Source organism: Gobio gobio (genome assembly GCF_949357685.1).
Source record: "Gobio gobio genome assembly, chromosome: 11".
NCBI classification, from domain to species: domain Eukaryota; kingdom Metazoa; phylum Chordata; class Actinopteri; order Cypriniformes; family Gobionidae; genus Gobio; species Gobio gobio.
In genome coordinates, this window is record NC_137104.1 from 18,750,768 (window position 1) to 18,894,946 (window position 144,179).

At 38.1% G+C, this 144,179-nt stretch overlaps 6 protein-coding genes across 7 annotated transcripts; 3 read left to right on the forward strand and 3 right to left on the reverse strand.

Moving 5' to 3' along the window:
- The first annotated feature begins 16,263 nt into the window (after window positions 1-16,263).
- Window positions 16,264-45,576, forward strand: kpna6 (karyopherin alpha 6 (importin alpha 7)). The gene is made up of 14 exons (XM_079830233.1): window positions 16,264-16,381; window positions 24,119-24,252; window positions 25,668-25,763; window positions 25,969-26,068; window positions 26,147-26,241; window positions 26,347-26,478; window positions 26,579-26,667; window positions 26,804-26,903; window positions 28,143-28,306; window positions 32,971-33,049; window positions 33,158-33,283; window positions 33,478-33,605; window positions 39,251-39,429; window positions 41,917-45,576. Exons 1-14 carry the CDS (start codon window positions 16,378-16,380, stop codon window positions 42,102-42,104), a joined length of 1,614 nt encoding a protein of 537 aa, XP_079686359.1. The 5' UTR covers window positions 16,264-16,377; the 3' UTR covers window positions 42,105-45,576.
- Window positions 45,577-46,657: 1,081 nt separating this feature from the next.
- LOC307133937 (THAP domain-containing protein 6) lies at window positions 46,658-50,271 on the reverse strand. Its single transcript, XM_079829327.1, has 4 exons — window positions 50,125-50,271; window positions 48,565-48,757; window positions 48,366-48,485; window positions 46,658-48,282 (listed from the first exon to the last, which is right to left on the reverse strand). The coding sequence occupies exons 1-4, from the start codon at window positions 50,202-50,204 to the stop codon at window positions 48,052-48,054; spliced, it is 624 nt and encodes a 207-aa protein (XP_079685453.1). The 5' UTR covers window positions 50,205-50,271; the 3' UTR covers window positions 46,658-48,051.
- Window positions 50,272-51,015: 744 nt separating this feature from the next.
- Window positions 51,016-60,893, forward strand: txlna (taxilin alpha). The gene is made up of 11 exons (XM_079830210.1): window positions 51,016-51,110; window positions 51,620-51,780; window positions 51,892-52,161; window positions 54,484-54,575; window positions 54,861-55,031; window positions 55,270-55,464; window positions 55,758-55,877; window positions 56,040-56,114; window positions 56,799-56,891; window positions 58,193-58,288; window positions 59,081-60,893. Exons 2-11 carry the CDS (start codon window positions 51,627-51,629, stop codon window positions 59,390-59,392), a joined length of 1,578 nt encoding a protein of 525 aa, XP_079686336.1. The 5' UTR covers window positions 51,016-51,110; window positions 51,620-51,626; the 3' UTR covers window positions 59,393-60,893.
- A 906-nt stretch (window positions 60,894-61,799) lies between these two features.
- eif3i (eukaryotic translation initiation factor 3, subunit I) lies at window positions 61,800-71,067 on the forward strand. The gene is made up of 11 exons (XM_079830211.1): window positions 61,800-61,928; window positions 62,225-62,317; window positions 62,419-62,506; window positions 62,651-62,716; window positions 63,589-63,738; window positions 63,824-63,951; window positions 65,091-65,201; window positions 65,287-65,376; window positions 65,490-65,563; window positions 65,671-65,763; window positions 69,381-71,067. Exons 1-11 carry the CDS (start codon window positions 61,926-61,928, stop codon window positions 69,460-69,462), a joined length of 978 nt encoding a protein of 325 aa, XP_079686337.1. The 5' UTR covers window positions 61,800-61,925; the 3' UTR covers window positions 69,463-71,067.
- A 1,364-nt stretch (window positions 71,068-72,431) lies between these two features.
- Window positions 72,432-80,154, reverse strand: hdac1 (histone deacetylase 1). 2 transcript variants are annotated; one of them, XM_079830212.1, is made up of 14 exons: window positions 80,031-80,127; window positions 79,178-79,290; window positions 78,970-79,087; window positions 78,770-78,844; window positions 78,548-78,686; window positions 76,837-76,978; window positions 76,663-76,755; window positions 76,466-76,574; window positions 75,834-75,974; window positions 75,638-75,746; window positions 74,352-74,479; window positions 73,990-74,151; window positions 73,791-73,839; window positions 72,432-73,176 (listed from the first exon to the last, which is right to left on the reverse strand). In XM_079830212.1, the coding sequence occupies exons 1-14, from the start codon at window positions 80,080-80,082 to the stop codon at window positions 73,149-73,151; spliced, it is 1,458 nt and encodes a 485-aa protein (XP_079686338.1). In that variant the 5' UTR covers window positions 80,083-80,127; the 3' UTR covers window positions 72,432-73,148. The 2 variants fall into 2 exon arrangements, with proteins under 2 accessions (XP_079686338.1, XP_079686339.1); XM_079830213.1 differs by having other exon boundaries at window positions 72,433-73,176; window positions 74,002-74,151; window positions 80,031-80,154.
- A 6,377-nt stretch (window positions 80,155-86,531) lies between these two features.
- On the reverse strand, window positions 86,532-89,107 carry marcksl1b (MARCKS-like 1b). The gene is made up of 2 exons (XM_079829418.1): window positions 88,824-89,107; window positions 86,532-87,685 (listed from the first exon to the last, which is right to left on the reverse strand). The coding sequence occupies exons 1-2, from the start codon at window positions 88,908-88,910 to the stop codon at window positions 87,146-87,148; spliced, it is 627 nt and encodes a 208-aa protein (XP_079685544.1). The 5' UTR covers window positions 88,911-89,107; the 3' UTR covers window positions 86,532-87,145.
- Window positions 89,108-144,179: the final 55,072 nt, after the last annotated feature.

The window sequence follows — 144,179 nt, forward strand, 5'->3', positions numbered from 1 at the left end:
TTACAAACTCTTTAGCCAAGTGCATTCCAAAATGTCAGTCTTTTTATTAATGTGAAGGGTCACCAGTCGACTACCAACCCACCATTGTGTCTGCAACGCTTTGATTAAGATTAAGACTTCTCACATCTCCACTGAGTATTTTTGCCAAAACAGATAGACAAGAGCAATAGTCATGTTAATTCATAACCAGACAAATATGAACATTCTTGATGTTTCAGAATTTTAAATATGCTAATTAATTTTTCCACAAGCACTTTAGACACACAATCTCAAGGCCACTTCAAGTGAATGTTGCCGACAGTCTCAAAAAGCCAAGCCTTTATCGCAAGCATGCTGTTTCTAACGAAAGTCAGGATGTCAAACCAAGCTCTTTCAGGAGATGACACTTCAGGGCCAATGAACTTGAGTGGATCCCAAATCGATGGCAATAATGGAACCATTTTTAAGTTCAAATATCTGTTGAGTGCCCTGGCAAGGTTGCACTGGTCCATTTAATAGAGAATAATTCATATGTAGTGAATTAACGCCTGAAGTGTGAGGCAGTTAGATGGGTATGACCCCACCCCCCACCCTCATATATATCTTGCTTTTATTTTACTGTGTCAGCAAATCCAGGCTTAGGCTACGGTTTTCCTAGCCTGTGGGGAAAATGATACACACAGTACGAACATATACAGTTCAAGCAGAGTACCACTGAGACACAAATTATTGGACCGCAAACCACTACTGAACCAATATTTACCTCGTTTTTTTATTCTGCTATTGGTACAAAACCTGATATAGATATAGACTTCTGACACTCTTGAGCATGAATTTAAATTGTAGCATAAATTATGCTCTGTCCTCTAACTCTTAATCCACTATCTTTTTATTCCAAGGAAACAGAACAGAAGTATTGATACCTCATGTATACTTAAATGTACTTTGAAGAGATAAAACCTAAGATTATTAGCTCAGGTTTACAGTATTGATACCTCATGTTGAACACATATTGTTGTCCAATCTAATGATCTCTAGAAGGACAATGCTGTCCCTCATATCACCTGAAAATAGCAAATCATGTTTTTTGACTGTAATTAAAGCCTATTAGTTGTTTATAATAAAAGAAGCCTCTGTCCTGTCCCTATACCTTCTGTTTCAAAAGGTAATATAAAATATAAAAATATACTTTTTTTAAATGAAAACATAAAAAACTTTACAGGATGTACAATGCTGATTGTACCATCGTCACCACAGTCTATGAAAAGGGTCCATCATAAAGGACCAGGAATCATTACGTTGAATCATTACATTGAATCACAATCCTTATGGTTCCCATCCCTATATTAGTATCCTCTGTGTTTTCTCTGATCTCAGGCTGGATATCTGCTATAAAAAGCTCTCCTCCTGGGACTGCCTTTTTTACTGCAGCAGCAGCAACAGCCGCTGGGTTTCTCTGGTGGCCACTGTTGCAGAGCGGAGTGCACCTGCCCTCCACACAGCCCTGCATCTGCTCCCACCCCGCCAGACCGGGGCTCTGACTGCCAGACACACACACACAAGTGAGGAACCAATGTGCCGAAAGCACTCTAACCTCCTATTGTTCCACCCTCCCGCCGAAGATTGAGATTCAAGGAGAATAGACACATGTCACAAGGTCTGGGTGTGCATGTCCTGACTGTTTATTTTTGCCAGAAGCTTTGTTCAAGAAAAAGCACAGTGTTCCTCTTAAGGACAAGAATGGAAAAGCCCTGCAGGATGATGTTCTCTTTCTCCCTCTACCTCTATTTCTCAGTGTCACTCAGTCTTTCTCTTTCAGCCTCGGTTCTCCTTTTTGACCTCCTTTTTTGTACACTTCCACTGTCTTTCAAAGCGACAGTCCAAATGAATGGACATTGTGGAAGTCAGATAGGAAACAATTTATCTTTTCATGCGCCAAAAAAGGTCAAAGGATGACCCAGAATCATCTTTGCCAGGATGTCATTACTTCACAACACGTTTTTCTTTTTATGTTAAACATTTTCTTATGTCCTAGTTTAATAACAAGGCTCATTGGAAAAATATGTATTTTCTTACATTTCTGCAAAGCTCCAAAAATGTGCCCATGGACCTTATTCAGAGCAGCGCCATGATAGGAAAGTGAGGCTATGAGTGATAGACTTACTGTGTTTTCAATGGTATCCGCTGTAAAAAGCTGTATAAAAGCTCCTAGTGTCAGGATTCTGAGAGGGAGGACCCAGGCGTGGTATTTATTAACAACAAAAGGCACAGCACAAGATAGGCGAGGCAGGAACACTGTCCAAAAAAAAGGGCAGAGCACACAACAGGAGAACAGGCTGGTCGGGAATGAGGCAGCTCCAGATGCTAAGGCAACAAATGGAGACAAGGCATTGGCTCAGGGAACCAGAAGCTCGACACTTGGTGAAGCAACTGCAGAAGCTCCAGAAGGACTACCAGGTTAGGAGAGTCCGCGACCAGGGAAGACACAGGAAACAGGGCAGAGCAGGAATCAACACAAGACACACGACAAGCAAGATAACAAAACAAACGAGATAACAAAAGCAAGACTAGAGAAGACAAAATGAAACTAAATTATAACTGAAGTGAGCAGAGGGAAAAAAAAATATTCTAGAAATAACTGGAACTTGCAAACAAAAATAAATAACACAAGACTGCAACCTTGCAGGGAACTAGAGAGAAAAGAAAAAGACTAGTGATAACAAAATCAAGACAGAAACCAAAAATTGGCAGAACTAGAGCAAAATAAAGATTGGAACTTGACTAGAATAAAAACAGCAACAAAGAAAAAACAGAAAAAAATACAAAGCTAGAACAGACAGAGAAAACTAAATAAAGCACTTACTGACACACAAGAAATGCTCACACACCATGAACGCAATAAACCAGCAAAGACAGGAGGGAAAGGAGCACAATATAAGGAAGCAGAGAAAAATGAGAAACAGGTGAACACAATAAGGCCAACCAGGCCTAGACTACAGCTGCATCCAAAAACCTTAAAATACTGCCTTACAAGGATGCATTCCAAGGTAGGAAGACATCAAGGCACGTCTGAATCCAATGTTATCTTCACTTCCTGTCTCCTGAGATACCTTCATCTGATTTTTGAAGGCAGCATAGATGTATACAGTGCATCCGGAAAGTGTTCACAACGCTTCACTTTTTCCACATTTTGTTATGTTACAGGCTTATTCCAAAATGGATTATATTCATCATTTTTTTCCCCTCAAATCTACAAATAATACCCCATAATGACAACGTGAAAGAATCTTTGTAAAAAAACTTTTTTTTTTAAACTGAAAAAATAAATCATATTCACATACTGTAAGTATTCACAGTCTTAGCCATGACACTCAAAATGTGTCCTTCTCCCACAGATCATCCTTGAGATGTCTACAACTTTATTGGAGTCCACCTGTGGTAAATTCAGTTGATTGGACATGATTTGGAAAGGCACACACCTGTCTATATAAGGTCCCACAGTTAACAGTGCATGTCAGAGCACAAACCAAGCCATGAAGTCCAAGGAATTGTCTGTAGACCTCCGGGACAGGATTGTATCGAAGCACAGATCTGGGGAAGGGTACAGAAAAAATTCTGCAGCATTGAAGGTCCCACTGAGCACAGTGGCCTCCATCATCCATAAATGGAAGAAGTTTGGCACAACTAGGACTCTTCCTAGAGCTGGCCACCCGGCCAAACTGAGTAATCGGGGGAGAAGGGCCTTAGTCAGGGAGGTGACCAAGAACCCGATGGTCACTCTGACAGAGCTCCAGCATTTCTCTGTGGAGAGAGGAGAACCTTCCAGAAGAACAACCATCTCTGCAGCACTCCACCAATCAGGCCTGTTTGGTAGAGTGGCCAGACGGCACATGACAGCCCACATGGAGTTTGCCAAAAGGCACCTGAAGGACTCTCAGACCACGAGAAACCAAATTCTCTGGTCTGATGAAACAAAGATTGAACTATTTGGCCTGAATGGCAAGCGTCATGTCTGGAGGAAACCAGGCATCACTCATCACCTGGCCAACACCATCACTACAATGAAATATGGTGGTGGCAGCATCATGCTGTGGGGATGTTTTTCAGTGGCAGGAACTGGGAGATTAGTCAGGATCGAGTGAAAGATGAATACAGCAATGTGTAGAGACATCCTTGATGAAAACCTGCTCCAGAGCGCTCTGGACCTCAGACTGGGGTGAAGGTTCATCTTCTAATAGGACAACGACCCCAAGCACACAGCCAAGATAACAAAGGAGTGGCTACAGGACAACTCTGTGAATGTCCTTGAGTGGTCCAGCCAGAGCCCATGGCTGTGCACTGATGCACCCCATCCAACCTGATGGAGCTTGAGAGGTCCTGCAAAGAAGAATGGGAGAAACTGCAATGATATACAACAACATACAAAAACCAACGTAACAAAATGTTGCCAGATTCATGTTCCCCTGTTTCTGATAAAACTGAACATGCTTAGCTCTACTCACTGAACATTTCACTTTGAATGTGTTACAAAACATCCAAGAAGCAACATTTATTTTTTCCCAAAATGTCACTACAGTCATGTTTTTCCAATGTGCCTGGGACAACTTGTGTTCTCTCTATCAGTAAGACATTCGAAGCTCTTTTTGGAAATATTATAAAACTTACTAGTAAGCACTTTGTTTGTCAGTAAAGTAGCGTGAAGTACCTGCATGTCCACACTCCCTGACCCATGCTTCAGTGCCTTTGCTGTGGTGCTTCAGAGCGAAGACTGCCAAAGCAAAGAAAGCAGAAAGAAAATCTACTGACAGATGCTGTAGATAATCCGCACTCAGACACATATAAACACAGTTCAAAAATTTAAGCCATCAAAGAGTGAAAAACTCTTTCACTCAGGCGAAGCTTGCTTCGAGAGGCATTTTTCTCCATTCTATAGAACCCACTCAAGTGGCTTCTGAAGAGCATAATACTTAATTTGCCATTGCCTTCAGAGAGCGTGTATGGAAAGAGAGAGTGGGCAGATCAGGACAGGAAGACATGGGGGGGGGTTACTCAACATGTCACACACACACGACCATAGCATCTCTGATATGGTATGTCAGACCATTCAGAAAAGCCTTTGGGGTTTTAAGTCCTTTATTGTGGACATAGACCAGCTATTTTTTTAAATGTAATTTGAAGAGATAAAACCTCAGATTATAAGCTCAGGTTTTGTTTTTTGTTTGTTTTTGTTTTTTGGCTTTTATTTATTAGCGATGCTTCCAAATACTGTGTTCGAATTCTCCCACCTCCTTGAAAATAACCACTGGGATGGCATTCGAGTAACTAATTAGAAACGATTACAACAGATTAGTAACTAGGAGTCACTGTAATTACATCATGTATGTGTTTTCCGACGGAAAATGAAAAGTTGCGATTTTCTAGACCGATATGGCTAGGAACTATACTCTCATTCCTGCATAATAATCAAGGACCTTTGCTGCCGTACCATGGGTGCAGCAGATGCAATGATATTACGCAGCGCCTGGAAATAGGCTAACTTCCCTCAACATAACCAACGTGACAACCTGCTTGCACAGAGAGTGTGCTGGGGACTATTTTCAGGCACTGCGTAATATAATTGGAAAAATATTGAAACTCTTTGGTCATTTTTGAGCATGATGGTCTAATCAGATTCAATGATCTATGCTAAGCTATGCTAAAAGTGCTACCGCCAGACCCAGAGATTGGCTGAATGGATTTGAAAACAGTAAAACTCAACTATTTTACTCTAGCAAAGTTGGAAAATGAGCCTATTTTCAAAAAAAGTGGAGTCTTCCTTTAACATATTTTTGTCTCTACAAACTGTTTTATCAATGGTTTTATCAATGTGTATTTGAGTAACTTGAATGTGAATTTAATGTATTTTAAATAGTGGAAGAATCTTTTAAATAGTCTTCTTTATTCTAGGTCATATGTTTTTATTTTATTTACTTTGTTTTTAACATATAGGCCTATATATTTGCTTTTGTTTATGTGTTAAGTATATAGTCACAGATACACAGAAATATTGAAGGTTGTTATTTTTCAGCTCAGTGTGATATTCTTGCTTTCTCCATGTGTCCTGCTGGGCCTAACCTGAGGTGTGACGGTTTTTGGAAGTGTCTGGCAGACACTGGGCTGAGACAGTGTCTGGGACTCATGCAGGGCCGGGTGCTGGTAGGGAAGCTGCATTCAGTCACCCCACAGCGGAGAGAGACAAACAGCCCAGCACAACATTCTCATCATTCACACATCCCATAATCCATCACTGTGCTGTGTTTAAAAGGACAAGAGGACTGTGTTTTAGTCCTCTAATACCTGGGCATGCACACACACCGTAGAAATGCACACATAAACACTCACCCACTCGTTCACATTGCGGAGTCAGCAGCAATAGAAAGCAGTAAGCTGAAAAGATATTCAAACTCCACAGTAATTACAGTGAATATACCTGACTGTGGGCTTTTCAAGTAATCTGGGGTTTATTTCTTCTCTTTAACTTTTATAATATTTCCAAGAAGTGATTATCTTTACTTTTTAGCAGTTTTCTTTTCTTGTAAGTGCAGACTTGTGCGCAAACTGAATATAAACCTGGGTGGAAAATATGAAATATTTTGGAGTACGATTTTCCAGCTGTGATGACATCCAAACAGATCAGTTTTGCATATAATACATATTCTGATACACTGGGACATTTAAAATGCTAATCAAAAACTAATCTATTTTGTATTATGTTCTACAATAATTAATGTAAATGAGTTGATGTTCATTGACTTCAGAACTCGAGTCATTTGAACTGATGTAAATGTCAACAGTCTGTTTTCTTTGTCAAAACAAACCAGTTGTGTTTGTCACAACAATACAGCGTCTCTCAAGAACATTATGACTGTTTCAAAACTGTTATGACAGGAACATGTAAAAAAGAGACCTTTTAATGATTAAAAACCTCAACACAGATTGCACATGGAGAGAGAATCTGCAGGGAGTTGAGTAGATGAAAAACAATTAAAAGTCAGATGAAGATAAATACTGAACGGAACAGTCTGGAAAACCTCACAGGTATTGAAATATTTGTTTAGCGAGATTCATTATAAGAGGAATTTACACTATTTTTTCCCCAATGCAATTTGATCTAGTTTGTCAATTAGACATAATAAATTGGTTGAGTGAAGCACAATGAAGGTCAGGCGGTTGAAGGAAACTGGAGGGAAATGAAGAAAAAGCATTGTATTACAACATAGAGGAACCTGAGAGATCAAGATTCGACAAACTAACAATTACATTTAAAGGGACAGTTGAAGATTTTTTTTTTTTAGAACATCCTTGTCGCTCTTTTCCATCCAAGTTCAATGAATGGGGACTGAGGCTTTCAGGCTTCAAAAACACAAAAGCATCATAAAACTATTTTAATAGGGTCCTTACAATATCAAAATTGAGTGATTTTATGCTTGTAACACTGTCAATGGTGGTATTGATATGATCCAATACAGTGGAGGTGTAGAAGTCAATGTCCGTGTGAGCGCCACTGGTGGCTTGAGAAGCAAACACACTCCAGTCTGTGTGTAGAAACCTTTCCTGGAGTGTGGAATCAACCCCCGCAGGCCACACCTTGATGGTCTTCACTGATGGCTTCACACGGTTGATGAGGGGTGCATATTTGGGGATGAGGAACAAAGAAAGGTGATCTGACTGTCCCAGGTGGGGGAGGGGTGTCGCAACATAAGCGCCAGCCATGTTTGTGTAAACATGGTCTAAGGTTTTGTTTCCTCTGGTGTGGCAGGAAACATGCTGGTGAAACTTGGGTAGCACTGACTTTAAGTTTGAATGATTAAAGTCACCTGCAACAATAAAAGCAGCTTCCGGGTGATCAGTCTGTTGTTTACTGATGGCTGCATGAAGTTCTTTCATAGCAAGCTTGGCATCAGCATCCGGGGGAATATAGGCTGCAGTTATAATGGTGGAAGTGAACTCCCGCGGTAGATAAAACGGTCTACATTTAATCATGAGAAACTCGAGGTTAGCTGAACAATGACTCCCAACAATAGCAGAGTTTGTGCACCAGGCTTTGTTAATGTAAATGCAAAATCCACCACCACTGGTCTTACCGGAGCCATCTAATGTTCTATCCGCCCGGAGCGTGTGGCATCCCGCTAGCTCAATAGCGGTGTCCGGTATTCTGCTGTTTAACCAGGTTTCCGTGAAGATTAGGACGTTACAGTTCAAAAGTTTCTTGCTGTGTGTGATGCTGAGTCGAATCTCCTCCATTTTGTTCACTAGCGACCGTACATTGGCAAGGAAAGAGAGCCGATGTGGGGTTAGCCTTAGCTTTAGCCTTAGCTTAGCTCTCAGTCCTCCGCGATTCCCCCGCCTTTGTTTACGATCTCGGCGCCGCCTGCGAGCACTTCCGCCCGGCCGGGTGCAGGGCCGGGGGGCTCCTAGCGATCTCAGGAAGGAGTCAAAGATTGTCCATAAAACTGTCTGAAATTTGCAAACCAATATCCAAAATCTCACCACGAATGTACGATGTTAAGGCACAACTATTCTGAACGAACAGACCCGAGATGAGCAGGAAAAATACCGCAAAATTGCAGAATCTGGAGAGACCCAGAGCCTCGCGAACTACTCGCGCCGCCATCTTGGGTGTTCCCAAGGCAACTAGTCGAACGGAAGAATCCAAAATTGCTAAGCTTTGCCCACGAAAGGGAACCTGAGGAGCTTCCTGTGCCTCTGGACAATCTGGATATGAATATACGCATCCTTTATATCAACAGTCACAAACCAACCTCTTGTTTGGACTTGAGACAGGATGGACTTCAACATCAGCATCTTGAACCTGCACTCTCTAAACATCTGACATAAACCATCCTTTTTGGGCATCAGAAAATAACACCTGTAAAAGCCAGACTTCATCTAGGAAGGGGTACTTCTTCTTTAGCCCATTTCTTTAGAAGTGAAAAAATGTCTAGTCTTAACACCAGGACCTCCCCAGAGAACACTGAACCCCCGGCAATATGAGGTGGCCCTCATCAAAACTGGATGGTGTACCCAGCGAGAGACCTCTGGTAGACGTTGCCACACTGTTAAATAATCCAGCAGGGTCGTCGACTGCTCTTCGCTGTGAGACTGGCCCTCAGGCGCTTTTCGCCTGGCTCTGTAGGTGCCAAGACAACCTCTGAAAGCAGAAAGCCAGCAGCGTCTGCGGAAGCAGGAAGTACACGTGTTAAGTCCATCCCAAGCATCCAGACTCAAGAGCGTGGGTTATACTGTATCCAGTGTAGATAGCGTCAGTGATTATAATGGGTTCTATTTGCTTTTGACATGGCGCTCACATCCGGTGTAGGCAAGTGTCAGCCGTAACGTGACTGAACACCAGTGGGCGGGACCTATGGTGCGATGATGTGTTTGCCTGTGTGATGTCACAAGTCCCTCAATATCCAAACGAGCTGTTTTTGGAGCTTGGTTAAATTAATGCTGTGTTTATAATGAAGAGGACAAATCTCTGAAACTTGCAGGATGTTTTAATGGTACAAATATGTCAAATATAAATACAAACTTATGTCAAAAGATCTTTAATATCATATTTTTTCTTTTGCTTCTTAGAAAAATGTATCTGGATTTAATAATATTTAGATATTTGTACTGGAAAACAATACGTTTTTGCAGTGTAATTGCATGTAGAGCAACCAGCACATTCTTCAAAATGTCTCCTTTTCTTTTCCATAGAAGAAAGTCATACCGTTTAGAATGGCATGATGGAGAGTAAATGATGACAATTTTCATTTTTGTCCGAATGATCCCTTTAACTGTAAATAACGTCCACACTAGGGCGCCCAAGGGATTTGTTTATGGTATCAGAAGACCTTTTACTTTGACAGTATTAGTATTTATAGTCCCATTGATCCTCAGGCTCACAGAGTCTCGTGTTTGAAGATTCATAATGTTGAAAAGGCCCTGCAACTTGTGACAAAGGACTCTCAGTATGGATTTATGAGGACTGGCCTGTCTCTAAGGGTCTATAGTGATCAGGCAGGACCAGGGTTTGGTCCAGGGCAAGACTGATTTAGTAAGGGAGAAGGAGATGTTGGCCCCAGGCCTCCTGGTCTCTCATGTCCACTGATCCAGGATAACTATGAGGATTTATGTGCACAGGCGCCTGACTAGTGCAGCTCAGTGTAATAATGAGATCACCTTCAGGGGCTGCAGCTAGCACTCTTCCCTTTACACACATCTCTCTATCTATGTGTTTGGCTTGAGTAGCCTCGAAATAGATTCTCTCACAAACTCTTGACAAATTAGCATGTTTATTGCCTAAAGCCAATCCTCTGATATGCACTCACTTTATTCTTTCAGCCAATGCCCTCCAAGTTTATGCATTTCGGTGTTTATTTCTCATTTTATCAATAGGAAATATGGCTGAGATTCTTACAATTGAATTTATATGCACAGCTTTTTTGAGAGGAAATATAAACTGCAATTTAATAAATTGTGATTTATTGAATTAGTTTGGTCCTTGTATAATGATGTTGTAGACGCCTGCAAAGCAGTGACACTTAAGTATTTTTATCAATTTTCATTTGTGTACAATAATTGGGGCTCATTGATCCGAGACTTAGCTAACTTAGCTAAGTGTTTTCCAATGTAAACCCCTGACTTTGTCACATCTTGCTGCATTTACAGCTGTGAGGTTAGACATTGTAGCCTGAGGAAAAAGTTTTCTTTCCTTGTGCATTTTAATCATGGCAATAAACAAGGCAGGCTATTTGCACATAGTGTGAATAGACACTCTGAATAAGGCAATGTGGGGAGAAAAAAAACTATTCTTTTTTTTCTGGGTAAAATAATTTATTTTTATTTTTATTAATAGTTTTTTTCCAACAGCATCTTAAAGATACGACTCTCTGGAAAAAGCCATATAAATTATTGTAAAAAAAAATAAAAATAAAAATAAAGAAACCTACCATAAAAGTATGCTACATTACACATCTTGAATAGATATAATAGCATGTTGTGTGACTGAAATTTAAGTTATTAATCGCTGAAAATCTGCTTCAAGATGCATTGATGCGTCATTTTTAAATCAGGCAGAGGGATATTATATGCCCGTTAATAATTATTTAATTATTTCTGTTTCTCAAGTTCTTATATGACTTGAGATATAACACAGAAGTTGCATAATATTTAGTGTTTTATATTGTACTGAAAGTGCACTTGTAGTGTGCTTCAAATCTTAAAAGTAATATTTTTAAAACTACTTGCAGATAGAATATTAATGAAATAAAAGGCCACTTAAGTATACTTAAAGAGAGTACAATTTTAATTAATGACTATGGGCTTGTCCACACTTGCAGTCTTGGCCACTTGAGAGCCCATGCATGCGACAGGAAGTGCGCCAGACTGTCCAAGTCTTAAAAATACCAAAGCTCAGTGCCCTTAACACACACTAAACCCACGCTAAATACCACTTCGGAGCGGTTTTCGAGGCTAAACGCATCCCATCATGCATCATGTTCTGGATAAACAAACACTGTGACCAGATCTCGCAAAATGTCGAGGAAAACTTTCCTGTGTAAGTTAAATAATTACATAAATAGATATTACAAAACTTGGTAGTATAATGCCACAATAATTAAATTGTGTCATCTGTTAGGGACTACTAAACAAACATTAACATTTATAAAGCTGCATGCACAAAATGAAGAGTTTTTTGCAGGTGCAAAGACTTCAGCATCTGAAGGTTTCAGGTACAGTAGATGTAGATAATGATTGTGTGAATGATGTTCATTTCAGACTAGATTTCTATACAAAACTACATACATAATTTAAAAAAAATGCTGCAAGCAGCTGTCAGTTGCTGTCTTATGTTTTACTTTAGACACATTTTAGGTGTAATGGGTTTGTAGGGCAAAATGACTTGTGACCAGGCCAAAAGGAAATGGAAGAACCTCAAATTCAAATACAATTGCATTGTGCATATACCAATATCAGTGGCACTTAATTTTACTGTAGTGTTCTGCAGATATGACCTCTCGGGCTAGCTTAACCAGCAAATCTTAGCTGCAGAAACTCTGCATAGCCCTGAATGCGCTGATGACGTGTAATGTTTGCGCGAGCAGGGTGTGCGCGCAGGTATGGAAATACAAATGCTGCAGGTAGACTTCCACAGACTAGATATATTTTTTTTTACAAATTATATAGACCACTTCTTCAGGATGTGAAGAGAGTTTCAATCAGAATTTTTTTTTTTTAAATCCCTACCCTAAGTGTCTCCCTTATCAACCATTCCTAATTCATCTTATCTGACAAGAAATCAAACAAATGACATGCAAATATATATATTCAATTGTTTAATATTAAAAGACCACAGGTAAAAATATAAATAATTGGTGTTGTTGCAAAGAAGAATTCACAGTAAAGTAATGCAGGACACAACAAAATAACCTATATTTCACATTACAGCACTGTAATTAACCTTCATCCTCTCCTCGCATCCTGTAACATATCTTTCCCTCGTGGGTCATAATGAGCTGAAGCCTTTACCTGTACCCTTACATTTCTAGATTTTGTCAATAAAATAATATTTAATCGCAATCTTCACATTCTTTCAAATTAAACTCAAAATAACTCTCCAATACATGCAATAACCAGCACAAATCAGCTCAAAATATCTCACATTGGGTCAATTTGGGTGTCTCTGCCGACCTCTTGTGGAAAAAAATAATATAACATGAAATCTCATGACTCTTGCCACTAGATGGCTTTATATATTAATAATTTAAATATACATTTAATATACTTTTAAATCTTACAACAGAGTGACTTATATTATTCTTAGACGGACAAAAACTTCACAAACCACGTTTCTATGAAAATATATTTCACATACCTGAAATTCAGCCATCAAAGTTAGGTCAGTGCCATTGCGTCGCCGTGTCTGTGGTAAGTTCTTAAAAAGAACAAATACAGGAAATACGTCATATAAGTAGACACAAGTGTGGTATTTGGACAGGCCAATTTCTTAACACACTTAAGTGTGTACTTTTAAAAACTGCAATAATGTTTTAATTCATGGTACATTTTAAATTATTAATAATCTTTAAAGAAGTATCCTATTTTAATGTGTTGGCTAACATGCTAAAGCACACGTAAATTACTTGATTAAAATGTGTAATTACAAATATATTCAAATGCATTACGTACAAGTTTCAATAGAAATGACACTAAAGTAGCCTATATATTTTAGTTTATGCTTGTCAGTACATTCAGCAGTAGACTTAACCCATATTTCAAAAATAATAAATGAAATTACACATAAGATGTATTGTACTTAGTTAAGGGCAAAAAAACACTCTAAAGTTTGGTTAGTTATTTTATATAAATTTTAACTATAATACATTTAATTTAATTGCAAGTAACATTCAATTAAGTGTCCGAAAACATTACATTCAGTTTGCATACGTATATTCTTTTAAATTATATTATTTCCATAAGATATGTTCACTATGAACTGTCCTTGTGGAAAAGCGTGCTATTATTCAGAATGTATCCTTTTGTGTTTCATATGAACAAAATGACAGCATTCAGGTTCACTGAACTTTCATTTTTGGGTGAACTATCCCTTTAAATCCATGTCCTGGAGTTCACCTAAAACACCCAATTATAGTATCAAAGTCTGCCACTCAAAATGAAGGCTTGCGTTATCTGGGTGCCTGGTGATTGTGACACCCATAACTAGCAATACTAGCACCATGCTTTTGTGATAAATAGCACAGCTGGACCGTCTCTCTCTTTGTCAAATTTCTCGACTATACGCTTACAGTGTGCTATCTCTTGTGCCACCTTGCTGGCTCCACATGAAGGAAGACAGATAAAGAAGAGGGTGGGGAGTGAGGAACGTTGCGAATTTAATTTTATGGTTTATTAATAAAGACATATCACTTTCTCTGTGCCCACACACCTCTGTTCAGGAGCTGCACCCCCCCCCCCTCTTCTGCTATCTGGATGTCTCTTTATTAGGGAGACACAAAGCCATGCTTGCATGGGATCCAAAGATAGACGACTGTGTGACAAGCAGTCAACTCTCATTCTGGAGTACCTTAGAGGCTGGTCATTAGCATATGCTGTATAATTGAATCAGCAAATTAGAAACCGCATTCACTGACGTTCCTTCCAAAGTGCTTTCGATGGTTATCTTGTTATTTTGCAAATGATACATTGAAGGCTTGATTAGCCAAAATTAACAAGCAAACTGCGTGGTATACGAGGTTGCTTTTCATCAGCAAACATGCATATACAATAGAAAATGAGAACAGACGGCATGGTATAATTAAATGAAGTCTAAAGGGAACTTAATCTTTATTTAATCTTAATTACTAGTTGGCTCTCTAATGCTCAAAGCCACAGTAGTACTATCAAGTGTAAATACGTGCGTATAGCACTGGTTATTGATTAGATGTACGAGAGCGTTGACAGCCTTAAATAAATATGCAGGAGAACAATTCATATTTCTATAAATATTCTTAAAGCCATCCTTCCTTATACTTTGTCTGACTTCATGTCTGGGAGAATGCACTATTAGGGCAGAAATGCAAATTTGACCAGGATACAAGATTTAAATAGGCCTATTTCAAAATGTAAATGACTTTCTGGTCTGAGAAATACAGTAATACTCATTTTTGTGTAAACAATAAGGCCTGTGTGGCCATTATTACACAGCTTTACTGAAACATATTGCTTATGCCAGATATTTCTTTCTACTTGGGGTCACGACTCACCTTTTGAAACCTGGCACTGATAAATCACCCTGTATTATTTCCCCATTCTTTTAAACTGCCTAGCTACACAAGATCAGGTTTGATGGTCCTTAAATTAGGAATTGGTGGAAAAGTGTAAACCACTGCAGGGAAACTGGCATCAGCAGTGCCGATAAGGTTGCATATGTGAAGACCTTATACATTTCATTATTTCACATCACACTAAACCATGTAAATGTAAATCCATCAGGAACATGATAAAAATCTCACATGGCGAGTCCCCTTTGGGCCCCTCGCTGAGTTAATCCAATGTTGCCCCCAAGTGTTCATTGAAGGCAATGTCATCAGGGGCCCAAACACAGGAGTTATACAATAATTTATCGCTACCTGCTCGCAGAGAATTGAGTGCAGGTGCGGCACACTCTGTTATTGCGTCACATCCAATTTGTGCCAAGCCAAGTGCATTAATGGAGTCACAAGGCTGCAAAGACAATCCGCTGTGAGCTCCATATTGCCAAATTCAGGACAGGATAAATTTATGGGTCTTTGGTCTGAATCAGGAAAGAAAGAAAAAAGGAATAAGAAATAAAGAAAGACTAATATAAATTCTAAAAGCTATGTAGTCTATATCAAGATATATCCACAAATGTTGTTTGTTTGTATTTATTAAATTGATTTATAGACAAAATATGATAAATAATATCATTTTATTATATACTTCTTTGTTTGGAGAATGGTATGAAACATGGAGAGCAGCTGATAAATTCTTCATCGTTACTAGAATGAAATAGGTGTCATTTCAAAAACAAGTTAAAACAAAACATACAAAATGCTTCAATAGAGCTTTCAATGTAGATTACATAGATTTATTATAGATTTTGTTTACATTAATGCAGTTTTGCTGTTGGTTGGAAGTGATATAATTATGTTTCAATGTTCATAATAATTATTTAGCCTACAGTAGGCCTAAGTATTTTTACTGGGGAAGTTCCATTTAGCCTGCATGAAATTAGATGTTTTTCATGAAACAGTACTGAAAAATAGTGTTGTATAAATGTAAAAATGTAAGATAATATATTATTACATATCATAACCGAGAAGTATGCTATTTTTTTTATTCTTATTATGATTATAGGCTTTATGCACACGATTTATGTTTACATTTTCTTTAGGCTAGTAGAACTGAATATAGGCTCTATGTCTTGTGTTGTGTTTTGTGTTAATATGCTCAAAATAATAAAACAATATACCGGTATGCTTTCCCATATTTGTTGACAGTATTTGTGTATTGGCAAGCTTAACAAAGTTCAGCGACAAATATTAGGCTATTTATAGATAATATTTTCCATAACGTGTAATTATATAGTAAATATAAAAAATATTCTATATTCTATAATATTTATAGACTATATGGTTATTTGTCTCTTTTTACATGGACTATTCTCGCATTTTGCTCGGTGTTTCGTAGGACACAAATTGGAAACGCTGTCATTAAGTTTGTCTCCTTCTGCTCTCCGTAGATCACCGACATATTGTTTGTGAGAAGCAAATTCTGGAAGACAAGGAGAGTGTTAAGATTACAGCGTTGATATTACCAAGCATCAAGTCGTAAATCAGTTAAGAAACTACGATGGGTAAGTATTCAACCTATACTGTTTTTTGATGAGTTAGTTCTGTTCGTGGTTTTTAGGGAGCAAATCTGTAGCTGAAAATCCGAGAGAAGCTACATCATGTCAGTTAAAGCATTAGTGTAAACGGCAGTTAGCTTAGCACATTGCTGTACTCGACCTATAGGTTTATTAGTGAACCTGAGAGCAAATATTTGAAGCTAAAACGCGTTTCGAACTTCGCTTGTGAGATGTATTCTTAGTTGACTAAAGTGGAACGCGGTTTTGAATCTTCGCCGGTGTAAACGCTTGGTCATGTTCAGCATGTTCCTTCAGATGTTGTGAAATCGTCTCATGTTTGAGTCCTACAGTTGCTGAAGAGGAAACGCTCCAACATTATACGTTGAAGAACCCAGTAAACTGTCATGGTTCACATGAATACTGTCTAGGTAGGTAGACAGCTGACTGGGTTAAACACCCTAACAACTGATCTACAATGTCAGCGAGTTCACCAGTCAGCTGTAACATGTGACCAACCCTGATAGTTTCTGTTTAAAATCTGATTATCAGATGTTTAGTCATAGCCCATTTACTTACATTCAGTGAGGTAAAATGTTTCTTGTTGTAACCCCTTTGGCAAGGTTGTCAGGAACAATAAAACATCACTCATGATGATGCATGTCTATTAAACATTACTCGGACCCCGTCCCCAGCTTTAGAGAATACTGTTGAATGGGTTGTTTGAAGGGAGGAAGAGGTTGGGACAGGAATGAGACCAGACAGGATGGTCAAATAGGATGTCAGAGACCCAGTACCTGACTTGCTTTTTCTGGCCTTTTAGGCTACTATTTCAAAGAATCATCACAGTGGAAATCAATGTGATATTTAGCAGATTTTCCATGGTGATTTAGAGGTTTTCACACACCGTGGCACATTTCAGTTTGCACACCAATTTTTTTCACCTTGAATTCTAAAAAGTTCTCAATTTCGATACCATAGTAAAAACTACTAAACTAATGTAAAGTTCAAACACTATTAAAGACAAATTACAAGCAATACCATGTTTTTTTTTACATTCACTTAAGACATAACAGACTGTTTATGATGATACTGGCCAAGATGGGTATTTTAACATAATTTTATGTAATTGTTTGTTCTACCGTGAAAGATAAATCAATTTGGTTCTCTTGAACTGTCTGAGAGGCTTCAGACAGCTTGCAAGTACCAAATTAATTTCTTGCGTTTTTAAAAATTGATGAAAAATTACTTGAATGTTTAAATTGACAAGATGTAAAAGCATATGCAAAATGATAAACCCAGTTGGACCAGTGCTTTTCATGCTGGCCTCAGGCCATCATGCAGTCCTTATTGTCGAGTCCTGAAAGTATTTTATACTGGTCTTGGTACAAAAACTCCTTTTGGAGCACCATTTACAAGTTAACCTTTGGATACCCTGAGCCTGTCTGCTGTCTGTCCCTAGTGATGTGTCTTTAAGCCATAGCAAACAAGCTCCTTTAAAATAGTTCTGTGACAGGGGCCCAGCCCACACTGCTATTTGTGAGGCCCATGTGATGGGTAACTATGTCATGGAGTGCTTGAGTCAGGTTGAGCCACAGCCTGCATGTCGTCCCATCTAAATTTGTTAGAGTCATTATGATGTTCTTTCCCTTCTTAAAGGAATAGCTCATCAAAATATTAATTCATTCCTTTCTTCCATGGGGCAGAAGAATATCCTGGAAAAAGTGAAAAGTGGTCCATATGATTTAGACACTATATTCCAAGTGTTTTGAAGCTGCATGTTAGCCTTTTTTGAGGAACAGACGAGTTATGAGTTAGTCAAATCATTGACATCTGTCATTGCTCTCATGTTCATAACAGACTTAGTGATGTCTGATTTATGACCAAAACATTCTTTTGTTCTTTTCAATGATCTGTCCTGAATGATTCATTTGCTAATCTGACTGATCAAGTTCTTGAATCATGACTCAATGTTCTGGTTATGATTTTGTGTTCTCTTGGAAGCTGAAGGTCCTACAGGCCATTTATTATAGTAAGATTGGGGGGGGAAAGCAGCCCGTTACTTGGGGCTGCACGATTATGACAAAAATCATAACTGTCGATTATTCCCTTGAAATTGTAATTGTGATTATTAATTACGATTATTCTATAGCATTAAGCCTCAAAAGTCAAAATAGTAAGGGTTGGTATGTTTTTTTTTATGTTTGGGTGAATTAAATTAATACTTTTACTCTGCAAGCATGTGTTAAATTAATTTTAAAAAAGTGACAGTAAAGAAATGTGTTCTTCTTAGAAAATATTTCTTTTTCAAATAATTCATCAAAGAATCCTCAAAAATATTAAGCAACACAAGATGTTGCTTGTTTCTTGAGGACCAAATCAGCATATTAGTATTTTTTCTGAAATTGCTAAAAATTCAGGCTTTGCCATCAGAAATTACAAAAAAAAATGAAGATTTATATATTAATATATTAAAGATTTATTATTTTACTATATTAATGTTTTTTTAATGTATTTGTATTAAGTTCAATCTTGATGAGCATAAGAGACTTGCCTTCAAAAAGTTCTTGCTCTCATATGGGTTTGGAACAACAGTGAATGATGACGAATGTCATTTTTGGGTGAACAATTTTCTTTAAAGCCACGCCTATATTGCTCCCGAGGAGCTCAATAGAAATGACATCTTCCATATGTTGGGAAGAAGGCCTCACCCAAAACCTCACCCATGATCAGGGAGACTCTGTCTGAACAGCAGTCAAGCTGATACTTGTGGAAGTTCTGTTTCAGAACTGCAGATTTTCTGACTGAAGGTTATGGCGGTCTTCACGTGGTGCCAATGCTGATTTTTGGCTTATTTTTCTCCTTTGAGTCACTACAATAAGATCTTACAGAAAGGATGGGAGCGCATCCAAGATCAGCAACCGTACCCTCAGGCACTTTGTTTGTTAGCACCCTGATGTTCGTTCGGTAGCATTAGCCAGTCATCATTCGTAGCCTCCTCTGCTCTCAGTGCCACACAAATGCTGAGACAGGCTGCTTTAGCTGCTTGCTCATGCAAACAGTGTTTAGGCACCCTCAATAAAAGTGGTTTTGCTCACTGACTCCGGGTGGCTCTGTTCAAGTGTGTTGTGCTCAGCACAAACAGACCAAAGTGAGTAATGAAGCTGGAGAGCTGCTGAGACTGCTGAACAATTCCTCCAGCAGTCATTGTTATATTTTGAAAAAGGAAGGTTTTAATAAGCTACGCACTTCTACATCCATTTTAGTCTTGTTATTGACAACACGTGCAGATGGCACACCAATTGAAGTTTGTTTTATGCACTGTCATTCAGGTTGGGGTTGGTAAGATTTTTTTAAAAATCTAAAATGCTGCAATTATTTGATCATAAATGTAGTAAAAACAGTATAGTATTTTGAAATATTACTACAGTTCATGCTGATTTGGTGCTCAAGAAACATTTATTTTGTCTATGTTAAAAGCAGCTGCTGCTTAATATTTTTGTGAAAAGAACATTTGATTTGGAAATCATTATAAATGTCTTTACTGTAGGGATGGGCGTTATCTTATCGTTTGCGATATACCGGTAAAAATTCTCCCCACGATAAGAATTTGTCTTCCCGCGATAATAACGATAAAGCCTAGTTGATGGCGCGACCCATCCGCACCGTGCCACCGCTGGCCGTCTCTTGATGCCCTAAGAGTTATTACTTTATGATGGCCGCAGTGGCTGCATTCATCGCTTTGTATAGCTGAACGGGGGTTGGAGAGAGAATTGTCTTGTGGTGCCCCCGCAGCACTCGGTGCCCTAAGCGCCACGCAATGGGAGCGGCGGCACTGAATCCGAATCTCACGTGCAGATCCAAAACAACTATAGCGGAAGCTGCGGAAGAGTTCATAGCTAAACGAGGGGCTACCTGAGGGCAATCTGAACCTGTACATACAGATGTATTTTCACTTGCTGAGCACTTGGACTGAGCGCTTAAGAGATTCGCTCTGTCTCAATCGATCGGTAAAGCACACTATTTCAGTTCATCATCTCAATGAATGCGCAGTGTGAGGCGCGCTGTGTTTTTCACACACATTCAAAGAGAGAGCAAGAGAGTCTTATACCACACAGAATTGACGTGCTACATGTAAACAATATCCTTTGTTGTATTTTCCTGTAAAATAATGGCGTTTATTTGGAATTATTCAGCCTTTCATGAACAGGAAGAAACGAATGCACAAACGGGAATCTCATTGGCTGGCGTGCACCTATTACGGTGCCTGTTTTGATTTCAGCAAATCAGTTAGAATGAGCGCTGACAACGTGATTAATATTCATGAACCCAGAAGCTCATTATTCCTTAGTGCAGTTTATTTTTATTAGTAGAAGAATTCGTGGTATTATTTTATCAACTCAAATTACTGAAGTTCTATCATTAAATCATTATTTTCAACTTTTTGTAATCTGAAGACATTTTTGGGATAATTACTTTTGCTGTTTCTGCTATTTTTACCACTGTTTGCACCATGAGTGTATGAATAAATACAGAATCGGTTTACATGTAAAACTTGTCATTGATTTCAAAATTATTATTGTTTGTATTGTGTGATGTTTTTTAGCACAGTTGCACTATTTAAACATTACCTGCACTTTTACAGAAGACAATTATATCTGCAACTTTTCCATTTCTGAAAAGGCTGGTGTGGAATTTTACATAAAAAAATAATTAATTAATTATATATATATATATATATATATATATATATATATATATATGCATGCATACATACATACATGCATACATGCATACATGCATACATACAGGGTTTTTCCTGGGTCAAAAATGGTCTTCGGTGGTGTCTGACAGACATGGTCATCCACACACACAGTAAAAAAGTACCCTACCCACGTGATCTGTGAGCGCAATACTGACAATACATTTAAAATAAATGCAAAGAAACCGTTTGTAATTTTTGCTTATTTTGACATCTGATATTATGTATGATCTCTACCTTGATGTTTGTTTCTTTTGATCCTCATTTTTTACACTTTTTTCTGATAATTGTTTTGGTATAATCATATCAATATTAAAAAGTAGCATTAAACAAATTACAAATAGCCTAATTTTCTACCATATACAATTTTGTAAAATTATCAGCTAGCTAACAACTTTGTTCTGGTCTCACCTAACTCCAGTCTACACTAAATTATATTTCACTGCACATTGTCAACATAAATAAGCTGAATGACTGTGGATGATTAAACTAATTCCTACTATCCACTCTTGCTAAATGGGGTAAGCACACTTGTGTTCTCGTTTCAGATGTTCTGAGTAAATGAATAAACTGATTCGTTCGTTCAGTGTGGGACGGATCAGTTGTTCTAACCAGTCGCTAAAATGATTCGATTCAAAGGAGTCATTGGTTCGCGAATCGTACATTAGCAGACGCGTTGTGTGCGAATCCCGTCTGTTAGAACATCGCGAAAGATTTGTCAATACAGAATACACTTCATAACAGAATATAATGTTTTCCCGTTTATTGAAACTTATGTTTATGTCAGCTGGTCAGAGAAAAGTCAATGTTTTTTGAGCGCAGTTCACACTCATAAATCACAATAACTCATCAAATAAGGCTTTGGCGGGCCAAAAATTTGTCTTGGCGGCCGCCAAAAAATTTTCAATGCAGGAAAAACCCTGATATATATATATATATAAATTTAAAAAAAATGTTTTATGTATTATAGGAGCCTATTTGATGACATGTACGTTTTACTTTAGATCATTGTTTGTTTTTCTGAGACTCTCAAGAATGCATGCAGCTCTCACTTGTATCCAAAAACATGGGGAATGATACTACATTTATCGTCATTGATATCGTTATCGCAATAAATACTAGAAAATATCGGGATACATTTTTAAGTCCATATCGCCCATCCCTACTTTACTGTCACTTTTGTTCAATTTATTTAATATTTTCTGAATAAAAGTATTTAAAATACAATCTTACTGACCCCAATGTAAGTTCATATATGCAATAAAAAATACTGCATGGCCAAAATTTTGTGGACAGCACATTTTCAGCTACACTTGACTCTGCCTTCATGTGATCTTAGGAAGCTCCTATATTTGAGCTGTGATGCCACATGTTCAAGTCAGAAACTAAATCTGGAAGTAGCCAAAACAAATAAACCATTTTCAGTTGTACCAGTGGTTTACACTGCTTTTGTTTTATAGGTGAGGCACGGATATTTGGAAAGTGTTAATGCTAATCTTGCATATTACTGGATGGATAGTATCAAAGTCCCTTTCAAGTAAAGTCTGTTCACTCATTCGGTGGCCATATATGCAACGCCACCGGGCAGCTATTTTAGGCATCCAAGACCACTGACTGTATATTTTAATGGGGAAATCCTTAAATTCCAAAAACTGCTTGCCTCTCATTTAAATCAGCATCAGAATCTGACATGAACTGACACTGCCCCATAAATGTTTATGCGCAAATGGCGTTAAAGGCACAATATGTAAGATTTTTAAATGGAAAAATCCCAAAACAAATTGTTCCAAAAACAACTAGAACCATGTTATATATATTTTTTGACTTGTGTACTTACTAGTGCTGTGCGATATTGAAGAAAAATGCGATATGCGATACGATAGTGCTTTAAGTTTGAAAAATCAATGTAAATAATATTTCGAAATATTTAAAAACTGAAAATGGTATAACCAATATATGTTTCACATTCTTTCAGGGAAAAGAAAGCATCACTAAATCGGACATTAAGTTTGGAGAAATTACAGCGCACTGCTGTGAAGGAAAGGAAGTTAGGCTAGTTTATAATAGTTGTACCTCATATCATCTTTTTATAATCCTTGGAAGCCAAAAATCAAAATCAAAAATAAAATGAGATTAATATCACAGCCCTAAAGTGTAACCAGACTAAACTTTTGTTTAGTTCTCTTGGCCATCGTCACTCATTAAGTTGGACTGTCATGTTGTGCGCTCTCCACGTGAGAGAGCTCTCTCTCTACTGTATTGCGAACAGCAAAAATGCATCACAGACAAATGGTTTAATATTATCTCCTATAGAAACTTGCAAGATAACGTCTATATAGCAATAATAAATAGTAAGTGCATTTTCTTAATTTCCCCAGTACCGACAGCAGAACCGATAGCGTCAGTTGACCCAATCGCAATTCTTTATGCGTATATTTTATATTCTCTCTGTATATATTGTATCATTAACTGTTCATTTTGTATCTGCATCTCTTCCAGCTAAATTATATATAAAATATATATATATATATATATAAAATATACAAAACATGAAAAATATTTTAAAGGTCTAGTCATTATTTTAATCAATTGGTGCCCCAGGGCACTCGCTTAATCTCGTCTATGGATAATCCAGCCCTGAGTGTAGATGACTCACGCTAGTGACTATGATGGGTTCTATTTGCTTTTGAAGCAACACTCACATACAGTGTAGGCTAATGTCAACCATTAAGTGACTGAATGCCAGTAGGTGGGGCCAATGTGCGATAATGTAAAACTATTTGTTGATGTTTTGCTCTGGATTCATTTGCCTGTGTGATGTCACCGATCCCACAATATCCAAACAAGCCTATTTGGAGCTTGTAGGATGTTTTAATGGTTCAAAGTCCTCTTATAAGTCAAAAGATCAATGCAAATTTGATTTATGTTATGTAATTGTCTTTGGAGATGTCTGTAACATGTTTCTGGCTCATCCTGCTCTGCAGAGCCTTCAGGAAGTCCTGCGAAGGATAATTTCAGGATGAACCGCTATAAGAACAAAGCACTTAACCTGGATGAGATGCGTCGAAGAAGAGAGGAGGAAGGCATTCAGCTGAGGAAACAGAAACGAGAGCAACAGGTGACCTTTCTTTCTTTTGTTTCGTTCTGTTTCATTTCTTTTTATGTTTCTTTCTTTCGAGCTTTCTCTCTTTCTTTTGGAAATAACTTTTCTATTTGCAAAATATATTTGAAAAAATATACATTTCTGTGATAAGATCATTTTCAGCACCATTACTCCAGTCTTCAGTTGTTCCAAACCTGTATGAGTTTCTTTCTTCTGTTGAACACAAAATATATTTTAGTCAATGGCTACCATCAACTGTTTGGTCACAAAAGATATTTTAACGAATGTTGGTATTCCACAGAAGAAAGAAAGTCATACAGAGGTTTGGAACAAATGATGAGGTGAGTAAATGATGACACGATTTTTGGGTGAACTATCCCTTTCAGTGTCACATGATCCTTCAGAAATCATTCTAACTTGCTGATTTGTCATCATCAACGTGGAAAACCAGATACATTTTTTCAGTATTCTTTAGGGGTGTAACGGTACACAAAACTGACGGTTCGGTACGTACCTCGGTTTTGAAGTAACGGTTCGGTACGGGTTCGGTACAGCAGTTTTAAAAAAATGGCTTTTTATTTATTTTTTATTAAACAGTGGTTTACTGAAAACATTTTGTCTGTCCTTAAATGAATTAAATTATAACTAAAAGTTTCTTAAAGATAATGCTGTAAACTATATAGGGAGCCCTTACTTGCACATTATTACTATAATATTAAAGGTTAACAACAGAGCCCAAACTATTAGCCTATATTCAGCTGATATTCATGTTTAGATATAATAATCAACACTCAAATAACACATTGTGTGCAAACATGTAAACTTTACTTAAGGCAGTTTTTGCATTAACTCCTAAATCTAATTATAAAATAGTTTTTTCTCCAATTTGTTTGCTGACATCATGCAAGTTCATCAGGTTATTGGCCAAATAGCTGTAATTATTCAAGCTCTTTTCACAATCCAAGCAGTTCCCAGAGGATTAAATTAAAGGGATGGTTCACCCAAAAATGAAAATTGTCATTTACTCACCCTCAAGTTGTTCCAAACCTGTATGAGTTTCTTTGTTCTGCTGAACACAAAAGAAGATATTTTGAAGAATGTTTGTAACAAAGCAGATAGAGCAACCATTGACTACCATAGTATTTATTTTCCCCTACTATGGTAGTCAATGGTTGCTCTATCTGCTTTGTTACAAACTTTCTTTGGAACAACTTGAGGGCGAGTAAATGATGACAGAATTTTAATGTTTTGGTGAACTATCCCTTTAAGTCCCATCCTACATGTTTTTTGTTATTGACTATCCTGTTGCACCCTGAAATGCATCACGTTACAGAATTTAAATGGATTGTGAGTGCTGTCTCATGTTAACTTTAACTGTCACGTCAATTGATGCAATTTGCACCATTGACACTCTCTATTTCTCTTGACAGCTGTTTAAGAGGAGAAATGTGGAGCTGCTGGGTGAAGAAGGGGGAATGTTTGACAGTCCTCTCATGGATTCCTACGTCTCCTCCACCACAGCCCCAGTGAGTTCAAACCCAAATGCACCGTTTGCTTTCTCCCATTATATCACTTACAGGGTGATGTAACTTTGGGACTGTTGTTAGTAGTGCATTATGACCCTTTAATTCAATAAGCACCATTGATTTGGACTTCTCAGAGTTGCAAACCTGGACTGAAAACAAATTACGGTCATTGATCTAGACCAAGTTTGTCTTATGTGTTTTTTAGGATGGAGTAATTACAAGAGACATGGTTGAAATGCTCTTTTCAGAAGATCCTGAACTACAGCTGGTCACAACACAGAGGTTCAGAAAACTACTTTCCAAAGGTATCTTACACAATCACATGTCTGGAGTTGCCTAAAAGAGTGCCTGAGTTTTAATTAATTCATCTTTGTGTTTTTCAGAACCAAACCCACCTATTGACGAGGTGATAAGCACACAGGGAGTTGTGAATAGATTTGTTGAGTTCCTTCAGAAAAGTACAAATTGCACATTACAGGTGAGATTTGATGAAAAAAAAGTGTGTTTTTTTGTGTTGAAAATGCTAAAGTCAGGTCCTTGAATGTGTGTGTGTGTTTGTTTTTTTTTCTTCTTCTTCTCTCAGTTTGAGGCGGCTTGGGCACTGACCAACATCGCATCTGGAACATCTCAGCAAACAAAGTTTGTGATTGAGGCTGGTGCTGTACCGGTCTTTATCGAGCTTCTCAACTCTGAGTTTGAAGACGTACAGGAGCAGGTGCGAGTTATAAAGTTACAAGGGATAAGTCACCTTGTTTTGTTTATGTTAAATGAGTGTGAATCCCATGTGGGTATATTAATGAATCTCTGTGTCACAGGCTGTTTGGGCTTTGGGGAACATTGCGGGAGACAGCGCTGTGTGCAGAGATTATGTGCTAAACTGTAATATCCTTCCACCGCTACTGATGTAAGTGCATACATGAGACCACAATACTAGTAATTTTCTGACATAGCAGTGAATTTAACATTCTCTGCAGAAGAAACACATTTTTTTTGCTAAAGGATTGATTGTTTTATTAATGGTACTATTTTTTTTTCCCCAGGCTGCTGACCAAATCAACTCGTCTCACAATGACCAGGAATGCTGTGTGGGCCTTGTCCAACCTCTGCAGAGGCAAAAGTCCACCCCCAGACTTTGAGAAGGTATGTACTGCTTCTCTGACCCTTGATGACACTCTTATTTCCCTTGTGTTTAAGAAGATGCTTGACACATTACAGGCTGATAGAGGTGTCAGAAATACCAGCAAATGGGTACCAAGGTGATACGAGAATAAAATAACAATACCATTGTTTCAGCAGTTTCTTTAATATGTTCTAGAGCCAGTAGTAAAGTAAACCAGAACCGTGCCCTACCAACAAGCCATTACATCCTGGAAACTACCCAAAACACCTTACTGAACTGACTCGAATGCAACATGGCATTTTGCATTATTAGATAATTGTTTAGACTAGTGCAGGGCAATCAATTAATCACATCCAAAATAAAAGTTTGTATTTACATAATATATGTGATTAACTACACAAATGCATGTATTTATTTAAGGAAAATTTTATATTTATATACAAGATAAATTATATAAATATATATACAGTATATACATGCAAATATTTCTTAAATGTATACATGATGGATTGTGTGTATTTATACTATGCACAGCGCACAATCATATATTATGTTAACACAAACTATTTTGGAGGCGATTGCCCAGCACTAGTTTATACACTGCGGTTCAAATGTTTTTGGGGTCAGTTCGGTAATTTTAATTTTTACTTTTTATAAACTTTTATTGAGTGAGGATAAATCAAAAGTGATGGTAAAGACTTTTATAATGTTACAAAAGATTTCCATTTCAAATAAATGCTGTTCTTTCGAGCTTTCTATTCTTCAAAGAAACCTGAAAAAGAATCGGTTTCCACAAAAAATATTTTTTCAACGTTCTTAATCAGAAATGTCTCTCAAGCAGCAGATCAGCATATTGGGATTTCTTAAGGTTCATGTGACACTGAAGACTGGAGTATGATGCTGAAAATTCGTCTTTGCCAGGAGTAAATTACAATTATATTAATTATACATTAAAATAGAAAAGCTACTTTAAATTGTAATAATAATTCCCATTATTATTGATCAAAGAAATGCAGTCTTTGTGAGACTTCTTTGAAAAACATACAAATGTACTGACCCCAAACTTTTAAATGGTAGTGTACAATACATTAAGTAATATCTCAAATATTACATATTAAATGAAAGGACACACACACACACACACCTTTAATATCAGCGCACTCAGGGTTCTGCCTTTTCCCCATAATTTCTGAAGCTAGGTGGCATGTTTTCTCTTAATCTGTGGATTTCCTATTGAAAGCCCTCTTTTTCTCTTGTAGGTGTCTCCATGCCTGCCTGTGCTGTCCCGTCTTTTGTTCAGCAGTGATTCAGACCTGCTGGCTGATGCCTGTTGGGCCCTCTCATATCTCTCTGATGGGCCCAATGAGAAGATCCAGGCAGTTATTGATTCAGGGGTCTGCAGGAGGCTGGTGGAGCTGCTCATGTGAGTCAGCTGATAGCTACATTTATCATTTCTAGGTCATATTTAAAGTCAACTTGAAACTGCTACTCAGTTCTATAATGACGTATTTTATAGTGAAATTGAGTATCCAGCAAGACATAATGAAAGATGTGTACTTGAATAAATCCACCATATTTGATGAAAAAAAAAAACAGGATAGTATAACAAGACTACCTCTGGAAAACAAAAGTAGACGTTTTGAAAATTATTATTCATGCATTTTTCTATACAGCAAAAGCATTTTCTCAAACAATAGCAGTCAAGCTTGAGGGGAAAAAAAGAACACAAAAAAGCATCATAAATGCTATATTCAAGTCCAAAAGATTACAAAAAAACAGCTAAGTAGGATCTATTAAGATTTCACTTTTTTAAAAAAGCTTAGGATTACAATTGCAGAAAGTTTTTATTTATTTATGAGAAACCATATTTCTTATTTAAAGGGGTCATATAATGGTACATGCACTTTTACAAGTTGATTGTACGGAAATGTGTGTTGGCAGTGCCTGTACACAACCATCCTATAATGATAAAAGCCATCCTGTGTTTTTTTTTTTTTTTAAATCTCCTTATGTTTTCCCCTGTCTCAAATCGAGCCGTCTGACCGTGTGACTTCACACTGTCGGACGCCCCTCCCACGATTGTTAATTGACAGCAGCGTTTCAACACAGACCCGCCCTGAGCGAACTGTCATCATAGTCCTCCATTGTTGATACGCTGGAGCGGAATGGCTTCTAATCGATTGTGGTGTTCTGTTCTTGGGTGTAATAACGAACACAGCAGTCATTTTGATGTTCTTAAATCCGAAACGCTGAAGACGCATTGGCTGAGTTTTGTTTTCGAAGGGATATATTCCCCCCGATCAACGTCAATGCTTTCATGTTTGCGCGAATCATTTCTCACCAGACTGCTTTATAAACGAGGGTCCGTATAAAGCAGGTTTTGCTAAGAAGCTGCTCCTGAAAAAAGGATCGGTACCAACTATTCGTGTTCCTGCTGCACCTCCAGAAGAAGTGAGTGTAACGTTTTATTAACCTTTATATTAATCTTTGCAAATCGCTTGCACGCTTCACGATGAATGCGGCTAAAATTTACAGGGTTAGTTACATTACGGCATGCTTTCTATGTATGACGTTCTCAATATCATTCATAATCCCACGTTTATAATGAACAACGCGTTATGGTTATTACAAACTGTGTACGCTGGTGATAAAGTTAACGTGGTAGCACTACAATCTAGGGCTGTACGATTAATCGAAAAATAACCGAAACCGACATTCAGAACCTCTAACCGACGTATTTTTCCCATGTCGGTTATTTCGGTTTTCACGTGACTCCGCCCTGTCAGTCACATCAAGTGCAGTTTGCAGGCACACAGAGAGATGCAGGAGCGCCTATCTGTGTTTATAGATGCCCAGAATCACTATAGTAACTGCATGTTTTACAGTTTATACAGGTAAGTTAATTGCCGTTCTTCATATAGCCTACCACACACACACACACACACACACACACAGACGGCGCGCGCAAGCCCTGAAGCCAGATCGCTTTCACTTTCGTGCTCATAAAGTTTGTCAAGTACATGCGTTTAAAGGCTTGCCAGTTTCAACATTTAATGCGATTGTGCACTATTCAAAAACAACAATACGGAAAACGTATCCGTTCAGTGCTCAGCTTTTTTCTGTGACACAGAGAGCCGAGCCGTGTCGCGTCTCTGACAACGTGTGCTCCCTGAAGGCAGACCTCTTTCACCTGCGTCCTCACAAAGCTTGTCATTTGTATGTGGTTTAAGCCCTGCCAGTTTGAACATTAAAGCGAGTTTCGGCCATCAGATGTGTATTATGTTGAACTAATGCCTGATATATTGTGACACTATAAACGAACACTCAGACAGAAGCTCGCACATCACGCGAAGATCGCGCGCAGAAACGCAGTCTCAACGCTGTCCTGTGACTAAAGTAAAGTCACTAAAGTAGCTTAGAAACTAAACCGTTATAGTCATACATTCGAATACCTTTGAAGTACAAACCACAGCTTCATAATGAATAGAGACGGTATGAGTAATTCACACACACAATCACTCTCTCATTAATGCATTCAGATAAATGTAATGTAGGCCTACTGTGCTAATGTATCTGTATCTGATGTACAACAAACAGAAATCTGCCCCATAGACAATAACTGCTGAAAGTGAACCGTTTCCTTCAAGTATTTTAAAATCACAAAGAAATGCACTTTCATTAGAAAAAAAAATCCACCATAAATATGTAGAACATATTTACAGTACAAACCTTATCAGTGTACTTACTCAACCTTAGGAGGGCAAAAAACAAAAACAAAAAAAGCAAAATGATCGTTCATTAATCGTAATTGAGGTAAAATGTTCAATTAATCGAGGTTTTTATTTTTGGGCAAATCGTTACACCCCTACTACAATCGGTCAATGAACTAACGTATACATCAGTAAACACATAGCATTCGTATCTCACTACGCTACCCTGCCAGTACAAAGATAGATCAAAGTGACATTACGTTAACCAACCATTCAGAAACGGTATAAACATCAGAAACCTTAATTGTGGAACTTCGTTGGGGCCGTCATCTTGTTCCGGCTCCGGTTCAAATTGATACGGTTCCACTCAGAGACTCCCGTTGCCATTCTTAATCCAAAATAGACCCTCAACAGTTGTCAAGGCAACACTCCACGTGTGTTGTGTCGAACGCCCCACAGAACAGAGGGGATGGGGTGAGCAAAGCTCATTATCATTTAAAGTCACGTGCACTGAAATGGCTTGCTGAAAACAGAGCTTTTTTTGACCAGGTAAAATTTGTTTTCTTACAATACTAATGATAATTTTTAATTAAAGTATATTACAAACTTTCCATTTAGACACTAAAGAATCATATTAACTTGTACAAAAATGGCATTATATGACCCCTTTAAAAAGTTTGATAACACTTTTTACATATTTACCTCTTTCTCCTCATTTACTGCTTATTAAAGGGATAGTTCACCCAAAAACGAAAATTGATGTTTTTCTGCTTACCCCTAAGGCATCCAAGATGTAGGTGTCTTCGTTTCTTCAGTAGAACACAAATGAAGATTTTTAACTCCAACCGTTGCTGTGTGTCACTCATATAATGCTCGTCAATGGGGTCTAATTCTATTAGAGTAAAAAAAACATGGACAGACAACTTCAAATTAAACCCTGCGGCTCGTGACGACACATTGATGTCTTAAGACACGAAACGATCGGTTTCTGAGAGAAACTCAGTCCATGTTTTTTTTTACTCTAATAGAATTAGACCCCATTGACATGGATTAAATGAGTGACACACAGCAACGGTTGGAGTTAAAAATCTTCATTTGTGTTCTATTGAAGAAACAAAGACACCTACATCTTGGATGCCTTAGGGGTAAGCAGAAAAACATCAAATTTTTGTTTTTGGGTGAACTATCCCTTTAATAGTTAGTAAGGTAGCTTTTAAATTTAGGATTAAAGGGCCCCTGAAATCAAATTTTTTTAGCTTTTAGTATGACTATGTTAGCTTTAAGGTTATGAATAAGCTGGTGTGTTCCAAAACAATGACAAAGTTCGCATTTAGGAGGTATAAGCATTCAAAACTTAGTCTCTCACTTCTGTTAAGATGGATCACAGATTTTTATGACATCACCGCGGACTTCAGCTTCTTATCACATCTTCTGTCCAATCAAATGCTCTCTAGAATCTGTAGTCCCGCCCCCTACACTTTAAACAGACGCTGAATCTGTGGCTGAAATTGGTCAGTTGTTCACACATTTACTATTTTCTACATGGTGAATGGCACATGCGATAGGAAACGATTCAGACAGTGTAAATATGCTTTCAGTTGAGGCGAATAAGTCTGGTATCACGTTAGTTTCACGCGCACCGCCGCAGCACACACACACAGTCTAGATCAGAGCCGTTGACTGGAGACATGAGCGTGCAGAGCGGCTCATATGGGCGAGTCGGCGCAGACAACAAAACATCGGACCCATTTCAATTCTGCACAGAATGCTGTATTTCAAAGCGTTATGGAGGAGATTATGATGATAAACGATTAGAGATTAGGAGGAAACTGGCTTTACCAGGGTCTAGTCAAACTGTGATATTAACGAAACTCTATTGGCTGTTTTAAAAAAGGGGAGGAGCTGCTTACAGCTGGATCCGTTTCAGGGAAATGACGTCAACACATTGAATAATGCTGCGCGTTTCAAGTCACTTCAGTGGGCCTTTAAGGGATGTAGAAAAAGGTCATGCAGAATAAGGCATGTGCTTTATAAGTACTAATAAACAGCCAATATCCTAGTAATATGCATGCTAATAAGCAAAGTTAATATCACAAATTGAACCCTAAAATAAAGTGTTACCAAAAGTTTTAATTGAAAAAACATAGTTCTTGAATCTGCTAAAATCATAAATGTGGTTAATGTACTTTAATGTATTAATACTCAGTTTCTGTTTACACAAATAAGTTTGAAAACTGTAAAAATACAGAAAATATCTTCTCTAAATTCGGGGGCCTTTGAATATTATGTAGGGCAACAGGGAGCCTATGAGTCAAGAAAGTTGAGAATCACTGGTTTTAACTGTTTGTTAGATGACCTATTTCCTCTTTTCTTGCAGGCACACTGATTACAAGGTGGCCTCTCCAGCTCTGAGGGCCGTTGGAAACATTGTTACAGGAGATGACATTCAGACGCAGGTGTGTTTGTGTGTGAGCAGATGTGCTTATTCGTCTTCATGTATGATTATCTCTGTTTTCAGACAGGAGATGGATGGTCTCCTCAACCTCTCTCTTTCTGTGCCCTAGGTGGTGTTGAACTGCTCCGCTCTCCCTTGCCTCCTGCACCTGCTCAGTAGCGCAAAGGAATCCATCAGGAAGGAGGCGTGCTGGACCATCTCCAACATCACAGCGGGAAACCGAGCACAGATTCAGGTACACCCTGACCCACACTCCACATCTGCTACCCAGAGGGCTCAGCTTGTTTATCACGTGCGACAGGGTTACGGCTGCATCCTCAAACCTTCAGAGGAGTGAACTTGTTTGTAGTGTCAACTTGGGATTTCTTTTTAGATTTAAGGATTACTTTAATTCTCTGTTCTTTTTCTCACCGTCGTCTTCGTCTGCAGGCTGTAATAGATGCAAACATCTTCCCGGTCTTGATAGAAATCCTACAGAAAGCAGAATTCCGCACCAGGAAGGAGGCAGCGTGGGCGATCACTAATGCCACGTCAGGTGGCACGCCCGAGCAGATCAGGTGAGCTCTGAGTGTGCGCTTTTCAAATGGCACATCTTAAGCATTTAGACATCTGACAAACTCGTCACCAAGACTGCCATGTTGAATCTCAACGACTCACTCATTAATTTTGACTTGCTGTTACCTACTGCCGGTTTTAATTTCACATTTTAAGTATCTTTTCATGTTTTAAATATTAATATTCAACGTTTTATGTTTAAAACATCAAAACATTATGCATTTGTAACTGCAGGTTATTCATTTGTCACCTTGAGCTGCATTAAACAATCTAAATGTCACTTCAAATGCAGCTTCTGTTTCCTCTCCATTGCAAACATTTTGTTCATACTTATTTGATTTGATTGGTAACAGCCCCATAGTCTTTATTATTATAATTTAATTTGACTAAATTTATGAAATTGACACAAAAGATGATGCATACATATAATAAGGTTTAAAAATAAATACATTTGTAAATGTAAAAATGCCCATAAAAGGTAAAAAATAAATTTTTAAACTTTTTGGGAAAGATCATGCATGGTAGTCTTAAACCTGCCACGGTACCAGCACAATAACACACTCAGCAAAATATTGTCTAAATATCGTTATCGATAAAATCCCAGGAAATATTGAGATATCATTTGTTGTTAATATCGCACACCCTTACTGCAGACCCTTTTATGACTGTGTCAAAGTCAATAAGGCTGTGTCCGAAATTGCTTACTTATTCAAAATAAGTACCTACTCAAGAGAGTATTACTTCATGACCACTAAAAAGTACCTTCTATATAGTATGAAAGTAATCTGGACATACCACATTTGCCATGTTGTCATTATCATGTGACCTACCAGCGTCAGTTACGTCGCTTCAATGCTATTCATAAATCCTCTCCTGTGGCCTCATGGGATAGTAAAGTGTCCATCGTATGCACACTTCAGAATCTCGCTGGAAGAAGTAGGTCTTCTGGGTACTCTTCGCTTACTTGTTTTTTTTTTTTTGAGTACTGTGAATTTGGATATACTTGTCACTCTTTTACTGTTAGGGAAGTATGGATGCAGCCATGGTCTCTTTAAATATCAGATAATTTGACCTTTTTATGACAAGGTAGGGTTAGTTCAGGTTGTAAAATGTCATGTGCTTCTTCCAAAAAAATACTTTTTACCCTGGAAATATTTTGGAATTTGGATGTGGAATTTTTTTTAATGTGTACACTCGCATATATTCACTGTGTAAGTCAAATGTTAACTTTTTTTTATGGTTACACCACATGACATTTTAGAGTCAGTTTAAATATTTGTTAAATAGTACACTCTTAGAAGAAAAGGGTTCTGTCAGCCACTTCATATAAAACCTTTTAGGGGTTTCCATCATGAGATCATTTTATGGATTTAGTTTTAATTCATTTTTTATTACATGTAATTAATTTTAACAGCTCTTAAACATTGTATCACTAGAAAAAAATGAAGTAACCTGTTTTGTTCAATAATTTAAGACATTTCTCCTTGTATAGAACCTTTTTGGCACAAAGGATTCTTTAGAAATGAGTCTTGAGCCCTAAGGTTCTATATTGAAACCCAGTGAACCGTTTTAATTTTTCACCTTGGTTTCATACAGTTTTGAAAAACATTTATACTACACAAAGCCTGACATGTATAGTATTTTTTTTTAATTACTTTTCTTCATAGTTGACCCTCTTATTTGTCATTGACCCAATTGCCAGCCTACAATTGGTGTATTTGATTTCATATTTTCCCTTACACTCTTCTCTTTACCTGTCTGTCAGACATTCTCTTTTTGTCTAAGTGGGCAATTCTTGATCAAAATAAGCCACACTGCACTCATGTTGATTGTCAATATGTCTGGCTTTTCGAGGTTGACGAGAATCATGATCCACACTCCTCAAGATATAATGGAGTTAGAGATGACCTCAGAAATAAATTCTCAGGATTCTTTTAAGTTAAGAATGGGAGCCCCATTTAAAGTGCTCCCACAATCTTCGTCTGGCCAAGTCGGACCTTCTCAGATGGCCAATAGCATGGCACAGCGTAAGTGCTAATCTTAGAGAATCACCAGGGAGCATTTGTGATGCGTTTATCCAGATTGAATTGCAGTGTGGTTTTCATGAGATCACATAGTCTGGAAGTAGCCGTGTGCTTAAAGTGTTTATTACTATGCACACTTACAGCAAATGGCTTCAAGGGTTAAAATTCTGTCATCAATTACCCTTAACTTCGGAACACGAATGACGATATTTTTGATGAAATCCGAGAGCTCTCTGACCCATCCATAGACAGCTATTTAATTTAAACTTTCAAGGTCTAGAAAGGTAGTAAAAACATTGTTAAAATAATCCATGTGACTCCAGTGGTTCAATCTTAATTTTATGAAGCGACGAGTACTTTTTGTGTGCACAAAACAATCTAAAATAACGACTCATTCAACAATTACTTCTAGCCTGTGTCGGACTCTTACGCTGTTGACGCAGTGTAAACAGTGCAGCACTTCCAGAAAGCCGGCTTACCATTGGCTGACACTGTTCATGTGACCACGATGACGCATGCGCACGAGTCCTTCTGCCGTAGAACTAGGAAGCACTGCACTTTTTCTGACACAGGCTACAAGAAATTGTTGAATAAAGTTATTTTTGTTGCTTTTTGCACACACAAAGTATTCTCGTCCCTTCATAAAATTAAGGTTGAACAATTGGAGTCACATTGACTATTTTAACAATGTTTTTGTTCTTTTACTCTTCTATTTGTCTTGTTGTCGACAGACGCAAGTGTGTGGATTATGTTGGAAACTGAACACGCATCTCTCTATACTGTATCCAGTGTAGATGGTGTCAGTGATTTATAATTGGTTCTATTTGCTTTCAACCCGACGCAACACTCACATCCACTGTATGCAAATGTCAGCTGTTAAGTGACCAAATGCCAGTGGGCGGGGCCTATGGTGTGATGTACAACTCTTTGTTGATGTTTTCCTTGGAGGCAGTTATATGCAAATGAATTGCCTGTGTGATGTCACAATTCTCATAATATCCAAATGAGCTTTGAAGCTTGATTTACATAAATGCTTGGTTTATAATGTAGAGGCCGTTTTAAGCTATGAGACTTGCAGGAAGTTTTAGTGGTGTAAAGACCTCTTATGTGACAAAAGATCAAGGCAAATTTGATTTCTCATGTCATGACCCCTTTAATTCACGCTCTTCTGATTAGTTTTAATCTTATCATATTGCTTCTGGTTAGCATACGGACCAGTGTAAGGATAATTGTCTTTGACAGATGCTCGCATAAATCAAAATACTAGTCTGTAGGGCTGGGTATTGACACAAATTTCACAATTCGATTCGATTTCGATTTTCGATTCTTTTCAATTCAATATCAATTATTTTGGATATGTATCAGGTATAATACATGGAAAATTTTCTCAAGGAAAACTAATTTCTGAACTAATGTTGTAAACTATGGGAGTCAGAGTTGTACTACATTAGCCTACTAATATTGAAGGTACAGATTAATTGATTTGTATACAAACACTTAAATGACACTAAATTGTTTTTTTATATATAATATTAAAGTTATAATATTAACTTTACAATTACATAATCATAATTCTACTCCAATTAGTTTAAAAAAAAAAAAAAAATATATATATATATATATATATATATATATATATATATATATATATATATATATATATATATATATATATATATATATATATATATATATATATATATATATATATATATATATATATATATATATATATATATATATATATATATATATATATATATATATATATATATATATATATATATATATATATATATATATATATATATATATATATATATATATAACATTTAAAGGGTGGCTGTCATAAAAACTTGCCAGATTTATTAAATATTGAAGAACATTGACAATGAATATCCTATGTAATGTGGTGCATATACGTTAATTAGCAAAATGCTCCTCTCTAGAGTTAATTTCTAGCTAAAATTCTAGCTGAATAACGCGTTTATGGACACTGGATATGGTTTGGAGGATATGGAGGTAACTGACGTTACGTGACATTGTTTACTTGTAAGCCGTTTTACTTACATCTTTCTGCGGCTGAAACACTGATTGAGAGATTCTATGTGACATGATACAGATTTCGGTAAGTTGTCCTGTATCTTTTAACACACTTTCAGAAGCTCATTCGTGTTTATTTCGCGCTGTTACTGGTATTAAGGCGGAAGAGAAGATCCGTTCATGTTTGCTCCGCGCTGCTGCTTCTCTTGAGCTGAGCCGCGGCAGAGTGATCTCACAGCACCAAAACAGTATTTATGTTTTTGAATTTCGTTAAAAAAAAATAGACTAATCGATTCTTGGGATTTAAGAATCGATATTGTTTTATAAAAGTGGGAATCGATTAAAATCGAGAAATCTATATTTTTTTACCCAGCCCTACTAGTCTGTCTATTTAAATTACTAAAAGCATAATGAAAATCTTTCTTGCTTCCACGTTGGTCCATGTTACATGTTTTGTAGAATCAGTGAAGAACGGGGAGGGAAACTGGAGCCAGTTTATTGCCTGATATTAATAATAATTATAATAATTTGTTACATTTATATAGCGCTTTTCTAGGCACTCAAAGCGCTTTACATAGAAGGGGGGGGAATCTCCTCACCCACCACCAATGTGCAGCATCCACCTGGATGATGCGATGGCAGCCATATTGCGCCAGAATGCTCACCACACACCAGCTGATTGGTGGAGAGGAGACCGAGTGATGAAGCCAATTGTTTATGGGGATGATTAGGAGGCCATGATGGACAGAGGCCAATGGGCAAATTTGAATAGGATGCCGGGGTTACATCCCTACTCTTTATCGAAGGACACCCTGGGATTTGTAATAACCACAGAGAGTCAGGACCTCGGTTTAATGTCTCATCCGAAGGATGGTGCTTGTTACAGTATAGTGTTCCCATCACTATACTGGGGTGTTAGGACCCACACAGACCACAGGGTGAGCACCCCCTGCTGGCCTCACTAACACCTCTTCCAGCAGCAACCTAGTTTTCCCAGTTGGTCTCCCATCCAGGTACTGACCAGGCTCAGCCCTGCTTAGCTTCAGTGGGAAACCAGTCTTGGTCTACAGGGGGATATGGCTGCTGGTTATTGTTGTGCACTTGCTGACCTTGGGCTGTTTGACTCATTCTGAAGCATTTCCATCTCATTTGCAGTGCCAGTGATCAAGGCATCATTTTGTGTCTAAATCTGAAATGCAAACTCTGTTTCACGCAGTGATTTGATGGTCACGGCTTGCCAAATATAAATTCCCTTTTTGTAATGTCATCTTCAGTTATTTGTACTAAGGGAAATTAAATTATGATGTTTACTTTTTATGAGAAAATAAGTACTGAGGAACAAATGTTGTCCCAGGTGTACTGGGGCATGTCTGGTTTTACAAATGGATTCATTTCACTAATTACAAAAAGCAGCATAGGGAGAATGCATAGTATGTGCCAAAAATAAATCTGTTGGATTTTATGTTTTTTAGGACTGTGTTCCAAGCAGGAACTTTACTATTATTTCCTTTTGATTAGAAAATTAACACATGGTGACACGCATGCAGCTGCTTATTCTTTCATCTGCTGCTTTTCTATAGGTACCTGGTGAATTTGGGCTGCATTAAACCTCTCTGTGATCTGTTGACTGTGATGGACTCCAAGATCGTGCTAGTGGCTCTGAATGGTCTGGAGAACATTCTCAGACTGGGCGAGCAGGAGGCCAAACAAAACGGCAGCGGCCTCAACCCTTACTGCAGTCTCATAGAGGAAGCCTATGGTAATATTAATTCACCAAACCACCATTTACATCAACATTATTGTATAATTGCATGTATTTTTGGAGACATCAAATATATGTTGAAAAATGGCAAACCTAGGAGTTTGAATAGATATAGATAGACTGACATATTGGGTCTGTTTACACCTGGACACTTCATGCATTTCCTCTGATCAGTTAGCTATCCAATTGTGAAAAAATTAAGTGTAAATGCCCTCCGAAACGCTTTCGAGATGGATTGAAATCTGATCACTAAAACCACTTCAGGAGGTGTTTTGAGACGCATTCCAAACGAAACTGGGCAAGTGTAAATGCAACTTGCTGTTGAAACTGCATATGTAAATTTTACTCCTCCAAAAATTGTAAGAAATGTCTTTTTGGCTATATGATATGTCATAGCCAGAATATGTCATAATGGCACGAAAGCTTATTGTTTGCCTGCGTTTTTAAGCGGTACAGTTTAAAAACATGTTTAAACCGTTGAAGCACAATTGGCTGCGAAAGAGAACTAATTTCAGTATATGCGCGTGCAGTCAGAGAGACTGTTTCTCAGCGCTGTCTATACCATAAAAATCTTGTTTAAAGCAAAAATAACTATTGTGATATAGGGATGGGCGATATGGCCTAAAATCCATATTGCGATATACATTGCAGCCTCTCGTGATAATATACATCACGATATATAAATTATAATTGAACCATTTCAGAACAAGTTACTTAGACCCTAAGGAAAGCCAAACTGCAAAAAAAAAAAATTTTTTGCAAATGTAAAAAAAGCATGTAGTATTGAGAACATTAGTTGTGCAAAACTGTAATTATACAACATAATGTTGCAGATACATAAGATTCAAGTACAAATTATTTTGTGTAATGCACAGATACTTTAAATAAAAACATATTTCAAACAAAGTTTCTTACCTGTAGCCTAATGTAACGCATTTGTTTTAAACATTTTGTTATCTTAATGAAATGAAAACTGGTGTCTGTTAATAAAGGAATAGATACTGTGAATTAGGGAATAGGGATGTTACGATACCAAAATTCCAGTAGTCTGTACCAATACCATAAAAATGTTACGGTACTTTGTACCAATTTCGGTACCACAGCAAAAAAAATATTTGTATTTTATTAAAATATAAAATTTTATTATATTAAAATGGCATTATCTGTTTCGGGCCGAAATAAAAAAAACAGCCGAAAACGTAAACCGAAAATTAATGTCACCCGCCCCTCCCTCCCAGCGCTTCGGTTTCACTCACGGTCGAGCTGTTAACACGCAACTCGTCTGCCTATCAAAGATTAAGCACTACTGGCTACTGGCGCGTGAACGAAGGCCGTTTTCCGTTGCTTGCGCGGATTGCACGCAGGTATTTATCTGCCCCAAAGCAGTGTTGACAAGTCCGCGGTTTTCCCACGGGATGTTTTTCCATGTCCGCGGGTTGAAGCGGCCCCAATTATGTGATATTTAGACCCAGGAATGCGAATTTTAGCAGGCAACCTTGCCAAAAAAAACACATATTTTACCCCCATAATGCCATTTTTCCCGGAGAACAGTGACAGACTATTCAGTGCAGCATCTCATGTTCTTAAAGAGAACCATTCTGTGATTTTGTGTGCAGTTTACAGATAATTGTGGATCTTTTTTTGCACAACTGTTAAAAAACTATTTTATTTGATGGAACATAAAACTTGAAGAATAATATTAGGTCTATTTAGTATTAGCCTATTATTTATATTTATTGTTAAAAATATTTTAGGTTTTATGTAACTTAATAAAAGTTTGATTATTCTATTGCTTCCTGAAATTATTTTTTTTTTTTTCAGATCCATTAAATTCAAGCCATTTATCCATTAAATATATATATATATATATATATATTTATTTAATGGATAAATGGCTTGAATTTATTGGATACATATATTAATATATTAGTATACGTTTTTAAAAGAAGCCATTTTCGGCTTCAGTTTCGGTTTTCGGCCAAGTGCATCCTAAATTTTCAGTTTCGGCCAGAATTTTCATTTCGGTGCATCACTAGCATCGACAGTTGATCATAATTCTTCCAGAGTGCAGCTTTTCCTGCATCATTTGGAACTGTGAAAAGTTTCCCCATTTTTTTGTTATCGCACTCATAGTTAATGTTCGCTCGGGTTGGGTAGCAGACCTCTAACGCACACGCTCGCACCCTGTAAATGTTGAAATGGTAGGTGCATTTTTTTATTACTCGCTTTTGTGTTTCATCGCCCTCCGCCATTTTATGCTAGCTGAGAAGCACGTATGTGACTAATTATGTCAGAGTAACATCAGTAGGCTATAATCGATTATGGTCTATCACTGCATCGTTGCAGCAATTCATTTCAACAACCCATAGATAGATGGATGGAGATTTTAAAAAGTTTTTGAAAGAAATCTCTTGTTATTTGATAAATAATACAGTTAAAACCTGTAATATTGTGAAATATAAACTGTATCTCTCTCTCTGCCAGGGTTGGACAAAATCGAGTTCCTACAGAGTCATGAAAATCAGGAGATCTACCAGAAAGCCTTTGACCTCATCGAGCACTACTTTGGAGTAGAGGAAGAGGATGCCAGTCTGGCACCACAGGTGGATGAGAACCAGCAGCAGTTCCTTTTCCCCCAGCAGGAGGCTCCCATGGAGGGCTTCCAGCTATAACCAGCCTTCACACTCTTCCTGGCCGCGCCCCCCCCGACCCTTACACCTTTCCGCACCCCATACCCATACTAAAACATACGTCGGAAACACTCAGAGCGCAACGATTGACATCTGGTTGAACTAAGTTTTGACCCGCGACCCATGACCCAGACTGATTTATTTAGACATTGAGGTGTGTTTTAAGCAGGGGAACCAATCCACCGCCCTGTCACACCCAAGAGAGAGCTGGATTTTATTTTTCATACCCCCCCTTTCAATGATGCAGCTAAATAATCATCCCCCTCAGGTAGAAATCGTGGCGCTGTTCTTTTTCCTTTTTTTTTATTAAGGAAAGGTATGCTTCAGTTTACCCCTTTCACTGAAAGATGAGAGAATCGTTTACTCGTCTAATGAAAATCAGAAAATCCTGATCTTCGTCATTATCTTTTTGATCCTGGTTTGAATTTCATCAAGTGTTGCGTTGTAGAATTTCTTTCTTCTGTTCATTACCGGTAATTAAAAAGCCTGGTTATATTTGATAGACACAACTCCACCGTAATATCGGCAGATGTATTTCCTGACTATTTCAGCACTCTTCAAAGGCTTTCTGGAGCGGTTTACATTTTCCTAGCATTAGTATTCATCGACTTGATCCTTTCAGACCATGCTGGGTGTAGAAACGACAGGAGTTTATGTAGAGTCTGTTTGACGTGGTGGTGGGTGGTGTTGAAGTAATCCAGGTATTTTAGGAAAGGAGTTATCCTAATATAAAAAAGTCATTACTGTTAAAAGACAATGACTGGTGAAGTGCGGCACAAAGAGCCCATTTGTGTGAAGATAATGCCCATTTTTCTTTTTCTTTTCTTTTCTTTTTTTTACCAATCAGAGGTGAGATCTAGTTGTAGGATATTCGTGGTGTGCAGTGTTATGAATAACTCTTCTTTTGATCGAAAGGCTTTAACTGAAATGTGTTCTGGGGGGAATAAGCACACATCTGAGGGCCGGGGTGATGCACATGATGGAGTCTTAATTCTGCTCTTTTTTTTTTTTTTTTTTTCTTCTCGTCATTAATTGGAGCATAGTAAAACTGGGTGGTTCTGATAACTTCAAGGTGTTTGTTTCGTGCAGCCCTCAGTATGTGCATGTTGGGGTTTTGCATGGTGTTCTGTTGGTACCAACACCCATTTTGTATCCCTTGCCAGAACTTCATTGAACTATTAGCTCATGCTCACTAGCTGGAGTAGTTCTGGGTTCTGTAGTTTTGCAGGTGCTGTAGGTATGGCAAGGAATACTTATTTATATAATGAAATGTATGGGCAAAAAGATATATATAGATATTGTTTTATTTGCACACACCTTGCACACATGCATTGCATACAAGACCAGCATACACTTCATAAACACGTACACGTACGGATGAGCAAAAACCGAGGGGGAAATTGACTTCCATAATCTCCAAACATCTTCACCCTTTGGCACTTTTTGAGTTGATGCACTAAAAGTTAATACCTTCAAAAACACCCGAGTTTGATGTTAGGCTGTTGCGGATTTCAGACGGAAGGCATGAAAAGTTTGAATATTAATCTCCCGCCCCGTACGGAACTTGCTGTGGTTTACTTTAAAACTGTGAGTAAACTTTTCATTTATGGAAGCATTTTCCTCTACCTCCATAATACACTGACAGAAGGGTGCATCTCTAGGGATCATTTGATTTAGTACGGGCCTGTATCTATGAAAGCATAGACGTTGACTGACGGATGATGTAGGAAGGGAAGTGATGCACAGTTTATATTGGCATCCAGCATCTGTTCTTAATGGAGCAGCATCCTTTGTTTGGTACAGAACCGTTTAGGTTGACTAATATCTCGATGTTTCCTTGTCTCATGCGGACTGAAAGGTTTCCATATTAATTCTGGTTCAAGAACCTTTTTGAATTTGAGCCGCTTCAATTGACCTTTTTGAGAATACCTCTTCACAATCTGATGTACAACAGTGTCAAGGTGATTTCATACAGGTTTTTGTTTTCTAAAAATCGGTTCAAATCTTAATTCTGTGTGATATTAGATGACATGTGCTGCATTTACAGGTCGCTCTCAGAACGAGGATGCTGCAGGTCAGATTTTTTACACAAAATAAGACTGAGGTTATATGGGGGAAAGGAAAAAAAAAACTATGCTTATTAAATATATCTAATGGTCTGTAAGACCACCGGGTGGATTCATACATTGATCAAAAAAGCAAAGAAATTATCTCTTAATGGAAATGCACTCCTATTCACAAAAGTGCCAATCAGACCAACAAAGACAAGAGGCTGATGCATATCAATCTGTCTTTGATTTTGTTTTCTTTTTTTATTTACTTGAATGTGCACACATTTTGTGCAAATATTGCTGCTCTATTTTCTTATCAAATTAGAGGTTACATTGTCTGCCACAGTTTCATTAGAGATGTGATGGTCTGCTACTTGTACACCAAATTGGTAAACTCAAAGGTATAAAGAGAAAACTGCATAATTTATTGTGCTGGATAATTCATACTTTTAACCAAGGCCAATGCAATGTTGAAATACTGTCTCCTGTGTTCTGTTTGCTTAGCTTGTTGTTCATTTTGGACGTAGTTCTATTGGCATAAAGGAAGTGAGGATACTAACGAAGGAAACTGTATTTTCTTTTTTCCCGCCCTCATTGAGTATTTTTGTGTGTGTATGTGTAGCTCTTTTCTTGTTTAGAAGCGCACTAGCTGACCATGTAGACCCAACTATGTTGTTCTCAGTCTGACTTCCCTCTGTAACTAACTGTAGCACAATTACAGCAAATCCAAATCAGTTCAGGCCTCTTTCATAGACATTTTGTTCTCATTTAAGGACATTTGCTTTGAGAAGCCAAACGATTAAAAAAACAAATCTGGGTGTCTCATGATCCGTGTCTCTGAATTACGCCTAAACCAGAAATCTAACGATTCTATTGTTATATTGGCACAATTTAAAGTTGAGCGCAGCTCTTTACTCCTTAAAATAACTTCTGAGAAGTGCAGAAAACCAATACAATATTTACAAAAGGCCACAAATAAGTGAAATTGGGTCTTTATGGTCTTCCGTCCTAGATCTTGTAGATGTTGACATTTTGAGACTTTTTGTCTCTTCCAAACCTGGAGCTGATGCATATTGTTGTGTTGTAATGCTGACTCACCTGTGTTTACAATGCTACATGTTTAAGTACTTTTCATACACAATATTAAGACTTGCCCAGGTGAATATTGTATCCTGGTTTGGTAATTTCTTTCCTTTTAAATGTATTTATATTTAAATCTTTTTTTTTTTTTTCCTCCTCTGCCTACAATTGCCCATACTGTGACTGACTTTACCGACGATATGAATGAGTGACGGACACACAAACTGAACATGTCACACAAACATATACATGAACAATTCTGAACAAATGTTTAAGAGTTTTTTTTTCTTTTTGTCCAAATACAAATAAAAGGATAAAACATCTGGTTTGTAAACTTATTTCTGTGCGATATTGAAGAAAAATGCGATATTCGATATGCGATACGATATCGCTTTAAGCGTGTGAAATCTATTTCTTTCCCCAACTGATATCTTTCACTTAAAGCATAACCGACTGTGTTTACATGAATACTTATCAAGACAGCCATTTTGACATAACTGTGTGTCTATTTGACAGTTCGAGTGTGAAACAAGACACGAAAAAAGAACGGCTTGTGCGCACAGTTTCGGTCTGTGTGTCAGACAGCACGAGACTGCAAGGAGTTGTTTTTTGCAAGTTATTGCGTTTAATAACTCTTTTTAATGTCAAGCAAGTCATATAAGTAACAGTCGTGTGCCCAGTCTATTCCCCTGCTATATGCATCAACCTGAAACATACACTTTTCACAATGTTGAAGTAGCATATTAAAATCATTCAGATATTGCATACCCTTGCGATATGCATATTGCGAAATGTACATTTGCGATATTTCGATGTATTGCGCAGCCCTAAATGTCACTATGAGTGATGAATCCATTTACCAACTCTTCAAGAAGGAACATGTTTAATTGTTTGACCATTACTTCCACAGAGAAATGTGGTTTTAGGTAGACCAATACTGGTTCAAGTTATTGTTGCTATTCCCAAAGACTTGAGTTTCCTTATTTGAAATTGTATTTATAATAGTTTGTATAACTAGTTTTTGAGGAAATATATTTATGTATATATATATATTATGAATAAGTTATCCATTGATTTGTTATTATGGCATGCAAGTTACTGCAGTTACTTTCCCAATTGCAACATGCATTACCTTAAATATTTCTCTCAAAAATTATAACCAACTAAATACATTGAACATGCATCACTATTTTCCTCATATATTGTATACACTTCCGGTCAAGTTTGGGAACATTGAGGTTTTTTAATGAAAGTAGTCACGTGATCTTTCAGAAATCATTCTAAGATTATTAGATTATTATTATCATTATCCATGTTGAAAAATTTTAGCTGCTTAGTAAATATATTGGAAAGCATGGTACACTGCCATTCAAAAGTTTAGGGTAAGATATATATATATATACTTTTTTTTTAAAGAATACTTTTATTTAGCAAAAGCACAAAATAAAAATGTTTCTCCAAAAATATTAAGCAGCACAACTGTTTTTAACATTGATAAGAAATGTTTCTTTAGCACCAAATCAGCATATTAGAATCATTTTTGAAGGATCATGTGACACTGAAGACAAGCAATGCAGAAAATTCAGCTTTGACATCACAGGGAAAAAAAATTACATTTTAAAATATTACAAAAAAACAGAAATATTTAAACTATATTTCACCGTAGTACAGTTTTTACGGTCGTTTTTTTAAATCAAATAAATGCAGCCTTGGTAAGATTAATAGACTACTTTCAAAAACATAAAAGAAAAACCTTAATATTTCCAAACTTCTTACTGGTCATATGTATATACCGGTAACTTACACTACTGTGGCTATGCAGCTCGATACTCCACAAACTGCGATGCACTGTGTATTCTGACATCTTTGCCAGAACCAGCATTAACTTCTTGAGCAATTTGAGCTACAGTCGCTCATCTGTTTGATCGGACCACACGGGCCAGCCTTCACTCCCCACTTGCATCAATGAGCCTTGGCAGCCCATGATCCTGTCGCCAGTTCACCACTGTTCCTTCCTTTTGATAGATACTGACCACTGCAGACCGGGAACACCCCACAAGAGCTGCAGTTTTGGAGATGCTCTGACCCAGTCGTCTAGCCATCCCAATTTGGCCTTTGTCAAACTCGCTCAAATCCTTACGCTTGCCCATTTTTCCTGCTTCTAACACCAACTTTGAGGAAAAAATATTTCACTTGCTGCATAATATATCCCACCAACAGGTGCCGTGATGAAGAGATAATCAAACCTGTCATAATGTTATGCCTGATCTGTGTATATATAAATAATTACATTAATTAGACAATATTGTAATATTACAATAGATATTTATTCAAACTTATCCATTCACACATGATAATTAGAAAAACCCAAGTGTGAAACGCATGCAATGCACAAGACATGACTTGTCACAAATAAACTGTGCATTTAGGAAAAAAAAACTGTTGACGTGGCAGGTGTTTTGTCCTACCAAACTACTGCATTAGAACCACAGACATATCAATATCACATATACTGTACATTATCAACATATCTAACATCATGTTGAGGCCAAACCTGGCATCCACCTTAGTAAAATGAAGCATAATTTTATCAAATTACATTAAAAAAAAAAAAAAAAAGCGTCAGGAGGGAAAGATGCTCTTAGTTGAATGCTTTTGGACAGTTTGTTTTGTACTCATGGCCCTGTTTTGGCAAGAGGTCAAATGAGAAGATTTGAAATTCAGTGAGCACAGATGAATCCTCAAATGCCCTTTGAAATCATAACCAGGAATTTGTAGAAACATGAAAGTTCAACATGTCATTGAATTTTCATTTTCCCCGAGTAGAAATTGAGCTTGTGTTCCAGCTCTTCGTTTATGACGTTCTTTCCACTCAGATCCTCTAGAAGAGAAAGCACGATGTTCTTTGCCCTTTGTTCTCGTTTCTTCACGTTCCTCATGTCCCTCTCCAGACTCTCCACTCTAGCCAAGGCTTCACTAAGCCTGGCCTTTAGACCAGTGGGATCTGCTGGCAATGCATAGGAGTGGTCCTAGAAGAAAGGAGGGAATTTCTTTTCATTATAATGTTTGTCACGTCATAGCAGTTTGGCGCAAAATGATCACAAATACTCACAACGTTAGGCAGAGGTTTAGTCTGTTGGAGCTGCTTAGTCTGTTGGCGCGGCAGAGAACAGTCCACTGACAGTCTCTCTTCAGCCCTCCTTGAGGTTTTTGTTGTCCTCATTGACACTGGCTAAAATGAAAAAAAAAAAAAAAAATTAAACAAGCCTAATGACTAGCTATTAAATCCTTTAATCTAGAGGTAGACCTACTCTTTGTAAGTGAGCCGGGAAATTGAAGACAGATGGTTTAGCTCCATCTCTGATCCTGACGATCTGACCCGTCCGGTCCAAGTCCTGCTCCCTGAAGTGTTCACTGCATAGCACAGAGGAATCGCTGGCGGAAAAACCTTCCCATCTTAGGGCAATTTCCCACTGCTTCCTCAACGCTTTACCTTTAGGAAACCTTCAAAGTGTGAGATAAGTTAGATAGCCAGATACCAATATTATGTCAGTCACTTGTAATAAAAGTCGGTTTAGAGAAAAAAAACACCAATATAGATGACCATTTCATTTTAGATTTAAACCAGTCCATTATTGTTCCAAGAGGTCCGGAAAGTAATTACTTACAGTATTCAGAATGTTTGAAATAGTTATTAGACATTTCGACTTTGGGCAGTAATTCATAGGTTTCAGTCACGTGACTGGAAAAAAATCCATAAACCTGAAGCACAGGTCTGTCAATTCTTAACCCTTTTCAAACCACGAATATTTATTAGTAATTATCATAAATTAGGTATCATACTCATACTTAGATACTCAAAATTCATCCTGTGAATATTGTTCTAAAATGGAAATAGTACTTTAAAACCTTTTATCGGGTTCCTCCTCCTAATGTTTACTGCACATTTGTATAATAGAATCTTCTTGACAAAACATATCGTTGGAAAGGTTGGAGACTTAAGATTCTATATTTGGTCACTGTTTTATGATACACGTTATATCGTGACAGAAATGTATTCATTTATGACAGAACACATCGAAAGAATTCAACGGAGTGTGAGTGTTACCCCGTGGCTACTTTTGGTATAGCGCCTAAACAAAATCTCACAGCAACCTCAACATTTTGTGACATAAATTTCAGCTTCATCATCAACTTTTAATATCACAGTCTTAGTAGTACATATGGTGAAAATAACTGATGGGCAGCGGACGGAAGCCTTGTTTTGCAGTCCTAAGATCATATAGTAGACCATTTGTACATTTTTAAGTGGGAGAAATAATTTACATCAAAGTGCATATATTAATACTGAACACATTGATAAGTGTTAATGGCCTGGCTTTTAAATAATAGAAAATGTTGTTCTCATAAGCAGAGAACTCGCTTCTAATTAAGTATACCAGTAACTAATAATTTTGTTTTGTTTTTTAAATGAAGTTTACTCTAGTTTGTAATTGCTTTTTTTTTAGTTGAAAGAAAAAAGATAAATTGTCCGAGAATAAAAGGCGCTCTGGAACCACGTTAATGCGACCTGTGTGTGTGTTTTCTTTTTTACTGAAATTTGTTTTAGCGAAAGACAGCTTGGTTGTTTGGTGGCGCTGCTCAAAACAGTGAGATGGAGTTGGAAAGGTCGTGATGAGTCGAACTTATTGTTTTAATATAGAATACAACCTGAGAATTTATAAGAAATCATATAAACTTTAACGTTACCTTTAATATTTGTTATACAGTGTGGGCTTACATAGCTAGCTTGTGTTTGCTAGCTTAGCCTGGCTCTGTCAACATAACGTTATAATGCCCAAATACAACTAGAAACAATTGTTCAATCTTACTTGTGAAAGGTAATTCCTCGGGATTTGGTCAGGACTGTGCGGCGATTTTTACAGCCCCAAGCAACACATGAATCAGGCATTTTTTCCCAGAGAGTGAGTTGCCCGGTCTAATATGGCGACGACGCTGACGCTTGCGAAACATGAAGCTTCGAAACATTTATGAATCTCTTGTGTCGAATCAGTGGTTCGGAGCTTGTATTGAACTCACAAAGTCACGTGATTTCAGCAAACGATGCGTTCTGGATTGCACTTGGTTTTAGTTATTTGTTTTATATGTCATTGTTTATAGCTGTGTAACTCTATTATGTTTTTATTGTATTGTACCAGCTTTTTATGCTGCCTCTTGGCCAATTCGTCATGGTAAATGAGAACTGCCTGGTTCTCAACTGACTTACCTGGTTAGATAAATGTTAATGGATTCGAAACATTTCAAAATACAGCTGTTCAAGAAATGTTGATATATTGGAATAAAAAAATATATAATACGGTTTAGTTCCTTTCAGAATTTAATGTAGTATTTACTATTTTTGTTTATTTTGTTTTGCCTGTAAATGTTGTATTCTTAGTTGAGTTTTTGTTGCGCTTTTGACCAGCAGGTTCCACTATCTAGCGGTGTTTCGACCGCTTCGAATTCGAAACAGTGAATCATTTTGCGAATCAATTGGTTAAATTGATTCAAATGGTCTTAAAAGGGTGACGCTGCTCCCTCTCATCACTATCGGCCAACGTACTGTATGTTATTTATTTTTTTATTAACTTAAGCTAACAAAAGCAAAACAAAGAAATAATAAACCACTGCCAGAGTAAAATACAATAATAATAATAAAATAATAATAATAATAATACACCGGAAGTTTGCCAGAGTTCTACCTATCATCTTCGAGTGTTTCCATGGCATTTCCTGTGTCAGTTAGAAGCAGCAGTGGGAAGGGTAAAGAGTGGTGACAAACATCAGAAGTGGTTTCTTGGACCAAACTCAGACACTGGTATTATTTTAAACACAATTATCTGACAGCACAGATACGTTCAGTGTGTTTGTTTTGTAAAATTGTAGAGCGCGTCAAGTCGGTTAGCAGATGTTTAACTGCGCGTTTGGTTAGCCTTGACTGCTAAACTAGTCGAGCGAGATGTTGCACAGCAACCGCTCTCAATTATACGTGTATGTTTATTTTCAGTTATAAACCGTCAGATAAATGTAACGCTTGTTCTTTGTCGGCACATTTGTCGCTTGTTGTTTACTGAAGTTTGCACGAAGCATTTAATGATGGATTATCCTAAATGTGATCTCAAGTCGTATTTTAGTGATTAGCGCGTTTTAATGTGAGTTTCATAGTTAACAAGTGTCATCTACGTTTGTTTTTAAGTCTCTTACACAGCAGATTCGTTTTAATTGTGCAGCTGAATTGAAACCGAAACTGTTGAAGCTTTTATATATAGTGAAGTGTGTCGTATTTTAGTCGTTTACCTGTGGTGTCTTTTTAATATTTGTACTTAGATCAGCAATGCAGAGAAGGGAGATGGAGGATCCGGTTGCTGATAGCAGTGCAGATGATACGGAGGAGAGCACCGCGGCATCTGAGATGACCAACAGCCCTAAAGAAACCGAAACACAGTCGGTCGGCACACCAACCAACAATCCTCAGACTAATGAAGGCTGTAAGGGAGCTGACACATTGATTATTATAACACAAAACTAACACAACACATTAATTGTGGAAAAGTCATTTCCATTGCCGTATTTCACCTCCCATGTTACTTTGTGTTCAGTGGCAGAGGCTGGAGCTCTTTCTACTTCCTGTGACATGGCTGAGGAGCTGAGCAGACAGCTGGAGGACATCCTTAGCACCTATTATCATGAGCATGGTGGTGTTGGCAGCGAGGATGTGGCAGTGACCAATGGCCAGCCTCACGCCGTGGAAGTGAATGGGCTTTCTGAGAGAGAGGACGGCAAACAGGTGGAGGCCAAACTGAATGGCAACGGATGCGTGGAGAAGGAGCAGAAGAAGCTGCAAGAGAAGAAGAAAGTGAAGGGACTGGGTGAGTCAGTGTGTTTGCTTAAATGTGTAACGTCACCAAACTTTCGCCTGCTATTAACGCTCTTTACATTATCTGAAACAATAACGCTTACGTACACTAAATTTTTTTTTTTTTTTTTTTTGTTGAGGGCGAGAGAGAAATTTATATTTTCTTTCAGCAAGTGACTGATCAAAAGGGACCGTAAAGACAGACATTCAAATATAATGTTACTAAAGATTTCTATTTCAATTAAATGCTTTTCATTTGAACTTTTTATTCATCAAAGAATTCTGAAAAGAAGTATCACAGTTTCCACAAAAATATTAGGATTCAATTCAGTGCTCAATGCTAAGGAGTTTTTTTTTTACTGGTGCGGTCTGGCAAGTGATTCAGATTTTTACTTGCCCTGACAATTTTTTTACTGGCTTCACCAAAAGATTTAAAAAAATATATATAAGTTTTGGGAGTCTTCAGTAGTAAAATAAGAACATATAAACACATTGCAAGCCACATGTTAAATAAATACAACAGAACAAAGATATAAATGAAATAAACAGTGCTTTAAGGTTTTCAGGTAAGTCTAACAGTATTCAGGTACAGATACTGAATAATCAAACGTGAAATAACACTGCATATTCTTAACTGTATGAATTAAATCTAGATTAATCCTTGTTAAAGGGTTAGTTCACCCAAAAATGAAAATTATGTCGTCCCAAAACCACAAGACCTGCGTTCATCTTTGGAACCAAAATTAAGATATTTTTGATGAAATCAGAGAGCTCTCTGACCCCTCCATAGACAGCAATTTAATTAACACTTTCAAGGCCCAGAAAGTAGTAAAGGCATTGTTAAAACAGTCTATGTGACTCCAGTGGTTCAACCTTAATTTTATGAAGCGACAAGAATTTCCAAAGATGGTTTCTGTCATTTTAGGAGGTACTCATGCATAAATATGTTCAAGTGCTCGTTTTCCAATAAGTTTGGTTTTAGTTCAGAGAACAGTGCACGAGTACTGAATTGAGTTATCTTTCGCATCCTCTTGTGCTTGAATCAGAATGGTTAAAAATCGCTTGAATGTTTAAATTCACCAGACTTAACAACACTTGCAAATGCTAAACTTTGTGGCGACACAGCACTGGCTCGATCAACTTTTCTGAGTATCTTTTTCGCTGGCCCCGGGCCATCAGGCAGTCCTTATTGTCGGGGCCTGCAACTGTTTTCATCATTGAAAACAGCAAGAAATGTTTCTTGAACAGCAAATCAGCATATTAGAATGATTTCTGAAGGATCATGTGATGCTGAAGACTGGAGTAATGATGCTGAAAATTCAGCTTTGCCATCAAAGTAATAAATTATATATTAAAATGATTCAAATAGATGTCATTTTAAACCGTAATAATATTTCACAATATTACTGTATTTTGATCAAATAAATGCTGCCGTGGTGAGCATAGGAGACTTTCATAAACATTAAAAAAAAAATCTTGCCAATCCCAAACTTTTGAACGGTAGTCAATAATGTAATGTTATTTACTTTTGTGTTCAGTAAGGTTTATCTTGGATTTGATCTTTCAAAAAACTAGAATGAATTGTGGGTTTATTAAATTAAATATGGTGATGCGTGCATTCTTTTATTATTTGTACTTGCTAACATCCATGTGTTACTGTAGTGCCTTATATTTTACTGCAGTAATGGCCTCACTTACAAAAGCTCAATTCATATCAAGCTCTCTTTGTGATTCTGTACAAAGTGAACCCACACACTTGATCTGAATGCAGGTGGGCATTCAGAATGCGTTCTTCAATGGTGTCTTTCACCATTAGTACTTGCATATCTCCATTCATAATAGAGTTTATATTGTTAGTGTTGCTAATCTGTTATTACACTGACTTTATCTTCTGGGTTGAAAATATTGAATAACCAATTTCTATAAACAGCTTTTAATTAGCCGGTATCGGTTCTTGATTCCTAAGATCAAATTTGTAGTCTTTGCTGTGAACGAATTGGAGTAGAATTATTATTATTATATCATTAATAGAAAGTTTGTATGCGAAATTGAAATGTTTAAATGTAAACTCAAGTTTTTATTTGAGTGCTGATTATTATATTTAATAATAAACTGCAATTGAATTTGGGCTATGTTGATTTTAATCGTTAATATTGTAGTAGTGCCAAGTGGGAGTGTTTCCAAAATTTTTCCTGAGTGACATGTACCTGAAATATTTTTGAGATCTGATTCCGATCAAAAGCTTATGAATCAAAGTCGAATCAAGACATCAAATCGGTGTCCGTACCCAGACCTGTTCTTAAGCTAAATTCCTTTCTCTGCTTGTGCATTGTAGGCAAGGAGATAACCCTTCTAATGCAGACTCTCAACACACTGAGCACTCCAGAGGAGAAGCTGGGTGGTCTCTGTAAGAAGTATGCTGAGCTGGTAAGACTTGATCTCCCACAGCCTTTGGCAGACTTTGTGTTGCCATTTCAGCTGACTGGGCTTCAGCTTGTCTATATGAATACAATACTAGAAACATGCAGGGCATTTTCAGCCCACGTTTCCACATTAAGAGCTTTCTTCAATGATACCATTTCTAAAGATGTTTCACATCTCAGTGCGATTAGCACGGTCATTACCCAATGCATATGCTATCGCCTACTCATATTCTGGTGTCATGATTTAGCAACTTTTAATAATGCTCCTGTCCTGCTTTGTTTCGTTAAGCTAGAGGAGCACCGTAACGCTCAGAAACAGATGCGGTCTCTGCAGAAGAAGCAGACACAGCTGATCCAGGAGAAGGACCAATTAAGAAATGAGCACAGCAAGGCCATCCTAGCGCGCAGCAAGCTGGAGAGTCTCTGTCGAGAATTGCAGAGACACAACCGCACACTTAAGGTACGCTAACCTGATATGAATGCAAATTACAAGATGTCTGTTATTTATGCAGAGAGGGTGTATTGTAATCCCTCGTGTCTGCGGTGCCTGCCACATGCAAAATCTAAATTCAAATCTGTTCAGAAGTGTCCTGCCTCAGCAGTTAGTCTGCTCCAACTCCTTTTTATTCAACCAGAAGCTTGTTACATTTTCTTTTCTTTAATGAGATTAATGGATTGATATTTGCTTTACGTGGCAGGAGGATGGTGTGCAACGTGCCCGATTGGAGGAGGAGAAAAGGAAGGAAGTGACCTCACATTTCCAGGTGACACTGAATGACATCCAAGCTCAGATGGAGCAGCACAACGAGCGTAATGCAAACCTGAGACAGGAGAACATGGAGCTGGCTGACAAACTAAAGAAACTTATTGAGCAGTACGAGCTCAGAGAGGAGGTGAGAGAGACAGAAATAAAGGATGAAAAGTGAAGAGAACTTCTGGAAGGGAAAAAGAAGTTGCATACCTTTTAACAAGTTAAATGGGAAAACATCTGTGCTACCGTTTGTTAGGCTTTAAACGATACAGTACACTACTGTTTATGATGCCATATTAAGCTCATTATTTGTGATTCTGTACAATACAAGTTTATTTATTACAGTGATATTCAAAAAAAATTGTATCTATTACTTGAGTTATGGTTTGGAGCCTCTGTCCTTAAGAATTTAGCAACCTTAGTTTTCTCTCTCAGCATATTGACAAGGTGTTCAAGCACAAAGATCTGCAACAGCAGCTGGTAGACGCAAAGCTTCACCAGGCACAGGCACTGCTCAAGGACTCAGAGGACCGTCATCAGAAGGAGAAAGACTTTGTGAGTTTCTACATTTTTTGCCCAGTACTTCAAACATGTAGTCAGCTGAAGTTACAGAAACAGACTTATTCTCTATTAATTGTTGGGGGTGAATGTACCGTACATTTACTGTGCCAGTAACTAGTTAAGATTCTTATGGTCTCTCATTTCTTCCTTTTCCAGCTTCTGAAAGAGGCAGCTGAGTCTCAGAGGATGTATGAGCTCATGAAACAGCAGGAAGTTCATCTGAAACAGCAGGTGGGGGACATAAGACCGTTCTGACCTAACTCACACACTTATAGGACAACCCCAGTTATTAGTGTTTTTTGTTTATTCAGGGGGATATTCAAAGCAAATGTGACAGAAAAGACATTTTAATATGTTGCAAAATATTTCAATTTCAAATAAATGCTTTAATTTTGAGCTTTCTGCTCCTCAAATAATCCTGAAAAAAATGTATCACAGTTTCCACAAAATTATTAAGAAGCAAAAGTTGTTTTCAATATTGATCATAATCAGAAATATCTCTTGAGCACCAAAATCAACATATCAGAATGATTTCTGAAGGAATATGTGAAGACTGGAATAATGGCTGCTGAAAATTCAGCTTTGGCATCACAGGAATAAATTGCATTTTAAAATACATCAAAATAGTTATGTGACCATTATATGCTTTGGTGAGCACAAGAGGCTTCTTTCTAAAACATTAAAACCTTACAGACCTTAAACGTTTTGGTGGTAGTATACCACTCAGCCGAAGATCGCATAGATTAGAAGGAGGGATCTACCAACTCCCCAGAACTGTGTAGCATTGTGATGGTGGTTATTTACACAGTCAAACACACAAGTAACAAAACATGTTCCTTAGTGGCGCATGACCAAGTAAATCTGAGGCTAAAATGTCTTAATGAAAATAAATGTCTTTTATTTTGTCTTTTTCAGCTCTCCTTGTACACAGAGAAGTTTGAAGAGTTTCAAAACACGCTTTCCAAAAGCAACGAGGTGTTCACAACTTTCAAACAAGAGATGGAAAAGGTAAATGACTGTTTAGTATTCGTGGATGTTGTGGACTTCACTCTCCTACAAAGACACTGTTAGGCCCTGTCCCAAATGGCACCCTAAACACTCGCGGTCTTCCTATGATTCCGCACTTTTGTGACGTAATGCTGCTTTGACTGTCAAGGAGAATTCCTGATCTCGCTTAAGTGCGGGCTCTGCAAAAGTGTGCATCGACGGTGCATATCGACCGCAAAGGGGGCACACTTCTGAAACCTAAAATGACAAATGGGACTCCCTACGGCCTTGTAAACTTAAAGGGGCACTTCAGCGCTGGGAAGATGAATGTGTATTTAAACTGTGTCATTTATGTAGTAGAAATGTGAAATTATTTTTGAATTTGGTGCCTTCTAGACTTAGAAAAGACAGAAAATGTATTTTTGTCTCATGTGGGTGAAAGACAACAACTCCCAGAACGCACTTGCTTCGCTGCCCTACGAGGCCACTCCCTACACCGCCCCCAGCGTCGTTTTGATCTTCATAATACAATAATTTAGTTCAGTTAAGAGAATAAACACTACAAATTAAAAACTGAACGTGTCTTTTCAATAAAGTTTGAGTGAGCCGAACGAAAGTCACAGCAAAAACGCTGCAGACGCAACAAGTCAGATTTAATTCAGCACGAGAGGGAAGTAAGATATAAGCAGAGCTGAGGTAAGCCCAGCTGTCATTCTCAGCGCGTGTCCAGTCTGGCGCGTTTTCTGATCGCATATGGAAGCTAAACTTTCATAGGAATTCATTGAAAAGTTGAAACAATCACTTTGCTCTGCAGCGCTCCGGTTATGAATGCACGAGGCCGAGCCGAGCGCATTTACATTCTGTGCGTGAGATCCCTCCCCTGTGGGCGGGTTGAAAACATGCAGAACAGCTCCCTCTACTGGCTGTAGTTTTTAGCCTCTGGCCAAAAAATCCTCAGATGACGCAAAATGACGATATTTGCGTCATCAGAGGATTTTTTCCAGAAATAAAATCCCTAATTATCTCGTCTCAGGGGGATATGAGGGGGGAAAGTACCATAATTCAAATATACTATGGGGTTTCTACTGATACAAAGCTTGATGCTAAATCACTGAAGTTACCGTTTAACAGACGCTCACACGGCAGCCGTTGTAAGTCCACAAGACCGTAAGTGCATATGAAGTGTCGATTTGGGACAGGCCTGTATTCATGCGTAGAATGTAGCTCGTCTTGTGTGTTACACATTTCACCAAACAAAACATGAATCTATAGGTTGCGTTTATGTGAAAGGTGCTTTAATCTGTTTTTGTATCATGCTGCAGATGACCAAGAAGATTAAGAAGCTGGAGAAGGAAACAACCATGTACAGGTCACGATGGGAGAGCAGTAACAAAGCTCTGCTGGAGATGGCAGAGGAGGTGATTGTTGTACTCAGATCTTCTAAGTTCTGTTCTGTCATATTTGACAGGCCCTGATATACTCATAGTTACGTTTTTTTTCGTTCTCAACTTGGGGGTTAAAAGAAATTCGAAATGGCTTTTCAGCAGTAGACGGTCAGCGAACATCTCATCTGCTGAGAGAGACGTTTAGATGAATATGTAAACATAGTGCACGCTTTCCTCTCAGGGGCAAGAAAGTATCTGATCATCGATGTGGATATGTTTTCACCAGCTCTGCAATTCAGCTCAAGTCGCATCATGTTTATTTATATAGCACTTTATACAATAGATTGCTTAAAAGCAAGCAGCTTTACAGTATTAAACATCCAAAACAAGTGTTTTGCTTTCGATTAGTATTACAGCTTCAGTTTTTACCTTAAAGCGACTCTCCAGTGTGTTTGTTTTTAGTGGCGGATATCTGACCTTGACGGTCTCAACAGAAGAAATTAACCGCGCCAAAGGCGGTGGCATCACAGAGTCACACCTACCTAGTACATAATCGTCACGGACCAATGGTAGCTCAAAGGGGTTTACCAGCCAGAGCAAACTTTTCTGGAAATTTCACTTTAGCAAACTGTTTTTTTTACTCCTGAAACTAACTCCAAACAAACTTCCTTTTGGCCTAATTTTCAAAATGACGTCACACTAGTTGGTTCCACAGGTTTGCTTGAAGTATATCGGGGCCTTTAAAGCTAAAAGTTAAAACTTTGTTACACTAGTAACTGTTTAAAAGCTGTACGTTTTATGTTTTCTCTCTGTTGTCCACTGTAGAAAACACTACGAGACAAGGAGTTTGAAAGCCTGCAGGTGAAGGTGCAGCGACTGGAAAAGCTCTGTCGTGCATTACAGATAGAGCGTAATGAGCTGAGTAAGAAGGTTCAGGGTGTCTCCGAGTCCACAGGCGTTGAGACTAGGCCAGAAACGGAGACGGGGTCGCCACAAGAAGCGATAGACTCGGAAGAGGGCAGCCCTGTCCATCAGAACAGCCCAGAGACTCCTCAAACCGCTTGTAGTCCGGCGTGCCACTGCGGTCCAGATCTGGAGGCCGAGAGTCACAAAGAGGTGTGCTCAACCCAGGATTGAGTCTTGCTGTCTCTGGGAGGGCCAGGACACACACACACACAATCCTTCCCACCTCTACCAGACCCCCAACCCTCCATCAGCAGTCGGCGTCTAGTTTTCTTGCATCTGTGACAGAAATGCTGGCTCGTCTGCTTTTGGGGGGTTTCATTGTGTCAGGGAAGATTGTGCCTTCAACATGATTCCTATGCTGAGTTTATACTCTTTGGTTTTTACGTGGCTTGCTTTATCCCACTTTATTCTCGAGAAAATTCCATACTTGCATTTAGAGGGGCATGGATGTTGCTGCTGTCTTGGAATGCTCAGTGTTTGTCCACTAAATGCTTGTCTCTTTTCAGTTTGGCTGAAACCCCCCCCCCCCCCCCCGTAAAGAATCATAACAGACGGATTACCGTAGTTGAGGGAAAGTTCTTTGCCATGCAACAGCAGTTGTAATGTGACATGCGTTTTATTTGGGTGTTTTTATTTCATTTCTCGCCTTAAGTTGTTGTATTAGGTAAAATCTGCTTGTGCACTTCCCAACCACTCTCTCTATTTTTGTTTATTTCCTTTAAAATCCCACAAATCATTTTCTGCACCAAACAAAGAATGTATGATTTATTATTCATCACTTCTCAGAGTTTAGTAATGTAGACGGACAGTTAAAGACTAACATTGTTTTGAGTTTAAGGTTAATCTAATCTGAACCCAAATTTCTTTATGCTTTTGCACAACACTGTAATTTATCACATATATATTTTTAACTTGTTTACACCATCTTTGAACACCACTAGTTCCTTTCAGATAATATATCCAGCATTGTATATACATTCCTTTAACCCACTCCATTAACTTCTAATTAGGAATGTGCACTTAAATGATGTCATGACCACTGAGGGATTTAATTCAGTGTGTGTGATTTCAGTTTGGACGGTTTTCATATTTCAAGTTGTTTTCGATACTGATCCCATGGCTCTTTGCGTTAGTGGCTTACTAAATGTGTTTAGCAGATTAAAAACAATTGAATCCAGCCCGATTTCATCAGATTAAGAAAGACGATTCAAGAACACTATGCAATTCTAGCTCCGTTCATGTCATCTCAGTGTTTAGCATGCGAGCAAAGCACTGACTTGCTGAGTAATGAATGTATGTTTTACACAAAGTGACTTAGTTCTGAGGTGTCAGTAAATTTCAGCACTCTTGGATTTTTTTGTGTGTCAGTGCATTTACATCATATAATTTCAGTGCCCTTTCAGTACCATTCTGAGTGGAGTACAAACGTGCTGGTATATTGTTACGTTATCAGTTGGCCATGTAAACTTTCATATTTCATTCCAGTCAAGGTTACTGAACCGGTTTAGATTTTCTGTTTCAAAACGTTTGTCAACCGGTGTGTTCTGGTCATTCGTTTGCCAGTCATTCTTTCAATTTGACATTCCCATTATAGAAGGAACCAAAGATCTGTTGTTGTTGTTTTCTCACCCTGTATACATTTTATTTGCGAATTAAAATATTAAGAAAATTAAAATGTGATTTTTGGATTTATTGATATTTCTCACAGGATAACATCAATATTTATTTAATATTAAATGTTGTTTTTAAACATATTAGTATTGTAAAAACAAATTTGCAGTAGCTCTCGTTTTACTTTTAATATCATTATTTGCAAACAATTAAACACAATTACTAAAAAAAGGTTCAAACATTCACTGATGCTCCAGAAGGAAACACAATGCATGAAGAGCTGGGGGGTGAAAACTTATTGAATTTGAAGATCAATGTGAATTGTTCTCAATTTGTCTTCTGGGAAACATGCAAGTATCTTCTGTTGCTTATGAAGGGCAATACTAAATGAATGAAAAAAATATATTTAAGAAACATTGGGACATCATCCTGCCCAAAAGTTTTCACCCCCAGCTCTTAATGCATTGTGTTTTTTTTTTTCTGGAGCATCAGTGAATATCGTGAACAACCATCACAAAACAAAACAAAAACAGCCGTGGATCATCCAGGGAACGACACAGCTCTAAGAATCAATGGTTCACAGACTTTTGAAGGGGGTTATTTTAATAAATTCAGCTTTTTTTTGTCTGGTGGACTATATGTAAAAAATTTTTTTAAAAAAATCTGTAAAATATCTTATCAGAACAGTACTAAATAAAAAATAACATGGATTTTGTATTCTCATTTATTTAGTTAAAAGTATTCACATTTTCACAGATTCTGCAAGTGGTTCACATACTTTTTCCACACACACACACTATACAAAATAATAATAGAACAAAAAAACTAGACTTTTTTTTAATTGTCCCTATTATCATCTCTGTCTTATGGAACCAGCGCTAAACAAAATTATCATTTTCTATCCGTATGTTACCGGACCGTTAGAATGGTTTATTGTTCAATAGGGATCTGTTTTCTGTCTGTACAGGAAGTGAAGTCCGTCTCTTCCGTTTCTAACCGGGCGCAGTTGAGCACGCGTACCGCGTACTGTGTTTTTCTGCGGCAGATTAAAATATCATTTCGATCATTTTCTGCCCGTACGAAACCGGTGATAATGGTAAGAATAGATTTACGTATTACTTAAGCTATTAAATGTAAAGCAAGCGCACCGGAAGTCTGTTGACTGCTGGTTCTTCATTAGCTAACAGATGCTAAGTTTTACATTTGGTCAGATATTCTTCTAATGATTGTGAAGTGAAGCTGATGACTGTATTATTACTGTAGCGTCACCTGTATTACGAGGAAGAGCTATAAAATTTACAGCAAGGCTTACAATCATGTGTAACGACATTTTCTTGGTTGTCATGTATTGAATCATTAACATTAAACACTCATGTTTTATATTTCCTATAGAAACCCATTCTTCTGCAGGGCCATGAGAGGTCCATCACTCAGATCAAATACAACAGAGAGGGGGATCTCTTGTTCTCAGTAGCCAAGGATCCAGTAAGTGATAAACTACATCACAATTTTGTCAGTGCATTTTTTGGATTTTTTTTTTTTTTTTTGTATATATGTAACTTACATTGTCAAATTTGTCGTTTTAGATTGCGAATGTTTGGTACTCTGTCAATGGAGAACGGCTCGGCACTTATAATGGACACACCGGTGCCGTCTGGTGTGTGGATTGTGACTGTATCCTTTCTAAAATAAATGCTAGATTAATTTTATTATAATTTTTGTCTTCGGTCATTTGTGAATATGTGAATATTTCACCTGCAACATTCTTTATTTCTTGTCGTTTGTTTTCGGAAAAATGTTTCTTAACATGTTTCAAAGGGGACACAAAGAACGTCTTGACTGGATCTGCTGATAACAGCTGCAGGCTCTGGGACTGTGAAACAGGTTGGCAGTGCATTACAATATAAAATATTATTTAAAAAACAAACTCGCTATTGCTTATTTTTAGTTTTTTTTCCCTTAAATATTTATTTTTTAAAATATTAATATTAAATATATTAAATCACTTGAATACATTTACATTTTAAAATATATTCAAATAGAAAACAGTTATTTTAAATTGTAATAATATTTCACAACATTACTGTTTACTGTATTTTTGATCATATAAATATTGAACATTAATATTGTATTACAAATTTGCAGTAGCTTCTATTACTATTATTATCATTCTTATCTGCAAGCAAAAAAAAATTCTATTGTTAAGGTTTTTTTCCCCACATTTTTTTTTAATCTCTGGACACTGTCACACCTCCTGCATACTGTTTTTAAAATATGAATATTTTAAAATCATATTGCAGTGGCTTATAATTATTGTTATTATTACTAAACTACTCAATGTTCTCAATTTCAGAATTTATGTTTCGCATTTATTTTACAATCTCCAGACAGTCACACCACCTGCATATTCTTTTTAAAATATGAACCATTTCAAATCAAATCACGTTGACTTATTATTATTATTATTAAACCAATTTGAAATGTTCTCAATTTCTGCCTTTTTTTTTAAGTCTCCAGTCACACCACTGGAGTATATTAAAAAATATATTTCAATTCATAAATTGAAATGTTCATCAAATGTTTTGTTTTATTGTATGACATTTATCATCATGTCTTTATTGTAGCTTCTTTTCACAAACCATGCGTAGAAAACGAATATTTAATGTCAATATAAATGCTTTGTCAACAAGCAGTCTTTTACAAAATGTCAAACAACAGTTTTAAAGTCTTCTTGAATGATGTGTTGACTTCCTCAGGAAAGCAGCTGGCTCTGCTGGAGACCAGCTCGGCGGTGAGGACGTGCGGCTTTGACTTCAGTGGGAACATCATAATGTTTTCCACAGACAAGCAGATGGGCTACCAGTGCTTTCTCAACTATTTCGACCTGCGAGACCCCCAGCAAATCGGTTAGTATTTTGACCGCTGGTGATGAAAGCGGTACCTGGTGATGCTTCCTGTCAGAGGTCTTCATATTTTGTTTCTCTCCCACAGAGGACAACCAGCCGTATCTGTCTGTGCCCTGCAGTGAATCAAAGATCACCAGTGCTGTATGGGGTCCGCTGGGAGAGTTTGTGATTGCTGGCCATGAAAATGGAGAAATTAACCAGTTCAGTGCTAAGGTTTGTGTTTATTCTTTCTTTTACACTACTGTTTAAAAGTTTGGGGTTGGTAAGATATTTATTTTTTAAATGATTACTTTTATCCAGCAAGGATATATTAAATTGATTTAAAAGTAACAGTAAAGACATTTATAATGTTACAAAATATTTCATATGTTTTTTTTTATTTATTTCTTTTCATCCAACAATCCTGAAAATAAATGTATCACGGTTTCCACTAATATTTTAAGAAGCAACGCTGTTTTCAACATTGATAATTGGAAATGTTTCTAGATCAGCAAATCAGCATATTAAGCCCTGTTTGCACCGAAATTACCCGGAACAATTTGTCCTTTTTTAATCCTCAATTTGTCTCTTTTCCTCCCAGCCCCGTTGCTGTCTGCGTTTCCAACGCGGTCTATAGTTCTGTGAAGATTATTCCGGTGACGTAGGACTGTGGGCGTCGACTTTACAGTTCTGTCTATTTCGTCCACTGCAAATACATTTAATAAAGCCTGAACCTCGTCGTCGGCCCATCAGTCGGATTTTTTAAACTCCATTGTTGATTCGAATATCAATCTACTCTTACTGCACTTACAGACTTTTAAAAATAGTGGTTGAAATAAAATGCTGCATCGAGTCGACCAATCAAAATGCTGCGTGAACTCAACCAATCAGCATGTTCAGCGCCCAAGTCCCACCTCCGAAAGTTCCCTAACTTTGAAAAAGTACTACCTTGCGAGCAGGGCCGCTTTGAGAGGGAAATATTTACCTGGAACTTCATTTAGACCCCGGTTCCTGCGGTCAAAACACACCGAGTACCACCCCTAGTTCCTGCGGAAAGTTCCTGCGATGGAAACGCGGCTTTAGAAAGATTTCCGAAGGATCATGTGACACTGAGTACTGGAGTAATGATGATGATAAATTCAGCTTTGCCATCACAGGAATACATTTTGTTTTAAATAGATTCAAATAGAAAACAGATATTTTTAATTGTAATAATAGTTTACAATATTACTGTATTTTTGATCAAATAAATCCAGCCTTGGTAAGCATAAGAAACTTCAAAAACATAAAAAAATCTACCAACCCCAAACTTCTCAATAATATGCATGCATCATAGTGCCTAGTGTATGTGTCTAATGTATGTGATTCTTTAGTCAGGAGAGATTCTGAAGAAGGCAAAGGAACACACCAAACAAATCAATGACATCCAGTCATCTGTGGATCTCACGATGGTCATCAGTGCCTCCAAAGACTGTACTGCCAAGGTTTGTGTTGGAAGCTGAATCATAAACTCTGGCTGAAATGAATCTTGGATAGTTTGACTCATATGCTGCTTTTTTCATTGTTCAGTTGTTTGACTCCGCAACACTCGATCACATCAAAACCTTCAAAACAGAGCGACCTGTTAACTCCTCAGCCATCTCGCCCATCATGGATCACGTAAGTCTCTGAAATGTCCTGCATTTTCCCTCGCGCTGAACTTGAGTCAATGTGTGTTATTTGTGAAAATGTTTTCTACATTGGCAATAGCAGAGATGTTATGTGTTGCTCAGGTGGTGATGGGAGGTGGTCAGGAGGCTATGGAAGTCACAACCACCTCCACTAGGATCGGCAAATTTGAGGCCAGGTTAGTGTTTAATTGTGATACCTACACCTTTTTAAATGTGAAAACCTTAAAATCATGAAAGTGTAATGGTTTTAAAAATCTTATCTAGTACTGCCACTCTCTTCTAGGTTTTTCCATGCGGCTTATGAAGAGGAGTTTGGACGTGTGAAGGGACACTTCGGCCCTATCAACTGTGTGGCATTCCACCCAGATGGGAAAAGGTTCATACTCAACCTTTCCATATTTGCTGGATTTAATTTAAAGTGCCCCTATTATGCATTTTGTGATATTACCTTTCATATAGTGTTCTGTAGCTGTTTGTGAATGTAAAAGGTCTACAAAGATTCAACATCAAACACATGGAGTTGTTGTCTCTCAAAAGAAAGAGCCGATTCTGAACCTATTCAGTCTCACTTCCAGCACAGCGTAGGCTTGTAACAGATTTGCAGACGGTCTTCATTGGCTGCCCGTGAACAACCTTTACTTTGACCCGCCCTCAAACACTGTAGTTGTAGCTGAAGCCTGCAAGAGTTTCATTCGTGTTGTTTGTCGAGAAGACGCTGTTTTCTGCACTGCGAGAACAAATCCGTTTTGAATGCATTTCAAATGGTGCGTTCACACCAGAGGCGAATGAAGCGTTAAGCACGAGTGACTTACATGTTAAGTCAATGCAGAGGTGAATAGACATTCTGAGGCACGAATATCCGCCAAAGTTCCGATTTTTCAACTTGCGCATCAAACGCCCGAAAATCTGAACTTTGGCGGATATTCGCGCCTCGTTAACCAATCAGGAGCTCACTCTAGTAGTGACGTGGTTACGAGCGGAGGCAGAAATCAATCAAACAATGGAGGACCAAATCATCGTTGCTGTATGTGGATACCTGGAGCTGTACGATACATCTTCGTATTATAGAAATAGGAATTAAAAGGATCTTGCTTGGAAGAAAGTGAGTGAGGAGGTCAGACAATCTAGTAAGTTGTAAAAAAACGCTCTTTACTCAATTTGAGCTATATATTTATCTATAGCGAATAAAGCGCAGCTAACCTCTCAACAAAATTAATGTCAGGCATTTTGCAACGAGACTGGAGCAGAAGCCCCTCCCATGATGTGAATTTGCGTCTGTTGTGAAGTGAATTTCATGCGCGAATGAAGCGAGTTAACTCAAAATGTTCAAGCGTCCAACTAGCGTGTAGCGTGATTTATGAGAAGGGTCTGACTGCAGAGCCACAGTTTTACCCCACAGCAGTTTTGCCCGCACATGCACATTTTGTCGTGAGAGTTTTATGTCGTCGAGATGCATGTTACAGCACAGGAAGGGAATAATTTCCCAACGGTTTCAAAATGCTCTACTTGCTCATATTCATGTCAGAGGTTAGGGACAACAAAAACGCTAGCGTGTCATCCTTTTATAACCCTGAAATTTGAATTTATTTAATATTTTTGTATAATTTTATAGTGATCAATGGTAATGGTAAAGTAATGGCATGTTTAAAATGTATATTTAATAAATAATAAATAAATGTAAATTAAATTGTATTCTAGGGTAATGTCTCCAACAAATTAATAATATGCTCACACTTTCAGCCTGTTTGAAATTAAGTTTTATTTGTGTTCAAATTTATGCATTTACCCCAGCAGAAATAATCAACTTGAGGAATTAGTTATCTTGACTTTAGACTAATAATTACCCTTCGAGTGTCTATTCGAAAGTTTGTTTGTTATACTAGGGTTTGAAATGTAAAGTGTTTTTATTATATCAGACTGTTCATTTTTGGAGGGAAAATGTAAAAGATTAGCCATACGTGTCATTACAAAAGTTCACAATGCTGCTGCAGATTAAATATAATGTGGATAACACTGAATAAATATATTTTCGCCAGGTTAGTTGCTGATAATTATTCACTCAAACCCCTTTATCTAAACCTCTCTACATAACCGCCGGACTCACACATCCTCCATGTCTGTAGTTTTTTTTTTTTTTTAACCCTTTTTACTCATGTTTGTAGTTGTAATCAAATAACGTGCAATGGGTTGTGGGCAATATCAGCTGTTAAAGTGTGCGTCTATCTCAGACTGTAAAAAAATATGGACGTAGTGTCTGTGACGTTACCCATAGGATTCTGATGAGCAGTTTTGAAGCGTAAAGTAGTGTCGAGCTGGCCGTTGCCACTCCCGGATAATAGAAAATAGGCAATAAGGCGGGATGTGGGCGGAGCTGAAGTGATGTGATGACTAACAGACAGCAGATAAATGGCTATCCACCTGTCACTTGAAGTGGCCACGCCCTTAATTATGCAGAACTTGAATGCTTTATATAATGTAAACAAATGAGTTATAAAAAAATTCACCCCCCTCACAGTTGTCATGAAGGTTAAAATTAGCCGAATAGACCAAAATCACAATTTGTACCAGGCTGTAAACATGTTTTATTCTGCTGTAAAGTTGGGCATTTTAACATGGGGCTCAATGAGATTCTGCTCCCTTCTGGAGCCTGCCCCTAGTGGCCAGTCGATGAATTGCAGTTTATGTCACTACCGTATTGGCTTCAAGTGAAACTTCAGGAGGTTGCCGCTTGGTCAATCTGCACGTCGGATTCTGACCGGAAATAGTAGACCTTCCGGGTATCTTTGGAATACTCATTTCAACATACTACAATTTGGGACGTACTAATTCTATTTTCAAGTACTATTTAGGACGGATAGTATGCGAAGTGGGACGCACCGCTGGTGTTTTAACCTGTCTCTTCTATCCTGATTTCTTCAAGGGGAGGGTCTATGGGCGGGTAAATGTATGGGTTCTTTTCAGATCTTTCAATCTAATGGACAAAATAAGCTTGCGCAATTTACATATGAACGTGCCCAGAGACAGCATTTATAGCACGGAGAGCATCAGCTTTCGCTTCTGCTCTGACAGCCACGAGATGTCACCGAATGCTGTGAGTGTGTGTGTGTGTTAGAAATTAGGAATGGCGAGAGAACATTGGGCTTGGTACGTTTTTCCTCTTCAAACCAAACTTGGGTCTTCAGCTGACAAAGTTTACATCCCGTCTGGCAAGCAGACTTCCTATAATGTTTACGTGTTAGGTCAGTAGGCAGAGAGAAGGCGGTCTTTTGTGGCTGTTCGAACGCATTCAACCACATGAGCGTTTACAGTCGCAATCCAGTCGAATGCATTTTGGAATGCCTTTGGAAGTGGTCGAAAGTGGACCAGCTCTCAAATGTAGACACCGTTTACACATGTATTTAGCATCGTCCACATGTTATCTGATCGACCAAAACGCATCTTAATACTAGATGTAAACAGAGCCTTAGATATGGTAATGGCCGTTTCTGACACGCACTGTTATCAGTAACCAATCCCAACACTGCCCCATCTGACCAATCAGACTAGAGTAGGCACTCGGAAATAATGGGTTTAAAGATAATGAATCCTTAATTGAACCGTTTCAGACACTGAGAAAAAATGTGATTCTGCAAAGTATATTATGAGAACATGTAAGGTTTCTTTCTTTTGAGTGCAAGTAAACAAATATGGAAAGCTTTAAAATAGCGTAATAGGGGCACTTTAAAGTTTTGGTAACACTTTACAATAAGGTCTCATTTGTTAACATTAGTTGGCATGAGGTAACATTTAACTAGGGGCAATATATGTTTACATCATTTTTTAATCTTTGTTAATATTAGTTAATAAAAATTAAGTGCAATGTTAACAACTTTGAAAATGTATATTGTTAACAAATGTAACTTTATTGTAAAGTTTCTTAGAACCGTTTTTCTGAGCTGCTGTCATATTTTGCCAGTTATAATTAAAGATTTCACTGCCTTCTTCCACCCACAGTTATAGCAGCGGAGGAGAGGATGGTTACGTCAGAATTCATTACTTCGATCCCCACTATTTTGATTTTGAGCTTGAGGCGTAATAACCAGTGAACGCCAGCATTCCCAACATCCAAGACGGATCATCATTTGAACACAGCAGTAACACCTGATCGACTCCACAAGGCCAAGCATGGAGTTTTATACGGCCACCTTCATACAAATATTGCATTTAAAGCAATGTGTATTTAAAGAATTCAGCATTCTGAATAAACTGGGTTTGAGATATAAAGTGGCCTGTTTTGTTATTGCTTGTCTTTATATACACTGTTAGAAACACTGATATTGGCATACTTGTTTGAACTAATACAAGGTTAGCAATAAAATATAACAAAATGTTTCGCCTGCATTAATTTGGGTACCTATACTATTGTTTTTTTACATGCATTAACAGGGTTGGATCACCTGAAAATGAAAACGCTACTTAGCTTCATTTGGTTCCAAATCTGTATTACTTCAGTTCTTCTGCAGATCACAGTAGATCAATGCTTCGCTTTGCAGTGAGTGTTTTTGTGCATTAAAATTTTTTAAAGCACAGCATTATCTCTTGCATATGACTGGTAAAAACAGTCAAATATCTTCCACAGGTAGCATTTGATGGTGCTTTTGAAACATTATGCTTCATAAAACCTTTAGCAAAATTGTTTTAAATCAGTGGTTAGGGGTGTATGTTAAACTGGGTAAGTCATTTGATGTAAGCAAATGTACTGTTTTGAAACCTTTCGAAAATTGGTTCGCCACTAAGGGGTGTTGATCTCAAGATGAAAACATTACAAGTATCTAATAGTTTTAAATGATCTTGTTGAGTTTGTTAGCAGATGGCAGTAGATGGCAGTGGCCTGAGTTCATGGCAGGGAACTCTTGAGGTCATAGCGGCTTCAGAAGGGCTTTCAGGATCCTCTAGAGAAATCAACTCTTTCACTAAATATATGCTCTATATTAGCCTATATATTCATTATATTCTACTTAACCTGTTAGTGATGTCTGGATTATTCATGCATGATAAATAAATACACTGTGTATAAATTATATTTCAACAACGAATTGAAGAAAAAAAAAACTATTTTATAATTAGATTTAGAAGTTAAAGCAAAAACTGCCTTATGTGAAGTTTACGTGTTTGCATACAATGGGTTATTTGAGTGTTGATTATTATACCTAAAAATAAATAGCAACTAAATTTAGGCTAATAGTTTAGACTCATTTTGTTAACCTTTAATATTAATGTGCAAGTAAGGGCTCCCTATATAATTTACAGAAATATTTTCAATAAACATTGATATATTTAATTCATTCAAGGACAGACACTTTTTTTCTTCTTCAGTAAACCACTGTTAAATCTAAAAAACAATTTTGTAAAACTGCTGTAACGAACTCGTACCGAACCGTGATTTCAAAACCGAGGTACGTACCGAACCGTCAGTTTTGTGTACCGTTATACCCCTACTGTCTTTTATTTTTTGTCATGCGTCACAACACTTCCTTGACTTCCAGGCGTTTCCGTGTTGTAAATAAAATAATTTTTTAAATATTAAATGTGTCATTCTCTTTAAGTCACACTCAGAAATGTGTCATTTGCATATTTTTCTTTGAATGCATTAAGGTGGAATGTAAAAATCTTAAAATAAATGTCTAAATGTTGTCTCTTTCATATTTGTATATGTTGAATTTGTAATCAGTTAAAGCAGATAGATAGATATAGATCGATAGACAGACAGCCCTTGGGTACATACACCACATCAGATGCCTTTGGTCTTGAACTTAGCAGTCCCATGGTAACAATATCAAATGACAATGTGTTACGCAATAAGACTACTCCGAAACTTCAACCTACAAAATGAGAAAGTGAGTTTCTATTCTATAGAATTCTATTTGTGATGTCAAAAGGGCCTTATACCGAGCTGAATGCAACATCACCTGGCTTTTGAAATGATAACACGCAGATCTATATGAGCGCGCGTGAGTTCGTTCTATTTTATAGACCTATAGGTTACAAATACAAAACATGTATAAAATGTGTGTAAATGTCTGAATGTCACCGCTTCTGTCGCTGCAATGGACCAATGACTACTGCTTCAATGCCTTAGTAATGAGATTGACAGGACTGAATGATTAGGCTCCTCTAGAAGCGACGTTTGAAAAATCATTTAAAATTACATAATAGATATGGATAAAGGCTTTAACGATAAAAATATAGTTCTAAAAATCGTTCTCAATATTAAGCACAGTTCACACCACAGCTATAGCAATAAAGAGTAAAGCGCAGCACTTCCGGAAAGGAAGGTCAAAATCTAGTGTAGAGACATCACTTCCTGTGTGTGAGGTCTCTACACTAGATCGTGTACATTGACCTTCCTTTCCGGAAGTGCAGCGCTTTCAGGGCTGTTGGACATTGTGTTGTATTTGAGGTAAAAAATGATATAAATACTGTTCGGTTTAATCGCACAAACCGATCTTTTCGTGTCTTAAGACATTAATGTGTCGTCACGAGCCGCATGGATTAATTTGAAGTTGTCTGTGCATGTTTTTTTTACTCTAATAGAACTAGACCCCATTGACATGCATTCTATGAGTGACACACAGCAACGGTTGAAGTTAAAAATCTCCATTTGTGTTCTACTGAAGAAACAAAGACACCTACACCTTGGATGGCCTGGGGGTAAGCAGATAAATGTCAAATTTTCATTTTTGGGTGAACCATCCCTTTAAGAACGATTTTTCTCCAGCTGATGAAACCATTGTCAGCCAATCAGAATCAATCCTGCTGTAACGAGCTCGCATATAAATAAACATAAAGAATTTAAGATGAAATGCTAAAACATTTATTAGCGCAGTGATTCACGAACAACTTTGATGAACCAAGCCTCATTGTAACGCATTAATATTGATTTGAAATGTTGAAAATGTGATTGTGATTATCTTTGATAAACTGCACACTTGGTATAAAACTCCACCACATCAACAAGCTGTGAACAAAATATTGTGTTTGTGCAAGATTAACGAAATCCACAAATGTCAGAGAACTTCTCTTTATTTATCAAAGTCATTGTTATAATAAGGACATTTCACAACCACTGAACTCTGGAACTCCAAACGGCTATATCTGGTCAGCCGTGCGACTGACCTGCTAGCGTAACCACAACAGAAAAGAATCTGAAAACTAACAGCAATACAGCAAGTCTTTGCCATGCCCCACCATACAGGGGGGGAAAGTTCGATACAGAGCCATCCAAGACAGACACCTTAATAAAAACAAACATTTAGCGCTTAAAAACGAGGTAAAGGACACTGTACTCAAACAGCATCTGCAGAGAAAACTAAATGAGAGCGGCCAATATGTGTGTGTCAATCCATGATTTAAAACTAATTCAAGGGGAGAGCTTCCCATGATGGGAGAGAAAGATATGTGCTATCTCTGGTCCTGTTTGAGGTGCTATTGTTGGTAAACAGTAACATAAGGATTAAAGGTGGGAGGCAAACAAACATGGTTCCAAAGCACAAAAAAAAAAAAAAGACATCTGTCATTTCACACTTGTAAATGTAAAAACTTTTATACCGCTTCATTAGATTACAAATAGTAAAACGAGTCTTACAAAATAATTTACAGTCCTTAGCTCAGGACTAGAGCTAACATCTAATGTGTGTGTGTATATGTGGGTTTGTCGCTTGAAAAGATGAGAGTGTATGACAATTTAAGTTCATGCATCCATGAGGACCATGAGTCCATTTCTCAGACTGTTTTTAATTCTTCTTTTGGCCTGTAAATAAATAAAAAAAAAAATATCATAAAGATTCAAGAAAAACCATTCAAGCAATTATCTTTGCAAATATTATGGAGCAAATATAAATATCAGGGATTAGCATTTTTTTTATATGTTTGAAAGCAGTCTCTTATAGAAGTCTCACCAACAATACATTTATTTGATTAAAAATAGTCAAAACAGTAATTTTGAAAAATATTACCATTAAAAAATATATTTAAAAGTTTTTTTTTTCCTGTGATGTTAAAGCTGAATTATCAGCAGCATTACTCCAGTCTTCAGTGTCACATGATCCTTCTTAAATCATTCTAATATGAGTATTTGGTGCTCAAGAAACATTTATTATTATCAATGTTGAAAACTGCTTTGGGTGTAAAGTGATACATTTTTTCCAGGATTCTTTGAGTAGAAAGTTCAAAAGAACAGCATTTACTTGAAATGGAAATCTTCTGTAATATTATAAATGTCTTTACGGTCACTTTTGATCAATTTAATGTGTCCTTGCTAAATACATTTCTTTAAAAAGAAAAAAAGCAAGCTTATAAAAATCAATAAAGCCTACTGAGTACAGACTTTATACGTTAAAACCCACAATCTGAGAGAGAACTTACCCCTTTGTATCCATTTTTTCTTCTGAAGCCTTCTCCTCTTCTTTTACATCTGGTATCAAATGGGAGGGTCAATGTGTCAATTTCACATTTTTAATTAATTTCTGAACTTTAATGCTTTTGCATACTGCAAGCACTGCATAGAAGTTTAACATGTTCTTGTTAATATGAATGAGCCTGAAATAAAAGAGAGCAGCTGTACCTGTTGGCTCACCTTTCTTCTCTTCTCCATCCTTCTCTTCCTCAGTCTTCACTCGTTTAGGCTTCTTGTAATTGGCTGCATTTCTTCGGCCGCCGCCCTGGCCTTCGTCCTCAGAGTCTGAGAACTCTTCGTCGCAGGCTATCCGCTTGTCATGGGCACGGACTGGAGACAAAAAAAAAAAAAGACGACACCCATTCATGCTCTGCCTTTAGGAAACACTCAGATCTAAACTTCTATTTGTCAGTATCAGTGCGCGTGAAACCAGTCCACAACAACGAGTCAAGAAGTTCAATTACGCATCTTTCCATGTTGACAGTCATTGATCGAAGAACTGGCAACAAGGGAATAAAGCTGACACTCACTGGAGATGCGTTTGTCAGGGTCGTCCTCCTCATCTCCACTGTCTTCCTGAACAGCATCCTCCGGGATTGCTTGCATCTGAACCCCTGGGGCGTGAGGCAACATCCGCAGATTCTCAAACAACCGTTGTCTGTATAGAAAAGAGACAAAATATCAAACAATGTACAACCTGCAGATATGTAATGGATACTGGACTTAAATCAGGGTTTTTTTTGCAACAAATAAAACAAAAAAGCACAATACCCCCCCCCCCCCTAATATTTACAAACCCAATCCAAACCACAATTTGGACAACCGATAAAAATGAAACAAAAACTTCATCATACTTTCATTCAAACTTAAATCCATCAATTTCAGAGGACCCAACAGCAGTGAAGAGATGCCAACCCCTGCCAGAACATCAGATGACGCCAACTCTCATTTAACATTCAAAACTGACACATTTTCTATTTATTGTAATTGACTATGATCTCAACTTGTAAAAGCTGCTCTTAATGAGATAATTTTTCCTGCCTAGATGAACCCATGATGTTAACTACAAGCATTTTCTGTAAAACTTCTTTGAAATATGTATTGTAAATAAATAAGAATTAAATGGAGCATGCGTGGCTATAGACCAAATGACACCATTGTGGTGGCAGAAAAATAGCAGTAATTGGAGGAAAATGGGCAAAATCCACAGAATAAGAAAAAACATGTTTTGCTGGGCCTTTGTCAGAAACACAATGCAAAAATTACAGTCTTCATTTTTATAGACTTCCGTCATTGAAGACTCCCTTTGAAACTAAACGCAGACATTTATGTTGAAAGTCACAGACTGGACTGATGAAACCTGCAATGATTAGTCTACTATTAAAGCATACATTTGATGTCAACAGTAAGTCTACATAATATTCACATATGCAGTTCATAGGGGACATACATACATACAGGTTACAGCATGAAATAATTTTTAAACCTTTTACATAGATAACATAACATTTCTCACAATTCTTGACTTTATTGCATTTGCGTGTTTATATCTCCCAGTTCGGACATATAACTTTAAAATATTTTTAATTTTTTTTAAAAAGAAGTCCAAATATGCAGAATATAATAAGCATCTCAATCCTGTTTATCCCTCTAAGAATTGTGAGATATAAACTCGAAATAAACTTTTAGTGTTTTATTCCATGGCTTTCACAGATTGCTACTGCAGAGCTGTCATTTTCTGCTACCAGGTAGGCTCCACCCACAAAAAAAGCATTGCCGTTTGCAGACACAAAATAGGTCTATTCATTCCACTTACTTGATCTTTTCCAGATAGTCATTTGTATTCTGATTGGTCATGTTGGAGGGGCTGATGTGGAGCTTGAAATCAGGTCCAAAATACTCAAAGTAGTCATTGTACGGGAGCTCTGATGTAACAAAAGAACAAGTTAAATGATGTTCACCATCGAAAGAACAAAACGTGACAATCTAACAAAACAATCAGGGAGTCTCACCGTTGGGAATAGTGCTGTCCAGCGCTACAGCCGTCTCATAAGTCCAGCAGCGGGCCACGTTCCTGATGGTGTAGCCTCCACCTCCCAGCATGAGCAGAGGCAGGTTAAAGCTCTTCATGTACTCCACACACTTAGCATGACCTGAAGAACCCACAGGGGTTTGGTTAGACAAATATCAGTCACTTTAAGGCAAGCTCATAAGGATCTTGACCAAATCTTATCATGTGTGAGCAGATCAGTGACGTGATCTGAGCCTGTCTTGAGCAGACAAACACGATGCGATATTTTTTTCAAACTTGTTTGATATTAATCGCCATGTGATCTAGTAGTCTGTGCAATGCAATGACAATGTGGAACTACTCCAGCCAAGCAGTGCAGATGGTACAAATGGAAACATTTTGTAAATAACTAGGATGAATTTATGAGAAAACACTTTTGCGCTGTTGGTCAGGACCGCCTCTTGACCAAATGTCTTGTAGTTTATGAACCTCATCAGCATTGTGTTGTGTAGTATGCACGCTGCTACAACAAGATAAAAAGAAACCTTGTTTGTGTAGTGCGAGCATCACAGCAATTCAGCGGTGTGTGCTTGCCCTTAGAGACTTATCCGGGGGTTTGATTGAGTTTGATACCTTTGATGGTGAGGTTAAAGCAGCCCAACCTATCTCCAGACAGAGAGTCAGCGCCGCACTGGAGCACCACAGCACTGGGCTGGTACATCTCCATCACTTTGGCCATGATCTGCAGGACATTCAGAAACGCTCATTTATTTCACTGCAATTTAAGACGACAAGCACTTTTTATGGATTGCAAAGGTTTACAAACGTACAGGTTTGAATATGGCTTCGTAGGATTCATCATCAATACCATCCCTGAGCGGGTAATTTACAGCGTAGTATTTTCCCTTCCCTGCACCAATATCCTACAAAAGAAAATAAGAATATTTAGTTACATGCCCACTTTATCAAACAGCGTTTACTTGCAACAACTTGCAGGAACTTACTCTGAGGTCTCCGGTACCAGGGAAATACTCTCCATATTTGTGGAAGGACACAGTCATGACACGGTCAGTTGTGTAGAAGGCTTCCTCAACTCCATCACCATGATGAATGTCAATGTCGATGTAAAGCACTCTTTGATGGTACCTAGAAAGATTAAAAGGTGGCTTTGCTTAATGTCAAAGTGTGTTTTAAGTCACTTGAAGATTATTTATACAAGAGATAAAACTAATTATATTAAATTTTTACACTACCAGTAGAAAGAAAAGGTTCTCTTAAGAGGTTTTTGAAAGTCTCTTATGCTCACCATGGCTGCATTTATAACAGTTTTCTATTTTAATGTACTGACAAGGCTGACAAAGCCATTACATTGCCATCAGAAATTATTCTAATAAGCCATTTGTGCTCAAGTAACATTTATAATCTATGTTGAAAACAGTTTTTATGCTTTATATTATGTGGTAACTGATACACAACCATTCAAAAGTTTGTGGATAGTACTTTTTTTTTTTAAATTAGAACTTTTACTAATCAAGTACACATACTGTCACTTTTGATAAATGTAAAAGACATTTATAGTGTTACAAAAGATTTATTTAAAATTAATGCCTCTCTTTTAAACTTTATTCACAGAATCCTGAAAAAAAAAAAATTATTATTATTAAAGTAGAACAGTTCACAAAAAGCACCTGATAATGATCATTAGTAATAGAGCACCAATAATAATAGATAATTGAGCGGCAAATCAGCATATTAGAAAAAATTCTGAAGATCACATGACACTGACGATTAAAGGGATAGTTCACCCAAATGAAAATTAGCCCATAATTTACTCACCCCCCAAAGTCATCCTAGGTGTATATGACATTTTTCTTTCAGAGTTATATTACGAAAGTCCAGGCTAATCCAAGCTTTAGAACAATGATTCATAGTTACTCTGTTTTTGAAGTCCATAAAAAGTGCATCTGTCCATCAAATAACGTGCTCCACGCGGCTCCGGGGTGTTAATAAAGGCCTTCTGAAGCAAATTGACACGTTTGTGTAAGAAAAATATTCATATTTATAACTTTATCAAGTAAACTTTCGACCGACCGCATTCCATGGAAAAGTGTTGAATGTTGAAAGTGAAACTCAAGATGCGTACGTGACGTCATGACGAGCCTACCTGGTCGCGTTAGTCCTTCGATCGGCAGGGGAACTTTCAACAATTTTTCCATAAGTTGAACAGGGAAGGCGGTCGGTCGAAAGTTTACTATCGACCTATACTATACGAAAGTTTACTTATTAAAGTTTTAAATATGGATATTTTTCTTACACAAAACGCATCGATTCGCTTCAGAAGGCCTTTATTAACACCCCAGAGCTGCGTGGAGCACGTTATTTGATGGGCAGATGCACTTTTTATTGACTGCAAAACAGAGCAACTATGAATCCAATTCTAATGCTTGGACTTGTCATATAACTCAGATTATATTCGTCTGAAAGAAGAATGACATATACACCTAGGATGACTTGAGGGTGAGTAAATTATGGGCTAATGTTCCTTTTTGGGTAAACTATCCCTTTAAGTAATGGATGGTGAAAAATTCAGCTTTGCCATCATAGGAATTAGACTAACAATATCACTGAACTTTTGATCAAAAACAGCCTTGGTGAGCATAAGACTTCTTTCAAAACATAAATTTTTTTTTCCTTTCTTTAAAGTAAAGAGCATACTTGAGAAGTTCCAGAATGGCCAGTACGATGTCATTGACATAGCAGAATCCAGACGCCTCAGATTTCTTGGCATGATGAAGGCCTCCTGCCCAGTTAATGGCAATGTCTGTCTGCTGTTTGTTGAGTTTCACAGCTCCAGCTGAGAATTATTAGAATATATTGTTAGGCAAAAAAACATTTAGCTGTACCAAACCTTATTTATAAATAAAAAAAAACACTTACCAACAGATCCACCTGTTGAGAGCTGACAGAACTCAAATAAGCCGTCGAAGACAGGACAATCCTCCCCTACGTTAACTGCAAAGACAATAAAACATGTTCACTGTACATCCAAGAAGTCCAAAGTAACTTGTAAATCAGTTAAATTTAAAGCAGTCTTTTCATTTAAGACTTGAGAAAAAAAAGAAAACAAATTTACTCACATCTCTGCATCTGCTTGCTGTACTCAGACATGTTGTCTGGGCGGATGGAACGAAGAAACTTGATGTAGTCGTCACTGTGGTACTTGGTCATTTCTTCAGCATTGGCCTTATGAGGCCGCTAAACATGCAAACGGATGAAGACATTGAGTTAGCCAAAAAACTGAAGAAAAAAAAATTATATATAAAAAGGTAGTGATGAATTTCTTACATAAATTTCCATCTTCCTATACAGCCCATAGTTGAGCAGAAGGTTGTGGGTCATTCGGATTCTGTGGGGTTTCATTGGATGACCCTGGCCATAGTAGTAATTCCCAACATCTCCTGTAGAAAAATATAAATAAGATAATAAATAAACAGAATATTTTTAATACTTTGTTTCATGGAAGACTAAAAATCTGTAAAATCCGTCAAATAAAAAAAATCTGAATTATTGGCGAGTTTATGAAACAATCAATATTTCCAACAGGCCTTGAACTAGACACAAAGCCATCTGTAAGATTCAACCTGATTATTCATTTGATCACAATCAACCACACAATGTTAATACGTGACTATAAGGGGAAAAGAGAGCAAACAGCATGGGAAAACAAAGACAAAACTGCTCCCACTACAAACGAGAGCATCATTCACACACGCTTGAAGTGATGCTACAACTAGCAGTGAAGACATCAGTAACTGCAACGAGCTCAATTCATATGAACTCTTACGGCCCATAGTGTGAAGCTAATTTTATCAACGCTGTATGCGGGAGATAAAGAATACATGTGGGAAAGTGTAGGCTATATATTGCACTTGCAAAAAGATTGTGTATTTTGCTGGTGTTAGCTCCATGCTGTGGGACTTGCTGCTAACAGTGAATAAGAACAACAGGATGAAGAGCAGCTAGCACGCTAAGCTAACACTAGCATTAGCACCGTGCGGCTAACCCCGGCTAACAATTAACGTTCAGCAGCACTCAGAGGAACTTAAGCAGTATGCAGAATTTATCCAGAGGAGCCGCCGCGTTTCATTTCTCTGAAAATACAAGCGCGATATTTCTCCGGTAAAAATGCAATTCTTACCGTCATAATAATAGCAAACTTTCTTCTTTGTTCCTTGAGAACTCAGCGCCATTTTACCCTCCAATTACAGCCTGCGCCTGCCGGGCTTTCTGCGCACTGAGGAACTTCAATAGCAACTTGTCTCGGGTAGCTTTGAGCCAATCACAGTTAAAATTCCATCACGGAGGGCGTGAGTCTTGCGTTTCTCCGCCAATCATTTCACTTGCTGTCTTAATCAAGTATTTAGGTCTAGTACCATTGACTCCACACCACAGCTGTTTAAACGTGTGCTAGTAGTATACAGCAGACCGAAAATATAAAAATCACGGAATAATTGTATGTATGACTATCAGTTCGAATTGGTTTATTCACAACTTTTTCTTCCCTAGTTATTAACTCGTAAACGATAGCAATTAAGGAGGCAAGTTGGCTACTCAAAACCTTTTTCCTCAGCAATGATAGATAAATGAAAAATGATCTAGGTAGATTACTAGGTAGATCTAAATAGATTACTTTCTAATTATGGTCCATTATTGATTACAAATTACATAACACAAATTGTAGTTAGTAACATTTACATGTTGGTCTATTCCTGGTCATTAACAATAGTCGTGTACTATAAATGAAGCCTGTAGTGTTTCAGAGTGTTTTTAGCCTTGCCTACATTCATTCATTCATTCATTCATTCATTCATTCATTCATTCATTCATTCATTCATTCATTCATTCATTCATTCATTCATTCATTCATTATCTCTTCTACTTCCTTCTTTATAGCTACTCTCTAATCGAATCTACTGAAAGTAGCTACCATATGTTAATATCGATGTCAAAAGGAATTTGTAGGCTATATACTACATCTGCATATTACTGTATATTATCACTATTGTTATAAGTATTACTATTATTATAAAATATGTATATTTAAACAATATCCTCTCTTCAGCTTCCTTTATACTTTCTAATTAAATCTTCTGAAAGCACCATATGTTAATAGCAATTGATGTTATAAGGAATTTGTAGCTATATACTGCAGTTCAAAAGTGATCGGTAAGATTTTTAAATATTTTTAGAAGAAGTCTCTCATGCTCACCAAGGCTGCATTTATTTTATTAAAAACACACACAAAACAGTAATATTGTGAAATATTATTAAAATGTAAAATAACTGTTTTCTACTTGAATATATTTTAAAATGTAATTGTTGTCTGTGATATAAAGCTGAATTTTCAGCATCATTTCTCCAGTCTTCAGTGTCACATGATCCTACAGAAATCATTCTAATATGATGATTTGATGCTCAAGAAACATTTATGATTATTATCAATGTTGAAAACATTTTTTCAGGATTCTTTGGTTAATAGAAAGTTCAAAAGAACAGCATTTATTTTAAATATAATCTTTTGTAACATTATAAATGTCTTTACTGTCACTTTTGATCAATTTAATGCATCCTTGCTGAATAAATGTATTAAGTTCTTTCCCCCAAAAAAATAATTCTTACTGACCCAAAACTTTTGAACAGTACAATGTTGCAAAAGCTTTCTATTTCATATAAATACTGTTCTTTTGAACATTCTGTTCATCAAAGAATAATAATACAAAAAAAATTTTGTACACAACTGTTTTCAACATTAATAATAATCATAAATGTTTCTTGAGCAGCAAATCATCATATGACACGAAGGATCATGTGACACTGGGGTAGTGAGTTGTGATGCTGAAAATTCAGCTTTGCATCACAAAAATAAATTACATTTTTAAATATATTCAAATAGAAAACAGTTATTTTATAGTTTAATAAGATTACACAATATTACTGTTTTTTTGGTATTTTTTTATAAAATAAATGCAGCCTTGGTGAGCATAAGAGACTTCTAAAAACATTATAAATCTTACAAATCAAAAACTTTTGAATGGCAATATATATATATATATATATATATATATATATATATATATATATATATATATATATATATATATATATATATATATATATATATATATATATATATATATATATATATTATACACACCGATCAGGCATAACATTATGACGTGAACCGGCGACAGGGGCTCACTGATGCACGTGGGGAGCGAAGGCTGCCTCGTGTGGTCCGATCAAACAGATGAGCTGTAGCTCAAATTGCTCAACAAGTTAATGCTGGTTATGATAGAAAGGTGTCAGAATACACAGTGTATCACAGTTAGATACAGACCAGTCAGGGTGCCCATGCTGATCCCTGTCCACTGCCGAAAGTGCCAACAGTGGGCACGTGAGCATCAGAACTGGACCACGGAAAAATGGAAGAAGGTGGACTAGTCTGATAAATCATGTTTTCTTTTACATCACATGGTTGGCCGGGTTAGTGTGCGTCGCTTACCTGGGGAACACATGGCACCAGGATGCACTATGGGAAGAAGGCAAGCCGGCGGAGGCAGTGTGATGCTTTGGCCAATGTTCTGGAAACCTTGGGTCATGCAATCCATGTGGACACGTACCACCTACCTAAGCATTGTTGCACCCATTTACACCCTTTCACGGAAACGGTATTCCCTGGTGGTTGTGGCCTCTTTCAGCAGGATAATGCGCCCTGCCACAAAGCAAAAACAGTTCAGGAATGGTTTGAGGAGCACAACAACGAGTTTGAGGTGTTGACGTGGCCTCCAAATTCATCAGATTTCAATTCATTCGAGCATCTGTGGGATGTGCTGGACAAACAAGTCAGATCCATGGAGGCCCCACCTCGCAACTTACAGGACTTAAAGGATCTGCTGCTAACATTTTGGTGCCAGATACCACAGCACACCTTCAGGGGTCAGGGCTGTTTTGGCAGCAAAAGGGAGACCAACACAATATTAGAAATCGGTGTTTGTATATGTAAGAAAGAAGTAGGCTATATATATAGCCTACTTCTTTCTTCTACATTGAAAGGCTGTGGAACAACGTTTGCAGTTTATATGTATAAAAAATGTAGGCCTCTTCTGACAACTTTTTTTACTTCATTTATCACAGATTTGGGTAAAATGATTTTGTACCATATTGATTAAAAAATATGAAGATAAAATATATTCCATTCTTTGTTATCAATATGTGAAGTGCACTAAACATTAAGGTTAAGTCAGGGTTTCCCAAACTGGGGTTTGTGAAGGACTGCAGGGGGTTCATGAGTCAAAAATGAAAAATTACTAGAGCTGTGAACTTCCAAATGCGTTGATAAATGATTGAAATTTTAACTTTAAAAGCATTTTGCTCACCAAAAAAGTTTGGGAATTTTGCATTACATGAACAAATATTAATAAAATAAAATAAAAAACAGTGACTATAGAAAGCCAAAGTATTAAGGTTTGACTTCCAGAATCAATAATTAGTGAAGATCACTGCTGGATATGAAGACATAATGTTTCACAGATGTTCACCAGTGTTTAGTAACTTGCATTACATGGTACAATTGATTGAATGGTGCTTTCGTCCCCAAATTTAGAGGCATGGATCGACAATGTATTTACCATATCAGAACAGTTATATTTCTGTAAACGGTTAAAAAAGATGAAAAAATGAATTTGTGTAAAGAAATTCACAAAACTAAATCTAACTTTGCTACACTAATGCAGTCAGTTTTGCATGTATGTTTACACAGATAGGCCTATTGACATTTTTTGTGTAATTTTGTGCATTGCATTGTGTTTGAAAGACAAAAGCCTTCCAAAGACTTAAAATAATAGAAATCAATACATTTGTGTCAATAATATGTTAACAATAAAAAAACTGTAATCTGATTAAAATTAAAATGTTGTCATAATTTACTCACCCTCAAATTGTTCCAGACCTGTATGAATTTCTATCTTTTTTTCTCTGCTGAACACAAAATAAGATATTTTGAAGAATATGTGTAACCAAACAGTTGATGGGCACCCAACTTGAGGGTGAGTAAATGATGGCAGAATTTTCATTTTTGGGTGACCTTTCCCTTTAAAATGTAGGCTAATATAATTGAATATTGGCATCCGATTACATATAACCAGTTATTGCCCAGCACTGTCTACCAGTATATCTGAAACAGCCATCCTGTCATTCCAGCAAGGTTCATTAGGAAGTCCATATAAAGCCTTCTTTCCCCATAATTCAAGCGCAGCACATATTCTCCATTCTGCAGATGATGCATATACCTATAAACATATTAGCTTATTAACATAAAGGAGGAAGATGTGAGTGAAAAAGATGCCGAAGTAAATCTTTAAATCTTAATTAAATCTTCTGAAAGCACCATATGTTAATAGCAATTGATGTTATAAGGAATTTGTAGCTATATACTGCAGTTCAAAAGTTTTTGATCTGTAAGATTTTTTAATATTTTTAGAAGAAGTCTCTCATGCTCACCAAGGCTGCCTTTATCTTATTAAAAACACACACACAAAACAGTAATATTGTGAAATATTATTAAAATGTAAAATAACTGTTTTCTACTTGAATATATTTTAAAATGTAATTGTTTTCTGTGATATAAAGCTGAATTTTCAGCATCATTTCTCCAGTCTTCAGTGTCACATGATCCTACAGAAATCATTCTAATATGATGATTTGATGCTCAAGAAACATTTATGATTATTATCAATGTTGAAAACATTTTTTCAGGATTCTTTGATTAATAGAAAGTTCAAAAGAACAGCATTTATTTTAAATAGAATCTTTTGTAACATTATAAATGTCTTTACTGTCACTTTTGATCAATTTAATGCATCCTTGCTGAATAAATGTATTGTATGTAATGTATTAATGTAAATTCTTACTGACCCAAAACTTTTGTACAGTATAATGTTGCAAAAGCTTTCTATTTCATATAAATACTGTTCTTTTGAACATTCATCAAAGAATAATAATAATAAAACACATTTTTACACAACTGTTTTCAACATTGATAATAATCATAAATGTTTCTTGAGCAGCAAATCATCATATTATAATCATTTCTGAAGGACACTGGAGTAGTGAGTTGTGATGCTGAAAATTCAGCTTTGCATCACAAAAATAAATTACATTTTAAAATATATTCAAATAGAAAACAGTTATTTTATAGTTTAATAAGATTACACAATATTACTGTTTTTTGGTATTTTTTAATAAAATAAATGCAGCCTTGGTGAGCATAAGAGACTTCTAAAAACATTATAAATCTTACAAATCAAAAACTTTTGAATGGCAGTATATATATATATATATATATATATATATATATATATATATATATATATATATATATATATATATATATATATATATATATATATATATATATATATATATATACACACACACACCAATCAGCCAATCAGGCATAACATTGCCGAATGTTAAGACGAAAAAGTGCCAAAAAAGGAAGAAGAGAGAGGGTTAAATGTTTAAACCAATGCTTAAATTTGACCGTTTGCATTAAAACGTAATTCAAAGAGATGGTGCTTAAACACACATATAGATTGTTTGTTTAATCAGAATGGAGATGCAATAAAACAGCCCTTTTCAGCAACCCAACACTAAGTGCAATAAATATTTCTAAACACTTGCACTTAATCCAGTATGAAACGAACTAATTGTTGCAAATGTGACTGCAATGCTGCAATCCAACACACGATGGCGCCATAAGTTTATATTTGATTCTCCAATCCTCAGCGATAAATCTGTTGCCATTACCATAAAGAGACAGACCGGAGGAAATAAATAAATAAATTGGCCTAATATGTAGTATAGGCCTATATATATTTTATTTACAATGTGATGGTTACTCATCCAAGGACAGGAAAGGAGAAAAATAGCACAGTTAGCAATTATCCCATGATTTTACACGTCTATTTTGTAAACGAATCGGCCTATGATCCCATCCTCACAGAAATCTTCCACAAGCTAAATTATTAGAAAGCAGTTCGTTTATAAAAAGTTTCAATAACCGTTAATTATTGAAACTGTCCTTTTATGTCAAGCAAAATTGCCTGAGGTTCAACGAACCATGAATGAAATGTGAAGGATATGCGTGTAATGAAATACAAATGACTATTCGTTATTTAATTATATCATTTTACTTAACTGTGAGATTTTTTGAGGGGAATTATGCTTTTAAAGTCTTATATTTTCATTTGAAGTACAGTAAATTGATTTTACATACTGTATTTAAGCACGGCCACATTACAGATTAGGTTTTTGGCTAGTCATAAAGTATCTGGTCAGTATGAGGTTTTCTATTTTGGATTAATTTTACATGTCTGAATGTAGATAAAGTGGCTCATCAGTGACTTCTGTAAAAACATGAATCTGTTTTTTCGGGCTTTACCTTGGAAAATAGCCACTGTGAAGAAGGACAAACACAAAGTGAACATCTGTAGGTAACCAACATTTATTTACCATTATCAACTTTACAATAAAACCAGTAACATCTTTAAACATTAGCAAAATAAAGAACAAAATTGGTCAAATGTATTTACAGAGACCAAAAAGCAGATCAAGGCTCACATTTAACACATAACAACTCTGCTTCTTTTAAAACTTCAAATGTGAACATAGCAAGCTCAAATGTGTTTTTATTTAGTTTTTTTTGTTTTTTTTAAAGCCAAGATGAAAATTAAAATGCGATTTCAAACAAACGAGACAAAGCCTTCTGGATATTTAAAATGGTTCTCTATACACCACAAAATACTTAAATTTGGGTTAAAATATAGGAATGTAGAAAGTTGGCAAGTCTTTTTCGATTTCCTTTTTTTTAACAGTCATTATATGTGGTGATGTTTCTCTTGCACAATTCATCAGTATAGTCGCATCTATTCGGTGGTGGGCTTGAAAGATGCTCTTCCTTGATTCCTTCCTCAACTCACTCTTGCACAGACATCCTGCTTCCAAAAGGTTTCGGCTTTCGCTCGGAATTCCAGATCTTTGAGCCATAATCAGGGAAGTGAACTAGTGAATCTAGTCTGTCATTTGTTATTATATCTTGAAGAAAGTGGCACGAGGAGTCTTTTTTCACATACATGTGTATATATACATATACATATATCCATGTATATATACATATGTATACATATACACATATATATAAATATATATTTTTTTCTTGGAAAAACAGTTCACAAAGTCCTTTGTGAAGTACAATCACTCCTTCTGTTCGGATGGTGCAGGTGTTGAGCTGGTCTCCTCTGTTGGTTTTGTGGGCTCTGCAGCAGGTGCAGCAGCCTCTTCCTTGGGGGCAGCAGGCTCCTCAGCCTTGGCTGCGGCGGCTTCCTCGGCCTTGGGGGTCTCGGCGGGGGCGGGTGTCTCCTCGGCCTTGGCCTCCTCCTCTTTCTTCTCCTCAGTGGCTGCCCCGTTCTCCTCTGGCTTCTCTTCGGCGGCCGGAGCAGCGGCAGCAGCGGTCTCTTCCTTCACCTCGGCGCTCTTCTTGGTCTTCTTCAGCGAGATGCCCTTGAATTTGAAGGAGTTCTTCAGGGAGAACTTCTTCTTCTTCTTCTTGGGGGTCTCCTTGGTGGCCTCGCCCTCTGGTTTGGCAGCCTCTCCCTCAGCGGCAGGCGCAGGCTCGATGGCATCGCCGGCTCCAGCCTCAGCTTCCTTGGCTGCCTCCGCAGAACCGTTGGTGGTGGCAGCATCTCCCTCTGCCTTGGCAGAGACATCGCCATTGGTCTTAACGTGGCCGTTCTCCTGAAAAAGGAAAACCAAAAATGAACATTAAGAATTTTTAATGCAACACAAACCAATATGTTTGAATATTCTCTGTGGGGCTACTATATAAACATATGTGTATGGGCATTCCTTCAATCGTCGACAGACACATCGGTGACCCGTCACGTAAATAATGCATGTCTTCGAGGTGACGCCTTGCAGTACCGCACACCACCGAGCGAGGGCGATAGAGCCATACACAACACACACAATGCGAACCGAGACGGCAGCTTTGGAACAAAAGACTGAGATCGAGCGAAGCACGATGGAGAATTTCATTGAGCTTCATTCACCATTTATCCATCGACGATAGAATAACTACAAACGTCGATTTAAAAAAGTAACACAAAATAGAAGTACACTCATTGATAAGAAAGACTTTTAGTCACATAAAACCTCAAAAGCCTGACCAAGTGTGGACTCTCGTCTCAATGTCTAGACTTTAAAGCCCATGCGTCTGCAAATTAAGACTCCACGCGGTTCACAGAAAAAAAGAAAAATCAAACAGAACCCGAGATAACCTTATAAAATTATGTTTTATAACGAATAGAGAAAAAAAATTATACATAAATAATAAACTAACACAGACATAGAATAAATAAAATACTAAAATAAAAATAATTGAAATAAAACAAAACTATATTCTCAAAAACCAACTACAACCACATTTTCCAGATTGATCGCAACCCCCTGCTGTTAACCCATGCATAGTGAATACGTGCAGCATCCTCCTACACTGGCAATAATGGAGATCGCATGGCAACAACACCGACCGTCTCCAAGCGCTAGAAACGGACCTTAACGACAGAAATAAATCGTGAAAAAAACACGTAAAAAAAATTCCACTTTCAGCTCTAGACAGGAACCCGTGTTTAAATAGCCTAATGCGATTCTCTCGAAAGAAACCCTTCGGTTTCCCCGCGTGCCACGAGACATGAAATGATAAATAAGACAATGAATAAATGATACTTCTTCAATTTCGTTGTTTTCCCGTTAAAATCACGTCTTTTTCATCACACTCAGAGTGATGCTTAAATCGCTGACGGTGGTTTTGCAACTCTCGCCGAAGCACTTGTTGGTCAGATGTGGGTGTGTCGCAGATGGGGAGATGAATTACCTGTCCGTTAGTCTTGACGGCAGCCGGGTCAGCAGCGGCGGCTTTCCCCTCCACAGCCACTCCTCCCTTTGATGCCTGGGATCCCATTATGCTTAATGTGGTTTTAAAGTAAATGAAAAAGAACTCAAATTCAGGTAGGTGGAAGAAAAATTAATCCAGACCAACGGGCGTAACGTGCATCCAAAGGCGCAAGGAAAGTAGATTTTTTTTCCTTTATAAGGAAAACTTGAGATGATCCACTCTAGTCTTCCACCCGTGAGCGTCGAAGGCGACCTACTACTACCAGTTCTAGTTCCACAGCGCTTCAAGATAACCAAATGCCCCGCCCATGGGCGTGCCTCAGGAACTCGAACCAATCTGAAAGCACGGCCCCGCCCACTTATTGAACCCTCCATGTCCCACCTCTTTGATTCCACTTTAGGTCCATGGAATAGAAAATGGCATCAAACTAGAAAGAAGAGGGAACCAACAGGGTGACTTGTTGAATTCTCTGCTCACGGAGAGCAATGGGGTTTCGGTTTAATTGAACCCATTGAGCCATTTATGACATGTCAGTGGTGAATGTGCTCTGTAGTCCAATATACTCGACTTGCTGTCCTCAAAACAACAGTACCATTTAATGATTAATATAAGTGCACACTTTTTCCCACTTCTCTGATAAACAACCTGTATGCTTCATTAAACTGTTCATGGTAATTAGTGAATACGTACTCTAGAATTGAATTAAGCGTTAGATTAATATTGTATATTTTACATGGTTAATGCAATTGAGGAATATATTCTATTTATTAGCCTGTATTGTAGATTGTGTGTAATGGCAATATGAACACAATATTTATACTTGCGGTAAGAAAAAAAAAAAGCTCATTACAGTGTTGAATCAGAAATCAATTCATGACAAAAATGAAATGTATTTATTTATTTGCATAGACTAACACAAAACAAATGTATTAATATGACATAGGCATAAAAGTGCATAAGCAACAGTCTGGTAAAAATGGAACAAATAGGCCAAACTATGTTTTAGTATTAGCCACATTAATAAGTGACAGATGAATCCGCACCAAACTACCATAAAGTTTGATTGGACTCATGACCTTTGGCATTAAGAAAAGATGGCAAGAAATGCCTCCTCCCTTTTAAAAGTTGATAAGTCGGTTTATTTTATGATCCTATCTATACATGATTTTATGGCATTTAGCATGAGAACAGACCTGTGACCCATTTTGGGATGTAATCCGACAGTTGAGAAACACTGTTTTATTGGTCCGCACTGTTTTATATTGATAATCAGATCTCCTCAAAGTGCCATCAATGATTCCCTGAGATATATTATACAGCAAATAAATCTTTTTTTATTCTCCTTTCTCTCCTTCACGTAGCCCTCTTGTTTTTTCTCTCTCTTCGGCCTTGTCAAATGACATAAAGTCTAAACTGTTTGTGGAGGAATGCAAGGCATGCAAACGCTCGTGAAGAATGTTTCACCGCATTTGCATCTCGCTACTTTCTCAGAATGTCCAGAACCTCAGGGAGGGGGAACGGGGCAGAATACGTTTTTTGTGTGTGTCAGATGAGAGAATGTAATGAATAAGCTCATATATTGAAACAGTCTCCTCTTTTTCTCCAGGGAGAGAGTTGGGGGTTGGGTGGGATGGAGTGAAGAGGAGGGGGGAGTTTTCTTGTGCCCGGAGCTTTTGTGATGTGGTTCATTTTCTTGATGACGGGTCAGGACACATCACCTCATCATCCATGCGTCAGACTCTCGCTTTCCCCTTTCCTAATGGCTGAAAGGCCTTTATTGTCGCCAGATCATTTCGAAAGTCGGAGGGAAGAGTAAAAGGCCAGCGTTCTCCACAGTGAGGCCTACAGTTCACACCTTCCATCCAGCAGAGAGTCGTCTTTGGCCTGGTGTTTTAATCCCTGTGGAGCTGCATGGCCAGACAACAAATAACTCCTGCAGGAGCAACATCTCGCACATGAATGTCAATGGGTGTGTTGATATGCCAATGATAGGGACATCAGACCGGGCAGGGCAGGTGAGAACTGGTCTCAGTCACTGTTCAGATCTGTGACTGTTTTGGCCACAGCAGGGAGCGAGAGAGGAGGATGGTGATGGTGTGAATGTGGGGGTTGGTCGCCCCACAGCATTATGGACTCAACTGAAACTAGATGCTGACTTTACGGAGTTCAGTGCAGGGAATGGACGGGGGAAATTTGCCAAGGAAAGAATAAATGACACATTCAAGTCTCATAGAATAGTTCCCAACCAAAGCAGAGTTTTCTGGTAGGCTCAGTGGTTACCACTGTGACCTTAAGGTCAAGTGAGCAGAGTTCACATTCCTCTGAGTTACCCAGATCCCCCTTGGTGCATTTAACAGGCTTCTGAGCTGATGTGCTGCCAATCTCAGTGGCAATATCTCAATATTTCTCAGTCTTTCTGTGAAAACTAAAACTATGTAAAAACTAAAACTCAATTAAGGCATGTTTCCCATGTTTCAGTAAAGGAACCCCAAAAGGAAAAATAAGACTAAATTATTTTAATTAATCTATGTTACCATTCAAAAGTTTGGGGGTGTAAGATTTATGCTCACCAAGGCTGCATTTATTGGACCAAAAATCCAGTAAAAACAGTAATATTGTTAAATATTATTACAATTTAAAATAACTGATTTCTGTTTTAATTTATTTTAAAATGTAATTTATTCCTGATGGCAAAGCTGAATTTTCAGCATCATTACATTCTTCAGTGTCACACGATCCTTCTGAAATCATTCTAATATACTGAGTTGGTGCGACATTATCATCAATGTCGAAAAGTTGTGCTGTTTAATATTTTTGGGAACTGTGATAGATTTTTTTTTTAAAGCTGTAATGAACAGAAAGTAAAGTTCAAAAGAATATCAATTATTTGAAAGAGAAAACTTTTGTAACATTATAAACTTTTACCTTGCGTAACATTTGAACAAAAATGTGAAATTCTTGAGTGATGACAATTTGTCTTTCTATCAGAGTTCTGGATCAATCGTGGAAATGAATCAAACTTTAACACGTTTTTTGCTTCTAAAGTTTCATTCCGAGATGCTACAGAAACATCTGAACGCCCTCTCACTCTTGGGAGTTACGAGGATGGATTGACCTTGAAACTAGTCTAATAACAGGGCCTTTACTTAATAGCTAAAAGAAAAAATTCAAATATCAAAAATTTGGATACATGTTATATTAGTAGCTGAATCATCACAGATAAATAATGAATATTATGCCCTTCTGTCCACAAATCCAGGGCCCAGTCACACTGAGGAGAAATAAATCTAATGGTAAAACACGTTAAGACATATCTTGGTTACCCTTTACGTCTGTCTCTGTGTTTTGCAAATATTTAACCAGTGAAAACTACTAAAAAAGAGCTTGTGACTAAACTTTGTAACTCAATTGGACCCTCAAACTGTCAGTCAAACCTCATACCCCAATACAGATGACAGAACAAAAAAAAACTGAGCGCCCACATAGCTACAGTAAACTTTATAACCTGTAAGTTGATGAAAGAGTAATGCACAGAACACGTATGTCCGTCATCAACCTCGTAACTCCATTTGAGCTTGATTTTGGTAGAATGTGAACAATGACACATGCAAATGTCTGAACATAAATAAAGCCACAATATTGACTTTGAAAACGCAGTGTTTAATTATTTAAATTATTTCTTGATAGTATTGTTTTGGACATGAGGTTTCTGCAAAACGGTGACGATATATAGTTTAGTATGTATGTAAGCTACAGAGTTGAGGGTGAGGATGAGGGGTATTTGGAGGTAAATTCGGCCCTACACATAGCTGACCCTATAGCTTAAAGTTTTTCTCTGCATCTGAGATGTCACTAGATGGTCAGATAACCGGAAAACATGTCTGTGTGTGCCGTGCATTGACATCGGCTAAACAACAGCACGCTCTCAGGAGCATGTGAGCTCTAGCGTGTGATCGGTTTGAGCCATGATAATTATATAGGTTATGATATTTTGTCTAGGACCACCGGCAGGACTCCATGACTCAGCAGAAGACACCGCACTCAGAGTCTCCTCGGGGTGTGAGAGGCGAGAACTCTGAGACGGAGTGCACTTTTAAACTTTAAACTCAGCTGTCTGGAAGAGAAGTCAGCACATGTTGTTGCTCCGGTGTCCTCTGAGCAAACTTCGCCCCTGATGGAAGTGAGAGCACGGGGAGGACATCAAGGGGAGGTGCGTGACCCGCTGCAAACTCTGTCTATTTCTGATTCTTAATAGCATCTCTCTCTCTCTAAGATTTGGCCCAGGGGCAGTTGACTGGTTTCTGCTATACTCAACGTGGGGCATCTTATCTCTTTCTTGTTTTTTTTTTCTTCACAACACTCAATGGCCCTTTTTGTTTGGTTGCCCAGATTTCATGCCTGAACACAGAGTGAGATTTATATCCTCAAAAGGCCCTATTGTTCTCCATTCAGAAGGCAACTGATGAGCATCACAAGCTGGGATGAGGGGAGGGTAGGGAATGAGAGAGAGAGCCAGAAGAAGAGAGATGTGACATTGTATTGCTTAATAAATCGATGTATCACAAATTACTTACTCAATACAGTTTCACACATCGACAACTTTACACAAACATCCCATTTTCCTCTTCCTATTAACCGAAAGCTTTGACTAAACAGTTTTGCCAGCTGTGAAAATTTCAGTGTTACAAAAGATCTGGTGCCGTACTAGTACTTCATTTAGGTTTTGGTGAGTTTCCACACCAGAGGTGACTTTTAGCTCATTAAACGCACACTGCTATTATCCAAAACATGTCTGCGGCTTTAATCTGGGCGTCGTCATCGATCCGTAAGACGAGATAAGAATCTCCGGAGACAATGGCAGCATATGGCATTGCTTTTTAAGCGACAGATGTTCAACCCGGGCAAAGAATCTTGACTTTAGCTTTGAGCCTTAGTGTGCTGGAGGGTCAAAAGGCCAAAAGGTCACTCAGCTCTGGGACGTTTTCTTAGATGTTTCGCATAAGGCCTGACTGGCATGTCACAATAATAAACTATCTGGTCTGGAAACAAAGTTTAGAGAACCGTACAGCATGCCGCCCTAGTGCAGCTTCTCACTCTTCAGGTCTTGATGCAGTTAAAACATCATTCATCATTTTATCAGTTAAAGAGTGATACTAATAATAACATCATTTCACAGTCAATCCGTTTGAATATGCGGAAGTGCAAGGACGGAAGGAAAAGTTTACCCAAAAATGAAAATTTTGTCATCATTTACTTCCCCTCCTTTCATTCCAAAATGAAAGTCAATTAGGTCTAAGGTTGTTTTGAACCCCATTGACTTACAGTAAAACCAAAAATTATTCAGACACCAGATATCATTTTTTATGAATGGACACTATGGTGCAGGACACTATAGTTCATTTATGTAAGTGAGGATAGCAAAATAAAGTAAACTGAGACCATACAGTGACTATACCGGTAAAACTGATAAAAAATTTGGGACCAAAATTATTCAGACACTTTGACCTGACCATGTTTTACTTAAGTGTTTTTTCTTTAATTGCTAATGCGATCTTTTATATCGCAGACTGAATAAAATTAAGCATTGCTTGGTAATTGGTTGACCTGGTAATTGGTTGAATTGGTATCATCTAATTGTGTACTTAGTACACTTAGTAAGGGTTAGTTCACCCAAAAATGAAAATTTGATGTGTATCTGCTTACCCCCAGAGCATCCAAGATATAGGTGACTTTATTTCTTCAGTAGAACACAAATTAAGATGTTTAACTCCAACCGTTGCATATAATTTTTTGCCTCAAATACCCCACTATGTCCAACAGCCTTCAGCGTGCGATCACTTCAGGTAAGTGTGGTCTGTACACAATCTGGCATAGTATATGCAAGCGCCGGAAGTGATCTCTCGCGGGTATCTCTACGCCATATCATGTACATTGACCTCACTTACCGGAAGTGATCACACGCTGAAAGCTGTTGGACATAGTGGGGTATTTGAGGTAAAAAATTATATAAATACTGTTTCTGTTCGACATCAATGTGTAGTCACAAACCGCAGGGTTTAATTTGAATTTGTCTGTGCATGTTTTTTTTTAATGCTTTTTTACTCTCACAGATGCATGTTACCATTCACATGCATTATACGACTGACAGACTGCAACGGTTGGAGTTAAAAATCTTCATTTGTGTTCTACTGAAGAAACAAAGTCACCTATATCTTGGATGCCCTGGGGGTAAGCAGATAAACATCAAATTTTCATTTTTGGGTGAACTATCCCTTTAAATTTAACAGCTGACAGCTGGTTGGTTGATTGTAATCCATTATACCTTTCTATCAAAGTTATCTGACATTATCAAGAAGAATTTGTTCTGACACAGTTTAACACTGAGTTCTTGTCATATTTTATTAACATTTTCTAAAATATAGCGAATAAACTGTGATAATGTGAGAAAATGTTGAAGGTGTCTGTATAAATTTAGGTTTGACTGTACATTGTACGGAAAAAAAAAACACTCTTCAAAATGGTTTTGTGTTCTATATAAGAAGCTCATATATACAGGTTTGAAACGGCATGAGAGTAACTGATGATGGCTTTTTTGACCTTTTTGTTGTGCTTCTTACACAAAACTATAGTACATGAATATAGAAAATGGTATTTAGTGCTTTCTAAACTATCTTTATTTAACTTTTTTTTTTGGAGCTTACCAGCCTATTTTCACTATATGCTTTCGTGAAAGGTAAAGATGCCAGCATGAACATTCTTTCTTTCATATCTCCTTTTGTATTCAATGTAAGAAAGAAAAATTCCTAATATATATTTTTTTGGTGAACTATCCCCAGGATTTTTCACCAACACCAGTAAAGTCCCTAAACGTGGGACTTTAATCCATCAAACATTCCCTTTACTTCCCTTCAGAGGAACATAGTTGTATTTAATGTACCAGCATTTGGCCACTGTTAGTTCTGCATATGACACTGACCCTGGAAAGCACCTGCTGTCCCCACACGTATTTGTGATGCTACGAAAGATACATGCCACACCTGTGTTTGCAAACTAACTAGCACGTGGTAAAAACCTAAGGGCTTTTTTGAGACATGACATTCACCGGGAATCCCATGAATGAGTTCATTATTTCAACATTACTCTCAGATCGTGGCTTTCACTTTCGCTTTGTCACATTTGTGTCAGTTTCTGCTTTTACTTTCCCTTTTTTGTGTAACCTCCCCACAACGGGCAGCATCAGCAGTATCTGGGAAATTCCAGAGGGTAAATTCCAGCGAATATGCCAATTAGCCATTAAACAGAGTGAGATCAAATTTACACGGGCATTTCTGCCTCAGTAAGTACCAAGCTATTCATTGAGCGGAAGGTCCTATATTACATTAGAAGCGACTGTTTACCATCTAATAGTGTTTACTTCATATTTGCACGCTCATTCCGCGAGAGCCGACCCCTCCTCAGCTGTTTAAATCACAACAAAAAGGTGGGTTTGTTATTTAAATGTTATTAGCTATACCACCTATCACACATTCTCCTGACCACTAACAAGCCACAGAATGGTCCTCATGTCCTTTTGCATGGAGACACTGGAGCGTCTGTCTTACTGCAATCTCCAAATAAGAAAAATGGTTTGTTTACTGCATGGAGGAGAGATACTGTGAATTGAATTACGACACTGCTCAAGCTGTCTGTGTATTGTGAACAGATGCATGTCTTTCGCATGCTGCTGCTCTTTGGCCCCCTTCACACCTGGTTTTTGGTGATTGGTTCATAATCGGATTTAACTACATTAAAAGATCACAACACATCGTGATCGAATCACTGAAAGTACATTCAGAGGTGGTCAGGGATGGATTCTGACCATATTACACAAATATAAGCTAAAGCAAATACATTTTGTTATGCACATGTCACTAGACCGATGAGGTTGTGCTACTTATAATCATTATCTGTCAGAATGTGTTGTCATGGTATTTTTAAACCTACCAAGTTGGTTCTTGCTGGTTTTTTAAAAAAAATTCTTATCTTCCAATGTGAAAAAGATGACAAACGTAGGTCTTGCAGTCTGATCACGTGATTTAATAAGCATATCCAATTAATTATTCCACTGGAATATGCAATTTCTCTCTATTTTTCCTTTATTTTTGCTGGGGACTTTTTTCCACTAATACATATCTTTTTCTGTGGGAATGTAGTTGGAATGTATAGGGAAACACAACAGACCAGATATTTATATTTATTTAAAATGTTTAATTATCCATCTTTTAAAAAATGCCAAATTATTATTTTGAATGATGTCAATGGTTTTAATATTCGGTAAATTATTCTTTTAAATGACCTGTAATTGGTTTTAATATTCAATAAAGAAAATCAGCTTTTATTCAGCTCAAAATTTAAGTTTTTTAATTTTATTTAGAATTTTGTCAATGTTTTAATATTACTACTTACTTACTACTTACTTACATACTTACTTACTACTTATTAATGAGACAACACAGCCCATAAGTGTAATTTTACATTTTGTTGAGCGAGTAAGATTGTATCTTGGAATGCAATAGAGCTAAAGAATAACTATATACTATCCAAATACGAAATGCATGTGGCATAACCTGATTTCACCAAGTACAACACGTTCCTGGATCAACTTCTTTGTTGATTCTGGAACAACATTCCAATCAACCAGTCAGATTCACCTAACATTTCCCTCTGATTTTAGGGTAACTTATGGGTAGGGTTAGGTTTAGGGGTAGGGATATTAGATTTAAATATTCGGACAGGAATGTTGTTCCAGGATTAGCTAAATATGTTGACCCAGGAACGCGTCTAACTTGGCAAAATCAGGACGTGCTGCATACTAATGCCAGGTGTAAAAGGGACTTTTACCTCACACACCTCTGGTTTCACCCATCACATGAAACCACTGTATTCACAATACAGCAATTCTGAGAACTGTGATTCTCCCTGTGTATAGACTCTGCCATGAATAGCCCGAGGTTAGAGATTGATACAAGGAGCACAATGCAGACACAGGTGAGTCGGGAGATAACATGCAGGCCAGCCAGTGTGTTACAGCCGCTGCCATTTTGATGGACACATTGGACAGTAGGCTGAATGGATTTAGGTGCATGCCAACCACCTTTCAAATCCCCTTTCTTTTATTAAAAACAAAAAAAACCTCAACAGAATCTATGTCCATATTTGGCCCATCTCCTTTCTTCTTTTCACAAGTTCATACTTACAAATAATCATAGAGTTAAAGAGTATGTGTATTTGGTGTGCTGTCCGAGAGGAGGGCTTTGAGTTCAGAATATGACCCAAACCCTGAGTACTCCCCCTGTATCCCTGGCTGGGATAGAAAGCCGAGAGTGAGGAGTCGGGGTGTCGGAGGGATGCAGAAAAAACTGTGGAGGAACATGGGTGAGTCGGCTCATTTGAATGTGTTCCTCCCGAACTTTGTTAATAAAACATTATATTTTAATGGCTTTGCTCCTCTCCCCCATTTTCACTCCGTTTCTCCTCTCCACCACTCATTTTACACTGGATTTGGGAGAGGAATAGAAAAACGTGAGGACGTGGGCTACTCACATGTATCTAAAGGTTATTTTTATTTTTCTGCGTAGGGCAGAGCTCTCCCCACACACACATTCACCCACACACACAAGCACATGAGGAAGTGAATGAGCCATCATAGGAAACACATCAGCAATCAGTAGACACATCTGAGGAAAGACAGTTTGCATAACAAATGTTTCTTTTTTAACTTTACAAATATAAGCAAAATTAATTCAGATTGTTATGATCAGGAAGTCTGTTAGGAGAGCATCAAAATAAAGTGTTAGCAGATATTAAGAAGACTGTCTACTAATACTCTATAATGGGAGTTAGTTGACATGTAGGTGCAACGTAGTTAACAGAATGTCTAAAGGGGACCATCAAAATAAAGCGTGATTTAAACAATCCCCCTAACCCCAATGATCAATCTTCAGTGCTTATCTTGCACCTAGACTATAGCAACCACTCAGAACACCCTAGTAATTATAGCAACCACACAAAACACCCTAGTAATGCCTTTGCAACCACTAGAAAGCACTAGTCGTGCCCTAACAATTGCCCAAAACAACCTGGTAATGCCTTAGCAACAACCCAAAACAACCTAGAATCACCCCGATCATGCCTGCTCTAGCAACCATCCAAAACACCCAACTTAATGCCTTAGCAACTACCAAGAACATCCTAGAAACACCCTAGTAATGCCCTAGCAACCACCCAAAACACCATAAAGCCTTAGCAGCTACCCAGAACATTCTAGTTAATACCCTAACACCCACTCAGAATGCTGTAGTAATGACTTAGCAACCACTCATAGCAACACCACAGCAACAATCCTAGCAACCACATAGCAACACCCAGACCACCGTAGCAACCACCCACAATCAATCATGCTGGATACTCTTACATTGTCAAGCACCACTCACATAATGTATACATTTATGCACTATTTTTTTGTTTGTAAGAGTATTTCGGTTGCACAACTGATTCATTTTAAACGTCAACCTGTTATTTAAGTTTAGATTACCTGTTGTGTTTTGGGTACGTGCATTTGTGCAGCTCACACAAACAAGCCTGTTTACAGCTGTTGTCGTAGTATTAGTAATAAGGTCAGTGGTAAGCTCACGTGTCAAAAAGGATTTGCACTAGCGCTTCATTTTTTAACAGGGCTGAGGACACAGAATTGTGTAACCCAATTTGTGAGTGTGTGATCTTATGTGTGGGTGTGTGTGACTGTGGAGCACTAGCACTTGCACTAGATATAGGTACTTATTTTGTTATCACTGGATCTCACAAAACGACTGATTGAATGACATTTATAGGTATTGTAAATGAAACGGACTTATGTCTTTTCTTCCTTATATTGTGACATAAATCCAAGTGAAATGGCTTCTAGAATGAGAAGAAAAAAAAAGTAGGACGGGACTTGATTTTGTCCATCCATTGATTGGATCGTTGGATCATTGCGGTTTGCTATAGAGTGAATTAGCACCCGCCCCCTTTTTCAGCGGTGCAGTATTTTTTTCATTCATTTTTCCCTTAGGGATTTAAAAAAAGTCTTCATTAAAGAGTTATAAGCCATGAACCAAGACAATCAGCTTTGAGGAGAATCGCAACACTAGAAACTTTGATTTGAAGCAAAAAAGTATTTAAAAATCAGTCAAAAAGACAAAGGTTCATGACTGTGTACTTAACGGTTTTAGTGAGGGAAAGAACTACAATCCCCTGAAGCATTGTGAACTAGAAATATAAAACTACTAATTTACGAACAATATATTTTAAGCTTATTGCAAAATATGCAATAAACTTAGGGAGATTGACTTGATTACATTCGCAGTGCTTCATGGGAGTGGGTGGAGCTAAAGAGCTATTTTGGAATGTGTTGCTTTTTCCGACTCTGATTGGTGTGATTTTTCTGTACAGTATCATGGGTAATGTAGTTTTTAACCAATTCCACTGTTAAAAATAAGCAAAAATAATGCTGAAATAACAATGGATTAACAACCTTGTAGCTCACAGTAGGTCTGTCTTTAAAGGTTTATTAGTTATCGTTCAAAATCAATTTCCTACTGGAGAAAATTAATGGAGTTTTTAATTCTGGAACCCGACTGTTGCTGTTCTGTTGCTGTGATCTCAAGCGAGTGACAGGTTGTCCCACCCTTGCGGCAGTACACATGTCATCAGAACTGAGATGTTCCTCTCCAGAAGTTATTTTGATTAAAGATTATGGGCACATGAATTAAAAAAAAAAATAATGTTCATGGATAAATCAGTTATAATAAACACTGCAATATTCCATAGAAAAATCCTTTTACATTTTGATTCAATGGTGACTTAAATATTAAGCGCATGCAATAATCAAAACAACCGGTCCTCTTTAACCTCACCATTAAATGCTGAAGGTTACAGACACCTTCACAGACAGAAAAGAAGAAAGACCTCCGACCACAGCGCACAGCGCTTGACTGCCTGGCACAGTTTGGCATTTTTAAGGGTGATGTCCAACATGAAAGCACAAGGGAGGGAGGGAGTGAGAGAGGGAGGGTGAGAGGGAGAGAGAACAGTGATGCCGAATAACACGATGGCACACTGACCCAGTAATGCTGCAGCTGCAATGCCAGTGGGCCTGCTCTGCCCTACTGAACCGCACTGATTCTCCCCCCATACTAAACCCATGCACACACATTCACACCCAGCTGTCGCTTATTTTGTCTGATCATAATAACACCCTATTAGATGCACAATGATGAAGATATTGTAAAGAGAAGACAGAGCTATTCATGAGAGGAAAACAGTGCTGACACACTGCTTTAACACAGCTCGGCTATGAGCACTGACAGCGTGCGCATGAAACACAGCTTCCCTTTCCACCCAAAGCACAAAGAAACAAAATGGAGGGGCGACACAAGAAAAGGCAAGCATTTAAATGATGGAGCCGTGGCTTTTGAGCCCGAGCGCTCTGATAAAGAAAAGTGTGCTTTGGCGACAGCGCTGTGGACATTCTGGGCAGAGAGATAAGCTCGATTTTGGTTGACAGAGGCTAAATCTAATTAATGGGAAATGAACAGAGCAGTAACCCTCACTTGTATATGGCGGTGTGTGTGTGTGTGTGTGTGTGTGTGTGACAGAGTGAGAGGACAGTGTTTGAAAGATTCTGGGGTGAAGAGCATCATCTCTCCTGCCAAGAGCAAGTAATAAGGCAGTAAAGAGAGACCTTCATCTCCGTTCTCAGCCTCCTTCTCATCATTCAGTATTGGTTATTGTGTCATATTTCTTATTCCAATACGTTTTCTTTTTTTCATTCCCATTTGGAATCCCTTTTCTTAAATTATGCCTTTAAGATGCTTGTACACTAGTATTAAAAAGTTGGTAAAAAGCTGAATTTTCATCATCATTATCTGTCTTCAGTGTCACATGATGCTTCAGAAATCATTCCAATGTGCTGATATGCTGCTCAAGAATTTTTTTTTATTATTAAAATTGTTGAAAGTTGTGCTGCTTAATATTTTTGTGAAAATCGTGATATTTTTTTTTCATTCAGGATTGTTTGATTAATTAAAAGTTCAAAAGAACAGTTTTTTATATGAATGCATCCTTTATACACTGTCACGTGATACATTATCCAGCAGTTTCCTGAAATTGACAACATCCTAATAGTTTTTAAAGGGTAACTTCAGTGATTTAGCATTAAGCTTTGTATCAGTAGAAACCTGGTAGTAATTCGAATGATGGTACTTTTCCCCCCATATCCCCCTGGGACGAGATAATTATGCATTTTATTTCTGGAAAAAATCCTCAGATGACGCAAATATCATCATTTTACGCCATCTGAGGATGTCTGGCCAGAGGCTAGAGACTACAGCCAGTAGAAGGAGCTAGTTCCGCATGTTTTCAACCCGCCCACAGGGGAGGGATCTCACTCACAGAATGTAAATGCGCACAGCTGCTGCTGCTCAGCTCGGGCAGTCATAACGGAGCGGTACGGAGCAAAGTGAGTGTTTCAACTTTTCAATGAATTCCTATGAAAGTTTAGCTTCCACATGCGATCTGATAACGTGCCAGACTGGACACGCGCCGAGCTTGCCGCGCTTATCTCAGCTCTTCTCGTGATGAATGAAATCTGACTCCTGCTGCGTCTGTGACGTGACTTTCGTTCGGCTCACTCACACTTTATTGAAAAGACACGTTCAGTTTTAAATTGTATAGTCTATTCTCTAACTGAACGAAATTATTTTATTACTATGAATATCAAAACGACAGTGGGGGCGGTGCTGTGGTGGGCAAGTGAAAACCAATAGCCGTGGCTTTGGGAGTGGCCTTGTAGGGCAGCGAAGCAAGTGCATTCTGGGAGTTGTTGTATTTCATCCACATGAGACAAAAATAAATTTTCTGTCTTTTCTCAGTCTAGAAGGCACCAAATTCAAAAATAATTTCACATTTCTACTACATAAATGTAGTTTAAATACACATTCATCTTCCCAGCGCTGAAGTGGCCTTTAAATAAAACTTTATTTGTAGTCTCCCAAAATATATTTACAGACAGAAAAAGAACAGTAGATCCTTTGGCAACTTTGGTTGCCCGTGGGCTGGAAGAGGTTAATCCTGCGGGCAACTGAAGTTTCCAAAGAGATTTTCTCCCAATCTATCATACTCCTTTTCCACCATCATGGTGCTGAAGACTGATCCAATGCCAATTCAATGCATTTCTAGTGAAGAGGCTGGAAAAAACTGGCTCCATCTCATCAGTGGCCGGGGACAGGTATAATGTTTGCAGAAGAGCTCTGCTATCAGCCCCACAGTGGAAAATGAAACCATATCCGTAACGGCTGGGCCAGATCGGCACGGAATGGAAACGGTTAAGGAACGAGAATGGTTTGGACCGATGGTGGAAAATCAGCTAAAGATTGTGATGTGTCCTTGTTCCTTGTTGGTGGGCAGGCTAGTAAATTTGATCATTGTTCGACCATCAAGTCAGTGAAAACACAGGTTTGTTCTGACGGTTGCTTGCTTGCTCATACTCCTACATTCACCCTGACCAGATCATTTTCATTTGTTTTTCACACTCATTTTGTTTTTAGGATGAGTGGCACCATTGCTCCCATTGCCACTTTTTGCTTTCCTCAAAGAAGTGTAGAACAACCAAAGCAGCGTGGGTGAGCCATTGAAAACTAGAGCCAGTGAGCTCTTGAAAACTATGCCAAAGTTTCTCTCGCTGCCCGATTAGAATGGCAGCCAAACTAGGTCACCAACCAAAATTTGAGGGAGAGCAAACCTCATGGCAAAGTAACTCAAGAGATGAGCCAGGAGTTGTCTGGAAAGTTGCCCCGTTCCTCCACATTGGAGGACATCTCAAAACCGTGGCTGCATATTAACCCTGAAATGACACTGAAGCCTTTGGGATGATTTCCTCTCACTTATCGCGTATGCTGTGATAACAAAACAGCTGTTAATCACTCGGAATGGCACGGTGCCATCACCAAAATAGTCAGTGCAGAAGAGGAAGTGGCTACATGGAGGATCTGAGGAAGTAGCCCTGTTGGGGACTGTCACAACAGCATACTATTTTCATAATGGTTGTAGCCCTGCTGTATTTTGCGGATGCAAATGTTGCTTCAAAGTGACCGCCTGCTGGTTCCCTCTAAAATCTGGCCTCGTTAACCCCGCTCTTCACAGGGGTGCGAGACTGAGCGCCACCAGCCAGTACGTTCGTTAGCACAGGTTGTGGCAGATCAGTGGTGACCCGGGCGAATATATGAATTGGATGCTTATGTGGCAATGGGCGTTTTGGCCGAGCCACACTTGCCCCCACTCTGCCAGCACTCGGGTTTGACCTCTCTGAAAGCCATGGTCATAGACTCATTGTCAATACAGTCCCCTATTAGACAACCGCTCAATCCAAATGACTGTTTACCAAAGCTTATAGATTTAATTAAACGTTCAAGCCCTTTTCAATGACAATGATTGTGCGGAGCTGGTACAACAGTATGCTTTGTGAGACAGTCATTAAAACTCTCTTTATGGGACGGCGAGTGGGGGGAGATGCAAAAGCAGTTGAGCTCTCCGGCTTCGGGAGCGAGCCTTAAACAAGCCGGGCTTTGTGAAGTTGTCGTCTTTGAAGTGAGCGAGATGCATTGACAGTCCCGGACAGGAAGGCTGCCGCAAGCTCATCCCTGTTTTGTCTCTCCCAAAATCCTTTGCTTCTCAGATTAGATTGCCTGATGTCAGATATTGTCAAAACGCCCTCTCAGAATCTCACTGGGGTTACTTATAATGTCTGTGGGTTGTGTTCAGGCTTATCAAATGCAGGCGTGTTCAGAGGATGAAGTGTGAAACCCTTTCAAAGTGCAGAAAAAAGAGAGAAAAATGTCAATAGTTGGGTCATCTTTTGAAACTGGTGCTTAAGTACATTTCTGTATAAACTTAAACATTAAACCTGTTCCAATTAATTGAAAATATCGGTATGTAATATTCCTTTGGAAAGGTAACATGGTTGACAGAGACAGGACTAAAAGTTTTCAATGTAATTAAAAAAAATGACAAACCATGAAGTTATAAAACTGATTAGAATTATAATTTAGGTTCATATTTCCGCATCCTAGGGACGATTGAATAAAGACAACATTCTTGCTGTTATTTACATGCATAAGCAAAATTTGCATATTTGCTCATTTATCAAAGAGGGGTAGAAGAACAATAAATGAATTAAAAGTGACAGTAAAGACATTTAGCCTGACAAGCCAGACCCACATCAAGATGTTGGGTCTGGGAACACACCGTTGGCAGGGCTCAATCCGAGGGGCGGGATAAACAGTTGTCTTTCAAATTCCCTCTGCACGCAATAGGATAGCACTACAACCAACCAGAGCAAAGAAGAAAGTGAAGCGGAGCTAGCTGATAGATTAAACTTTCGCCGTATCCGGTCGGCAAAACTCCGAACACATCTTCCTTTCTTAAGAATGACTTCAGTCCCGTTCTTTGTTCTTTTCTCAAAGAAAAGCTTAACTCCAAGTCTTCCAGAGTTGCGGCCATAGCCGATTCGAAAGGCCACTGTTCACCAGCTTCTACGCGGAACCATCGCCGACTCTATGCACGATGTGATTGGCCTGACTAGAGTTTGGTTTTTGAAGCTTGCAAGCCAACGGAGAGTTGCTAGACGACCCTGGCTGCAAATTACATTTGCTGACGCTAGGGTGCGTCTAGATTTCTAGGCTAAAAGACATAATGTTACTGTTCTTCAAACTTTCAGTTCATCAAAGAATCCTGAAAATCTCAATTTCAACAAAAATATTAAGCAGCACAACTGTTTTTTATTTTATTTTTATGCACAAATTGATTATAAAAAGAAATGTTTCTTGAGCAGCAAATCAGCATGTTAGAATGACTTGTGAAGGATCGCGTGACACTGACGACTGGAGTAATGGCTGTTGAAAATTCAGCTTTGCCATCACATGAATAAATTACATTTTAAAATAGATTAAAATAGTCAACATTTGACAAATTGCACAAAATATGCAAGATATGCCCTTAACGAAGACACTGATTATACAGTAATCACTAAAGTGTAGCTATAAAATCTGGAAAAAAATGTCAAAAAGGAAGCCGCACAGCAGGACATGAGCCTGAGATCAAAGAGCGCAGCTACAGTGTGTGTTGACACAGTGAATCACTATATTCGTCTCTCTTGAAGAAATACAGGGCTGATGGACATTTAGTCTTGCATCGTTAGCACTCTATACAATTTAAAGTAGGCCATGTTTGCTTTTGATAGGCCGATAAGAATATAAAAAGCTCATGTATTCCTTCAGTCCTGGTCATAAATAAAAACTGTAAACCATTGAACAGCTCAACAAAAGGGCTTGAATGACTAAATAGCTCTATTAGCTATTTGCATAATTAGCCATTGACAGACCCTCATTGTGCTGTTTCTCTGTTACTGTTTAAGTCCTGTATTTGCCTATCCATTGGAGAGAATCTTTTTGGACTGCTTGATCAATATCTCTCTGCTAGAAAGAATTCTTGCCAGGGTTTGTTTGTGGTACTCCAGTGCTAAGTACTACTGTAACTGTAATGTCAATAAAACCCGCCTGCTTGCACAGAATCAGCTGTTTATGGGAATATGTGCGTTTTACAAGACACGGCGCGCAGTGTTGGCATGTAAACGCTCGAGTCGTGTGTTCAGAACGTAGAGTGAAACCCTTTGATGGAGCCTGGGGAATTTCTGGAATCCTCTTGGAATGCCAGGTATTTTGAGGGAGGAGAGAATGATACCCAGAGGAAAAATTCATAGCTCACGAGACATAACGGGGCTCTCGTGTTTCATTCTGCTACAATTATTTCAGAGTACAATTGTTGAACAACTGTTGCGCAATTGAAACAATTGTTGACAGACAGTAAAGAGCAGTACAGTTTATATGAGCAGCATATAGCTCAAAAGATTTGATCTTGATGGGAAATGTTTGAGCTCATACCGAAACCTTTGGATTTCGCCCAGAGAGAAGACCTAATGTGACAAATCAAAGCTATGTGTGATAAATTGTTGAGATCTGGAACTCTTTTGAAATTCTAGAGGACACATGTGACATCACTGATATCTTCAAGAAACATTTGAGTTATTAATTACAGAGATCTTATTTGTGAGTTTTCGTTCCTCTGGGTTACTTATTTGAATAAATTGAGTGAAACATTCATTGTGAATGGAATCTATCACAATATTAATTATAGTGAATGTGGATCATCTAGTTCAAATTTAGAAGACGTAATTTATGAATTTGATCAATTTAATGAATAAAAGTAATCTTTGGATCACTACTTTCTAATTGCAATTAATTTTTTGTTGTTTTGCAACAGTTTGCAGCATTGTAACCAATCACAGTCACTGTTCATTGTACACATGAATGCATTGGCCAATCAGAGGCATTTAAATTAATCTACAGACCTATTAGAGCATTACAGAGATACTTTTGCATTAAGTGAAGACGTATTAAATCAAAAATCATGAACAAAATATATCAACACTGTCAGAATCGGTAGGTACTAAGATGCATTCTCATCCATCTGATCACAAGTGGATGACGCCCAGCTATGACTGGGTGTCCCAAATCACTGTTAATGTACATAATGACTAGCCTGACAAGCCATACCCATATCAAGATAGGTCTGGGAACACACCGTTGGCAGGGCTCAATCCGAGGGGCGGGATAAAAGGTTGTCTTTCAAATTCCCTCTGCGCGCAATAGGATAGCGCTACAACCAACCAGAGCAATGAAGAAGGTGACGCGGAGCTAGTTGATAGATTAAACTTTTGCCGTATCCGGTGGGGCTAAACTCAGAACACATCTTCCTTTCTTAAGAATGACTTCAGTGCCATTCTTTGTTCTTTCCTCAAAGAAAAGCTTAAATCCAAGTCTTTCAGAGTCGCGGCCAAAGCCGATTCGAAAGACTGCTGTTCGCCAGCTTCTTTGTTTACAAGTAGCACGCGGTGACGCAGAACCGCCGCCATTATGTTAAGCCCACCTACTGACTCTATACACGATGTGATTGGCCTGACTAGAGTTTGGTTTTTCCAGCTCGCAAGCCAACGGAGAGTTGCTAGACGCCCTGGCTGCAAATTACATTTGTTGCCGCTAGTGTGCGTCTAGATTTCTAGGCTACATAATGACTTCACCCTATGGACAATTATGATTTTTTTTATATAATAGTCAGAAAAATATTTTATAAATTAGGCTTTTATGGAGCATTTACACAAAAAGGGAAAACACATACATTTTATTACATTTTAAACTGAACAAAAATATGGTATTTGGTGCAGCTGCTGATTATATGGGCGAAAATATCAAATTCTGATAGCATTTAATGTAAATCAATGAGATCTTTAACAGTTTGTCAGACTACTCACATAAAATGTATATAAATATCAGTTGTCACTCTATATCTCCCAACTTAGTAAGATAATGCTTTGTTTTACGATCAAAGCTCTTGTTTTGTTATTGTTGGGGGCAATACAGGATGCAATGCAATACAATGATGATTGAGAGATATATAACAAATAAATCCTCAAAAGCCTGATGTATCATAGTTGATCCTTTACATTTTAACCAGAATATCCTACAAAACCCCCCCCAAAAAAACATTTAAGGATAATCAAGTAAACCTAAGCTGCTTCAGTCCAGTATGTGTTCATCCAACCCGATCTCACGGCAATTCGTACATATTTTACGAGGTGGCTAATTCATACGAATTTGTATGATCTCACTCGTACGAATGTTTCTGCTAAATCGTACGTGTTTGACGAGTTGCCAAGAGTTGACAAATTCGTATGAATTCGCACGAATGACCTACCTCAAACCCCGCCCCTAAACCTACCCTGTCACTGGGGTTTAGACAAAACGTACAAATTCGTACGATTGAGGTCGTACAAATTCATACGAATTAGCCACCTCGTAAAATACGTACGAATTGGTCGTGTGATAGCGTTGGTTCATCTTAAAATATTAGTAACAATATAAAAGTTTTTCTTATAAGTTTACTTTAAAACATTAAAGATTTCATTGCAAAGACGTGTACCACAACCTGAAGTAGGGGGTAGGGCGTGTTTAGAATGATACTAATAGGCCTTTTAATTAGATACAAGATTCTGTAAAACAGGTTTGTTCATGTTGTTTCTAAATTTGCATATCAAATATGATACGGTAGGCTTTATAGAGTTAAACATCAACAATCAATAAAGCCCCCCCAAAATCATTGAATCTAAAATCTCCTAAAGAGCATCCCCTCCCTCGTTCCCTCTCGCTCAGTGGTGTGTCTCTGTGGTGGGGTGGTGTCCATGGGAGACATGCGGGGGGCTTTGTCTGACTTCTCATTAGTCACGATCCCCCGCTCACAGAGCGGCCATGAGAGCCCCTTCACCCAGCACAGACTAATCACTCAGTCCAGTCACCGCTTACACACTGTTCCTCTCCTGCTCACTTTCTCTCCCTCCATCTCGTCGAAATCTCATCGCTTCTCCTCCTTCTTCTTATCTCGCAGTCATCATCTCATTTGGCAGACAGTTATATAGGCTATTTACTCGTCTTACTGACAATCTGCTATTATTCGGATACATGGTAATATTGAACGCTCTCTCTATTTTGTCCTTGATATCTTCGCTCTCCTTCTCACTCTACTCTCACCCTTGGGCATCCGTCCCTCCCCCTCCATGTGCCATTTGGTGGTGGGGTGTGTGTGTGTAGAGGGAAGAGGGGAATGGCGGACAGTGTTAGTAGGGTGTGTTGTTGATGGTAGTATTGAAGCGAGGCCAGGCAGTGGTCAGTGTGTGTGCTGAGTCAATAACACTGGTCCCTGTGTTCAATAGGAACAATAGGAGGGGTAAGTGTGTGTGTGTGTTTGTGTGAGGGATGGCTAGTGGGGGTAGGGGTTGGGTAACAAGCCGACAGCTGGGATTGCAGACATACTAGAGCACACACATTTTGGGTGTCTGTTTTTGGAGATAAACAGGAACATGTTTGCTAGGTAGAGAAACATTTAATACCACAGAAATGACACAGTGGAAAATGAATCGATTCCTTGTTCCTCTATTGAATTATCTTCCCATCGCTGATGAACGAGGGGTTTTGGCTGCTAAATGCCACTGGCCCAATGTTCCTGCCACACTGACGTATACCCCACTGTCTGAGACACAATGGGAAAGCCCAGACACGGCTGAGCTCACCCAATCAGGAACTGTCAAGTCAGTAAATGCTTATCGCCCATTGATGTGTCGGCCAATCAGAGATGGTCCAGCTAGTAAATGCTGAGCAACCAAAGACAGCAGAGCTGCTGGGGGCAAGACTGCTTCACGCACCCCCTACTGGAACACATCTCACCTTCAAAGGAGTCTGCCTACTGGTTTATTTAACTTTACAAAATGGATATTTGGCATGAGGAAATCATATGATGTAAATTTCTTAAACAATGCACACTTTTGACCCTGCGTATCAATGTCCAAATGTTTATATACATGCATTGTAGGAGACTTTCTGTTTTGTTTAGTTTTTCATTTTTTTATGAAACAAGTAATGAAAAATATGTTCGGACCACAGTGTCATTAAAATGAAATTAAAAGAAAATAAAATTTTCGGAATGGAATGAATAGATAAATAAATACTTAATTTAACAAAATGATATATTGTTGGTAAAAAAAATCTGTTTACATAAAATATTTATCTTAATTTCTGATATTTCATCTCAGTCATGCTCTTCAACTGTGTTGCCACAGTTACTTTGAAAAAGTAATCTGATTACTGATTACTCCTTTAAAAAGTAACTTAGTTACTTTACAGATTACTTGATTTTAAAAGTAACTAAGTTAGATTACAAGTTACTTTATTAGTTACATTCAGCAGTTGCCGACAACACCCCTGCCGGCTCAACAAAAAAATGACAACCGTTGTTGCCAACACTCACTTGGAAGTGCATTTTTAACAATAACGTCCACAATGTATCTCTAGACATTTTAAGTTGAAATTATTTAATAAAAAATTTAATAAAGACAGTCTTTCCTGACTTCACTTAACATAAATACTCTCCCCGAGACGCAAGAAGAAAGGAAAAATATATATTTTTACTAAGGAAAATGACAAAAATAGTAACTCACAGTGACTTGGATAAATTACTTTAATCTGATTACTGGTTTGGAAATAGTAACGCGTTAGATTACTCGTTACTGGAAAAAAGTAGTCAGATTAGAGTAACGCGTTACTGGCATCACTGCTCTTCACTGACATGTTATTGCCTAGGTCAGGGCTAAATTGTTTGGTGTGGTAGAAATAGTTTTTTAACCAATTAATATTAAAATAGTCTGTTTATTTCACTTTGTTTAGATTGTTCATCATTTTCAAACATATGAGGGCTTTTCACGCTGCACTCAACCCCGGGTTATCGTCATACTAAACACCGCTTTTAACCCCGGGTAAAGGAACGTTTCACAGTTGTAATTTAGAAGCGGGTTAGCACCGGGGTAATGAAACCCTGCTCCGGTGACAAACCTGTGAAACGATCCAGTGTTAGAATGTTAAAGCTATGGTTAGAAACAGACAACCAATCGTAATCTCATATTTGCATGCTTTGGACAGTCACGGAAACATTGCACATTGTATATAAACAGCAAATTCAGCGTTTGAGAGGACAAATGAAAACGCGACAATTTGAGTGAAGAAGAGACAATTTCATTCTTACCTTTACAGTCCGAAGTATCCATTCAGTATAAACTCGATAGTACAGTCGACAATACGAGGATGCGCAATGCTAGAGCTTTTATGTAAACCGGTCATCTGCTGCGTTCATCCAATAAACGACACTGAGCCCGCAAATATGCAAATAGGACGTTAACCCAGGGTTTAGAAATGTATGATGAAACTTCAGCTTATGAATACCCAGGATTAATTGTTATCCCCAGGTAAATTTTGAGCAGTGTGAAACGTGAAGCAAGATAAACATGGATTCAGGGTCTGAAAAAAAAAAAATATATATAATTGGTTTAATATGATGGTTTATACATCAAAAATAAATACGATGAAATATGCCAGTATTAATAATCATGTCCTGGAACATAAAAGTGCCTTAAGTTGAGAAAATACCCATAAATGATATTACGGAATATTTCGGGTTCATTGCAAGTCAAGCCCTACAGCCAATGTCTGTGGAACATTGCAAATTGCCACACACCAAAAAAATACTGTAAAAGAAAACCTCACAAAAGATGTTATGCAGATGTGATTTGAAATTATTTTCTGTGTCAAGTCACAGATGCTGTCAACAGAGCTTGACTCTTATTTAAAATGCATTATTCCTATAAAAATAATATGATCATTTTACCATTGATTGTACAAAAGTATTTTGATAATATAGAACGGTGTGATTTCCTCCATTACCAAACCTCCTGGTGGTAGACCTATGCTAACATAGAGTTAGCTGCTGAATCTACACACTCGCCTCTAAGGAGCAAGAATGGACAGCTCTGACCTACATCCTAGCATCAGCGTTAGCATCTGAAAACAGCGTGGGCTGAGTAGGCGTTCATTTTTAACTGGAATGCTTCCCATGTCCCACATTTCCACCTCACTACTCCAAACATTTCCACCCAGGAATCCCCAGTGAACAGGATGTTTAAGATAAAACGGCCAGGTGAGACTATGCTCCAGTGCCAAAGAGAATAAAAATAGAGCCAGTATTAGTTACTAGTGTTGCTGGCTCAGGCAAAAATCACTACTGCAATTGCTCATACTCTCCCCCGTTATTTGTGCTACAGACATGAATGATACCTCGAATTTTGTGGTTTATTGAGGAAATGTGTGCTGTTTTCTTAAAGGAATAGCCCTGTTGGAAAAAAAACAGCATATGCTGGTTAGGTATGTTTTGAAGCATTACAGTATTTGAGATGGTTTATGCTGGTCCTTAGTTGGTCATGAGCTGGTTTAAGCTGGTGCTAGTTGCTTATAGGACCAGCACTTCACCGGCTTAAACCAGTTCATGACCAACTAAGGACAAACTTAAACCAGCTCAAACTAGCTGCCATGCTTCAAAACATACCTCACTAGCATATGCTGTCTTTTTCAACAGGGAGTTCACCCAAAAATGAAAATTATCCCATAATTTACTCACCCTCAAGCCATTGTATATGCCTTTCTTCTTTCAGCCAAACACAATCAGAGTTATATTAAAAAATATCCTGGCTCTTCTCTTCTCTCGCACTATTTTTGAAGCATTATTCAATGCCATTGCAATGTAACTCAGATTGTGTTCGGCTGAAAGCAGAAATTCATGGCTTGAGGCTGAGTAAAGTATGGGATAATTTTCATTTTTGGGTGAACTATTCCTTTAATTGGCAATGCCCTAAAATCACCCACAACAACCTACCAATGCCCTAGCAGCCACCCGCTCTAGCAAACACATAGCATTCCAAAACACCACACAGAAACCCCCTTGCAACCAGAACACCCAAAGCAAGCACATAGCACTTCAAATACCTTAGAAACCACACAGAAACCTCATGGCAACCACACATAACACACAAGGATTGCTCTGCAATCACGTGCAATCACATGTGTTATGTAAAATAATACATGTATGTGTAATATGTGTAATAGTCACAGCATTATTGCGCAGATAAAGGATGGGAAGCAATAGTTTCCATTTTCTCTCTCACCTCGTACCTCACCCTTTCTCTCTTTCTGTCTTTCTCTTTCCTAACAGTCAATAAGAATCCACGCTGTGATGTGAGATACAAAGGCCTGATGAGATGTGTGATAAATAAAGACAGATGAACAAAAGGCTAAATGCCACATCTCTATAACTGATTATAAATACCTTTTGATGCGTATCGCAACAAAAAGCATCAGTGTAATAAGAGAGAAAGTGGGTTGTGCTTGATAGGGTCTTATTTTAGCTCCCAATTCAATAACAGACATATGCAAATCTTGTAACAGCATACGCATGCTCACAAAAACCGCTAAATGCATTCTGCAAGGTGCAATTCTCATGTTGTGGGAGATTCTGAGAGCTAGAATGCAGCAGACGAGCACAATCTGGCGTACTACATTTGGACTGTGATCCGGGCACCTGAATCAGCTCTTTAAAATTCAGAAAGTGCGCTTGGCTGCACGGTGCGTCTGGATGTATGCCCGGTTATAATGCTCTTCTCCATCATTTGATCATCATTTGGTGAATTACTGCTGCCGTGGTGAACAGAAAATGTACGTAAACATCTCTTTTTAATACAATTCTGGGTACTCAGAGTGTTTGTCCTAGTGGCTGACCCTTTCTAAAAACTGTTTTAACCTGGTGTTTCAGTCCATCTCTCCTGTATGGCAGGAAGACAGTGAGAAGGAGAAGGGGGGTATGGGAGAGGAGAAGAAAACAGAGGGACTGAGATGACAGATCGCCCAAGACTGCACTCAGCTGTGCCAGCTCTCATAAATCATACATGCCTCTCAGACACGGCGCCATCTTATACTCTAATGATCAGCATAGGCCTCTTTATACCCTCAACTCCTTCTCCCATGATTCCCTTGTTTAAAGGTTTCACCGCTCTCAAAGCTCCAATGCATGCTGGAAGTACAGTATTTCAGTATTTTTATGTGCCGGGTTTACAAGCAGATATTTCCACAAGCCTCAGGCGTTAGATACTCTTTTGCTGAAGAGAGTCTTTGTAAGGTGGATTTGCGAATGTAACAAATAGCAACTGACACATTTGAGATGATAACAGGCCAATCTAACGAATGCTTTCCCAGCGAGATGTTGACGTAACGTAGCGATTTGCCAAGAAGGTTTACTAAACAGCAAATAAATACTAAGTAATAGGGGTGTAAATAGGACGGTTCATCACGATTCGATACAATATCGATACGATATTTTCCGATACCTCAAAAAGTTCTGTGATACGATAGGGCTCCTATGTAGCAGTTTATTGAGCAAATGGTTTTAAATTGTGACGAATGATATATAGCGCTCTATTTTCCAGTGTTGTGATCTAACAGACACTCCGCAGAAACTAACATGATTTAGAAACAGCAATAAACTCGATTAAAGGGGCTATATTCAACTTTTTCCCCAAAATAAACGTAACAATAGCCTTTTTATTTTACCATTTATGACTCAAACATCTCCTGATGAGCATACTGACACCTTGTCCGCTCACAGTGGGTGCATCTATAAGCCTGTATCCTATTTTTCCTATTTTCTGTCGGGTCGGATTTTTCCCGCGCTGTCTGCGGATGTGACGTCACCACCGCGGCGAGAGCGAGCAGAAAATAAGAGCAGTTCTGTTTTTTGGCCACTGGTGTCAGTCGCGAGTTTAAATTTTAGAAAAACGCATATAGCCCCTTTAAGATGAAGTCCTTTTATGCAAAACCATAGACTTTATCTACTGACGCACAAAAATAAGTAACAGAAGTCTCGATTCAGAAATTTCAAAAATTCGGCGGTTTGACACGCGATCCGAATCATGATTCGACTCCCTGATTCATAACGCTTCGAAGCTTCATGATTCCGTGTTTTGAAATCGTCATCACTATATAAGTCGTTATTTAGGGTTTTTTTGCGCACAAAAACTATTCTCGCCGATTCATAAAGTTATTGTAGATCCACTGTAGTGAGATGAACTTTGTATGACGTCTTTAGTACCTTTTAAGGGTCTTGAGAGTGAACCGTGCATTGTGCCAATGGAGGCCTTTCAGAGCCATCAGATTTCAACTAAAATATCTTATTTTGTGTTCCGAAGATCAACGGAGGTCTTACGGGTGTCGAACGACATGAGGGTAAGTAATTAATGACAGAATTTTCATTTTTGGGTGAACTAACCCTTTAAATACACATTCACCTACCCAGCACTGAAGTACCCCTTTAAATATAAAAATAGCCTACAGGTATCAATTTTTAACACGTTGCATCGATACATCGTATCGTTAGACATTAGATTGATGTATCGATCTATATCGATGCATTGTATCACCCCTACTAAGTAACCACTCACGTTTTCTTCAGAAAATATTATTTATGTACCGAGTTTATTACTTGCAATTGCCCTGTCTTTTTTTTTTCTCTTTTAAAACCCTCTTTCCTTTTTGCCCAGCATGCACCTGCTTTTGTGCCCACTGTGCTGATGGCGAGTGGCAGGGTTTGTGAGCGACTTTCCTCCATGCATTAAAGAGACTAGCAGCTCACACGTGAGGAAGACAGACTTGAGGGGTTGTATTCTGCTGTTCTCTCTCCCACTCCACTGCCAGCTGCTCTTATGATGTGAAAGAGAATTTATAATCGGGTGGCTGAGGAGAAGAGATGAGCGTAGAGAAGCGGGAGAGAGAGAGAGAGAGAGAGGGGGAGGGAGGGAGGGAGAGTAAGGAGTGGAGGAGAAAGTGTTGACCTAATTCTCTGTGCAAATGGCGGCTCTGCTCTGCTGTGGTAGGCAGCTCTCTCTCCCTTTCTTTATCTCTCTCTCTTTTGTAAATTTAATGCCTGAAAGTAGACTTCAGAAGGCATGGAGCTTCTGCCTAGTCTCTCTCTTGGGTCTTCACCTAACAGTGTTGCTTGAAGGCTTTAAGCTTCTCTGCCGCCTTTACATTTTTGCATGCTAAGCGTGTGAGGACTCTTCATACAACACAAACATGAAAACACAATGTATGTCATAAAGTAGGACACTGTTGAAATTCGAAAAGCAACTAGATGTGCACTTTTCAGAATGCTTAAATACTGGAAGAAAAGAAACTCTAAGTGAAAAAGGGACAACGCAACCCTATAGGCGTTTTGGTCAGAACAGACTGACAGAGATAATTATACAACAATATCAAAAACAAGGTCACAAACGGGTATTTGAGTGGTCTCTAGGGGTAACAGAGGAAAACGTTTAAATAATGAAGAAGATTACACAGCACAGTGGCAAGTGAAAAATGAAGGTCAAGGCATGAACTCTCAATACAAGGAGTCTTTGGAGCACAAAGCATTTGTAAACACACCGCAAAAAGCCATTCACTTCCCACGGTCCCATTTCCACATGTAACTCAATGGAGAAAGACAGATGAGTATATAAAGAGACAGACAGACAGATGAGTATATAGACAGACAGACACATGAGTATACAGTCAGACAGACAGATGAGTATACAGACAGACAGACAGAAAGATAGATAGACAGATCGACAGACGGGTAGATAGACAGACAGACAGACAGATTAATATACAATCAGACAGACAGACAGACAGGCAGGCAGGCAGGCAGACAGACACACAGACAGATGATTATACAGTCAGAAAGATGATAGATAGATAGATAGATAGATAGATAGATAGATAGATAGATAGATAGATAGATAGATAGATAGATAGATAGATAGATAGATAGATAGATAGATAGATAGATAGATAGATAGATAGATAGATAGATAGATAGATAGATAGATAGATAGATAGATAGATAGATAGATAGATAGATAGATAGATAGACCAACAGACAGACAGGCAGACAGACAGACAGACAGACAGACAGATGATTATAAAGAGTTTATAGTCCGATAAACAGGCAGACAGACAGATGAGTACACAGACAGACAGCCAGATGAGTATACAGACAGACAGACATAAAGATAGACAAACAGACAGATGATTATAAAGAGTTTATAGTCCGATAAACAGGCAGACAGACAGATGAGTATACAGACAGACAGCCAGAAGAGTATATAGACAGGCAGACAGACATATGAGTATACAGACAGACAGGCAGAAAGATAGACAGACAGACAGACAGACAGATGATTATAACGAGTTTATAGTCTGATAAATATAGACAGATGAGTATACAGACAGACAGCCAGATGAGTATATAGACAAGCAGACAGATATATGAGTATACAGACAGACAGACAGACAGACAGACGAGTATACCGTCAGACAGATGAGTATACAGACAGAAAGATAGATAGACAGACAGACAGACAGATGAGTATATAGTCAGACAGACAGATGCGTATACAGACAGACAGAAAGATAGACAGACAGACAGATGATGATAAAGAGTTTATAGTCAGATAAACAGGCAGACAGACAGACAGATGAGTATACAGTCAGACAAACAGATGAGTATACAGACAGACAGACAGACAGAAAGATAGACAGACAGACAGACAGACAGACAGACAGACAGATGATGATAAAGAGTTTATAGTCAGATAAACAGGCAGACACACAGACAGATGAGTATACAGACAGACAGACAGACAGAAAGATAGATAGACAGACAGACAGACAGATGATGATAAAGAGTTTATAGTCAGATAAACAGGCAGACAGACAGACAGACAGACAGACAGATGAGTAAACAGTCAGACAGACAGATGAGTATACAGACAGACAGACAGACAGACATATGATGATAAAGAGTTTATAGTCAGATAAACAGGCAGACAGACAGACAGACAGACAGACAGATGAGTATACAGACAGCCAGCCAAATGAGTATATAGACAGGCAGACAGACATATGAGTTTACAGGCAGACTGACAGACAGACAGACAGACAGACGAGTATACCATCAGACAGATGAGTATACAGACAGAAAGATAGATAGACAGACAAATGAGTATACAGTCAGACAGACAGATGAGTATACAGACAGGCAGATGATGATAAAGAGTTTATAGTCAGATAAACAGGCAGACAGACAGACAGATGAGTATACAGACAGACAGCCAGATGAGTATATAGACAGGCAGACAGACATATTAGTATACAGACAGACAGATGAGTATACAGTCAGACAGACAGATGAGTATACAGACAGACAGACAGATGATGATAAGAAGTTTATAGTCGGATAAACAGGCAGACAGACAGACAGATGAGTATACAGACAGACAGACAGACAGACAGATGAGTATACAGACAGACAGCCAGATGAGTATATAGACAGGCAGACAGACATATGAGTTTACAGGCAGACAGACAGATAGATAGACTGAATAATACGGTTTCTTTCTCGCAAAAACTTAGTGTGCCTCCTGAACACTTTCCATATATGGCGCGTGTCTCACTGTATCATTGTGTGATACTTTTGTATATATTTTTTTATGTTTTAGCCTGGTCCACTGCCATTATAGGAAGGAGCGCGTGCAGGACTATTTTTAACATTTCTGCTTTTGAGGTCCGAGAAAGATAGAAGGACATAGGGCATTAGAACAACAGCAGGGTGAGTAAAAGATTACTTTATTTTCATTTCAGGGTGAACTAGCCCTTAAACTTGAGGAAAAAGTGAGGAAACCCGTTGCCTTAAAATTATTAAGTATTAAATTGAATGCATAATCGTAAAAAAATAAGTTATGTGAACTTGACAATTCCACACAACTTATTCTTTTTCAATATGCAAGAAGTTTATTTACATAATCATTTTAAGGCAACGGGTTTCCTCTTTTTTTTTACGTCAACTGATCACTTTTACAGTGTTTTTACACTTCCAGTGCACAAAAATCCAGATACTCAGAATGAGGAACATACTGTATCTATTTTCTTTATAAATAAATATTTTCAAACAATGTAAGTTTATAAGACAGTAAGTAAAACTATGAGGAAAAAAAGTATTTAATAGGCTACTCAACCAAAAGAGTAAACAAAATACAAGCCAAGTATATATAGAATACTTAATTATACTTTTCAGTATATCTCGACCAAAAGATTGAGTACAAGTATAGGCAAATATATAGCCTTCATAGACTTTTCTGTCAGTATAAGTCAAGTATACTTGAAGTATTCTGAGAAGTACATAAAGTATATTTCTGAGAAGTACATAAAAAGTAGACTGAAAGAATACTTTCTTATTTTTAGTTTAAAAGAAGTATACTAATAGCACACTTGAATAAACTTCGTGAGGGACCTAATGAGCTGATGATCTGAATCAGTTGTGTTGAATAATGGAGACTTGCAAAATGTGCAGAGCGGTGGGTCCCCAGAACCAGGATTGAAAACCACTGATGTAAAGCGATACTTTGGGTCCTTACATTAGTTAAATGAAGAAGATGTTGCTCTTTTGATGTGTACTATGTGACCCTTGAAAGCAAAGAGCATGAGGCAGCAGGAGACGAGCTCCTGTTGTGTGTGGGGTGTAAAGGTGAGTATCTGCCTCATCTGCGTCCGCTCTCTCCGTGTGTTGACAGGTGCTGTCTGGGGGTAATTGGTTCCCATCAAAGTGCTACTCAGCACAGGGTCAAGCACTGGAATGGGAAACACCACTTACCCCTCTGTCACAGTCTGTCACTGAAACCACAGAAGGATGAGTACGGGACGACAACAACACTTTCTGAAAGGACAAACCGGGATTCCTTTGGTTATTGAATTAAGTTATTAGCAGCAGACATACTGACATATTGTGGGTATCATGGTCACCTTGAGGATTTTTTTATAGCTTGTTTCTATATGAATGTTCTAGGTGGTTTCTTGGGATGTTTTGGGTAGTTGCTAATGCTAACTCATCATTGTAATAATACGTTTTTTTAGAATGCTGCATAATATGCTAAGTTCTGGGTCCCTAGATGTGTGTAGAACCTTTTCAAAGTAGGTTTATGGGATTTTTTGCCAGCATGCAAAATGTAATACTTGAAGTTATGGGTTTGTTGAAATCCCTAACTTAAAATATAAGCTATAATAATAGAGATGCTTGCCTTAGCAAACACCACTAATTACAAAAGCTCACTGCTACTAAAAGGCCAGTTGTGTTTTTACTGTATATGGCCTCTTTGCATTCCTGAGTGACTCTAAAGCACTTTAAGTTGAGGGAGAAGTGTCACCACAAATAAAGGACAAGAAATAAACAAATAGGGCTATGTGATGAAGAGCCTTTCTCAGCCATGTGTTTGCTATCAAGCACCAATTAGGCTCCTTATTGCGCTTTGTGATGCAAATCACACTGGATCAATAGAATTGTACTTACCCTATCAGAAACCCCCTGACACACATAATTACTGCCCCCGGGACCAATCAAATGTAGACAGGACTCTCCTCTCAGCAAACATCCCAGACACACACACAATTGGAAAAACATTTACATTGAAGGCACTTAGCCGACACACTTATGCAGAGAGACACAAAAAGTGCTTCACGTGAAAGACTGCAATGAAAAACTATTTAGATTTAGTGTCGTCGACTCATGTCAAAACAGCATTTGACCCCAACGTAAGACAGCTGAGTGAGCATGCTGGGAAGTCTCCAACTCCAAACAAACACAGACACATTGGCAATAAAGCCTGCTAATCAGAAACAAACAGCGCTGACCATAGATGGGGGTTTGGATTACTGAGAGGCCTTTCAGCAGTGGGTGGTCACATCTCATCAGTATAGGGTCAAAGAACCGTGATGAGTGACAGGCAACCTGTGTGGGGCATATAAAAGGGGAGGACACGGGGAGATGGCTGCCATACGGCCACTTTAGCAAAAGTAAGTATTGCGCCTAAATCAAAGCCACAGGGGACTGATAGCAAGCCATTCACCTGGAGGGTTATATGATAAACTGCTGTCTTGCTCTCCCTGGAGGTATTTTTGCATGGGACATGGGGGATATGCAAACTGCATACTCAAAGCAGAGTAAAATTGTAAAAGGCCTTTACAGGGATTTTACCACAGGTGAAAGGATTTTCTTCTTCAGAGGTTAAACAGGGCCAGCATGCTCAACACATATACCAGTGTCAGAGTAGGCATAACATTATGACCTAATATTGTGTTGGTCTCCTTTTGCTGTCAAAACAACCCTGACCGGTCGAGGCATGCTTCACTTCACTATACCCCTGTAGGTGTGCTGTGGTATCTGGCACCAAGAGGTTAGCAGCAGATCCTTTTAGTCCTGTAAGTTGCGAGGTGGGGCCTCCATGGATCTGACTTGTTTGTTAAGCACATCCCGCAGATGATTGATTGGATTGAGATCTGGGGAATTTGGAGGCCAAGTCAACACGTCAAACTCGTTGTAGTCCTCAAACCATTCCCGAACCATTTTTGCTTTGTGGTTGGGCGCATTATCCTGCTGAAAGAGGCCACAGCCACCAGGGAATACCGTTTCTATGAAAGGGTGTACATGGTCTGCAACAATGCTTTGGTGGTACGTGTAACATCCACATGGATGGCCGGATGCAAGGTTTCCCAGCAGAAAATTGACCAAAGCATTACACTGTCCCTGCAGGCTTGCCTTCTTCCCATAGTGCATCCTGGTGCCACTAAAGAACCCTATGGTGTCCAGGTAAGCAACGCACACGCACCCAGCCATCCATGTGATGTAAAAGAAAACGTAATTCATCAGACCAGGCCACCTTCTTTCATTGCTCCGTGGTCCAGTTCTGATGCTCACATGCCCACTGTCAGCGCTTTCAGCGGTGGATAGGGGTCAGCATGGGCACCCTGACTGGTCTGCAGCTATGAAGCCCCATATGCAACAAACTGCAATGCACTGTGTATTCTGAAACCTTTCTATCAGAACCAGCATTACCTTCATGAGCAATTTGAGCTACAGTCGCTCGTCTGTTTGATCGGACCACACGGGCCAGCCTTCACACCCATGTGTATCAATGAGCCTTGGCCGCCCATGACCCTGTTGCAGGTTCACCACTGTTCCTTCCTTGGGCCACTTTTGATAGAAACTGACCACTGCAGACCGGGAACTTCCCACAAGAGATGCAGTTTTGTAGATGCTCTGACCCAGTCATCTAGCCATCACAATTTGACCCTCAAACTCGCTCAAATCCTTATGCTTGCCCATTTTTCCTGCTTTTAACACATCAACTGTGTAACACATCAACATATTCTTGGGTGTGTTCGACATTGGCTGTGGCTGGATGCAACCGATCGGTGAGAGTTGCCGCATGCAGGCGGGTTGGAGCTGCAAATGGAGACATGAAGTCAGACACTTTCTGCTTCCAGTAGTGACGCTTGCACTGTGTTTGCATACTTTATCACAGATTAAGTTAAATAAATGCAATATCTGTCAAATACACAGATGTTTCAGAGACGTTTATTCAATGTTTTATGTACTGCTTAATACAGCGTCTGTTTGTACAAGAATATAGTTCAACACACTATCAATGAAGTGGGGTCAACATTTTTTATCAGTTGATAAATATGACAATTTTTACTTTTTACAAGGTTTTACTGTTTATCTGTAAAAAACAGATTTGCGAGCATTAGTGGAACTAAAGGTGTCCAAATAAACACAAAACACACATGACCGCTGTTATGCGGTGAATCCGGCCAATCGTGGAACAGCTGTGTCGTCATCAGAACTCGTGCAGTCGCTCTGGAGAAGCTGCACAGAATGAACCAGCCGGCTGCTCTCGAATTGCTCTTGCGGTGCTTTGATGGTATGTTTCACAGTCACGTGGCGTCGGCGCTGCCTCAAGTCGAAAAACATTTCTAACCGGAATGCACTGTTTCAAGTCAACCGCCGATCAGTCTGATTTTACTTTTTTAAAGGTATTTATATGAATGTTATTGAATTTTTAAGAAGGCAATTCTTAGTGCCACAATACTTTCTGTCTTCGTATTGCTCTTATTTTTGTTCCTGTTGTTCTATGTTTTGCTTGAATTGGCTTATAATAATATAAACGCATTCACATGATCAATGTCACAAATTTGCTTATTAGTGACCTAGAAATAGGGCAAAATCCTAAATAGTCCTTATTCATTTCTCTATAATGTTTATTTTTTAATTAATATGATTTTTTTGTATTACTATTATTATTATTATTATTACATTACATTAATTATTATTATCAAATTAAATAATGCATAATAATCATTTTTCTATTTCAGTGAGCAGGACCTCATTAACTTAACAGCAACAGTGTGTGTGTGTGTGTGTGCATGTGTATGTGAGAGACAGAGAGAGAGAGAGAGAGAGAGAGAGCGATATGGCACACTGTAACAAATTTCTGTAGTTTTCACAGCATTATTACTGTAAAATGAGCAAATACTTACTGTAGAACCTGTATACAGCATGTTGCTGTAGATCTGCAAAGCATCATGGTCTTTTTTCAACTGCGGGTAAATTCTACAGTATTTTTTTTTTCCTGTGAATCACAATACAGCAATTTCTAGAAGATTTTTTTTCAGCCAAGGAAAGCTACGAGATTTCCCACTTTCATCTGAATTTTTACTTCAGAAAGGTAACATAATTTATTTCCAAAGTTTACTCTTGTAAAGTCACCTGTTTGTTCAACTTTAAGAGTGCAATGAGAGAGAAAAGAGTAATGAGCAGCACACTTCGTAGTAAACTCGTCTCATGTTGTGTGTGCATTTTATAATTTTATTACCACAAATATATATTTCTGTATGATTTCGATATATTTTCTAGTCTGGCAACATTTGATAACGTCATTAGTTTATAGAAGGATAGCATTGTTAAATAAAAATTAAATTGGAATTGTGTATGTGATCTCTTTTGGTGCAGATACGTCACATAATATGTTCACTTTTTCCTGTCACCACTTGCGCGTGAGGGAGTGAACCAAGCCTGCCGACTCTCGACGGTCTCGAGCTGAAAGAAAACGCAGCTGAGGTACGTTAGGCCCAGAGCCATATAGAGAGAGAGTTGCGACAACTCCATAGACTCCAATGGAACGGTTTTTTTTACAGCAATGGCGGCTCACGGAGACTCTCAATAGTTCCCGGAAGTAGCAGCCGCGCCATAGAGAACAGCAGAACAGACCGTTTGTGATGCACTTTTAAAAGGTAAGACGTTTAATCAGTAAGATTTTAAATGATCAGCACATTTTAATCAAAATAACTTGTACATTAAAGCCTGCTTGTGTAGATTATTCATCATTAAAAAAATATATATTTTAAAAACAACATCGCTGTAACTACATACTCATGCTACATACACAAGTCGATGTGTAATAAAATTATTGAAAATCAATGCATTTATTGACTATTAATTACCAAAAAGCGCAGTTCTGTCACTGTGACTATCAATTTGAATTGCCCGTCAAAGCACTTCCTGGAACTATTCGAGGTCTACATGAATCACGTGACTATCAAGCGTTTTGAACTTCCGTTGTCGCAACTCTCTCTCTCTATGGCTCTGGTTAGGCCTAAGACTTAACCTATTTTTCATAGTGATTCATCATGATTTTTCTGAACGTAAACCCCCAGAAACGAGATTGGTGAAATGCTATTCAAACTTGTGGGAGCATGGCATGGGCTGTAGGCTACTGTATTAAGATTTGTCTTATCCGGCAACATTACATTTTTAACGTCTTTAATTTGATTAAAGTCTAACGTTAGCATTGTGAAATGACATTCATTTAAAATGGATTTTTTGTATTTATTGGCGCGGTAGCCGTTTAATAATCTCTCGTTTTTTTCTCTTGCTTGCTGTTGCCGCCTGAGGAATCAGACATTGAAGTTAAGCGGGCCGAGAAAACGCAGCTTGAGGTAGTATCTGTTAAGCTACGTTACTTAACATATTTTTAATAATTTCATGATTTTTCTGAACTTCATTGCCTTCAAGCTGCAGAAACTATAACGTTAGATTGTTAATAGCCTTTTGAAGTGCCATTCCCGACTTTTGGGAGCATATATTGTATTAATATTTGTCTTATCTGGCGAAATTACATTTATAACGTCTTTTATTTGATTAATTCAAAGGCCCAGATTAGCAGACGAACTGGGAAGGTGGTCCAAAAAAAAAAACCGAGTGCCTCAATCCACACGTGGCATCATTCATCAGGGACTTCATTGAGTATGACTGGCAGAACAATTAATACCAGGTGAGACTTTTAATTGTTACCTTGAATACCTTGGAATAACTGGAAGCCAGTTTGGGTGGGTAGTTGGTGGTTGAAAGTCAGGGGTGGCCCGCAACTTGTCTATTAAAGGGATAGTTCACTTTAAAATTTACTCTCAAGTTGTTTCAAACCTGTATGAATTTATTTCTTCTGCTGACCTCAAAAGAGGATATTTTGAAGAATGTCAGTAACCAAACAGTTAACTGGAGCCAGTGACTTCCATAGTAGGGAGGAAAAAAATACTATGGAAGTCACTGGCTCCAGTTATCTGTTTGGTTACTGACATTCTTCAAAATATATTATTTTGTGTTCAGCAGAAGAAAGAAATTCATACAGGTTCGAAACAACTTGAGGTTGAGTATATGATAACATCATTTTCATTTTAAAGTGAACTATCCCTTTAGGCCTGCCAAGCATCATTTTCAAATCATGCAGTTTTACAGTGTCAACACAAGGTGATTCAACAACACTGACATGAAAAACAGGAGGAACATTTTGTGACAACACCAGCCAGTTAGAATACTTTTCCATTCACTGTTGTATCACTAACTGTAAACATGGTATTGTGGCAGAAATGTGGGATATTCATGTACAATTTTATAATATTATTCATGTAGACAGTTATTAAATATTAAAGTAATGGCAAATGACAGAAACCAATACTGTCTAATAAGAGTCGAGTTGCAACTCCATAAGAATATAAGAATCCATAAGAATTGTGTTAACGAAAATAAATTTACATTTTACATCTTTATTCAAGCTATAAAAAATATCAGCCCCGGGGATGCTACTCCACAAACCACCAACAAAGCATATAAAAAATACTAAAAATTATTTAAAACTTTTATGTATATGTCATCAACCCATCTGTCTTGCTTTAAACTTTTACATTAATAATGAATTTCTTCCTCTACAGGGTAGAAGACTCCAGCCCAGGAAGTCCAGGTCAAGTTTTAAAAGAATAATAGTTATGAAAAAAACAAAAAACAAATTCAGGTTTGAAATCCTGCTGTTTTTAAAGGGATAGTTCACCCAAAAATGAAAATTGTGTCATCATTTACTCACCCTCAACCTGTATACATTTTTTTCTTCTGCTGAACACAAAGAAAGATATTTTGAAAAATGTCGGTAACCAGACAGTTGATGGGTCCCATTGACTTCCATAGTATTTTTTTTTCCTACTATGGAAGTCAATGGGGTTCATCAACTGTCTGGTTACCGACATTCTTCAAAATATCTTTCTTTGTGTTCAGCAGAAGAAAGAAATTCATACAAGTTGAGGGTGAGTAAAGGATGACACAATTTAAATTTTTGGGTGAACTATCCCTTTAAATCGTTTAATTTTTATAGATTTGTAATTTTACCCAAAAATTTGAATACATATTGATTGTTTTGTTTGCTCAGAAAAGTGTTGAAATGAAATGAATTATTCACAGATAAATGTTAACTTATTGAAAAAAATGTATGTTCAGAAAATATATAGGTTTGAAATCCTGCTGTTTTTAAATCATTACATTTTTATACATTTGTAATTTTATCCAAACATTTGAATAAATATTGATTGTTTTGTTTGTTCAGAAAAGTTTTTTGTATGTTCAGAAAAGTGATGAAATTAAATGTTCACAGAAAAATTGTAACATTGAAAAAAATTATGCTATACTATTTTTATTTTATGAATTTTTTTAATTAAAAGTGAGAAAATAAATGGCATTTGTGACTGTCTTTATTTTACAGTACACAAAATTAATGCAGTAATCCCCATTACAGTAGTAGTTATGAAATACAGTACTGTGATTATTACTGTAAAAAAATGTACAGTCATTTTAAAGTTACTGCGATTACATTTACAGTAAGAATACTGTGAAATGAAATACAGCAACTTACTAGCTAATTGCTGCCAGCAAGTTGCTGTATTTTTCACAGCATTCTTTTTACAGTGCACAGTGTATATTTGCTGCTGCATGGCTTGTCTCTAAACGGTGCCTCACCTACACACACTTCCCAATAATGTGATCTGATGTGACAGCTGACACTAACGGCGGCAGGAAAACGAGAGATTAGGGCAGTGCAGGCGAAGAGAATGAGGAAAAAAGACTAAGATACACTAGGGAGGAAAGAGAGGAAGGAGGAGGGGGGTCAAAAAAGCCTCAGCATCATTCTCCCATCTGCCTGCCTGCATAAATATTTCATACACAAACACACACACATGCGCACGCTCACACATGGCAGGAGCTGGTACACACCAGGAGGTGGTATAGGCTGACATGTGCTTACGTCAGTATCTGCTTATTGTGTTTTGTTTTATAGCAGTCTTTAGGAACAAACCTGCGTGTTGTCTATGTGTATTTTTGTGTAGGTTGTTCTCATAACAACGCACAAAATACATTATGCTAACCTTTCATTTTATGTACTCAACATTTTAAATCTAGATTACATCATGAGGAATTAGAGCTACACAATAAATCATTTTCCCAACCAACTGCCACACACGCACACACATCTTACATAAAATAAAACAGCTTTAAACTTTCAAAAAGGTAAAGAAAACCAGTAGGCTTATATCTACAGAAGTGAATTTTCAACATTCTTTTCTACAAACATTTAGTCAACCACAAAATACTATTAATACATTTAAACATTACTAGCATGCTAGTATGAGATTATTTCAAGGCACCAATATGCCAATAACTGGTTTAATCCACATGTAGTTTGCAGTTGCGGATGAGTTTGAGGAGCCATGTTGTTAGCATAGCCGGATAGGTCTGTGCTAACTCCTCCAATGTGGCTATTAGCATAATTTATTCAAAACACTTCAAGCTTTAATCTCACATGTACATTTGATGAGGCCTTAATGCACACCCAACCCATCCCAGCCCCGATCTCCCCCTGCAGGCAGCTCTTCTCCGGGAGGACTGGCACATGTAACGGCCATGATTAGAATGTAATGATCAGTCTAGACAGTGTTCATCTGGATTAGGTGGCTTGCAGAGGTCACTTGAGCCTGTGTAGCATTAGCAGAGCCATGCTGTCCTGCTAGCTACGCATGGAGATTTTTGGGAAAGAGGCTGGACAGGGTAAAAAAAAAAGGGGAGCCTCTAAATCTTGTGAAGGATTGTAAGAGGGGATGATTAGGATGTTTGTTGAGGGGGCTGACATTTGGACAAAGGGGAGAGAGGGGGAGTGTTGCAGCTGACATTTGGACTACAATTCCCAACAGCACATTCTCTCATAAACTACACAGATTTCAGCACATCTTTTGACAGTGATTTAGCATGCATGTGCACACTGTGCCTTTCTTCTTCATCACGTGGAATTTTGGTCACAAAAATAAGAATTTGTTTCTACGACTTGTTAATTTCTGGCTACGTTTTATTCATTTGTTCCATCATTTTAGTTAAATAATTGGCCACGTTGCACTAATTTGTGCTCTCATTTCAGTTAGATTGTGGGTACGTTGCACTAATTTGTGGGATGTCAACATTGTGATATCCTCATTAACATGCAAATTTGAGATGGTACCACACACACCCAAGCACCATTTTGGCAATGTTGTGTCTGGAAAAGAACAGCTGGAGTAGGCTACCTGGAGTTTGTTGTGATTAGGCAAAAGAGACAATTTGTGGACTACTCATAAAGGGAACACTAAATAACTTTACGACTTTAACGTTGCATATTATATAGATAAGCTAGCATTAACATTTTTAAAGGTCCCATGGCATGGATTTTTTATTTTATTTTATAATGTATTCTGAGGTGTACTTATATTGTTAGTATGATTTTAACATCATAAAATGTCATAATTTAAAAATAAAAGGCATTTTTTCTATACTGATGTTTGCCCTCTGGCTGAATGCCCTGTTTCAAGGGGCGTGTCTGTCTGACGTGAGACTTCAGTAAAAATGCCCACTGTTGTGATTGGCTGACATCTTTGCATTTGAAATGAGCGGAGGGGGCGTGGTTTAACAAGGGTTACGAGGCACAAGGCTGGCAGAGAGACGGATGTCACTTCTCATCAGTTCTCTCAGCACGTCTCAGTTCAGTGAACTGTTGTAGTTACTAGCATATACTTCAGGTTATTAGTTTATTTCTAGTCGGAGGGACTGTCACTCATGTCAGAAAGTTAATAACTTTAGTAAATTATAGATCAGCGCTGACTCGAGACGCGAACCGTTTGGAACGATTCAGTCTGATTTGGTGAACTGGTTCGACCGGTTCACTAAAAAGAACCGGTTCACTAAAAAGAACCGGTACAAAAGAACGATTTGTTCGCGACACCGGACATCAATGGACCAGAGACGGAGCGATTGCTAACAAAGTGATATTGTAGTTGTGAGAGCGCTGTCAGCGCGAGTTTATTTTGTTTGTATCTGAGAGTTCTGAATAAACACGAGTCCCAGTCACGCCGAGCCCGTCTTCCTCCTTATTCTAACAACTTTGTAACACATGTAATGTACCATTACAGCTGTGGAGATGAATGAGTTACGAGTAAGTGTTGATTATAGCATTATTTTTAGATATTTTCTATCATATCAAAAGCGTCAGTGATGCACATTGAGTACACAGCGCAAAAAAAGACACAACAGCACAGTAATCAAATGTAATCCAGTTTATTGTGGGGATAGCTGGCTAGCCTAGCCCAGAGACCCTCACGCTTACCCCCTTTCTGCTTAATCTCACGCCGCGTATGGCGCCTCCGCTGGGGGCGAGATGCAGTACTGGGGGTCGGTGATGTCGAAGGCCGACCGGTCAGTGCAGCCCGAGCTTCGGCTTGCGTGAGGTTTATCTCTAAAGATGTGGCTCTGCCGATGTTGAGCAGAAACTCACGACTGTATGCACATTTACAGATAGACGCGACAAGTACATACAAAAACACTGACTCACAAGATAGAATACACAAAAACACTGTTCTGTCAGGAGAGAAAGAAGCCGCAGCGTTTGCACGAATAATAAAGTTCTGTGTGAACTTGAATAATTAGCTACACATCAGAAATCACTGATCACAGATCAGAAGTAACTGAAAAAAGACTTTCATTTTTACATCCAAACACTGAGAAACTGCCAGCATTCACTGTTCACAAGCCATGATCTCTCGAGGACAAACAAATATGGCGCTCGCATGGGCTTGCCAAATTCTCTGGGCGGAGGAAAGGAAGGTAACCGTTCCTGTTATGACGTCATAACAGGAAAATTCAAGATCAGCTTGTCTGGGCTGTCATTTTCTCAAAGGCAGAGAAAGACAGCCAGAACTCGGTTTACACCGATCAAAATTTCTAGCCACTTGGGTTATATTTAGAATTAGCTTTTATTTTTATTTAATTGTCACTTTAGTTTAATTTTAAATAATTTTGTTATTTTTATTAGTTTTTTTTTTTTTTTATCTGTTCATCTCAAATTTGTATTTTATTTTATTTCAGCTTTATTTTAATCAACAATGTGTGGAAGGCTAAAATTATTTATTGAAATTAAATTTATCGAATGAAAAGAACTGTGTCAGAATACACAGTGCATCGCAGTTTGTTGCATATGGGGCTGCATAGCTGCAGACCAGTCAGGGTGCCCATGCTGACCCCTGTCCACCGCCAAAAGCGCCAACAGTGAGCACGTGAGCATCAGAACTGGACTACTGAGCAATGGAAGAAGGTGGCCTGGTCTGATGAATCACGCTTTCTTTTACATCACGTGGATGGCCGGGTGCGTGTGCGTCGCTTACCTGGGGAACACATGGCACCAGGATGCACTATGAGAACATGTACACGCACATGGACAGATGCATGGTGAGAGAGGAACCCCAGCTTTGTTTGCTTAGAAAGTGACAGGGGTGGATTCAGAATGACCTTTGACCTTTCTGGCACGGGAAGAGGAAGTGACCCGTAGTGGTCACAAATGGGGGTTGGGCGAATGTGTGTGAGCGGAAAGACAGAGACGGTGAGAGAGAGTGTGCGCTCCCATAATAAGCTGTATCCGGAGTTGGTGGGGCTGAGGCCCAGTATACAAGGTACGTTCACTAAAACAACATCCCAATGAGAGAGAATGGCTGAACGTCAGCCAATGATCTGATAATATGGTTGCATTTGAAATCGCATACTCAGGTACTTAGTATACTTCATGAAAAATAACTATGTTCTATAGAATGAGTGTGTGTAGTATGAATGTATTCCGGGCGTACTACAATCGCCATGTTGTCTTTATTACATGAACTACCAGTGTCAGGTGCGTCGTTTCACTGCCATTCACAAATCCTCTCCCGTGGCCTCATGGGATAGTAAAGTGTCCATTGTATGCACACACTTCAGAATCTCGCTGGAACAAGTAGGTCATCCGGGTACTTTTCGCCTACTCCTTTTACTACTCTGCAATGCAAATTCGGACATACTTCTTTTGTCACACACTGTTTTTTGCCTATACTGTATAATAGGGGAGTATATGATTTCAGATGCAGCCAATGTCATCAGTGTTTACTCATATTGCCCTTACACTCTCTTCAGCTGCAATAAATGAATAAACAAAGTGGCAGACATATGATTCCAGCGCCTTTAGAAGCTTACAGAGCGATGTCATGGAAAATTCTAGCTCAAGCCCTGCACTGATTCTTGAGGAGATGAATAAAATATTCTAGAACATAGTTACATGAAGAGCGCTCAAGAGCCGTCTTCAAGAGAGACAGATCTGTGTTGACATCACAGAGAGCCAGGTGTTTGATTGGCTAAGGGTGCTTTATCACTGCCATTTTTCATCCGCTTTTTCATCAGCTTGCATCACACACTTACTGAACCTCATTCCTACACACGCATACATAAAAGTACATACACACAGATTGTTTTATCGCAATCTTCTTTTATCATCCCACATCAACCGACTTTTAGTTAGGCTAATGTGCTAACCTGAATGCGGTTTGTGATCTTGTGTTTACGCTTCTTGCTTGAAGATGCTTGACTGCGTAACACACACACACACGCACACACTCGTATATATTTAGTAACATACAGTACTACACGGTCTGGTGGGATCAGACTGAGGGAGGGGTGGGGGCATGCAGAGCGATCTGAAACAATCTGAAATATTCATGTTTATGTGCCTACCTCTCAGTGTGACAGAATGTGCACGTGGACCAGGGAGTGTGTGCTTCTTTTGAGAGCCAGAGAAGGCACAATAACATTTGTTGGAGATACAGATGTGCACATCAATAGAAAATAGGCATGATATCTCTGTGGGTCATATTTCACCCCAAAATAACCCCAACATCACCTCAATTCTCAAAAATATGGTAATTATCATTAATTTAAAGCAAAACAAATGTTATTAACATCTTCATTGTAAAAAATGTAATTTTCATTACTGTAATACAAAATTATTACTCTAAAGCAAAAAATATTCTTATTCCTTTAATGCAAAACAATATAAATATAGCCTATAATTGCACACAGTCTCACAAAAACATGTCCAGGGCACAATTTACTAAATAATAATAATATATTAATGCAATTATATTCTGCATATGACATTATTTTCATGAAAAGTAAATGCATTTTCACATTTTTACTGTTTATCTTTAGACATAATGGTGATTACATAATGCAGTCGTTTTTATTGTGAAACATGTAATACAATCTCTTTTATTTAAAAGAGAATTAACTTTTTTTATACATTATGCATTATGATATGAATCACCATTATGAATGGGATTATTAAAAAAAAGATTTTTCAGTGAAAAATGTGCTTAATTATCATGTAAATATAATTATATTAACAATATGATTATATATATATAAAATATATAATTTGAAAAATAAAATTTCTTCTTTTTCTTTGCAGTAATATGTGACCTGGACATGTTTTCGTGAGACTCACCAGTATGCATGTATGTGTATTAAAAGCAATTTTGCCTGCCCGGGCATAAAGTTCTGTCGCTTTACGTACATACTAAAATAAGAAGTCTTCTTATGAATTAAACATGGAGCCAGCAGGCCTGTGCTGCTCTGTCTCTGATTGGCCCCAGTGGATTGGCTAAGGCATTGGTTATTTACAGTTGGCTCCCGGGACGGAGTCTCGCTTAGATTAATTCGCAGAAAGGCATGATGGGGGTCCAGAGATTGTGGAGTCAACTTGTGTGTGCCTTCCCAGAACGGGTGCCATTCACATCAACCTCATTCTCTTCATCTGACTGCACCCATTCAGCCTCGAAATCATAGTCAGCTTCCTGCCCACACAATATGGAGGAGATGAGACCAGGGGTGGTTCATTCGCCACCCCTCGCTCCCCCAACGTTATTTGCATGACACGCAGACAAGCTTTAAAACAGCTGTCAGTCACTTGTATACTCCTATTGTTACTGTGACCCATTTTTCATCTTCTTCTATCCCATAATCTAGTGCTTTGAACCCTTCCGAGTTACGGTCACCCCTCCTTCACACCCCCTCACCCCAAAACGCTTACAAAAGGTAACTGGAGGCAACAGCAACTGCACTGGTTGCTATGCGGATGCCATGGCAACCACCGCAGATTCCATATGGGTCTCACGTATCGAATGGCTGTAATGGATTGAACTTTGGGGAGAATGAGGTATTGGGAGCTGGTGTTCATCTTCACCGCTTCTTCTTGACTGGAAGATTGGCGATGCTGTTTGGGGAGGGTCTGCGATATTTGCCCCAGCAGGTCAGAACGAAATGCCAGCTATTTTCAGCCTTGTGAAAACCCACGTCATAGCCAAGCACAACGGCCAATATCACAAGTGCTCAATTAACTGGTTCACGGATGAGATGCTACATCCATTTAGTGTGGTGCGAAGTCACAAAAAAAGTGTTCTCTGAGAGTATGTAAATAAGAGGAGTGCCTTGCAATTCAATGCTATTTACACTAAACGCTCTTCGTTTTTTATTGGTCGCCGAGAGTTGAAGAATGTTCAAGACGCTCATCACTACCCAGCCGTCACGTTACCCAGCCATCCAATCACAGTGGAAGCATGATGACAGAACAAAATGATTTAAAACAAAAGCCAGCAAATACTTGACATTATATCTACATTTTTACATAGAAACAATACAGAAACAAATTAGATACTAGTAACACTTACGCAGATATTCCGTATCATAGCAAGCAAAGCGTCTAAACTGAAGAAAAAAAAAAACGTTTTCAGCTGGCTAAGTGAAAATAACATTTTCTTAGCGATAGATGCTATTTACACTTTTTACGTTTAAATACCAATAGATTCTATTTACACTAAGTGCAAGTAGCAATAGATTACACTATGTAAAACTATCAGCATTTTCTTTGCAATAAGTGTAGGTACTAGATGCTATTTATACTTATAAATAATGGCAGACACTATTTGCACCTAAGGGTTGTTACATTAAACTGTATGCAATAATAACAGTGTAAATTATTGTATTTATTGAAATTGTTAAATGATGCTTCCTTATTTCCAAATTCAGACAGGGGTGCCCCGAATATATATATATATATATATTCTATATATATAATATATATAATATATATATATTAGTGCTGGGTAAATTAACGCGTTAACGTGGGCGATTAATTTTTTCAGTTTAACGCATTCAAAGTATTTAACACAATTAACGCAGCGTCCGTTTTTATTTCCATTTTTGCCCAGCGTTACATTATATGATCACGCTCTTATTCATGTAAATGCTTTTAAACAATCTAAGTGCGACAAGACGAGAACGCACTGTATGTCAATGTAGTGTCTGTGTGCAACATGACATCATGACTTTGCGTAAACATACACGCCACTTTCTAAAAGCCAATTGGCGTGTTATCTGTACACATTTTGAGCTATCTGCGTGTATGTCTACGCCGTGTGATTCCGCGTGTATGTGTACGCCGAAACGAACCATCATCTCTGCGTGTATGTCTACGCCGTGTGATTCCGCGTGTATGTCAATGCCGTGTGATTCCGCGTGAATGTTAATGGATTTATAAACATACTAAATTATGTTTTTTTGAAAATGTAAAAATGCAGAATGTTTCTTGTGATGGGTAGGTTTAGGGGCAGGGGCAGTGTGTGTGTGTATGTGTGTGTGTGTGTGTGTGTATGATGGATAGGTTTAGGGGTAGGAGCAGTGTAGGGGGATAGAATGAAACTAAAACAACCCAATTGCTGGGTTAGCCAATTTTCAACCCAACTTGGGTAATTTTTAACCCAGCATTTTTTACAGTGTATGTCTAACAGGGAAGGCCATGGGTACATATAACATTTATTATAATGGGTTTATGTAAAGATTGTTTTAAGTTCAATTAAATTAAAAGTTGTTATTTTTTAAAGCCTAATAAATGTTGAAATTCTTTCAGTTATACTGTAATGCAACGTCATTAATGTTTCATAGAGACATTAGCATCAGTGATACTGGCCTTCATTCATAAAAATTATTACAACAAATATTTAAAATATGCTGTCTTTAAATTGTTTCTACATTAATTTGGAGAGAAACTGAAATGATTACAATATCAAAATATTAAAAACTGTTTTAAATAATGTTTTTTTTAATTGCGATTAATCATGATTAATTACAGAAAAAATGCAAACTGATTCACAGCACTTATATATATTATTTTTTTCATTCCTTTTTTTAATTCTCTGATGAATATTTTAATTCCATTTCTCTGTAAAGCACTTTGAATTGCCACTGTATATGAAATGTGCTATATAAATAAACTTGCCTTGCCTTGCCTTATTGGACCAATAAAGCCCTCCCTACACCTAACCCTTTAACGATAAACCCTTTATTATTAAACACACGTTAGACACTTTATTTATATTGTTCGAATTGAATTTACACTTTCCAAATATTTTCTTAATTTTTATTGATAATAATTTTCCGATTTGATATGTGATGGGAAAAGGGAGTAGAGCGAGTTCGGCAAAAGGTGGATTTGAACACGAGTCGATTTGCGTCAGCACATTCTACCATGTGCCTTATCCCTACACTACTGCTACTGTTAATAACCCAGCATTTTCTGTAATTTTGTCTGGCTCAACCAGGTGTTGGTGGGTTTCTACCACACAATTTAGGGTAACACTTTATTTTACAGCGTTCTTGTTAAACATTACATGTTACTATAGTAATAACTGCATAATAACTGTGTATTAACTGTGTAATAACTCTGCATAATTACATGCAACTAACAGGGATGGATTATGACATTTAAATACACATCAAATAGTAGAAAATGTGTATGATGTAGTGTTTTAGTTGATAGTAGCTTACTCTTGAGTTGACAATGCACTTTCTGAGTAACGTGCTGAGAGAGAAACGCAGCTATCAGATTTATGATCACGCTGTGCTCATTTTATTCATAGAGTTCACACTTATTTGTGTATCGCATAGTACAAGGTTTAAAATGTTTAAATAGACATGTCAAATATCTCATTCACTTCACACACTCTTTAACAACCTATTGCTTAGTGATTTTTTTAAGTTTATGTATAATTTTGTGCTCAACCCTGGCTCTGCAAGGAGAGACATGTGTCTGCTGAATATTTTCCCCTTTTTCTCGGTAGAATTCGCTATTCGTTTTGAAGCCATTATTTGTGCCTTTCGTAAATAAGGTATTTGGCTTCGGGCACATCCGTAGTTCTGACAGGGCTTCCTGCAGCTTCTCTGGGCCCCATGTGGTCTAGTGCCCTGGGCACGTGCCCGGTAGGCCCGTGCGTTATAATCCTTCCCTGGAAACTAACCCTTAACCAAACGTAATCCTAACCCCATATAAGTACTTTGTACTTAAATGTACAAACACTGTAATAAAGACACAATAAAGTGTAACCCAATTTTGATTTTATTTCTTGCAACTTCAAGTTTATATCTCGCAATTTGGAGTTAACATTTCACAGTTCTGACTTTTTTCTCAAAATTGCGAGTTAACATACATTTTTAACTTCCATATCAAAGGGCAGTTGAATTGTAATTAAAATTATTATAATTAAATATTACAATATGTTGATATTTAGGCTACTTGTAAGGTGAGCATGTTGTAATATACTGAGTGTGGCTATACAGTTAAATTCAGTGCTTTCGTTTTACCTTTAACCTTTAACTTTTAAAATAATTTTGGCTCAAAATTCACTTTGAGATAGCAGTGAGTGTGAGTGTTAGTTTGTGATCCGATGTGGATTCCGATCACTGTATAGGATAAAAATATTTATATGCAATGCAAAAGACTATGTTCGCTATAACCATTACTATAGTGAACACAGTAATACGACTGCTTGAAGAAATCAGATATATATTAAGAAAATATAGCTTAACTGTATTGGGACTGTCACTGGAGAGAGTAGTAAAGCTCCTTAGGTTGTATTTTTGGAGGAAAATTTGTAGAAATTATCATTCTTTCTAAATGTGACGTAAACATACTGGCCTGTGACTACAAATAAAAGAAACACTCAAATAAATACCACTTTATTTCTGTGGGACTAATGTGCAATCTTGACACATATTAATTCGTTATGATCAATGTATCACTTTTTATTGTAAAACTGTGGTAAAACATCGATGCTTGTGTTTTAAATCTTTAAGTAAAAAACAAAAATGTCAACAAACAGCATTTTATCATGTTCATTTTGCAATTTTGCTAGTTTCCAGTGATTTCTTTCAGATTAGTTTTCTGATAAAACTTCCATTTGTAGGTGAAATTACACTCTAAAAAAAAAAAGGTTCTATATGGCACCAAAAATGGTTTTTGGCTCGTAATCATAGGGGAACCTTTTAAGTGCTGTATAGCTCCAATTTTGGTGCTTCAGTGGTTCTTCAGCGGTTCTTCAGCAGTTCTTCACCGGTTCTTTTGCTAAGGTGCTATATAGCACCGCTACCATACACAACATGTTAAGATATGGTGCTATATAGCACCAAAAGTGGCTCCTCTATGATTACGACGAAGAACCACTTTTAGTGCCATATAGAACCTTTTTTTTTTTTAAGAGTGTATGGGTTTGTGTGTCATTGTTCTAGAGAGGCGTGTTACGGGTGGGCTTTAGTGAAGCGTTGCGGAGCTTCTGGCCCGACGGTGGAAATGCAGGGTGGTTTTGGGCTCGGTGCTACAGGTCCCAGCCCGGCCCGTTGAAAGCCCCGGCTCGCACTGGTCCGAAAGTGGAAAAGTGGCTAGTGGTTGGACAAGGCCCATTTCCAGACTGAAGTACATCGCTGTTTAAACACTGCAGAGACAAGAGCTAATAAAGAGTGAATGTAAAATACTTACAGACAAATGCATATTGTAAACAGTCAGAACACATGGACAAAACAACCAGAAAAGTGAAGGGTCATATGACACTGAGGAGGGTGAGCATGAGAATGAGTGAGAGGCAAAAATTGAGGATGTGACAGAGGGACTGCAGGAGGTCTGTCGTCTCCCAGCATTCTAAAAGAGAATCTTGGCAGGGTGTGTGGGAGGACGGATCTGAGCCTGTCCTTTGGAGTGGGAAATGACAGTGGAAGATGTTACAAACTAGAGCCTTCAAGAGATACAGATTCACACCAGCAGCAATCTATCAATCCATATAGACGGATTTGCAGGAGGCCAGAGCCTGTTTGAATGTGTAAATAAAAAAGTAGACAAAGCTATAATGCTTCAGGAGACTCTGAATATAGCACACTAGTATGGTCCATTTATTTAGCTTTTTATCATTTTTGCAGCTTTTTAAATCATGTGCATTTCTGTACTTTTTTCTATCAGTGGATGTGTTTCTATTTCTGGTAACACCAGATGTTTAGTCGCAGAAAAAAGACCTCCGTAGAAAAACCATCCTCCTCTTTTAAATAGCCCACAAATTTTAGCCTTAAGATGGAGTGTCCTCTGCTTTTGTCTCTGCCGGTCCATCCTTCTCCCCCGCTCTCTTTCTTCTCTGTCCTCAGAGGAATGTGTGGAAAAGAGGCAGGATGCCTGACTTGCATTGCCAAATCAATTGACGTCTCTCTCCCATTTGCTTTCAGGGGTTACTGGCATGGGAATATATTCTCTTAGAACTGCCAGACAAGTCACTTAAAGAGCAAGTTGCTAATTGCTGTGAACTGTCTTCATTAGTAAGTGGTAATGGCCTGATTTGTTGAATTGGTGCTGGAAATGTAACTATATATATATTTATATATATATAACATTATATATTTTATATATATATAACATTATTTTATATATATATATATATATATATATATATATATATATATATATATATATATATATATATATATATATATATATATATATATATATATATATATATATATATATATATATATATATATTAAATATATAATGTTTTGAGTCCAACAATGAACAGATTGCATTCAGAGAGTAGTAAAAGTTAGAAATCAATAAAAAAACAAAAAAAACACAACAATAAATAATTAAAGGGATAGTTCATCCAAAAATTTAAATTCTGTCATCATTTACTCACCCTCATGTTGTTAAACCTGGATCACTTTCTTTATTCCATAAAAGTATCATAAAACTAGTCCAAATGATGTGCTATATTGCAAATTTTATGAAGTCATGATATTTTTTGTGTGGGAAACAAAGTTTCAGAGAGCTGAACACAGGCAAATCAGTCCGATTTGATTCAGTTCTGTGAACTGGATAAACTGATTCATTGAAAAGTTCTGATTTGTTTCTACAATTCGTAAATCGAACATGCATTCAAACATGATTGGATGTGAAGATTTTAAATGACTAACACCTTCAACAAGCAATTGTATGGCTTCACGTGAACACTTTTTTTACCCATGATTTACTTGTGCACCCTCAAGCCATCCTAGGTGTATATGACTTTCTTCTTTGAATACAATTGGAATTATATTAAAAAATAGCCTGGCTCTTCCAAGCTTTATAATGGCACTGAATGGAGGTCCTGATTTTGAAGGCCAAAAAAGTGCATCCGTCTATCCTAAAAGTGAACCACATAGCTCCAGGTGTTAAATAAAGGCCTTCCTAAGTGAAGTGATGCCTTTGTGTTAGAAAAATATCCATATTTAAAACTTTATAAACTAAAATAACTAGCTTCCGACAGATGGCCATACACATCGGTTTACGGCAAAAGAGTAACCCTTGACCTGATGCATTAACTAACATGGAAGCACAAAGAATAGAGCAAAACAAAACATTGGTCACGAATTTGAAGTCTAAAACAAGAAGGAGGATTTCAATAAAAGAGAAGAGGATCTTGAGTTTGTTGCCTAGCCCTATTTCTTTGAACCATGAGAGGCGACAAAGCTTGTTACTCCTAATCCTACGTCACACATCGCATCAGGGGTTACTCTTTTGGCATAAGTCGACTTGTGTAGGCCGTCTGCCGGCAGCTAGTTATTTTAGTTTATAAAGTTTTAAATAGGGATATTTTTTATACAAAAACCCATCGCTTCAGAAGGCTTTTACTAACTTCCTGGAGTCGTATGGATTACTTTTATGATGGATGGATGGATGTGCTTTTTAGGACTTCACAATCAGGACCACCATTCACTACCATTATAAAGCTTGGAAGAGCAAGGATGTTTTTAAATATAACTTCACTTGTGTTCGTCTGAAAAAAGATAGTCATATGTAACCAGTCCTGTTCGAACCGCCCCCTCCAAACAAGACTCGAACCCGGGTCTGCCAGCATGAGAGTCAGACGCTCTAGCAAGGAGGCTAAAGGCTGCAATGTCTAGCATCAGTTGCTAGAGCGTCTCTTGAGATCAGAGGAGTGAGGTTTACTCGCACAGCAACTACTAGCTGGCCTCCATTACACTCACCCCCCCTAAACCTCACTCCCATCCAGGTCACGGCACCAATGTAACCCCTCCTGTTAAAACTGCCCGCTCCAAGCGGGACTCGAACCCGGGTCCGCCGGCATGAGAGTTGGACGCTCTAACAAGGAGGCTAAAGGCTGCAACCTGCATCAGTCGCTAGAGCATTTTTTGAGATCAGAGGAGTGAGGTTTACTCGCACAGCAATTGCTAGCTGGCCTCCGTTACACATATACGGATATACGGCTTGAGGGTAAGTAAATCATGGGATAATGAAAATTTTTGGGTGAACTATCCCTTAAAGTAATTGACTAAATGTCAATGTAACTGATGAAGAAACATACTCTGAAACCTCTCAGCAGATGTGAGTGCCAGAGTTTTTGCATCATAACGACTGATCATTACAATCTCTGAGGCTCTTAAATGGCACAACATCATCTTAAGACTCTTTGCCGAGGACAACAACCGCAAAGCTTGAGATGTCTCTCTTAGCCAAGCTGGTACAGCATTGCCCGCTGTAATCCACCTAGAGGTTGGTCCTGCCAAGATGGGTGCTTTAAATAATTCCACCCATAGTCTCATGCCCAACAAGTAGGTCTGTCTGGGATTACCCAAATGTTCCCTGCAGAATAAGGGTCCTTTCTGAATTCATAAATGACCAGCCTTTGGTTGATCAAAATCCCTCTGGTGTTCTGCCCTGTGGTTGCAAAGTCCACAGACGTTAGGCCTCTGGCAGCTAAATATACCAAAAATCTCCTGGACTGATGGGAATTATATAACAATCAAAATCCAACATGAAGTGCACTGACCCACATGAAGCATGATTAGCCTGGAAGAAAGGAAATGTGTTGTGCAAAATGTGTTGTGATTTCAAACTGATGCAATTTCAGTCCTTGTGTGGGAGGAAAAAAGGATTGTATTCACACACATTCACTTCCTTTGGGAATGACAAGTGTCACTTGGTGTGGATGCCGACTGTCATGGCGAGCTTCACTGGGCACGAATGTCAAAGGACACTCCTCTCTCTCTGGATTTCTCTCTCTCCTTTCCTCGTGTCCTCTGAAAACTGAGCTCTGGTGCACTTCTCTGTCTTTCTCTATTTTCTTTTCTCTTTCCTTCTCTCTTTCCCCCTATAATTTTGTGAGTCTTCTGTCCGTTCTCTCTGGTTTTCTCCACCCCTTCTCCTTCTTTCTGGGTTGGGGAGGGTCATGGACTCTGTTTATCCCACTTAAACGTTCATTTCCCCAAAGAATGTTTCAGACACGCACAGTTATGCACATAAACACATGCAAATGCACACACTCTCATTCAGCAAGTTGAACTTTTGACATGCACAGATCATGAAAAAAAAGACCTGCTGAGGCTAACAGCTTTATTATTCCGAAGTTTTAAAAAGTGAATGCAACGGTAAAGTCACACTATCGTTGAAAAGTTAGGGGTCAGTAAGATTTATTTATTTAAAGAAATGAATACCTTTATTCAGCAAGGTTGCATTACATTGATCAAAATTGAAGATTTCTATTTCAAATAAATGCTGCTCTTTTCAACATTGATAATGGGAAATTATCTTGAGCAATATAATTTCTAGAGCAGCAAATCAGCATATTAGAATGATTTCTGAAGGATCATGTGACACTGAAGAGTACTGATGCTGAAAATTCAGCTTTGCCATCACAGGACTACATTTCATTATAAAATATAATACAATCGAAAACAGTTATTTTAAAATTGTAATGATATTTCTCAATATTACTGTCTTACTTTGTATTTTTCAAAAACATTAAAAACATCTTATTGACCCCAAACTTTTGAACAGTGTATAAATTATCGACAATAATAATTGTGAACTTCAGATCTTCAAAAGTGAATATACTTCTCATCCAATCTATCAATTGGAATATACACTATATTGCCTATAGTTTGGGACGTCTGCCTTAACATACACATTAACTTTAATGACATCTCTTTCCTAATCCGTAGGGTTTAACATGGAGTTGGCCCACCCTTTGCAGCTATAACAGCTTTAACTCTTCTGGGAAGGCTTTCCACAAGGTTTATGAGTGTGTTTATGGGAATTCTTTATCATTCTTCTAGAAGCGCATTTGCGAGGTCAGGCACTGATTTTGGACGAGAAGGCCTGGCTCACAGTCTCCACTCTAATTCATCCGAAAGGTGTTCTATCGGGTTGAGGTCAGGACTCTGTGAAGGCCAGTCAAGTTCCTCCACACCAAACTCACTCATCCACTCATTGCTTTGACATCCCCAAACTGTTCCCCAAGTTGGGAGCATGACATTTTCCAAAATGGATTGGCATTCTGAAGCATTAAGAGTTAATTTCACTGGAACTAAGGGGCCAAGCCCAACCCCTGAAAAACAAACCCTACACCATAATCCCCCTCCACCAAACTTTACATTTGGCACAATGCAGTCAGGCAAGTACCGTTCTCCTGGCAACCACCAAACCCAGACTCGTCCATTGGACTGCCAGACAGAGAAGCGTGATTCATCACTCCAGAGAACACGTCTCCACTGCTCTAGTCCAGTGGTGGCGTGCTTTACACCACTGCATCAGACGCTTTGCATTGCACTTGCTGATGTAAGGCTTGGATGCAGCTGCTCGGCCATGGAAACCCATTCCATGAAGCTCTATATGCACTGTTCTTGAGCTAATCTGAAGGCCACACGAAGTTTGGTGGTCTGTAGCAATTGATTGATGACTGCAAAAAGTTGGTAACTTCTGCGCACTGCATTCGCAGCATGCGCTGAACCCGCTCTGTGATT

Bases quoted from the DNA above. Each gene is read 5' to 3' on its own strand.
- kpna6 (XM_079830233.1), top strand. The intron at 26,069-26,146 runs GTATCTTACACA...TGTGTTTTTCAG, and splicing joins CAGAAAACTACTTTCCAAAG to AACCAAACCCACCTATTGAC. The intron at 26,668-26,803 runs GTAAGTGCATAC...TTTTTTCCCCAG, and splicing joins ATCCTTCCACCGCTACTGAT to GCTGCTGACCAAATCAACTC.
- LOC307133937 (XM_079829327.1), bottom strand. From the start codon at position 50,204: ATGCCTGATTCATGTGTTGCTTGGGGCTGTAAAAATCGCCGCACAGTC. The intron at 48,758-50,124 runs GTAAGATTGAAC...CACACTTTGAAG, and splicing joins CGAGGAATTACCTTTCACAA to GTTTCCTAAAGGTAAAGCGT. The intron at 48,486-48,564 runs GTAGGTCTACCT...TTTTCATTTTAG, and splicing joins TCCCGGCTCACTTACAAAGA to CCAGTGTCAATGAGGACAAC.
- txlna (XM_079830210.1), top strand. From the start codon at position 51,627: ATGCAGAGAAGGGAGATGGAGGATCCGGTTGCTGATAGCAGTGCAGAT. The intron at 56,115-56,798 runs GTGGGGGACATA...TGTCTTTTTCAG, and splicing joins AAGTTCATCTGAAACAGCAG to CTCTCCTTGTACACAGAGAA. The intron at 56,892-58,192 runs GTAAATGACTGT...ATCATGCTGCAG, and splicing joins TCAAACAAGAGATGGAAAAG to ATGACCAAGAAGATTAAGAA.
- eif3i (XM_079830211.1), top strand. The intron at 63,952-65,090 runs GTTTGTGTTTAT...GTGATTCTTTAG, and splicing joins TTAACCAGTTCAGTGCTAAG to TCAGGAGAGATTCTGAAGAA. The intron at 65,564-65,670 runs GTTAGTGTTTAA...ACTCTCTTCTAG, and splicing joins ATCGGCAAATTTGAGGCCAG to GTTTTTCCATGCGGCTTATG.
- hdac1 (XM_079830212.1), bottom strand. From the start codon at position 80,082: ATGGCGCTGAGTTCTCAAGGAACAAAGAAGAAAGTTTGCTATTATTAT. The intron at 76,756-76,836 runs GTAAGTTCCTGC...TTTCTTTTGTAG, and splicing joins CTGGTACCGGAGACCTCAGA to GATATTGGTGCAGGGAAGGG. The intron at 73,177-73,790 runs GTAAGTTCTCTC...ATTTATTTACAG, and splicing joins GAAAAAATGGATACAAAGGG to GCCAAAAGAAGAATTAAAAA.
- marcksl1b (XM_079829418.1), bottom strand. From the start codon at position 88,910: ATGGGATCCCAGGCATCAAAGGGAGGAGTGGCTGTGGAGGGGAAAGCC. The intron at 87,686-88,823 runs GTAATTCATCTC...TTCCTTTTTCAG, and splicing joins CCGTCAAGACTAACGGACAG to GAGAACGGCCACGTTAAGAC.